The sequence below is a fragment of the Gigantopelta aegis genome, chromosome 4 (assembly GCF_016097555.1).
Source record: "Gigantopelta aegis isolate Gae_Host chromosome 4, Gae_host_genome, whole genome shotgun sequence".
Classification (NCBI taxonomy): Eukaryota; Metazoa; Mollusca; class Gastropoda; order Neomphalida; family Peltospiridae; genus Gigantopelta; species Gigantopelta aegis.
In genome coordinates this window covers 43,085,518-43,229,696 of record NC_054702.1, presented here as the reverse complement: position 1 = coordinate 43,229,696, position 144,179 = coordinate 43,085,518, and the positions used below count along the sequence as shown (strand labels likewise).

The 144,179-nt window shown below is 38.3% G+C and overlaps 1 protein-coding gene across 1 annotated transcript; it reads left to right on the top strand.

Annotated features, from left to right (window-relative positions):
• The first annotated feature begins 65,277 nt into the window (after positions 1-65,277).
• LOC121372059 lies at positions 65,278-141,112 on the top strand. Its single transcript, XM_041498313.1, has 4 exons — positions 65,278-65,742; positions 88,128-88,169; positions 119,261-119,496; positions 140,936-141,112. Exons 1-4 carry the CDS (start codon positions 65,664-65,666, stop codon positions 140,978-140,980), a joined length of 402 nt encoding a protein of 133 aa, XP_041354247.1. The 5' UTR covers positions 65,278-65,663; the 3' UTR covers positions 140,981-141,112.
• The last annotated feature ends 3,067 nt before the right edge of the window (positions 141,113-144,179 follow it).

Sequence of the window (144,179 nt, the reverse complement as noted above, 5' to 3'; positions counted from 1 at the left end):
GCAAGGCGTCAGACACTGGCGTGGTCTTGGCTAGGCCTGTCTCTGATCCTGTCGCATGGCGTCAGACACTGGCGTGGTCTGGGCTAGGCCGACATCTGACCCTGTCGCAAGGCGTCAGACACTGGCGTGGTCTGGGCTAGGACTGTATCTGACCCTGTGGCATGGCATCAGACACTGGCATGGTCTGGGCTAGGCCTGTCTCTGACCCTGTCGCAAGGCGTCAGACACTGGCGTGGTCTTGGCTAGGCCTGTCTCTGCGCCTGTCGCAAGGAGTCAGACACTGGCGTGGTCTGGGCTTGGCCTGTCTCTGACCCTGTCGCAAGGCGTCAGACACTGGCGTGGTCTGAGCTTGGCCTATATCTGACCCTGTCGCATGGCGTCAGACACTGGCGTGGTCTGGGCTAGGCCTGTCTCTGATCTTGTCGCATGGCGTCAGACACTGGCTTGGTCTGGGCTAGGCCGACATCTGACCTGTCGCAAAGCGTCAGACACTGGCGTGGCTAGGCCGGTATCTGACCCTGTCGCATGGGGTCAAACACTGGCGTGGTCTGGACTAGGCCGGTATCTGACCCTGTCGCAAGGCGTCAGACACTGGCGTGATCTGGGCTAGGCCGATATCTGACCCTGTCGCATGGCGTCAGACACTGACGTGGTCTGGGCTAGGACTGTATCTGACCCTGTCGCAAGGCGCCAGACACTGGCGTGGTCTGGGCTAGGCCTGTCTCTGACCCTGTCGCAAGGCGTCAGACACTGGCGTGGTCTGGGCTAGGACTGTCTCTGACCCTGTCGCAAGGCGTTAGACACTGGCGTGGTCTGAGCTAGGCCTATCTCCGACCCTGTCGCATTGTTTTGTGGCACCAGAGAGTTGCTTCAAAGTTAAAGTTTGTTTTGTTTAACGACACCACTAGAGCACATTGATTAATAAATCATCGGCTATTGGATGTCAAACATTTGGTAATTAAGTCTCGTATTCGTCAGATGAAACCCGCTACAGTTTTCGATTAACAGCAAGGGATCTTTTATAGTTTCCTTTTCCCACAGACAGGAAAACATACCACGGCCTTTGACTAGTTGTGATGCACTGGTTGGAACGAGAGAAAAAACAATCAGCTGAATGGATCCACCGAGGTGGTTCAATCCTGCGACAAAGCACATCAGGCAAGCTTTCAACCGACTGAGCTAAATCCAGCATTGATTCAACGACTCGGATACATGTATTTTTAAAATTCGGGGATAGAAACAGTTTTGGGTGAAGCGAGCGCGAAACTGAGTAAGACGAGTCTGGGGACCCTTTCCCAGAATATTTTCAAACACATACCCCGTTTAGAGCGACCCGGGCGTGTTTTAAAACACATACCCCCTTTAGAGCGATTCGAGCGTGTTTTAAAACACATACCCCCTTTAGAGCGATGCGAGCGTATTTTAAAACACATACCCCCTTTAGAGCGATGCGAGCGTATTTTCAAACACATACCCCCTTTAGAGCGATCCAGGCGTGTTTTCAAACACATAAACCCTTTAGAGCGATGCGAGCGTGTTTTCCGCTTATTACAATCAAATTTACAATTTTTTAAAAACCCCTGACAATTTCAAGATCGTAACTGAGAATTCCCGAATAGAAAATGTTATGTTCTGACTGGATGAAAGGACTGTGATCAGAGACTATTCTATACACTGTGTCGCGAACACTGGTTGACAGTTCCTATTCGCAGACACCGACCGATGAGCGTCTTGGCCGATTCGTTTTTCAAATCGGTCATACATCGTTGATCGGGATGATTTTTAGTCGTACGAAGAAGAAGAAGAAGAAGAAGAAGAAGAAGGAAATGTTTTATTTAACGACGCACTCAACACATTTTATTTACGGTTATATGACGTCGGACATATGATTAAGGACCATACATATATTTACGGAGGAAACCCGCTGTCGCCACTTCATGGGCTACTCTTTTCCATTAGCATCAAGGGATCTTTTATATGCACCATCCCATAGAAAGGACAGCACATATCACGACCTTTGATGTGCCAGTCGTGGTGCATTGGCTGGAGCGAGAAATAGCGCAATGAGCCCACTGACGGGGATCGATCCCAAACCGACCGCGCATCAAGCAATCGCTTTACCACTGGGCTACGTCTCGCCCCTTTTAGTCGTACGACTACGTAGACACCAGTCAAACAGCGATTACCGTTTCTATCACGATTTACAACAAAGGCGTCCATGAGACCACATGCGATCACCGATAAATGTCCAATCAGCGCCCTGGGCGTCACTTGGTGGGTGACGTGGGGGAGGGTACGCCCCCCCCCTCCCACTTTTTGGAGTGGGGAGACAAACGTGCAAATGTACTCCCTCCCACTTTTTACGATGGAAAACAACCCCAAAAACAGGTTTATTTTATTAGAGCCAAAACGTCATTGCGTTATATTAAAAGCTAATATTATTGTTAACATTTTCATAAGACAACCACGAATATATTCGTACCAAGTTGCCAACCAATGTTACCAACAACGTGTCTATAGACTATACCGTCTAGATTCTTTGTTTTATGTTTTCTGTTGACAAGAAAACAATAAACAAAACGTTGAGTTCACATTATTGTTGTGACTAGAAAGCACGCGCACGTCACACGTGTGGTTTGGAATTCAGTTTACGAATCGAATCCATCCTCACGCTGAATACACGCAGCTACTGTCAGAAGATTTATTTAATTTTAATTACCAGACTAGTTAAAGGGACAGTCCTGAGGTTACAACCATTGTAAAATGACTAACATACAAATTAAATACATTTTCTTATTTAAAATATTGGTGTCTGTATATACAAGGTGTGTTGTTGTTGTCCTAATGCTTGTAGTAGCCCCGCTTGATGCGCGGGCGGTCTGGGATCGATCCCCGTCGGTGGGCCCACTGGGCTATTTCTCGTCAAAGCCAGTGCACCACGACTGGTATATCAAAGGCCGTGGTATGTGCTATCCTGTCTGTGGGATGATGCATATAAAAGATCCCTTGCTACTAATGGAAAAATGTAGCGGGTTTATGTTTGACATCAAATAGCCGATGATTAATAAATCAGTGTGCTCTAGTAATGTCGTTAAACAAAACAAACTTTTTTTTTTATAGTATCACCAAACCTGATTTTACCTCCCAATAATTTCGTACGTACAAAAAAATATATATGTCACGAATTAAAGTAAATACTGAATGACACAAACATTAGTATACGACCGCAAACATATTCAATGTACAGACACTGGCATTCTAAACAAGAATGAAATATTAGTAGTAGTCGCTAACAAGGCTCTGTTATCGCAAACATCTTACAATGGCTGCAAAATCAGGACAGTCCCTTTAAGCAGTTATCATGGATATGCGCAAATTGTTTGTTCCTGTGTCTGCAAGTTTGTCAAAAACGGTCAATGACAGCACTAGCGATTCTTTATCGACGACAGGCCTACCGCATTCGCATGGGCGTCATTTGGTCGGGGATGTCGGGACATGTCCCCCCCCCCCCCCCCCCCACGCCAACAAGTTGTGTCCTAAATAGGTCTATGGCTATGTCCTGTAGTTAAATATTAAAATAACACGCCACACCCCCATAATTTAACGTCGTTGAAATAGTTTATGACGAGACTGAAACTGTTGTGTTGAAATGTTTCACAAGCGCATGTGTTCGCCATTTTCCGAGTTGTTATACAGACCGACATTATAATTCTTTGATAATGTTAAAAACTGGAAATTAAACTGTAATGATCAAATTATGTTTGACATCCAATAGCTGATGATCATGGGTGTCACTTGGTGCATGAGCATCGAAGGCGCAAGACACTAGGGAGTCCGGGGAAATGCCCCCCACCCCTGGCAATTTTGAAATCTACAGGCTCTAAAATACGGTACCATTTTGCAGCTATTTCAAGGAGGTTACATACTTAAAACCAAGAAGAGGATTTTCTTTAAGTTTCTATTATTTTTACCGGATTTTTGTTTCACCGTTAGCTACGGGCCTGGAATACAACAAAGACATCTGTTTGTTCTGGGTGAACGGCTGTTGCTCAACAAAAATATTTGTCATAAACGCCCCCCTCCCGACACCTTTTTTCAGCAAATGACGCCCATGATGAGCGCTGTTTGTCGGCTAGTGTCTTCTGAGCATAACGTACTGAAATTCAAAATCGTATATGCACAAGAAATAATGATTTCATTTCTACTTGATTTCGTGCTTATTTCCCAGTAAGGTCCAAGCACGCACCTCCGGCACGAATCACTACCAGACAACTGCAACCACTAGCTTCTATGACCGCATGGGAGGGGTGGGTGAGTGAGTGGGAGATATAACATTTTATTTCATTTTTACTCTTAAACAAACAGACAACAATAGCAAAAAGAGACCTATTAAAACATAATTTTCCAGAGAACATTTCGCTTGTATTGTCAGTGTTTTAATTTCTTTACAAATATAATATATAATCGCTAATTAATACACTAACTATAATTTATTGTTTCCTGTACTATTTCGTTAGGAACTTGTAGCAGTGGTCAGAACAAACTCTTTTACAAAACTTCTGCACTTCTGCACTTCTGCCGTTTATAAACGTAATGAGCATTGGCCTATCACCGCCAGTTGTGAACTACACTTTTAGAAACACCACTTCAGTGTCGTGATGTAATTTAACACCTGCTGAAGATGGCGTGGACTTTAAAATTGATTAATATGTATTTAAACAAATCACAATTGTTAAGTACATGTATATATGAGTCGTATGCATTATCTGTAGATGTAACAGAAAAGAGATTAACTGACGCCCGACACTTGTGATTGTAATCTGTCAAATGAGGGAAGATACTCAAGGGATTCGGATACTCTCGTGTCCAGAGCTCCAACACTCTAAGGCTTACAGTTATTAATTAATCGGCTAAGTGCAGGGTAATCCGTTATGGGTAATACATTGTTACACAATGAGGGGGGGGGGGGGGGGGATCTACCACAGTCGGTGAAGCGTTCGCTGGGGTTCTATGAATTTAGGAGCGAACACTTTGGTGAACCCATTCTTTGAAAGAAAGAAAGAAATGTTTTATTTAACGACGCACTCAACACATTTTAATTGTTAAGGACCACACAGATATTGAGATGAAACCCGCTGTCGCCACTTCATGGGCTACTCTTTCCGATTAGCAGCAAGGGATCTTTTATATGCACCATCCCACAGACAGGATAGCACATACCACGGCCTTTGATATACCAGTCGTGATGCACTGGCTGTGACGAGAAATAGCCCAGTGGGTCCACCGACGGAGATCGATCCCAAACAGACCGCGCATCAAGCGAGCGCTGTACCACTGAGCTACGTCCCGCCCCCCCCCCCATTATTTGATGAATTGGGACGTAGAACTCTTCAGTAAAGCTGTGGTCACATAGCCGTTAGTGGACGTAGTGATCCGTAGGATAGATTACCGTAGGTCAAACGTGGTGGAAGTACGTTAAACTACATTGAAATACGTTAAGGTACGGCAGGTTTTGGTTGATGAGCCACCGAAGGGTACGGATAAATACGTTAAAGTAAGGTACACCACGTTAAAGTAAGATAAACTACGCTAGACTACGCTAGTTAGAGTCCGGCTCGCCCACGGACAAGTACGGAGTGGTAAGACAACGCTCGAGTACGGTAGACTACGGTAGCATGTACGCTATACTACGCTAGAATACGCTAGACTACACTAAAGAAGGTCCAACTACGTTATATTTAGCAACTACCCACGGAGTCTAAAATCCTGTCGTGAAACTGGTCAGATATTAGTTTTGTGCGGATCAAAGTACGCTAGAGTACGCTAGAGTACGGTTGAGTACGTTAAGAGGTACGTTATACTACGTTAGACTTCGCCACAGTACGTTAGCAAATTCAGCCTCTAACGTACCGCTCTTTTGAACATGTCCAAAAATTAAATCGGAAATCACGGCTCACCCAAGTTAATACCAAGTTAGCATCAAGGACAAATACGGTACGGTACGGATGCCGGTACGTTCAACTACATTCAACTAAGTTCAACTACTTTCAACTACGTTAGCCTCCACTACGTTCAACTACGTCCACTAACGGCTATGTGACCACGGCTTAAATAATGTTAAAACTCGTATAACAACATATGATTAAGTTTTAAACTCATACCAACTCTCATAACAATTCTGGCAAAGAATCTCAGTGTAAAAAATATTTTTTAACAAATTACCATCAACTTACATGGATTATATATTTTTAATACATAATGAAGGCAACTTGAGAAACAACCAACGTAAAGCAATTGCACGCTCAGATCTGTCTTTAGGTAGTACTAAACCAAATAACTTTTGATAGAGAAGTTAACACCACAAGTCCTGTGACTGGTGATAAATGAGAGTGTGTTAGTTGTAAAAACAAATTTAGTTTCATCTGGGCAAAAAATGTATGCAATTATATTTCTAGTACCACTGTGTCAAGTAACCTTGTGCCTGAAACATATATGGGGTACCTGTAAAAAAAGCTTCATCTGGGCAAAAAATGTATGCAATTTTATTTCATCGAGTACCACTGTGTCAAGTAACCGTGTGCTTGAAACATGTATGGGGTACCTGTAAAAAAAGTACTCAAATTCTGTGCGGAACGCGATACACGATACCCGTTATGTCTGAAATGAGCAGCTTGACCCCCATTTTTTTCTGATTCACTTTAAGGGTGAGGGGTGGTAGTATTTATATCTGTGGTGTTTATGTCGATTGATACGCTGCAGGTACACATTTTAGCCACATGTGTTACTATTGTCGTCTATTGGATTTAATTTGGTAGTATACACCCTTTAGTCTCGACTACTAGTACAATTCTAATGAAAGTTCATACATTTGCTGTTCCAACTTTTTTTCTTTACTCCTGTATCAACCATGATATTTAATCTACACAACTGGATGGTAATTTGATGCTGTTTATTATTATTATTATTATTATTATTATTTTTTTTTTATATTATTTTTAGAGAAGAGTTTTAGCATTAATAAATATTGAAGTTATACATTTGTATATCAGTTCATCGTTGTTTCCCTTTTGACGCAAAGGGACTATAGCTTGAAGCTAAACACAAGCCTATTTATTATTATTATTTTTTTTTTTTAAAACGTAAAGATTGTGCTTTCAACAAAAGGTTAATAAAGTTTACAGATATATAATAGACCCCCTAGTAGGGGAGACCGGGGCTGGTTGTCACACTTTTTATGTCGTTACATTTTTCCAATTTATAAAAACTTATTGTCAACTGATTTTCTTGTAAAGTTGAACTCGTGTATATCAGCCATATAGTGCAAAGGTAAATTTCGCCCAGCTTCATTTAAATATAGGATTCGGGCTATTGAAAATATTAAAATTATTGAGACAACCTGCCCCGTTACGGGGTTGCTTGTCACAGGTCCTGAGGTTGGTTGTCACTATATGTTTAATGTATGAAAATACTGTAAAACACAATAAGTTGATGTTCTTGTGATTTGATATCACAACTCAATGATAAACATGGAGCCTACAAACGTGTATACAAAATCCCTTTTGGCCCCATATGTATGTATGTATGTAAACTTTTAAACTTTGACTTGTTTATCGACACCACTTGATGCACACTGAATTAACAATAATGACTATTCGATGTCAAAGATTTAGTAATTCTGAAAGGAAACCCGGTACATGTTTCCATTAGTAGCAAGGGATCTTTCATATGCACCATCCCATAGACAGGATAGTACATACCACAGCAATTGATATACCATCCATGGTATGTATGTATGTATGTATGTATGCATATGCATGCATGCATGCATATACGTACGTATGTATTGCATGCATGCAGGTATGTAAATTGCAATTCGCCATGCTTTTGCGTTACCGGGGTTGGTTGTCACGTGTTATTGCATGTGACAACCAACCCCCGACACCGTGTGACAACCTGCCCCCTCACGACCCATTCACAATAATTACTGTCCGTCAGACCAGTGTACTAGTCTATTGCTTATAAGTTTACACCATAAGAAGCAGACATTCATATCTGTTTAACACTGTACTAATCTCAAACAAAATGTACAATTGGTAAAAACTAGAATATAATAACATTCATAATTTTAAAAAATACACACAGAGCGAAAAAAATGTCAACTTTTGAAATCTCAGAAAAATGCCATGAATTCTTTGTACTTTAAATATGGCGGAATATAAACATTTGAAGCCACATACCTGTCTTAGTCCAGTACGCTTACGCCATTTAATGGAAGAGATACGCCCATTGTGACAACCAACCCATGTGACAACCAACCCCGGTCTCCCCTATTGGAGCAAAACCTCAAATTCGAGCAAACATTATACAGATATTCGAAGAAAATAGTGCTAACATGAGACCTTTTTACCATATATTTCCATCATTATACCCTCCAAATTAGTTGTAATCCATGTAAAAATGCATAGTGATTCGTTTACAACCCTATATTTTCGTTTAATTCGGGCAAAAGCCAGCCTGCCCCCACCCCCATACACAAATAGGAGCCCGTACGCCTACTGCTGAATAAAAGTAAGAATTGATTAATACTCGTTTTATATCCACTGTTTACAATTATACAGTTGTTTTAGCAAGACTTAATACAAATACCAAATGTCGTTATCATGCATGACGTTGCTCAGTGACGAAGCATTCTCTTGAGATACACTGCACCATGGGATTGATCCCATTTGATGACACATTAATTTACAGTGGGATTACGAGGAATTCCCTTATTTTCAAGATTTTACCACCTTTTTGACATTGAACCTAGATTATTTATTAATCAGAATAAAGTACAAAGTATTCGTTTATTACCATCAGTTAATATCTAATGGAAGCGCAATTTCAAAACTGCAGGCTCGGTTATTATAATAATTTAGTTTTTGTCCTTGTCTGTCAATCGTATACACATGGGATTGATGATTTCCGACTCTCCTCGCTTAGGAAGTTCAATTTGTGAGTGGACTTTTCATTCTGAATGCAGAAAATGATTAATTGAATTAACAGCGTGACGAGGCATATGACTTGCTTCGTCAAACAGATAACACTCGAACCTGACGAGTGTATAATTAATTAGTTCAAATACACGTCAATGAGACAGCACAACGTTTTTTTTTTCAAATTAATGTACGCTTTGGTTTAGTTATTTACTTTTGGGGAAACATTTTTTTTCATCCTTTGGTCATTGTAATTTAGTGATGATGATATTGTTATTTACAAAATCATTATTATACCAACAATTTCCTTTCGATGTGTGGATGGTAACCGGAAAATTTCGATTACATGCCCTTCAAACACGTCTGCAAATTATTTTTTTAATTTCAAAATAGTAATGTGCTACCACTATGGATAAATAGTAGTTTCATCGCAAATAATAATTGTGTGAACATTGAATTAGATTGAATACTTCTATCGTTCTAATGAACGTTAAATATAGTAGGCCTCCATATATACTGGCGTAGCTGGGGAGAGAACCCACACTATATGTATGTATGTATGTATGTATATATGTATGTATGATTTTATAATATTTAATAGTTAAAAAAAAGAAGAAAGAAAAAAAGAAGTTTGTTATATTTAACGACGCCACTGGAGCACATTGATTTTTTTTATGTTATCATCGGCTATTGGATGTCAAACATATGGTAATTCTGACAGGTTTTTTTTTTTAGGAAACCCGCTGTCGCCACATAGGCTACTCTTTTACGACAGGCAGCAAGGGATCCTTTATTTGCGCTCCGCACAGACAGGATAGCACAAACCATGGCCTTTGTTGAACCATTTATGGATCACTGGTCGGTGCAAGTGGTTTACACCTACCCATTGAGCCTTACGGAGCACTCACGCAGGGTTTGGAGTCAGTATCTGGATTAAAAATCCCATGCCGCGACTGGGATCCGAACCCAGTACCTACCAGCCTGTAGACCGATGGCCTAACCACGACGCCACCTAGGCCAGTTTTTTTTTTTTTTTTTTTTTTCAAAAAAGGTTTGATATGAGGGGCATGAAACCCGCCGCCTCCCCACCCCCGCCTACGCTACTGTCCATGTGACAAACTGTGACTCTTATGTAAACTATTACTTTACATGAACAGATGATGATGATGATAACTAGTTTAACGTGCCCATATACCACTAGGGTTTCGAACACGCCCACGCCTGACTCGGGATGGAAGTGGGGGTGGGGGAGGTTGAAAATGGGCAGAATTATGAAAATAGCAATTAGTAAAAAAGTTAATAGAATAAATAAAAAAAAGAAAACGGTTACAAGCCAAAAATAAAAAGAATTGACTGCTCGGCCAAATATTTATATAATTTGGAGCATTTTAGGACAGTCCAAAATTAAATAAGAGAAAGAAGAGAGGATCGGACTATTTAATAATATTTAAAAATAAAGAAGTAATTTCGACATAAAATTTTGAACGCAGATCTAAAAGTTTAAAGATCGATATGTCCACGCGAGTGGCCTCGTTAAGGCCGTTTGGGTGCACAGCTTAAATGGACGAGATGGGTTGCATCCCGTCAAGAAAACCCCTAGATTGACAGTCGATAGACGTTGAAGGTGTAGTGCTGTGCTGAAATACAGATCCGGATCCGTCTGAACGAGAGAGAGTATCAGACTAGGGTATAGTCCAGTCGTCATGGTTTGGTATAGTGGTGCGGACGGGCCCGACTCCGGAGGATACGAGATGGTATCACTATAAAGCAAGGTAAAGTCTAGAAAAAGAGTAGTAGGGGCCGACCCCGCTTCCTATTTCGTCTTAGAGTGGGGCGGTCAATCTTCCAGTGCTGCTAGGACAGGCTCGGACATGTAGAGACTAAACGCGAACAACCGTGGCGTTCTGCAGAATGGCCGTCATACGAGTCACGAAAAAAACCAAGTCGACAGTCAGACGGAGAAATGACGTGGAGGCAAGGAATCTCGCTAAAAAAGAATCCAACCTGGTGGTGCAGGCTGTCGAAACGAGAAGCGTTCCAGCGTTCAATCAGTTCCAATGGCCGCATACATCCCAGTACAAAACTTCATTTCGCTGACAAAAACAACGAAATGAAGGACCCCCAAGCCGAGCACACGAAAGCACGTGCAGTGTGCACACGCAAAACAAACACGTCTTACCGCGTGGAGCTCCAGACTGGGAATGCATGAACAGACAAAGGTGGCTGAAAAAGTAACCTTTTTATTAGACCATTTTATCAAATTTAAAATACACTACTCGTCTTTGTTTGATGTGTTCAAATAACTGAATACTACAAACTGACAAGATATAACGTTTGTAATGCAAGTATTAATCACGAAATACCAACTGATATGAAACCGTATGGTGAGTTAGCTCGTCTAGCTCGAGTGTCCTGTAGCGCTGGTATGTTTAATCGATCCCCGTCGGAGAGTCCATTGGGCTATTTCTCGTTCCAGCCAGTGCACCACGACTAGTATATCAACGACCGTGGTATCCGGTCTGGGATAGTGCACATGAAAGATCCCTTGTTACTAATAGAAAAATGGAGCGGGTTTCTAAGACTATATGTCCGAATTACCAATAGCCGATGATTAATAAATCAGTGTGCTCTAGTGGTGTTGTTAATCAAAACAAACTCAAATCTAAGATATCGACAGACGAGCACTATAGGACACTCGAGCTATAGCTCGCCTTGTTTAGCGTAATAGTAGTAGGGGGGCCTATTTAGATCCATAACCTACTTTCTCGTGACCTTGACCTACTTTCCAGTGACCTAGCCACTGCTGGTGACCTACTGGCCCGGCCTCGTCCTAATGACCCGGCCCCGTCCTACTGACCCGGCCCCGTCTTACCGGCCCCGTCATACTGACCAGGCCCTGACCTACTAACCCGGCCCTGACCTACTTAGGCCAGCCACAAGAGTATAAAAAAGGTATTTTTCTGGAATTTTTCATTCGCTCGCCGAAAAAGATCAGATCTACGTACGTTTGATATAGCCTGTTCAACAAGTGATGAAGCGAGATGTCGTCTAGAACTTGGAACTAACGTCTAAGTGGTGTCCAATTTATGGAAAGGGGACATAAGGAAATTTGACAGTGATAAGGGGAAAACTTTCCCCACCAAGCGAGGTATTGCCCTTAGTCTTAAGCAATGGATCGAACTGTGCACCTGTAAAAGCCAAACTGACGAAACGATAACAGCATTAAACCAGGGGAAAGACAACAAATTGTTCCTTCATCTTGATGCCAATGTTTATGTGAGTGTGGACAAGAACATCCCTGGTGTGGAGACGTATGACAGTGATGGTGTGAAGAAACTAAATCCGTGAAGCCATCGAGGAAATGAATATTCCTTTCTCTATCACAATGGGAGAAACTGAAAGGCTGTTTCACAGTCATGTGTGACTTTGTACCAGAGCTGAACTCGATTGTGCCCTGCGCCATGCAAGACGACCATCAAAACCAGATGGGATTTCTTCAGTGTAATTTCTGCAACCCTAACGAGTATTATCAGTGGTAACAGACATTGTTGGCTATAAAAAGTGGTTTGTGGTATAAACGTCATTTGTTTTACGACTGTCCTAGAGAGAAGACGTGTTTTATGATTCTAACATTTTTGTGTCTTGTTGAACTATCTGGAACGAAGAAAATGGCATCGGATATTCGAACAGTGTTAGTAGTAGCAGCAGTAGCGACGAGGACGACGTCTTGGTCTGCAAATGTTCAGAAAAACATACAATCAAATGTAAAAGAGTGACTACCAAACAAGATGAGAAGAAGAGTACTCATTATGTGGATCAAACGGATGCTACACGTGAAATTGGGGATAGAATTGAAGATGGCGAACTCGCGGATGAACCGACAGATCAGACGGATGCTGGTCACGAAACAGATCCTGACTATGAGGATGACTGCTATTCAAGACGTTACTTGTTCTGTCATCGTCCCGAAATGAGACATTTCTATGCCCGGATACTGACGTATGCTCGGTGGCCCATAGAATTACGTCAAAAACCAAAAGAACTTGCCAAGGCCGGTTTCTACTACACGGGAGATCACGATGCCATCACCTGTTACTGTTGCGGACTTCGCGTCTACCGATCGAAGAAGACAGACGACCCAGTGATGGAACATTACAGACTCTCTCCAAGATGTCCCTATGTGAACAACATGTTCAGACATTAAATGTTTCAGACACTTGTGTGCTATGTTTTCATGTTGTATGTTGTGAATAAAACCTTGAATAACAGGTTTTGCTTTCTTATTTATGTCCTGCGTCCATACGTGCATCCCTGGACGTGTCCCTGTGGTTTTGAGTCGTGACACTGGTAGAGGGTAATATTTTTGTCACGATGTTTCTTGGTACGATGGCACGATGATATTTGTGCTTGGGAGGAGGGGCACTGGTCATACGTATCACACACATTAAAACACTCCTGTACCATACCTTTATGTGCCAGAAGGTATATAAGCAACACAGCTTTTTTTAGTTATGTCCTGAGCCCATGAGTGTGTCTCTGGACGTGTCCCTATGGTAGTGACACTGGTAAAGGGTAATATGTTGGTAACGATGTTTTTTTGGAGCTCGCACGATGAGATTTGTGCCTGGGAGGAGGGGCACTGGTCATACGTATCACACACATTCAAACATTCCTGTACCATATCTTTATGCGTCATAAGGTATATAAGTAAAATAGTTTTGGAAAACTCGTCATTTGAGGTAGAACCTTCAGAGGAGCAACATGTCAGATCAGTACAAGTTATATGTACCCGACGTGGACAAGTGGACCAGCTTTTACAAGTTGCAAGCAGAAGGCAAACTTCAGTCTCACTATGAAATTCTAAGAGGTGGGAAAAGTCAGCTCAGTGTGGATCGATGCCTAGAACTCTACGAGAACTCGTGGAGAAAAGAAAAAGAGGACAAGCTCCCGACACCCAAAGTCGTCCTGGTCTCTCCCCCCCCCCCAACAAGTGGTAGAGCAAGCCAAGGCCGGTCTGAAACGGAAACAACAACAACAACCACAAAGTGGTACGGGTTGGAAAGACCCTAAACGGCAGAAGCATTTCTAATAGACTATAAAAGGAATCACATGGGACAGACAACGTCACTTCACTTAGAGTCGTCATGCAGAGCACATTCTCGAGAAGAGACGCCATGTTAAGACATTTTCAACAAAAACATGCTAAAGGTCTACCACCACCACCACCACCACCACAGCAGCCGCCACCACCACCACCACCACCACCACCACAGCAGCAGCCACCACCACCACCACCACAGCAGCAGCAGCCCCTAAGATTGTTACATCCGTTCACCACGATCGTGTCGGGACCCACGTCGTGTGGAAAGACATTTTTGTTGTACAAACTGCTAAGGGATTGTAAGATCTTCCCATCGCCTCAACACATCATTTGGCTCTACAAACGATGGCAACCCCTCTATGATACGATCAAAATGGTTGCTCGAGTGAAATTTGTTCAAGGCATACCCGAAAATTTGGAAAAGGATCGTTATTTGGATCCCAGAGTCAGAAATCTCATCGTGTTGGACGACCTAATGTCTACAGCTGGAAAAGACCCTCGCATCACCGACCTGTTCACGGAAGGAAGTCACCACAGAAACCTCTCTGTGATTGCCATCAACAAGAACCTCTATAACAGCAAGGACCCGACACAAAGAAGAAACTGTCATTACTTGGCACTGTTCAACAACCCCATCGACAAGCAACAAGTCCTAACCTTGGCACAGCAGATGTATCCTGGAAATACTCGTCATTTGATGCAAAGGTTTAAGGAAGCTACCTACAGACCCAACGGACATCTCTTGGTGGACTTGAAACCGACCACGCCCGAACATTGGCGTCTTCGGCCTAATGGTTTAGAGACGGGACCATCCAAATGGTATAAAAGCACGAACGCACCGGCGAATGTCTCAGAAGACGTGCAACCACCGTCGGAGAAAGAGCTCTACGTGCAAATCATGCAAAGGAACGCATTCAAAAGAAAACTACCAGGCATACCCTCCTACGAAATTGACGACGACGAAAAAGAAGATGACGTAGAGCCATATCTGAAAAAAGTCAAGAGGATGCAGTTTTGCGATACGTGTGGTCTGGTCTTTAAAGACGGGAGTGACTTGCAGCGACATCTGCGATTTAAAACGTGCGAGGAGGGAAATGAAGAAGAAGAAGAGCTGTCGCCCGATCTGGAAAACGAAGGCGTACGTCTGATGATCGAGCGTGAATTCGACATCAATCATGACTATCTCCAAAGCAAGAGGAAGCTTTACGAAGAAAAAACATGTCCCAAGATGCCATCGAAAGAAACATGAAGACTTTACAATGTAAGTTATTTAAAGACACGTATTCTCGATTCCTGACGTATATGCATTACTTTGACAAAGGTCCCAACACCAGGAAAATTCTACAGTTTGTGAATCCAGACAGAGACATGAGACCACAGATTCGTTCTAAATGAAATCAGTATCGTTCCTGGATCAGCGAATATTTGGACGAAGTGGATGACGACGATACCGATGATGATGATACTGATGATGAGGACGAAGATGAAGAGAAATGAACACTAATATTATTCACATGTCGCCCTTAAGGCCTCTCGGTGTAACCCAATGTGTGTTCATTGCATGTGTAGTCGTCTAGAGAGACCAGCGATTGTACTTTAGAAAAAACCCCTAAAAAAAACCTCAAACCATTGCGTTCGTTTTTTTAGTTTTTTTTTTACTCTTATGACTAGATTTGTGATTGGACATTTCTACCGCTACTTTATAGTAGCAAGAGCTGTGTGTACAAGACAGAACATACCACGACCTTTGATATACCAGACATAATACACTGGTTGTCTATAAAGTCTTGTACTCTAGGGAAATACTTGTGTTTAACATGCAGTTATAAGATCATAGGTTAGGTTGGAGCGCTGAGTTGCAGTCACGCGTTCTTTCTTCAAAGCAATAGGCTGGGGTGTTTCTCTCTCTCTCTCTCTCTCTCTCTCTCTCTCTCTCTCTCTCTCTCTCTCTCTCTCTCTCTCTCTCTCTCTCTCTCTCTCTCTCTCACACACACACACACACACACACACACACACACATTCCTTTCTTCCCTTAACAAACATTCCTTTCTGCTCCTTAACACATATGCCTTTCTTCTTAACAAGCATTCCTTTCTTCGAGACAAATATGTCTCTCTTTCCCTATGACTAAAACAAAATAAAATATTTGTGTTCAATTAATCTTTATTTTACAATAGTACAGCGGTTAAGGCCCACATATAAGAATCGTGCAAAATTTGACAAAAACATGAAAATTGGCATACAGATAGCTTAACATGTGTAGATTCATATAAGCCTAGGTACCCATCGCCATCACCATTGTAACTGGCCGCCATCTTGAATTTCAAAATGGCCGCCCTCAAACTACGACATTAGTCATGTCTCGGCTCCTAAGCAACGTAGAAACATGATGTTGATGTTTAACATAACATTTTCAGGGTCAAGGAATCCATTTATGCGATAATCAATATGCTCATGGCATAGTCTATTTAAATACATGTATCTATACTAAATTAAGGTTCGATAAGCCTATGGGAATGTGATCGGGCTATATAATCACAACACCCCTTTATACTATATGATAATTAAAAATATATTGTAATATACAAAAGTTATAATGGAACGGCGATTTCCTTGATGCAATTTCCAACAGAAGCAGAGCACATGGAGCATGAAGAGATGATGATAGATCCTGACGTTATGAACAAGAAAACTATTGCCCCACTGCCAGTAGTTTATACAATGGTTCCTCCAGTAGCTAAAACTCAAGACCCAATTGTACCTGTTAGGTATGGAGTCTTTGATGTTGATTCTACAAAAATCAGTGACGACCTGGCAAAAGAGAAACAGTGGCTAGAACATATGCAAGCCCCCTCAATGAGGCCCAGCTTGGAGTTGATGACTATATCTCTTGGGCGGCGTACCATGCTAGCCAACAGCCAGTGATAGATGGATACATTTCCAGAATAGAATTGCTACCCCTGTTCCGAGAAAATGCACACACGACTTGCATTGTCTCTCGTGCAATGAATATGGTGAAGCTTGCCGTGCATCATCTGAATCCCCAGCAAATGCCTGTAATTGCTGCTGATCAACCACTTTATGCTGTTGCAAAACAAGTCCAGTGGTTCTGGCCAGAAACCCATGGCGAAGACAAATTTATTATAATGATGGGCGGCCTGCATATAGAGATGAACCTCCTGAAGTTGCTGGGTGATTGGCTGCAGGGGAGTGGCTGGACCGCAGCTCTGGTGCAAGCAAACATAACCACATCGGGCCGCACTAATTCAATGCTAGCTGGGTCACACGTCACCCGCACAAGGTTCGCACACCAAGTGACAGCAGCTGCTCTATACATACTACAGAATCATGCATATCAGCAGTACCTGACACAGATGCCTGATGGAGATAATGCCATTTCGTTTGAAGAATGGTGTGTCATGCAATGCACTGAGCAACCTCAATTCAAGTACTGGGAACTGACGTTGCACCTCGAACTTATGGTGATACAATTTGTGCGATCAATTCGAGAGAGGAACTTCACAGTGTATGTCCAATGCTTGCTTCAAATTGTGCCGTGACTCTTCGCACTTAATCACACGAATTATTGCCGATGGCTCCCGGTACACATCATTGATATGGTCAACCTACCCAATAACCATCCGGAAATATATATGCAGTTCGAGAAAGGTCATTTCGCTGTACAGAAAACGAAGAATGTCTTCTCTGCAATGACCATCGACCAGTGCGATGAACAGGTAAATGAATTGATTAAAGGAGATGGTGGCGCAGTTGGGTTGACTAAGAATCCACAGGCCCTTGAATGGTGGATGGTTGCGGGGCCGGAGATATCACGTGTCGTACTTGAATTTGAAAAGAGCATCCAAGCAGCCATTGATAGAGAGAAATCCCACAAACACCATGAACAATACCCTGGTGTTCAAAATAAATTTACCAAAGAAGTACGCGCTCTGGTGTCTGCATTTGACGACTTGGGGAAACCCGTACCTGGAAGATAGCGGTGATCTGTTTAGTCTCGATACCAAAATGATCATGGGCAGTGTATAATGTTGAGGAAATTGGAAAAGGACAATATCGTAGCTTCATGGCAGAACGACTGAAAAATCCAGCAAACAAGCACCTTAATGATATTGCAAAACAAAGATGAGATGTTCCATTACCTGGCTGAGTGCATACGATCATGTGACGCCAGTGGAAAGGTTCTACTTAGTACACAGGATGAGAATGTCATCACGGCGGGAGACTATGAGTTGGGTGACATTGAAAGCCTTCAGCCGTGTACTCACGAGAAAGCGGACACTCGGATACTACTACATGTTGCTCATTGCGCAAAGCGTGGGATAATGAAAGTAGCAATCCGCACACTTGACTCTGATGTGGTCATCATATCTGTCGGCCACTTCCATGATTTGCACATTAAAGAGCTTTGGATAAGCTTTGTCATAGGCAACCACTTCCGCCACATGCGATTGAGTGATGTATGTATTTCATTACAATTAAGGAATTATCAACTGTACGTGTAGGGTTGTTGTTACTGTTGTATGTTAAATATGTTCTAAATAATATGTTTAATTAGTTTTATTATGTCATATACATGATAATAAAAAGATCATACAATATTCCTCATAGCAATCAAAAGTTGCTGATACTGTATTTCATTATGGTTGGTAGAAACCAACAAATATAGAAAAATTATTGCTTCGAATTGTCAGCCATCTTGAAAATCAATATAATAATAATCTGAGCATATTGATTATCGCATAAATGGATTTCTTGACCCTGAAAATGTTATGTTAGACATCAACATCATGTTTCTACGTTGCTTAGGAGTCGAGATATGACGAATATCATATTTTGAGGGCAGCCATTTTGAAATTCAAGATGGCGGCCAGTTACCATGGTGATGGCGATGGGTACCTAGGCTTATATGAATCTACACATGTTAAGCTATCCGTATGCCAATTTTCATGATTTTGTCAAATTTTGCACGATTTTTTCCTTAACCGCTGTACTACAAGGAAGGAAATGTTTTATTTACTCAATATATTTATTTTACGGTTATACGGACACATGGTTAAGGACCAAACATATATTGAGGGAGGAAACCCGCTGTCGCCACTTCATGAGCTACTCTTTTGAATAACAGCAATGGATCCTACACCATCATACAGACAGGATAGTACACACCACGGCCGTTGTCCAGTTGTGGAGCACTGGCTGGATATAGCCCAATGGGCCCACCGACGGGGATCGATCCCAGACCGACCGCACATCAAGGGAACACTGAGTTACGTCCCGTCCCCACAGGGCTATTAGAGGCTGCTTGAATAAAAAAAATCGTAACATAATAATAAATAAACAAATAAAACAAATAAATAAACTTTCAATAACTAACTCATAATAATAAAACTCTTAGGAAAAGGAACTCAATACCCTCAAAAATGTATTTTAAAAAAAGAAGAAAAAAAAGACAGGAGTGTTTGAATGAATGTGTGTGATAGGTATGACCAGTGTCCCTCCGCTCAAAACGATGGACGGATGGATGTAGGCTCTGTGTTTTGTTTTCACTACAATATATATTGCCAATGATTTGAAAATTTCAAATTTCACTGTAGATACTGGGAAAAACATGTGTCATGTAAATCCACTGTATATCAGTCATGCCTAATTGTGGGGACCATGCAAATTACTTTGATCACCTGTTTTAGATGAATTTTAGATGTGTACATGATGGGTAGCATTGAACCATTGAACAACACAATCTCTGTATATTTAATAGGTTACATCCACATATACTGACTAAAAACAAAATCACAATACACCTCTGAAGGCATACTAGTTTTAAATCTTCTCTGTATACATGGTACAGTTTTAAAGCGTAAATGTCCTTATATATGAGAGAATATATATGTACCCTAAAATCTAATATATATAAATGAATTAAACTGCTGTTTAAACATGAAATGTTAAATTTCAAAACAACCTACCTCCGCCCTACAGTTGATATATAGGCTGATTATACAAAGGAAAAAGGAGGCTGCTTAAAAATATTCGTAACATAATAAATAAATAAATAAATAAATAAGCAAACAAATAAATAAAAACAAATAAATAAACTATAAATTATTTAAAAAATTTTAAATAATAGAATTTTTTTAATTTTCCCACTTCAGATACAAACGGCGTACCTTTCGCGCTGGAGGCGAACTCGCTCTCCGTTTGCCTACTTCACGCATGCAAAGAAAGCCTGTCATTTAAACCACATATACATTTATGCGAGCGGCGAAGCGCGTTCTTTGGGTATGTTAAAATAGTTCATAAAATGCGCTAGCGCGGGAGACATAGTGGGACAAGAATTCTATTTTACACCTATTTAAATCATTTCAATTTTCACGTCTTTAAGAATGTAACTTCTAGTTCCGAAGAGTATTGCCACCGACAATAAAATAGAATACCACCGCTTCCCGGATGTAAGCAGTTATAACCATTCAACATTCAGCGCGCTAAAATTAAACACACTACCTCGCGTCAGGCTGAAGTCCTTAGAAGTGTTTTTGTTTAACGACACTACTAGAACACTTTGATTTATTAATCATCGGCTATTGGATGTCAAACATCTTTTGACAGTTTTAGAGAGGAAACCCGCCACACTTTCCCATTAGTAGCAAGGAGTCCTACACTTCCCAAAGATAGCACGGGCGTTGCTAAGTACGACGGATCGGGGCCGGGCTAAATAGGTTAGGACTAGACTAAGTAGGTCGGGACCGGTCTAAGTAGGTTGGGGGCTGTCCTAAGTAGGTCGGGGCCGGCCTAAGTAGGTCGGGGCCAGTATGACAGGGCCGGTATAAGTAGGACGGGGCCAGTATAAGTAGGACGGGGCCGGGTCACATGACTAGACCGTGACGCCATCAAGGTCACAGGAAAGTAGGTCAAGGTCACGAGAAAGTAGGTCATGGATCTCAAAAAGGCCCCCCCTACTACTCGTAATCACGTACTATCGCACGGACGAGAGAAATGTCACCCAGCCCTGCATATGCAAGAACTAGTTATAATATATCAATACGCACATAGTCTGTTTTAATACATATCTCCCCATCCATACACAAATATATTTAAGTATTATTTTAAACATACATGATATGTGTATTGTGTATACCATAGTCTATTTTAATATATATCTCCCCATCCATACACAAATATATTTAAGTATTATTTTAAACATACACAATCTGTGTAATCTGTATACCACAAATATAAATAGACACATAAGGTGTGCTGGTGTAAAGTGTAAGTCTGTAAATAAATACCAGTATATATTTCTTGGGATGGGGGAAGGGAAGTGGATTATAAAAACGTCAGAGGTAAAATAAACAACATAAAAGAATATTCTGTTGATTATTTACCTGAGACAGAAAATCCACCTTTCAACAGTTAATTAAACCATACCAAGGACAGTCCTTCTCACCAGTAAACAAATATTTCGCGGACACCTAATATCATTTATATTTCAACTGAGGTCCGTCTTGTGCATGTTTAGATTATTCGAATGTCAGGACGTGATAAAAAGGAAGGTAAGAAATGTTTTATTTAACGACGCACTGAACACATTTTATTTACGGTTATATGGCGTCAGACATATGGTTAAGGACCACACAGATATTAAGAGAGGAAACCCGCTGTCGCCACTTCATGGGCTATTCTTTTCGATTAGCAGCAAGGGATCTTTTATATGCACCATCCCACAGACAGAATAGTACATACCACGGCCTTTGTTACACCAGTTGTGGAGCACTGGCTGGAACGAGAAATAGCCCAGTGGGTCCACCGATGGGGATCGATCCTAGACCGACCGCGCATCAAGCGAACGCTTTACCACCGGGCTGTCTCTCGCCCCGGACGTGATAGGTGCCTTGTGATTGTGGTAACCGTTTTGTCCTTCAGATATAACACCAAAACCAATGATACATGCTACTGAAAATAAAATAATACAAAACCTCATCTAATTGGTAACTGATTTCAGTCTACGAGAGAGAGAGAGAGAGAGAGAGAGAGAGAGAGAGAGAGAGAGAGAGAGAGAGAGAGAGAGAGAGAGAGAGAGAGAGAGAGATATGGAGAGAGAATTGTGGGACAGAGAGAGAGAGAGAGAGAGAGAGAGAGAGAGAGAGAGAGAGAGAGAGAGAGAGAGAGAGAGAGCTGCACCCAGTGTGTAGGACTATGACACAAATTCTATTAATATTTTATTATATAGTTTTTAATCAAACTTGGAGTGCACGCACGGACGATGCGACCAACGCGATCGCAACCTGGGGAATTCTGTAGCGAATATTTTTATGATGATGTCGATTTATTTCCAGTGATAAATCCTCGACCTGGCCAATCACAGTCTGTTGTTCTGTCCTAAATATGACGAACACAGTTAATATTTATCGCAACGTGCAGTTCTAAGTGTACGCGGTGAAAAGTGAAAGATAAATAAATCAGTTTAGCGGAAGAGTCAAACCCTTTTATTGTCTAAATAAAATAGTACTAAGACTCGGAGCATGAGAAAAACAGTTTTAAAATTTTGGTCTTACAATTCTATTTTTTAACATGTACAAATGTAACTAAAACATCTACACCAAACGGTTTAATCAACACATGCACCATGTATATAACTACCACCACCCCTCACCCTTGAAGTAAATCAGAAGAATAGTGTGTGTTAAGATGCTCGTTTCAGAACTAATAGGAAGCGCCTTGGACTACCCTAGTTCAGCACACACATTGTCATCCTATTTTTAACGTGTTTTAAGTACAGTAGTAACCGGTTCACTGATACTTGTTCAAATTAAAATACAGAAATTTACTGGCCAGATGAAACATTTTATGACAACAAATGCTGTAAGATGAATAACCAATGGCAATAACCAGAGTACTCTGCCGTTCGAAAGCTAGACGGACATTTCGACGATTATTCATCGATCATAACCGTCCAAATGTCCGGCTGTTTGTTTTGTTTAACGACACCACTGGAGCACATTGATTAATTAATCATCGGCTATTGGATGTCAAACATTTGGTAATTCTGACTCGTAGTCATCGGAGGAAACCCGCTACATTTTTCCATTAGCAGCAAGGGATCTTTTATATGCACCTTCCCACAGACAGGATAGCACATACCACGGCCTTTGACCAGTTGTGGTGCAGGACTGGTAGCGTTAACTGTAGAATGAAAAGTTTGGTGCGCCACCAACTTTAACCCGCTGAGATACGTTTGGTGTACGGCTGCCGATAGTGCCACCTAAATTAAGAATGTTAAACTTCACCCATTTCTAATGAACGATTTGTGACGCCCACTACGATGCCTAAAATGACCACGTGCTAGCACACAGAAAACGTCAAGTTCGTGAGGCCTACGCGGCATTTAATTTCTAAATTGAATCCGTAGCATTTCCGCTGGGCCGATTCACTGCCACGCGGATTGGATGGGTTCTACTACTTGCGCTCAAGTCTCTCTGCAGAGGCGTCGGAAGCGCCGTGCCACCTTTTGGGCCAGGAACGTTTTCTTCTCTTCCTGTGGCGCTCGCATAGTATAGATCTCACCATATACATAGCATTCATGGCCGTACCAACTTTAATTGCTTCCGACATTCCTGTTCTGTGCCAGCATTACCGCAAGTAACCTGTATGTTTTCACTCCTGATCACGTAGTAGATCGCCCATAAAACCTACATTGATTGAAAAAACATTTTACTGCTTTTATATACAAATGAAAGTGGAAAATGTAGACCCAATAGACCCATCACACCCAATGTGGTTTCCATGCTTATCCATCATTCAAGCAAAAATAAACATACGGTATCATACATTTTACATAACAATACATGTTCAGTAATTAAGGAAAACGTTTTATTTCTATTAATATATAGAGAATAATACATGAATGGCCTTAAAGGGACATTCCTGAGTTTGCTGCACTTTTTAAGGTGTTATCGAGTAACAGAGACTTTTTAACGATTGTAATTACATATCAAATATATTTTTCTGCATAAAATATTAGTGGCGGTATATTAAACGTGTTTCTGATCGTTCTAATATTTGTACTAGGTTAAATTTCATCTTATTTCCTAAAATATAGTTTTTTTGGTACGTACGAAATTATTGAAGATAAAATCCAGTTTGGGCTTCTTACAAATATTAAGACGACCAGAAATACATTGAATATACAGACACTGATATTCTAAACAAGATTATATATTTAATATGTAAGTTTAATCGTAGAAATATTTTATTAGTCGGAAACATCTTTCAATGCAGCAAACACAGGAATGTCCCTTTAAGATACCATTTATCTTACAACGAGTTGTTTTAAAATATATCTAACGAGCGAAAACGAGTTGGATACGTATTTAAACAACGAGTTGTAAGATAAATACGGACACGAACGTATTATTCTATTTCTTACATATCCTCAAAAATCAGGTTTTAAGAAACTTTTAACATCTTTTTCGACTAAAAGTTATTTACAGCCCTTTCGCTTGTAGCTAATAAAAGCGTCACAGACATATGATTGTCAGCTTAACTACACGTCACAGTGTAATCGATTTCGACAGTGCGGTTTTTTCATTGAATGTATGGCATTGGTGACCTGGTCATCACCTAGGAGCAACCAGTTGTATGTCTTGAAATTGTTAACAAACGTGCATTTGTAAACAAGTATGTGTTATAAAAAATAACGAATTCTCATTAACGGGTGTGTAAGATATTTATGTACGTGCAAAACGATTCCTTCGTTATCTTCTTCCTTTAGTATTGTCGTGGTAGGCCATCGGTCTACAGGCTGGTAGGTACTGGGTTCGGATCCCAGTCGAGGCATGGGATTTTTAATCCAAATACCGACTCCAAACCCTGAGTGAGTGCTCCGCAAGGCTCAGTGGGTAGGTGTAAACCACTTGCACCGACCAGTGATCCATAACTGGTTCAACAAAGGCCATGGTTTGTGCTATCCTGCCTGCGGGAAGCGCAAATAAAAGATCCCTTGCTGCTAATCGGAAAGAGTAGCCCATGTAGTGGCGACAGCGGGTTTCCTCTCAAAATCTGTGTGGTCCTTAACCATATGTCTGACGCCATATAACCGTAAATAGAATGTGTTGAGTGCGTCGTTAAATAAAACATTTCTTTCTTTCTTTCCTTTAGTATTGAGCGTACCTTACACATTTAGAATCAATTGTAAATTAATGGGCAGAAACTTTAAAGCATTCAAGAGAATGTATCTCCCATTCATACAAAATGCAATCATAAAACTAAAATATTTATTGTTTCTAGGTAATAGCCACAGCTACATAACACTCAACACTAAGCCGATTACAGGACCGTACCTATGCTAAAATAAGGGGGTGGCAGTACAAAAAGAACGAGGCAACAGTAATACTAATTATACTAGAATATCTGCTCCAGGCAGACAAAAAGGGCATTTAAACAGTTTTAAAAATCTACTTCTTCACATTGTGTATGTGTGTGTGTGTGTGTGTGTATGTGTGTGTGTGTGTGTGTGTCATTGAGCTTTTAAATTACTACGTAGGCCTATGTATCTTACTTTCGTATGCCACATATTATATATTTTCGTGTATTATCAATCAAATGATATGCTGGTGTCGCAAGGAAATTCCGGTATTACTGGGTGTTTACAGACATCAATTTTTTTGCCTCCTTTCAAAAAAACAACTACAAAAAAACCCTAACAACAAAAAAACCCAAAAAAAAAACCCCAACACCTCCCCCTAAAAAACCCCACCCCCACAAAAGGTTTATATGAACAGTTCAACAAACTTGATTTTGGCAACCTGTCTAAACTGTTCAAACCACGTTGAATGTTTTGGTTTATGTGTGGCCGTTAATTTTGTGTCCTCTCTTGCAGACGTCAAATCGTTCCTAACCCAGATCTAGGGAAAGGGTGCTGGGGTGCATACTACTCCCCCGAGCTTCAAAGTCCACCAAACATCCAGTGTTTAACGTATAAATGTGGTGGATTTATTTCCGTTTAGTGGGAAAGATGTAATATATTGATAGGCTGATATGCTGATCTATATTAATGCATGAGCGAGGGGTATAAAACAATTTCCAAACAAGTTTAATAAATTTCGTATGGTATTCCCGCGAATCTTATAATGTATTTATTATTGTCTTTGGAGAACATTATTCGTAATTTTTTTGAAAATACATAACACATCTACGTGCGATAACATTTTAAAGACATACGACTGGTTGCTCCTAAGTGATGACCAGGTCACCAATGCCATATCATCCAATAAAAAAAAACTGAAAAAAGAAAAGAACTGAAAGAGAAAAAAGAAAAGAAAAAAGAAAAGAACTGTCGAATCGATCACTCCGTAACGTACAAGTTAACCTGAAATTGACTTGTCTGTGATGCACAAGTTAATTATAAGCGCAAGGGCCGTAAATAGGTTTTCGTTGGAAAAAGCATTTAAAACTGTTTTTTTCTGGATATGTAAGAAATAGAATACAAAATTCGTGTCGGTTAGATACTATTTATCTTACAACGATTTGTTTAAAAACGTATAAAACTCGCTTCGCTCTTTAGATACGTTTTAACGTTTTGTTATATAGAGAATATAACATGAGTGGCCGTTGGATACCATTTATCTTACAACGAGTTGTTTTAAATATGATTGTAATCGCTTCACAATAGAGGTTAATAACATTCAGCGATGTCAATTACAGTGACGCGAAATGATGTCGAATATCACAGTTGCGACCATCGCAAGCTTTGAACTGGTATAGCAACTGTAATTACATCAGAAGTTAACCCGAATACTCTGCCGTTCGAGAACTAGACGGACATTTGGACGGTTATGATCGTTCTCTCGTATACACATGCATACATTGTTCGTGTACCAGCCTTGGTGGCGTCGTGGTTAGGCCATCGGTCTACAGGCTGGTAGGTACTGGGTTCGGATTCCAGTCGAGGTATGGGATTTTTAATCCAGATACCGACTCCAAACCCTGAGTGAGTGCTTCGCAAGGCTCAACCACTTACACCGACAGAATAAAAGAGTAGCCTATGTGGCGACAGCGGGTTTCCTCTAAAAAAAACAGTGTCAGAATGACCATATGTTTGACGTCCAGTAGCCGATGATAAAATAAAAAAATCAATGTGCTCTAGTGGCGTCGTTAAATAAAACAAACTTTACTTTTTACATTGTTCGTGAGGTGTTAGCTGCCGTGCCGTGTCCCTGCTGTATATGAAGTTGATCCACACACTGTCATGGAAAATGACGAGGCGTCTGTAGTGGCCCAAGATGTCTCTCGTGAAATCATTTTCATTTGTCACTCGGTAAAACTCGTGACAAATGCTAATTATTTCACTTGGGACATACATTTAATAATGACTGGAAACTCGTTTCTTAACCGCTCTCTCTATATATACTCTTCAAAAAAAGAGTAGGGGAACTCTAATAAGAATTTACAATTGCCACAGTTGTAAGGTATATTAACAGTGTGGAATGGTTATATGATAATGGTGAATTAATTGTAGTATTACAGTAGATCTTTGGTGGTCATAAAACCTATTGTAATACTGAACTACCGGTTGTAATGTTTGCCCAATTAATTCACTAGTATCACATAACCGTTCCCCACAGCTAATATACCTTAAAATTTTGGCAATAGTAAATTCTTATTAGAGTTCCCCTACTTTTTTGAAGAGTATATATTAATGCCACAATAATTATAAACATGTATTAAAAACGGATAATATTAGTAGCTAGGCTCCAGCTGTTTAGACTAAGGCAGATGATCTGTTGTTGTTTTTGTTTTGTTTGTTTATTTTTTTATCTCTGTATTATTAATTCACATGATGTATTTTGATATAGGCAAGTATATTAATACCATACTGTTACTCGGTGGCCGAGTGGTTAACGTTGCGGGCAGTCAATTGCAATGCGAATCGGTACAGTAAGTTTTTAAATATTCAGTTTAGATTCAATACGTTCAATTATCTAAATTGATCTTGTTCCATTTCCATGTATGTAAAACGTTTATTTTGTGTATTAGACAGACGGAGAAGGCAAGGCATTAATACAAAGTTTCACACTGACAATCACATGTATAGAAGCACTAACTCGAATGAACAAAAACTCACAGACAGGAACACGTGATATTGCCAACACATATTCGAGACAAAACACATAATTAAAAATAGTCAAACTACGAAAGAAGACAAATTATGTCAGGAAACCCTTTTTGTCACGACCATCTGTTGCACTCATGAATCACTGTCAAAACAGTAATGATATCAGGTGTTTCCGAAATATATATATACATGTATATATTTTTTATTTCACAATTTTTATAGGTCACGACAACAATTTAATATACATTCCCATTATATAATTTTCTATAGGTACTAAATAGATATAACTAACACTATACAGTACTTCTGTTATGTTCTGAATAAGTCGTGATACACAGACCAAAATTTAAGTCCGTCACTTCATTTAAAATGATGCACAAATAAAAAAAAATGTACCAGAGTTTCACCAAAGAGATGAAAAAGTATGCCAAAGTTCAAAATATGGAATAGCATCAGCAATAATTTTAGTCAGTGATGCATCGTAATTAGTAGATATAGTCTCCAAATGTCTACCATAAACCTTAGTGGATGCCCTCAGATGTCACTGGACATTATAACCTGATGGAAGAACAAATTACATGGGATTGTTTCATATCTGCATACAATGAGCATGTTCAAAGATATCTTAGAAGTTGTGATATGTAGGCACCAAAAGTTGGAGCAGAAGGTATATTGCTCGACAAAAAGGGATAATTGACCATTGGAAAGTTGAAGTTATCCCTTTTTTCATACAGTTTAGTTTGGAGACCTGTGTCGCTTCGAATCTCTATGCATAGATCGAGGTGTGAGACTGATCTACTACCTTCAGATGTTTCTTTTACTTCGAACACTCGTCAGTAAATCAATGGAAGGTAATCTGTAATCCTGCTATTATTGAATGATATAAAATCGTTAATATAGCGAAGAGTAAAGTTATATGTTATGTCTGCCTGAGTATACTGTAATCTGGATTCACTCTCGATCTTTACAAATTGTCCAAATCCATGGAAGATTAGAATGGGAGTGGGAACTATTTTCGCGTGCCCCTATCCAAAACGGTTCAGGCAGCACGTCCACCATGGATCCGCGTTCTGACATCGTCAGCCCACGGTTCCATGGCGGAGGTAAGATTAGAATGGACATGTATCTGCGTTCACCGTTCTTTGTAACAAATGTTCCGCTGAATAATGAATGGAGTTTTCTCTTCTGTTTGTCATAGGAGATTGTTGTGTATAGTGTTGAAAAATCAAATGTTTTAATATTAGTGAACTTAATTTGGATTGAGAGTGAATGATTTCAAGTATATCTTTGGAACTCTTGAGAACTCACATATGATTAATACCACTTATCTCGAATACATTTTAGCAATACCTAAAAAGGTCATCCTTGACAGAGGTCAGGATAATGGTCAGTCTTTAAGCAAGTATTTGGTGGTGTATTTGCTGGGCCCCGCGATGTATCTCTCCTTATATGGATTCTTATGACGTATTGGAATCCAATATATACGAGGAATGGACATGTCTTCGGTTTTTAAGCTCATGCCAAATGTCCTAAGGACAGATTTATGAGTTTATCATATTTCTTCTTCAGATAACATAGTGGCCTTATATGTAGCACGACTCGAATTATCAATCACAAGTTCGTTTAGGAGACATTTAATATAATATTGCTTAAATATGATAGTTATGTTATTTGATGCTTTTTCAGTGGGCCCTATCACAAATTGTTCGGTTAGTGTATCCAGAATTTCTACCACAGATGGTCATGACAAAAAAGGCTTCCTGACATAATTTGTCTTCTTTTTGACTATTTTTAGTGATGTATTTTAGCAATATCACATGTTCCTGTCTGGGTGTTGTTTGTGTGTGTTTGTCTGCGTGAATCTTTGTATTAATGCCTTGCTTTTTCCGTCTGTCGAATGCACAAAATACACGTTTTACACACATGGAAATGGAACAAGATAAATTCGAACAACTGAACGTCTTGAATCTAAACTAAATATTTAAAAACAGGCAGTTTGCAGAATTTGAACTTACTGCATCGATTCGCATGAAAACTAACTGGCCGCAACGTTAACCACTCGGCCATCGATTAATACACGGTTTGATATTAATATCAAAATGCATCATATGAATTAATAATACAGAAATAAAAAAAACCCAACAACAACAACAACAACAACAACAAAAAACCCACCCAGCCACCAACAGATCATATGGCTGAGTCTAAACAGCTAGAGTCTATCTCCTAATATCCGTTGTATAATTAGAGTTGCGCGCGCGCACACATACACACACACACACACACACACACACACACACGCGCACACACACACACACACACACACATATATATGTGTATGTATGTATGTATATATATATATATATAAAATAAATATTTCATTACAAATCAAATGCAGAAATGTTTGTTTGTGTGTGTGTGTGTGTGTGTGTGTGTGTGTGTGTGTGTGTGTGTACTTTGTCAAATTGAATATATTGTATATTATAACCGGTGGCTAGACATTTTAACTGCAATAATGTTATCATCCTATTTCATCTCTGTTGTAGGTATAGCTAGTTTTTGTATGTTTTTGTATGTTTTTGTTTTTCCTGGCAACCTTTACTCTTGACATTTACCTGTAATCAGCGGTCATCTGCATTAATCGGCCACTTTTTTCCCCTCCCAAACGATTTTTAATGTAAATGCACCTGTAGTAAGCGGTCACCTAAATCGGATCCCAAATCGCTAAAATACCTGTATTAAACGGCCACAGTAAATGTGTACTATTATATAAAAGGGATATTTGAACAACAGTGATAAGGTGCAGCAAATAACCGATCTTCACACCTTCAGGAATCCTAGTACCCATTCTGTCCCAACATCTCTGCTGTATATCAGTTAAGAAAGTAGGACTCAGGAATGCATCTAATTGCCTCTGGCCGGCCTCGGTGGCGTCGTGGTTAGGCCATCGGTCTACAGGCTGGTAGGTACTGGGTTCGGATCCCAGTCGAGGCATGGGATTTTTAATCCAGATACAGACTCCAAACCCTGAGTGAGTGCTCCGCAAGGCTCAATGGGTAGGTATAAAGCACTTGCACCGACCAGTGATCCATAACGGGTTCAACAAAGGCCATGGTTTGTGCTGTCCTGCCTGTGGGAAGCGCAAATAAAAGATCCCTTGCTTCTAATCGAAAAGAGTAGCCCATGTAGTGGCGACAGCAAGTTTCCTCTCAAAATCTGTGTGGTCCTTAACCATATGTCTGACGCCATATAACCGTAAATAAAATGTGTTGAGTGCGTCGTTAAATAAAACATTTGTTTCTTTCTTTCTAATTGCCTCTATGTAGGCTAAGCTTGACATTTGCAGGTTGACTTAAAATGACAATGCACTGCAAGAAGTAGGAATTAAATAGTTAAATGAAAAAAGGAAACAAACTTGTTGAGAACGGCTAAATTAATACATTCCAATTACCTTATTTCCGAAGAAGGCGACAAATCGAAAGTATTATAGTGAACTATGGAGCACACATCCATTAATTAGCAGTACAGACAGCAAAGAAATAAAGAAACAACAATTGACGTTTTAAAGGCTGTATACGTGGCAACCTATAATCAGCGGTCGCTTTTGTCTACTCACTTGTGTGACCACTTAAGACAGGTTTATCTGCGCGTGCGCGCACACACACACACACGCACGCAGGCACACACGCGCACACAAACACATGCATATCAGCAGACAGTAAAACAACTATTAAACCATTTACGTAAGTGACACCAGATACATTTGGTTGAATCCTGCATGTTTTAAAACATCAAACCTATGTGGCGATTACTGTATTATATTTGTAAGATGGGTTATGAACATGTTATTAAAACTTATAACGATAGATCAAATGTTCACACAAGTTATTGCACGTTATTTTTGAAACATACACTGAAAATTGCAAATATGTCAACTACATCGAAGGAGAAGTTTGTTTTGTTTAACGACACCACTAGAGCACATTGATTTATTAATCATCGGCTATTGGAAACCCGCTACATTTTTCCATTAGTAGCAAGGGATCTTTTATATGCATCATCCCATACAGGATAGCACATACCACAACCTTTGATATACCAATCGTGGTGCACTTGCTGGAACGAGAAATAGCCCAGTGGGCCACCGACGGGGATCGATCCCAAACCGATCGTATATCAAGCGAGCGCCTTACCATTGGGTTACTTCACCCCCCAGCCCCCCCCCCCCCCCCCCCCCCGCCCCCCCATATCGAAAAAAGACTAACACCCACGGTTTTATACATTCTGTAATGTCTTGGATAAAAGTGAGTACATGTTTTGTCAGTTTTATCTCTGGATGAGGGCGCGGATTGATTAATATTCAACTAGTATTAATTTGATTGAAAAACGTTCATTTTGCCGGTAGTAGTTAATGTTCCAAACTCGAAATCTTTATGGTTGTTAAGAATAGTTAGCAACGTCCCTGGAGACACGACTGCAGACAGAAAACAACAGTGGATACATTTCCATAACTCAAATTTCACACACCTGTGCTAACAATGTCAAGCGGAAGGTCAACAAATCCTGTTAAAAGGCGAAATGTTAATATGTTAGGACAATAGCTTTCATCAAGATCGGGTATTGTTCGAAGTTGTCGTTTTAAATAGAACTGTTGGACTATTTCTTCAATACTTATAACAGGTGTTTTTACTTCTTTGATGCAGTTCAAATTATGTCACATTTCTGGTTTAGATGATCAATGTTCGCCAACAAAACCAAACCAAATGTCATAGGCATACTAATGATCTAAAAAGATAAAAATAAATAGCAATTGCACATGTGTTCAACCTTATGAAGAAAAGGCTTCTAAAATAAATTATTGATGAGGCGCGTGACAGCTAAATTTGACATGGTGATGACGCTATTCTCCACGCTGTATTCATCTTTCAATTATGGCTTTGTATATTTAAACCACACTGTACAGAAATAGAAAACAGCAGTATGAAACATCAACAATTGCGTAAAATACAACGTCAAAATCATATAACAATTACGCATTGACAGCTTCAGGGACTTGAGTGCACACTTTTGAAAACCCCCCCCAAAAAAACCCACATACGTGACACCAGTGGCGTGTTCAGCCAGCAAATGTTTCGATAACGTTCGCGAACTATTTCAATGGTACCCGACGTGGCCATTTGGTTTACCGTAAAGCGCATAAACCATGCTAGCGAACGTGTTTCTGCTCGGTCTGGCTGAACTGAGGCCTGATAAATTCTGCTGTATCCTGCATCTTCTATTGTAAAGCCAACTCTATAGCCTTTCCTCCTAACCTCCTATGGGCTTAATGAATACTGTTTAATAATTATTATTAATTTTAGACCAGCCCATCTAAATTTGCGCTGAAATTATATTATATTGATAATTAATATAGGTTAGGAATGTTTAAGGGCGCAGTCAAAATTTATTAACCCCAATTTTCCCCTTTTATACTTTCGGTGGTAATATTCAAAATTTCACAATTGACCGTATTTGATAGGTAATTCCTGTTTCAAGTCAGACCCTCGATCATATCGGAGGCCGGACTCGAGATAGCCGTGTTCGAAACCATAGAGGTATATGGACACGTTAAACCAGTTAACTCTATTGTAAATCAACGTATTTGGTCTTTCCTCGTTCTTTCTCCTCTTTAAACAATAACCCGAATTTAGCTTCAGTGCACCTGGCACATATTTGAGTTGCATAAATTGTAGTATTTTATTTACCTTTATAACTGCATGTATATCACATACATGTAAATCATAGTCTTTTATTCACGTGAACATTCGTTGAATTTACACAAAAAAGTAGAAAACATAAATGGTTCTATTTCATTAATTTATGTACCGTATCCCACAAACATAATTGTATATAGTTAGTTTTTTTTATTACTTATGTATTTATCATAAGATATTTTATGTATTTTATTTGCTATCACATAAAACTATTTTACTCATATTAAATGATATAAATTAAAAGTTTCATTCAAAATATGTTATGTGTATCCTCGTTCACGCGAAAACCAGACTACTGTCGTACAAACAGAAAATGGCCGATGCGCGCGCTCGGTGTTGTCATAACTGTACAAGACAGGTGGCGGGGGGGGGGGGGGGGGGGGGTGTGTGTGTGTGTGTGTGCTGGAGCCAACCATCAAATTCGGGCAAAAATGCTTGAGATATTCTGGCAAAATGTGCTAACCTGAAACGTTTTTACCATGTATTTGCATCATTCTACCCTCAAAATTACTTGTTACCCATATAAAAATGCGTAGTGGTTCGTATGCAACCCTATATAGCTGTTTGGTAGTAATGCTAAAATGAATAAATGTTATCCAGATTTGGACATTTTCGTTTCATTGAGCAAATGCCAGCCTATTCCCCCTACAAAAGCGAGAGCCCGTACGCCTATGGGTGTTGTCACACTAACTGTTTTTATCACCAGTAATGTTTACGTTTTCCACTTTAAATAGTAATATTAGATGTATAAAACAATTTTTCACGTAATCGCATGTTGTTTTTGTTTAAATGAACATTCCAACATTCGGTAGCAAACATCTGTAATTGTTCTACTCTCTCGGACTGCCGAAAACCGTACTATGCAGTAATCTCAGAATTTTAAACGAGACTGGGATACGTCGTTTATTATTTACAAGTCTTGTCTATCCAGGGGCCTAATTCACTAAACTCTAGCTATTTTGCGATCTCGCAGTGCAATGCTAAAATACTTGCAAAGAGGATGCTTTGTTGTCTAGCAAAGCCTTAGAGACCTTTGTGAATTAGGCGCCAGGTATATTAGTATTATGTATGCACTGAAGTGGTATTCAATATAAACGCTAGAATGCAACTTAACTGTAATCATACAATGTACTGTGCAGAAAACTCCCCACAGATACCTCTTTTTTTCTTTCAAATACATATTCTATTATTCATTCAAAAAGTGTTATTAAGTCCATGGTCGATAATGCGCGGTTTCATTTTTAATTGCCTCATTTTGAAATAGTACGGCGGTTTGGGCGGTTTTTGAAAACTTAGTATATAAAGAATACTACATGAATGACATTTAAATAACATTTATTTTAAGAGTTGTTTCAAAATGTATTTAAGGAGAAAAAACGAGTGGAATACGTTTTTAAACAACGAATATAAAATAAATGAACAAAAAAGGGGTATTCTATTTCTTTCATTTTATAAAAATAAAAATAAAAATGTACACAGTTAACTTGTACGTCAGCGTTAGAATGGAAATTCATAACTTTTTACCTATTATTTCATTTCATTTCAACTTATTATCGTGCTTATATCCAATTAAGGTTCAAGCACGCTGTCCTGGGCACACAACTCGGCTATCTGGGCTGTCTGTACAGGAAATAAATGTAGTGTATGCTAAGCTGATATTAACCCTCACTATAAGTTTTAAGTTACAATACGTTAAAATGTATTTGTTCTTCAAGGGTGTCTTAAGAACATTCTAGTGCCATGAATTATCATATGTAACTGAAATGTAATTATCTGACTTGAATTGTAATTATAAACTGTCCTGATTTTGTAATAAACACAACTGACTTGAATTGTATTTATAAACTGTCCTGATTTTGTAAGAAACACAACTGTCTTGAATTGTAATGGAAATAGGAAGAACACATCCCACCCCTTTGGAATATCATCTACCCTTGCACAAAATATTGTATCCACTCCTGCCAAGGATATTTAAAAAAATTTGTAGCAGATAACAGGACAACACACATCATGGACTTTGAGATACCAGTTGTGAAAAAACAACAACAAAAACTAACCAAAAAAAAACGTGGGTTGAAATGAATCCAATCCACGGAACATCAGACCTATTTCCTATATACGATTCTTTTAGTTTCGTGCTGCTACCTTTTACAAAGCATATCAAACAATTAATACAGACTTCCAGAAAGGACGTTAATGAGATATAATGGACCTTTACCAGAGACTGAGATTGGTATCACTGCCATATAATAGACGTTGGTGCAGTGCGTATTCCACAGAAAACTCTCAACTGTCATTTTCTAAATGCGTATCCTGTCTTTAAACAAAGTTAATACGAAGAAAAGGGGAAAAAGGGTTATACACTGAAATCAAATATGTCAAAATTACTTTAAATAATGCCGATAAGTAGACAGGGAATTATTAGAGCTAAATTACTAAGCTCGTGTTTGTCATCTGATCTTGTGGGAATGCGATCTCCCAATCTAATAAACATACAAATAGCTGGCCACGATCGTTTATTACAGTACTTGCTTTTCTTCTTATAACACGTTAATCCAGACAACACTTAGATATCGAACATCATTTTGAGCTGAATCAATTTGTTTTAACCGCGTACGTGTGCGTGTGCGTATGCGAATGCGTACGTTTAATCAGCATATGAAAATCTGTTGTTTTTACCGAGAAAAAAAAAAATGTATTCCAAACAACTTACAACAGTCATACTGCAATCGGTGTGGTATTTTTTAAAATTAATTTACTTTCAGATTTGTATGCGTTGGTTGACATCCAATAACCGATGATTAATAGCTCAATGTGCTCTAGTGGTGTCGTTAAACAAAATAAACCTTTTGTATGCGTCGGTATTTTAAACTATATTTGTTTCCTTGTTAAGTAATAGTTTGTGCGTACATAAATCACAGAATATATTTCAATCCAAACATATTCCAACGTTCTCCAGAATAATATCCACATATTGTAATAAACACGAGATTGATTTGCGGTGTTGATTATTTCGTTCATGGGCGCATGTCGTGGTCTATATGCACAACTGGAATGAATGAATGAATGAATGTTTAACGACACCCCAGCACGAAAAATACATCGGCTATTGGGTGTCAAACTATGGTAATGCAAATAAATAAAGTGATGATCAACATCAATATAAAAATTCAAGGTTTAAACAAAAACAGTGTAAAGAACTGTGCAAAAATACAAATACAAATATCACAGAATTTTACGGACACTGAATTTTACTCTAAACTTCAATTTGTGCTGTATTGGCCATTCTCAAAGAGAATGTTACACCCCTGCACCACGGTGAGGTTACAGCACGCGCAGGGGCACAACTGGAAGGGAAAATCTTCCTATAAGAGGTGGCCCACAAACCTCCTTTGTTAATGTTCGCTACTACCTCTGAAGTATAGACCGGAGTACGAGTTGATTTCTACACTCCCCCATCTACTCCGTCTAACCATTTAGCGTGTTGGGCAAGGAGAGACCCGATCTCAGCACCTTTATTTGACAATGTTTCTCATAGAAGTCGGTTGATTGACTTTACTGCACAGATGACTGTGTTTTTGAGAAAGAAAAACTGCCTGACATTACTGGAGCATCTATGTAATAATGACGTTCCGCGGATACGATCTCCACATTATTCAGTATTCCCACATGGAATTATATCCATAAAATTGGAGCTAAGACCATGAAATTGTTGAGAAATAAGTTGATAAAAGTTTGATTAAACATCACGACCCAGAGGAATAATTTTGTATCCGTGAAATTGGAACTTGATGTTCTAGGCATTGTCCTCGCTCGTGATGGCAGAGTCCTTGGTCGCGACACTCACAATGACTGACCGCCAAGTTCGTAAAATGTCAGCCAAGAATTACCGTTCAAAGTCCTATTGTTTGCATATACAAGAACATCCATCCTTGTTTGGCCACCTCTGGTCTTGACAGAAGAATCTCTTTGGCTTAATTGCAGTCTTCCATGGTAGTCGTAAAGCACCGGTGTCAACTTTAGTTAATAGAAAAGGAAATTGACGTGTTTATGAAAACCTTTGGTGTAGAGCATGAGAGAAGAATCCATCTTCCCGCATAGTAGGAAGATATCTCTTATATCAACTTGCACAAAAACGTAACACGGCCTTTGATGTATCAGTTGTGGAATAGTGTGTTGCAACGTTAAAATACAAATTCATCCATCCAGATTATCTTTAAATTTTGCTTTAAAAAATGTTTCGAGTTGAAGTATAAAAGTACCACTCATTATTATTTATGATAATCAAATCAGCTAATTAACACGTACAGTTAACCAACTATTCTTATCATTCGGATTCAAATTATTTAACAACAAAAAAAAGAAGAAAAAAAAAAGAAGAAAGAAACTAGAGTGTCGTGAAAACCACACCGTTTGTCACCATTTCCGAAAACTGAAAAATTCCATTGTTATCGCGCCAAATATTTTAATTTACATTTTGTGTTAAAGTGCATTTTCTAACAATTTCAAGATTTCCTAACCGATGTCGACTTTTAATAAAACATCTGTTTAACAATTGTGATTCTTTTTCTTTAAACAACCCTCATTTGATGTGCCATATTTTATTCTAAAAACGTTTATGTATTTGCATGTATCATTTGGAATACGATTCATCGGGTTTTATTCCTTTAGTTTAGGGCCGGGGCGTAGCCCAGTGGTTAAGCGCTCGCTTGATGCGCGGTCGGTGTGAGATCGATCCCCGTCGGTGGGCCCATTGGGCTATTTCTCGTTCCAGCCAGTACACCACGACTGGTATATTAAAGGCTGTGGTATGTGTTATCCTGTCTGTGGGATGGTACATATAAAAGATCCCTTGCTATAATAGAACAATGTAGCGGGTTTCCTCTCTAAGACTATATGTCAAAATTACCAAATGTTTGACATCCAATAGCTGATGATTAATAAATCAATGTGCTCTAGTGGTGTCGTTAAACAACACAGTTATTTTTCTTCCTGTAGCTTATAAACGTTTTGTTTTTGTCTATTGCCGAGTTATTGGTATTTATGGCATCCTTTTACCAATTTTTAAGCCCAATTAAACATGACAAACATCGCATTTCTTTGAGCTTTGTAATCACTTAGAGCGAATCCACTACATCATCAGGTAACACTAGATCTATGTGATAAACATTATGATAAAAGTTTTTTTTTATATATTAAACTCGATGAAATGAACACAAATATCGGTGAATGAAAGTTAACGGCTTAGTGAGGGACGTGTGTTGGGGCCCATTTTGTAATAAGTACCCATTTTGTTATAAAAAAGACCCATTTTGTAATAAGTACCCATTTTGTAATAAAATTGGACCCATTTTGTAATAAAAACAGGTACCTATTTTGTAATAAAATGGGACCCATTTTGTAATAAAAATAGGTACCCATTATGTGTGGACGTATAGACAGACATGATATACCCCTTTTGATATACTGGGGTGATATTTAGCTCGCCTGATGCCCTTCTTTCACAGGATCGAACCTTCTCGGTGGACCTGATTACTATTAGACTTTTTCCCATTCCAACCAGTGCCGCACGATTGGTATACCAAAGGCCGTGACATGTATTGTGCTGTTTATAAATAGAAGAGTGCATATAAAATATCCCTTGTTGCTTTTTTCGGTACGATTAGCCCATGAAGGGGCGGAAGCGGGTTTCTTCTCTCATTATCTTTGTGGCCCGTAACCATGTGTCTAACCACATATAACAGTAATCAAACGCGTTTAGTGCTTCGTTAAATAAAACATTTTTCTTGTTCCTTTGATGTATTTCGCCAATTCTGTAATATTTAAAATCTAAATAAAATTCCAATCCAAAATGCATTAAATAAAAGAGAATTGGCTGCCGCCACCACATCCACACTCCAAACCCAGGTTATATGTTTTTAAAGGTATACCCTTGTAGGTTATATTTTCACCTCTTGTCAGCCCAAGTTAGGATGGGATCTTTTTGACAACAAAACGAAAAAACAAAAACCCAGTTACCTTTCTAAATTATTTGTTCTAGCATATTAAAGTTTTGGATATAATTAGCCTAACTGAAAGGATAAAGAAAGCACAATTTGTTTACGAAAGACTCCTTCAAAACAATGGTAAAGGGTTGATTCTGAACAGGCAGTTAGAAACCAGGGAACCTGGGTGTGGGTGGGGTGGGGGGAGGGACAGGCTTCTTCTCTACTCCAGGAGCATATTATTTAGGTTACGTTCTCGTTGATAAGTAAGACGGGACCGCAAGTATTGTTCGGTACATGCAAGTACAAGACGAATCTAATTTTCTGACATTAATGGAGGAGTTTTTAATTGCTGTTGGCATGGGGATCCGATCCTCTGCAAGAATGGAACCAGGACCTGGTGGAAATAAAACTATAAAACAAATGTAATCAGCACATTTTGGTTTAACCAGCGGACTAGTTGGTGGAGATATACAAATTGGACTCATTCATTCGTTTACCCCTTTCTTCTACCTTCCTAGAAATGCAATAATTGGAACAAAAATGTTGAACTCTGTCCATATACGGCTGCAACAATCATAACTACAAATAAATACTCACAACTTTCTTTTACCCTTGTAATTGCGAATTATTGCGAGTTGGTATTTTCGTGGTTTTAATGTAAGACGCATGTGCAAGTAGGTGAAGGTATATCGTAATAATTACTCGTTAACTATTTAATTCAATTAAAATACGTATTCGTGATATTTCGAGCTATTTCAGCCATTACTAAATGTTGTATAAAACAAAAGAAGGTTTTAAATCACAACCGATTTATTAATTAATTTAAACACTAGAAACATGTTGTCAAACTGAAAGTTGTAGGCGGAACTGACAACTTATCCAAATGCACAGGAAATTCCTCGTTATACTAGAAAAAGAGACAATACATAATAAAGAATTCGGTTTTTGAACACAAAAAAACAAAAAACGGAAAGAAACCAATTCAAAAACCTTTCGGAAGAGCCATTGAAAAGCGTTGCCATTGTAAAACTGATCAATGAATGTACAAATAACGTGTATAATGTGAAAACGATTAGAGACGCATTGCATGGGCTTTCAAAACGTATTAAAGAATATGAAATGAGAAACCAAACTTTTTATTTCCAAAAAATGTCATTTATAACACAGTTTCCAAAGCTTAACGCGGAAATAATGAGCCAAGCACTGTACCAACGTCGGTTAAGCGAGAATAACTGTCGAATTCTTAAGGCCAGTCCACTGCCTTTTCCAGCAATTCGAATAAGTTTCCGGACAGTTACAACATTTTCAAGTACGCTATGTAAGCCCAATCGTTGCACTAAGCAATCGTTAAGATGTAATTGTGGAAGGAAAGCTTTTGTTAAAGTTTTGAACTCATTGGAGACCCTATTAAAAGAGCCAAGCATATGGCAGTTATCACGCATACACCATCAAATAATTTCGGATAAAATCTCGTTTAGTAATGTTTGCCTAGTATCGATATCACCTCGATTGATACTGCCGCTGATTATGCATTCTGTATCATCAGCAATGCCAAGTTCGTTAGTAGGTGGTGTGGAAGATGGTGTGGAAGATGGATACATGCTATCATCATTATTTAATACAGAACTATTGTTGCCTTGGTCAAATCCTAAACGGTCTAAAGTATTACGAACCATTTCGTTTGAAATATTTACACTGGCATAATGCTCCCCGTGGCCTTCAGCAATATGGCCCAAAACCAGTGTTGGCAACTCTGGGTTAAAATCTGGAGATGGAGACAGTAGTGTAGTTGCATGAGGGCCGAGACTAGAAAATACCAAGATGTTACACGAAACATTTGCGCCGCTCGCTGCAGCGTTATGTGGTCACCATAAGTACCGGTGTTCATCATGCTGGTCAGATAAGACTCAAGATCATTCTCTGCAACGAATGCATGGGGATAAATCGAGGGCAACCGGGTGATTTCGTAAGTCTTGAACAATTTTTCTCCGTAATGTATCTCCTGAACGATGCACACCAACTTGCAGCAGCTGATCAGCAACAGCTTCAAACTGAGCTTCAGACCCCTTGCTGCTTATCGGAAAGAGTAGCCTATGTGGCGGCAGCGGGTTTTCGCTAAAGAAATATGTCAGAATGACCATATTATGTTTGACAATAGCCGATGATAAGATAAAAATCAATGTGCTCTAGAGACGTCGTTAAATAAAACAAATTTACTTTACTTTACCTTTCCCACGTTTAGTACTTATGTTTGGGTTTGTCCAAACCCCCATTCAAGACAATCCGGGATCTGCGTTTGAAAAATACACGGTTGAAAGGAACACACAAATATACCAAAACAAATGTTTTATTTAAAAACGCACTAAACAATTTTGATTACTGTTATATGTGATTGGACATATAGTTATGGACCACAGAGATAATGAAAGAGGAACCCCGCTACCGCTACATCATGGGCTAATCGTACCAAAAAAGCAGTAAGGGATATGTTATATGCACTTTTCTATAAACAGGAGAGTACATACCACGGCCTTTGGTATACCAGTCGTGCGGGACTGGTTGGAACGGGAAAAAGTTTAATAGTAGTCAGGTCCACCGAGAAGGTTCGATCCTGCGAACTAAGGACATCAGGCGAGCTAAATATCACCCCAGTATATCAAAAGGGGTATTCCATGTCTGTCTATACGTCCACGCATAATGGGTATCTATTTTTTTTAAATTACAAAATGGGTTTCATTTTATTACAAAATAGGTACCTATTTTTATTACAAAATGGGTCCAATTTTATTACAAAATGGGTCCAATTTTATTACAAAATGGGCACCTAGTTTTATTACAAAATGGGCCTTTTATTATTACAAAATGGGTACTTATTACAAAATGGGTCTTTTTTTATTACAAAATGGGTACTTATTACAAAATGGGTAGTTTATTACAAAATGGGCCCCTCTCATTAACGGCTACAACCCTAACACGGACAGACAGTCCAGATTGCTAAGAGTTCCCAAGACAGTGTACTTCAACCTTAAATGGATATATACGCCTAGGTACGAAAATCAAGTTAAAATTAAATAATAAAACGTTTGTTGTAATGTACTTCTGATTTTGGTCATTTGAAATATAGATATTTTAAAATGGTAACATAACAGTGGCGTACGAAGGTACCCACACGTGTGTGTGTGGAGGAAGAGGTGTGTGTGTATGACAAACACACACACACACACACACACACACACACACACACACACACAATCGCTGCTGCTACTGAATTAAGAAAAATGAGGGGAGCATGCTCCCCTTGCCCCCCCCCCCCCCCCTCCCCGTTTCCTACGCCAGTACATAAGATCGGATGCGGGATTTTCTAGGACGGGGATGCACCGTTTCAGAAAGGTCACCTACATTATTCAGGGGAGGGGTGCAACATTTATGAAGGAGACCTACAGTATTCAGAAGAACATTTCAGAAATTATAATACGACACTATTTCCCTTGAAACAGCAAGCCGGCCGAGATATTACATGTCGACCGCTAACACAAAATAAATTTATTGTATTCCTCTGATAAACATTTCGGGGTGGTGGTGGTGGTATAATAAGAACTGATATTAGTCTTTCTGTTCTTCGATGGCACATTTCGCGGAAACACCCCATTTTAATATCTATTTTTCACGTACAAAAATTTATCTGCAATTTTGGGCTTGACGTCATATAAGTATCTAATATCTTCTCTTTTTTTCGTGTTGAAAAGAAAGAAATATTTTATTTAACGACGCACTGAGCTAAATTTATCGACGATTATAATAATTATGGTTAAGGACCACACAGACAATGATAGTGGAAAGCGTTGTCGTCACTCAAGATATATTTTATATGAACCAACCCACAGACAGGCTAGTACATACCAAGACCTTTGTTACACCAGTTGTGGAGAACTGGCTGGAACCACAAATAGCTCACCGATCGTTATTTTCACTCCGCCATTTTTCATTTCAACTTATTTTTTATGCTTATATCCAATTAAGGTTCAAGCACGCTGTCCTGGGCACAAACCTCAGCTATCTGGGCTGTCAGAGGGATAGTGGGTTACTCCTCCAGTTCACAATCTTTAACGTACCTTATAACCCTCCATGCTATTAGAACACAGGCGGTGCAAGAAGTTTGAAATCTCCAGGAAAGGAAATCCTCGGGAGTGGTTGTTCCATTGACGAGGCACTAGAATCAACACTATTTTGCCAAATGCCTATTCGACTCTACATTGTACAGAGATATGGCCCTGATCATGTATTACGCTTTTGTCGTTCAGATTTAATACGACTAGAGTTGATTATAATTTTATAAAATTCTAAATTGGCACTATAGGATCGATCCCCGTCGGCGGGCCCACTGGGCTATTTCTCGTTTCAACCAGTGTACCACGACTGGTATATCAAAGTCCGTGGTATGTGCTATCCTGTCTGTGAGACGGTGCATATAAAAGATCCCTTGCTACTAATGGAAAAATGTAGCGAGTTTCCTCTCTAAGACTATATGAAAAAATTACCAAAAATGTTTGACATTCAATATGCGATAATTACTCAATCAATGTGCTGCAGTGGTGTCGTTAAACAAAAAAAAACCTTCAACTTCTCCTAGTTTGAACCACAAAGGTTTCTTAGGCTCTGCTAGACAACAAAGCATCCTCTTTGCAAGTCTTTTTAGCATTGCACTGCGAGATCGCAAAGTTGCGAGAGTTTAGTGAATTAGACCCCTGGCATGCTTCTTTTCTTGGATGATAGAAAGAGAACTCTCGGTTGAACAGCCTGACTAGTGATGTCATGTCATAGGGTTTTACGTGTACATTCAGAACAAGCTGTTGTAGCGCACGCCTACTAGTGATGGCACGAGTGACCTTTTAAACGACTCGGCAGACTCACTGGAATCACGCGTAGTGAAACTATTTGGTCGAACCCTTCCTTCTGGTACGACAACACGCTCGAACTCTTCGCGGACAGTGCTTTCTTATGCCGACCTTTGTCTCTGTCAGTCTTCCCTTTGTATCACCTCACTGTATGTGCCATACTGAATGGTTTCGCACGATCTTCACAGCCAAATCATGCAATCTAATTAAAATTAGCTCCACTATTACATGTGGATCTAACAGCAGCCCGTTGGAGCTCATGTCCAGTTGACCTTTCATTCGACCAATAAAAACCTTACTTGCAAAATCATGCCAGTGATTTGAAAAGAATTTGAAAACATTCGGGATTATGCCGAGGGTATACGAAATAATTCGGGTGAATTACGAAGTATGCCGGAAACTAATTGCAATATAAAATTTTATATAAAATTCGTTTCAAGACAAAAAAACCCCCCAAAAACCGTGATGGTATAGCCAAAAAATCTGTTTATACTAGTATACAATCCAAAGGTTATTACTGCACTTTTCCCCCCTACCGGCCTCGGTGGCGTCGTGATTAGGCCATCGGTCTACAGGCTGGTAGGTACTGGGTTCGGATCCCAGTCGAGGCATGGGATTTTTAATCCAGATACCGACTCCAAACCCTGAGTGAGTGCTCCGCAAGGCTCAGTGGGTAGGTGTAAACCACTTAAACCGACCAGTGATCCATAACTGGTTCAACAAAGGCATGGTTTGTGCTATCCTGCCTGTGGGAAGCGCAAATAAAAGATCCCTTGCTGCTAATCGGAAAGAGTAGCCCATGTAGTGGCGACAGCGGGTTTCCTCTCAAAATCTGTGTGGTCCTTAACCATATGTCTGACGCCATATAACCGTAAATAAAATGTGTCGAGTGCGTCGTTAAATAAAACATTTCTCTCTTTTCCCCCCTGTTTTTTAATGTTGAAATAGACCAACAAGTTCGCCTATTGCATAAATAGTCTCACCCGATATTTTTAGAATTTGTATGCTCCCGAATAACGCTATAAAAGGCGAAGTGTAATTATTGGTCGATATTTAAATTGTTATTTATAGATGAAATGTCACCTGGACATGGGAGTCCACGCAATGCTGTTAGATCTAATGGCTAGACCCAGTAGAGCTAATTTTAATCAGATTGCAAATCATGCAGCCATTGATTCAAATGAACAAAGTCGAGATTTCTAACTCTTTGACTGATATATAATAATGTTTAGATGAATCTATTAAATGCATTTACCAGAGGTCTAGCTGGGCAATTACTTTCGCTCAAAAATCATTACGGGAAAATATAAAAACAGAAAAACTGACGTGTTTTCTTATTTCCTAATACTATTTAGATGAATTTGTCAAGATTATATTAAAAATATGACAAGATTTGGTTATTTGTTTTTCTTTGATCGATACATTATTGAATTCTTTTTACATGGGGTCAGAATACATGCTTCCATATGCATATAATCATACCAGTTACTACAAAGCACATATGAGGACGGACATAAAAAAACTTATTGTTACTCATGGGAAGGACACATTGTTTCATATTGGTGAATGAATGAATGAATAAATAAATAAATGTTTAACGACATCCCCGCACTCATATTGGTGATGAAATCGCTTAGCTATTTATACGTCTATACTGACGCAAAAAACAAACGCAAGGTGGGGTTTTTTTTCGGTGGTAAATGTTTCAAATGTTTTATTGATGATTATTTCATTGTTTGGATTTTTAGGTTATGTCTTCATTACTGAATAAAGTTTTACAAGGTTTCTTGTGTTATCGCAGACGGCGTTTGCATGAATAACGTTGAAATGAGGGCACCCAAATCAATAGCGTGTGTGCCTATCCCGGGCTGCCGTCGCTGCTCTAACTCTTCTTACCATTAACCCAATCAAGTTGTTTATGGTCGTTTGTGGGATGTTATTCCACTAATGAAGAAGGGCCTGCGTGAGCTGAGCGGCATTTTTTAGGACGTTGACGCACTTCCTGACCCTCCTGTCCAGCTCGTCCCACAACAAATGCTTGATCGGGTTCAAATCTGGACTGTAGGGTGGCCAATAAAGCACTGGGACATTGGTTTGGTTGTGGGAATTAAGACAAACCCTCGCATTATCCTGCTGCAACTTATGGTTACGCGCATGGATAAGTGGAAGGATGTGAGTTCTGATGACCTGATGCCGATATCTTACGGTTTAAGATTGCCCTGGAGGACCACGAGGGGTGTTTTCACGCCATTCCTTCCCCAAAACCATAACAGACCCTGCCCCAAATCTGTCGTTTTCCTTAACGCACGCGTCTGAATATCGCTCACCATCTGACCTGTAAAACGAGAACAGACTCGTCAGTGAATAACACACCTCTCCTGTGGGCCAAGTGAAACCGATTTTGTGCATGTGCACCCAGCCATTGCAATCGACGTTGACGTCGCCTGGGTGTAAGTTGTGGACCAACGTAGGGGCGTCGTGGCCTTAAGATAAACTCTCGCAACCGATTCCTAACCGTTCGTGGACACACTGGGCAACCATGAGTGCCTACAACTCGACTCGCTGTCTCCGTAGCCGTCTGGAATCGGTTACAGAGGTGTGTGAGACGTATTCCTCTATCTTGACGTGACAACATTACGCGCGGACGTCCGCTCTGGGACGGTCAGCTAATCTTCATTGGCCCCGAGACACCCAACTAAACGAGTTACCGTTGACTCATGCACTCCAAATTGCTGGGCGACGCGACGTTGCAATTGCCCCTGCATAATTAGAGCAATAGCCCTACCCTTATCAACTTGTAACATTCACGGCATTTTGCTTTTCAATCGTGTTAAAACGAAATGTTGTACACTCGATATGTACTGTTCAAAACTTCGATTTGGTATGACGTTCAAGTCCATTGATTGTGGCAGTGGCCCGGATGCACGCTTTCTTGACAAATCCGTAAAAAGCATGCAGCTTCGCACGTGCTCACGGTTGACCCAATTTTAACTAAAGATTATTTAGACAGTACAATGAGGTTGCTATGTGTCAAATGTTACTACATTTGGTATACGGGTAAAAAAAAGAAAAAAAAGAGTTATATTATGAAAACTGAACTTACGTTTGTTTTTTTACGCCAGTATATCTGAGTTTCTGGGTGTTTTTTGTTTGTTTTTGTGTGGAATTGTTATCTTGTAGCTAACACAATTAAATTGGTCATATTAAAAATATCGTGACTTAAATTTCGCTTTAAGCACCACTTAAAAAGGTTTGTAAAAACGGACGAGGAAGCAATTGCTATTAAAGTGGTGCCTGTCAGGAAAATCAAGGAACCTTTTCCGAATCTGCTGACATATGAGGGCGGGATTTTACAGTACAAAATGTCAAAAATGTCACTAAATTACAAACAAATTCGTGTTCTGATTTTTACAATTTCAGGTTTGACAAATTACCGCTATAATATACCAGTCCGCGGGGAAAAAACAGAAATAAAGATTATAAAAAAAGTTATAGAAAATTATACCCCAAAAGTGTTGAATTGAAATTGCGAACAGCTGACAAGAAAATTGAAGCTAGTTTCAGCTGACCACTGCTGGGTTGGGATATAGTATTGCGGCACAGTCCTACCGGAAATGACTACCTATTAGCCTGTGCATGTGTAGGCTGTTCTTGTTTCCTCGGTGTATATGGTTCGTCAGCTTATTTACTCTGATTCAACACAGAGGAAACGATTTTGTATACAATTGTTTTCTTGTAAATTTAAATAACATTATATAAAGAATAAAAGTAATGTGGGATTGAGTGTGAGTGAGTGAGTGAGTGAGTGAGTGTGAGTAGTAATACTGTTAATTTCCTGACACCAGAGGGCGGGACGTAGCCCAGTGGTAAAGTGATCGCTTGATGCGCGGTCGGTTTGGGATCGATCCCCGTCGGTTAGCCCATTGGGTTATTTCTCGTTCCAGCCAGTGCACCACGACTGGTATATCATAGGCCGTGGTATGTGCTATCCTATCTGTGGGATGGTGCATATAAAAGATCCCTTGCTACTAATGGAAACATGTAGCGGGTTTCCTCTCTAAGACTATATGTCAAAATTACCAAATGGTTTAACATCCAATAGCCGATGATTAATATGTCAATGTGCTCTAGTAGTGTGGTTAAACCTGGCTCGAGGCGGCCGTCGTAGGGCCATGGGGGTGGTGGGTGGTGGGTGGGGGGGGGGGGGGGGGGGGGGGAGAGAGCTTGTCGTCCACTAGCGGATGGTCTAACGATGTACCGGTCACGAACATCTCCGCAGGAGCTCGGAGCAGGAGGACTTAGGGCCGGGGACGCCCCGCCAAACACACATCCATTAATATGCCAATGTGCTCTAGTGGTGTCGTTAAACAAAAAAACTTTAACCTTTTCCTGACACCACGATGAGGGTATTGGTCGTAATCACTCTCTGCTCCTTCCCTGATCCGCTATTTGTTTCTTCCAGCATGGTTTTCAAAATTAACTAACATTACGAAATAACATCTAAGGAATCATGTTTTAAAGCTGTAATCGCTAGAATATTTAAAACTATTTAAACACTTGGAATAGTTACCCAGTGCTGTTTCGTACCTATGACGTTACATTATTCGTTTTCAGTTAACTGGTTTCCTTATTTAGGCGACATACAGGTACAGTGTTGGGTCAATAGACCATCTCAGGCGGGGTGCAGTTACGAAGGCACGGAGTTTCTCACGTAGTACTTACACAGATGTAACTATGTAAATAAATAAAGAAATGTTTTATTTAATGACGCACTCAACACATTTTATTTACGGTTATATGGCGTCAGACATATGGTTAAGGACCACATAGATTTTGAGAGGAAATCCACTGTCGCCACTACATGGACTACTCTTTCCGATTAGCAGCAAGGGATCTTTTATTTACCGTAGGGTAGGATTGGAGAAAAAGATCGGTTTTGAAATTTTGAGGATGTCCGGATTTTTGGATAAGCATAATACAATGTGTGGCGAAAAGGAAACGAGACTGAATGATTGACCAGCGCAATACTCTAGCCCCAAACAACACAGTTGTTTAATGTCTTCGTTTTTCTTCTTTTTTTCTTCAATTTTTTATTGCCCCAAAATACATTGGTAATGTTAGGATTGAGGACACCTAATTCATTACCTTAGAAAATAAGTACTCAAACACTATACTAATACATTTAACCAATAAAGACGTTTTGAAAACGCAATATTCTGTACAAAAATTTGAGAACAGTATTTGTTACTAAACACACACACACACACATACACACACACACACACACACACACACACACACACACACACACACACACACACACGCACAAATGTACGATTACGTCATTAGATGTTAAGCTTAATTTGAGTAAATATATTGTGAGATGTATATTGGGAGTAAAAAAGAAAGAGAGCGAGAAATAGCCCAATGGGCCCACTGACGGAGATTGATCCCAGACCGACCGCGCATCGAGCGGGCGCTTTACCACTGGGCTACGTTCCGCCCCTAGATCAAAGAATGATAGGATTCTGGGCACGTATAGTTAAAGGTAAATCTACAAAAATCTCTCATTTACTTCTTACTTATATGATAAAAGACTACTGCAAACGGACACAGATATAACTGGGTAGAAAACTTAATACGCCTTTTAACCTAGGCATTTCCGATATTTATATGTCGAAAAATTTCCCATCCATAAAAATACAAACTGAGCATGTTAAACGAAGGCAATTAGACCAGTATCTAGAAACATGGCATAACAACATCGAGTCTACATCCGAAGGCAAAACATATTTTATTTTTAAACAAACGTTAAATTTTGAAAAATACTTTGTTAAATTACCCGAAAAATTGTGGACCAACCTTCTGAAATTCAGAACATGTAATCATTATTTACCCATAAAAACAAGACGCTGGAATAGCATCCCAGTCGAAAATAGATTATGTACATTGTGCGAAGAAAATGATATTGGAGGTGAATAGCACTACTTATTTAAATGTAATATTTTATGAATACACGCAAAAGGTTTATAAAGCCATTTTATTATTAAAAAAACCTAGCACACTTAAATTCAAAGAACTGTTTAATTGTAATAACATAAGCATCCTCCGTAAAATGTCAGTCATCTCTGAAATTACAAGTAAATTCAGTAAACCATAAATAAACATCTTCAATATCATTTGATACTTTTAAAAGCACTGACTTATAAAAATCTCTCTGCTTTATTTGAATGTCCTGTCACCATGTGTCTTCATTTTTAAGATATGTACATAGCTATTTTGAATTATGTCTGCTTATATTCTACGGAGAACTATTGTCATCTCGTCACTGTAAATAACTATTGTATAATAATTCCTCATATGCTGTCGTATGCCTGAGTGTACAGAAATAAGAAATAAAGGGAGGATCAGATAGAACGGTTTACTGCCCTTTGGTCGAAGTCCCATTTGGTCGAAGAGTTAAATAAACAGCAGAAACGGACGAGACAGTCACTAATTACCTGCCTTGTAGCAGTAACACGGAAAACTTGTCATCTTGGCATCTCGGCATCTTGCAAATTAATCCCATCGTTATAAATCTGTTGCATCGGGGTTGTGCCACTTCGGGGGATGGTCGTGGACGGAAGTGTTTCGGTCATACTCCCCAACGGTCGTCAGTTTACCCTTACATGGTCCAGTAAGTGCAATCTTCCAAGATGCGACTTCTCTGACAACACGCGATGAAGCTGGATGTATGTTCATGTGCTATCGACTTGCCCCCCCCCCCCCCCCGCACCTGGGGGGACTGCTTTTTAGTTACGGGAAGCTGTTAGAGTACCGCGTCGCTTACACCGGGTCACGGGCAACTGTGACTTACTTTGGTGTATGGCGTCGCGGTCACTCAGAAGAGGAAGGGGAGAGGAACGAGAAGGAGGAAACGTGCGCCATGGGTGGCACAAGGGGGAACAAAGCTGGCGGCTCAACCGCCAGCGGCGGTCCCGTCTGCGTCGCCGTCCCCACCCCCACAACCCGACAAGCCAGCTGTTTCAACGCAGACTGACCAGCTCGACGAGTCGACGCCAGTGTTGGACACCGCCATGTGCGAGACTCCACGGCCGGCGTCTTCCGCTCCAACCCCTCCGCTTGTGTCCGCGTCGAGACCCCCACCCCATGGAGTCTCGCAGTGTCGAAGATAAAGGGCCAGTACTCGAAGTACTTAGGCGGGGACACAACACACACGGCCTCACTGCCGGGAGGCGTCATCGAAGGATCCTTCAAGCACTTCCCAGACGGCACTGAGGTCGGGATCCACGGCATGGAGCTAGGGGACGGAACGTTTGGACTTGTGGTGACGTCGCGCCGGGATGGACTCTACAGACAAGGAGTTCTCTTCAGAGAAATAAACAACAACACCGTCCATAGAGTCCTGAAGATCATCGCCCATTACGTCCAGCTAGCCAAGACCTTGCTAGCCCACCGGTGGAGGAAACTGGTGCCGCAGTTCAACGCGAAGCACTTCATCTCGTCCCCGTAGTCGCCAACCGTTCCAAGGGCTTAGTCGGACTTTAAGATTTTTGGCCGGCATTCAAAATTTTATTTCATTTTATTTTTTTATTTTATTTTTTTTTATTTATTTTTTTATTTGTAAATAGTCCGACGCACTATATTTTGGCAGCCCGTCTAAAATGCTCAAATCAGCTTAAAAACCTTTCGGTCGAGCACTCTAATTTTATTATTTGGATTTTTTTTTTTTTCAAACATGAGTAGTATGAAATTAGCTCATTTTGACCTAACAACTAAATTCGTATTCCAAATTCCGCCCACCTTAAATGCACCCCCCCCCCCCCCCCCGGCCTGGACCATATAGATTGGATTTTAAACTTTTAGACCTCCGTTCAAAATTTTATGTCGAAATTACTTCTTTTTTTTTTTTTTTTAAATATTATTAAATAGTCCGATCCTCTCTTCTTTCTCTTATTTATTTTTGGACTGTCCTTCTAAAATGCTCCAAATTATATAAATATTCGGCCAGGTCAGGTCATAGGGTTTTACGTGCACATTCAGAACAAGCTGTTGTAGCGCACGCCCTATATTCGGCCGAGCAATCAATTCTTTTTATTTTTGGCTTGTAACTTTTTTCTTTTTTAAAAAATTCTATTAACTTTTTTACTAATTACTATTTTCAAAATTCTGCCCATTTTCAACTCTATCCCCCCCCCCCCCCCCCCCCCCCCCCCCCCCCCATCACGAGTCAAGCCACCGATCTTATCGGAGGTCGGACTCTGGATGGGCGTGTTCGAAACCCTAGAGGTATATGGGCACGTTAAAATAGTTATCTATCTATCCAAGATGCGGGTTTTAGAGTATACATATATATCCATGTAATAAAACTTGCGGTTGACCACGAGAAGACTGGAAACAAACTCGACTTTTATTAGATCAGCCATATTGATACTAGGTGCAATTTGGTCACCTCTATCTAATTATACTCAGTATGTTGATGTGTTGTAGGGTATTAATTAAATCAGAGAATGATTCAATGTGTATGTGTTATTATTAGACCAGCTACAATAGTCTAATATATATATATATATATATATATATATATATATATATATATATATATATATATATATATAAAAACCCACCCCAAAACCCCAACAACAACAACAGAAAACAAACAAAGAACAAACAACCCCCCTCCCCCCAAAAACAACAACAACAACCGAGAAGCGTAGTCACGTAAACCCACGCGAGCTCATCTGTAAAACAATACAGTACCTGGGCCCCAGACCTAAGCAAGTCCATTTATTAAGTGGGAACCCTGGGTTGTCATCTCAAGTAACCCACTCTATTATTTTCGACCAAATGGCACTTCGACCAAATGGCCTCAGACCACAATTAATTTCGCTATATGTTTCTATATAGCCTTAGTGGCTATAACATTTTTTATTAATATCAGCAGGCCCGTGAAGTTTTGTATGTACCTTCGCCTGCATGGGGGACACATACCCTGAAAAGGACAACCCCTGTTGTCCAGCTCTTTCTCCCAGCATATTGGTTTAAACAGACAACCCTCTAAACCAGGCCGGAGTACACCCATTTTACACAAAAAGCACTACTTTTGCATGGGCCGGAATTACCACAAACAAGTCTTCAATGTCAACAAATTACACATGTTTACAAACTACATGCTATCCCCTGTCATTTCAGTCAAACAGTTGCCACTTCATTGCTGTTTGACTGTGATTATTTCATGGCAGACAGCTGACTACTTGCGCGGTCAAATTTCCTTATTTTGGACAACCAAATGGGAAGATAACTGTGATCTGAGGCCAAATGGGACGACACCGATAGAACCGACTCCTTTCTCTTGAGTGGGTTAATAAAATAAGAATCCAGCTGTTTAGTTTCCAATTTGAAACAAACTTACTCTGTTTGATTAATTGTTGATTAAATTCATTTTATGGTAGAATAATTCCGCTATTTGCCATATTTGGCAAGTTTGAGTCTGCCCATGGCAATTTTAAACCAATTATATAGTTTTTGCAACAAATATAAAAAACTAAAATATCCCTTCAGGCGATGGCAATAATATTTATCCCAGCGTCCAAAAAACAACAACACGTCTACTGGGAAAAACTCATGACCTATGACAATTCATATCGCGACACAGCAACTGCTGTTGATACCGTCGTTAAATTCGAGCCCTGATGAAATGTCATTTTCCTCCGACTCTGCTGAGTCCCTCAAGTAAAGCGAGATCGATTTTATGACCCATGTCACCCCAGGCCAGCTACCACTGAGCTAAAACCCACTCGATTCATTACGCTAAAATAATATTCAAGAACGAAAAAAACCCAACAAAAAAAACCCAACATCATGAATTTAATAATTATTTTCTACTGTACTGTATACAATTCTTTTTAATATGAATAACCGGCCTCGGTGGTGTCGTGGTTAAGCCATCGGACATAAGGCTGGTAGGTACAGGGTTCGCAGCCCGTACCGGCTCCAATCCAGAGCGAGTTTTAACGACTCAGTGGGCAGGGTGTAAGACCAATACACCCTCTTCTCTCTCACTAACCACCAATAACCACTAACAAATAACCAACTGTCCTGGACAGACAGCCCAGATTAGCGCTGATGTGTGTGCCCAAGACAGCGTGCTTGAACCTTAATTGGATATAAGCACGAAAATAAATTGAAATCAAATGAAATTAATATTAATAACACTTATAACACGTCATATTAGTTTTGTTTCTTCGGCTGTTCTCTCCGATGCTGAACTACTGGCACTGTTACTTTATTTTAAAAATAAATTTCTCTTTTGTTATGGAGTCACTGTTAATGATAAACCTGAAAGTTTTCATGAACTAAATGGTTCCCAAGTGGGCCGAAAACAATTCTGTGTCCCATAATGAACATCTATAAGAGGACCATTGACATTTTTCTTTCATGTAAAAACCCACTTATATCGTCTTGATAGCTTGTAATTCAGCATTTCTTTTCCGTCAATGACCATCAAGTGGAGATTAAAAGTAATAGTATTGATTGATCTGGCGCCAGGAGCATCTCTGGTCATGTGTGGGCCTTTATACCGAGAGCGGAGATGAGTGATTTCCGCCATGTTATTTGTCTATATTGGGGTACAAACAAGTAAAGACGACAAATGCATTAAAGATTTGTGATGCTATAAATCCTCGCTTTATTCAATTCGCTTACAAGAGGTAGTTATAGCAAGACAATTCAATAGCCGCTCAAGCAATGAGGGCATTCGGTTTGGCCCACTCATTTAAAGAAATATCGATAACAAAAAAACAAAAAAAATACAAATACAAAACAAAACAATAATAATTCAAAACACAAAACAAAACGAAATAATTATTAAAAACCATTTGTTTTTTATCCGCCCTACCTCCCCTCAAAATAGATAAAACAGAAAAAGAAAGAAAGAAAGAAACGCCACTACTAACACACACACACACACACACACACTCACACACACACACCACCCACCCCCCAACAAAACAGCCCAACAAACACATGACAATCAAGAGTAGCAGCAGCTACAACAACAACATAATGCAGACTTCATTTCGTATGAACTTATTTTCGTGCTCATATCTAATTAAAGTTCAAGCACGCTGTCCTTGGCACACACCTCAGCTGTCTGAGCTATCTGTCCAAGACGGTGGGTTAATTGTTAGTGGCTAGTGAAAGAGAAGAGGGTGTAGTGGTCTTACACCTACCCATTAAGTCGTTAAAAATCGCTATGGGTGGGAGCCGGTACCCAGTGGCGGATCCAGAAAATCCATTTGGGGGTAGGGGGGCAATAACATGAGACGAAATGCCGAGGGAACTTTGGGGGAGGTTTGGAGGGGGATCGTAAAAAAATGAAAATTAATATATAATAAAATATATAACCGTCACAAATTTATGGGTGGGGGACGGGCCTCTGGCCCTCCCCCTTAGATCCACCTCTGGTACCGGACTGCAAACCCAATACCTACTAGCCTTATGTCCCATAGCTTAACCACGACACCACCGAGGCGGGTGGAAAAACCATCATTTGTGTCTGCCAAAGATGACGTCATATGTAGTACCGACAAGGTAGTTGGTTTGTATGCGCCAAATCATCCACTAATATTGCACGTTACATCAATGCATGATGATTTTCTATGAGCGCCTGCTGGGGTAATAAAAATAAATTTCCACATGTAAAATGTGATTGAATCATCTTAAGATCATCATTTATAATGATTGAATTACGTTTCGCGAATTTTTTTAATTAAAGGCTAATTACCAGTGGCGTAGAGAGGGGACGGAGGGGGCAATTGCCCCCCCCCCCCCCCAATCAAACCTTTTTTCTTTTTTTACTGTATTAAATTTTATAAAATTATATATACATACATAGTGTGTATGGGTTGCCCTCCCCAATAATCGGTTGTACACCCCCCCCCCCCCCAATCTAAAATCCTGGCTACGCCAGTGGTAATTACTGTAGGTGTTAACTATGTAGTTCGGACTTTAAAAACATAATCGGAAGTTTAATAAATATATATTTTTTCACTATCCAGAATTTGCGAGAAGAAATTTGCCTCTGAAAATAGATGTCTGTTGAGTTGAGTTGGTCGTTTAAACAGATTTGTAGACACAGGTGAAATTTCAATTCGTTATGACATATATAACACTTCTAAAACGTAAAGCTATATCTCTTTAAACAAAGGTATTGAGAAATAACAGACATTACCGTCGTTGTCACGAGAGAGACAAAACACCGCTTGTGCCATCGTCATCATCTTGGTCGCTAATATATAATTATTATGTATCATTATATCGGTAAAGAAATCAAATGAAATTTCTCACTACGATAAGAAGGGAATGGGCGTTTAACGACACCATAGCACATAGATTACTCAAAGTCTATCAGATTAGACGCAGCTGGGTGTTAGTGGTGGTGGGTGGTAGGGGTGGTGCAGAACCATATATCTCACGTTTCATCAGCACAGTATTCAAATAAAGGACAGATTAAATTTCAAATGTCGTTTATTGCATTTAAATACTTTGCTCTTATCTAACTAAACGATACTAATTATTTATATTTGTGCACACACAACCCACCCCACCCCTACCTTCCACTCCCAGGTCCAAACGTCTGCCCGACGGCTAGTAATTAAATTTTGTCCACATGATACAAACCTCAGTGTGCGAGAGCCCGTCTGCGTATTTCTGTCAATTGTCCATAATTATGACAAATGACCAATTTCGTTATTCTTTCATCTTTTCAACTGATAATCGAAACAAACCGTAAACCCACGATTCTTGTCTCGTTAATCACAAAAGTATGACGTCACTGCCAAAGAAGGCAGCACCATGCTAATTATTATTCTAATTAAAGCCGGTGTGAACCGGGCTTGTATCCCAGTGCGTGTGAACAAGATTAACTTAATGGTCGAACTTGAAGTCATTCAACCACAACAATAATAATAATAATAATAATAATAATAATAATAATAATAATAATAATAATAATAACAATAATAATAATAACAATAACAATAATAACAATAATAACAATAATAATAATAATAACAATAACAATAATAATAATAATAATAATAATAATAATAATAACAATAATAATAATAATAATAACAATAATAATAATAATAACAATAATAACAATAATAATAATAATAACAATAATAACAATAATAATAATAATAATGATGATGATGGCGATGGCGATGATGATGATGATAATAATGATAAACAATAAGGAAAAAAAGAGAAATGTTTTATTTAACGACGCACTCAACACATTTTATTTACGGTTATATGGCGTCAGACATATGGTTATGGACCACACAGATCTTGAGAGAAAACCCGCTGTCGCCACTACATAGGCTACTCTTTCCGATTAGCAGCAAGGGATCTTTTATTTGCGCTTCCCACAGGCAGGATAGCACAAACCATGGCCTTTGTTGAACCAGTTATGGATAATAATAATAAAACGCATCCGTCTAAAAACTGGCCGGTGCAAGTGATTTACACCTACCCACTGAGCCTTGCGGAGCACTCACTCAGGGTTTGGAGTCGGTATCTGGATTAAAAATCCCATGCCTCGACTGGGATCCGAACCCAGTACCTACCAGAATGTAGACCGATGGCCTAACCACGACGCCACCGAGGCCGGTGCAACAATAAGGAAATATTAGCGATGAAGATGGCACAAGCCCTCTTGTTTCTATCATGACAAATGTAATGGCGGTTATTCTGAATACATTTATTTGAGAAGAACTATTTTCAAACATTCTGAAAGGAACAGCTTGTCAGACTCCATCCAAGTACACACAGGAATAGTCGACAACAATGCACCTCCTCCCCCAAACACCTAAAATAATAACGTATCCTTGAGAAAGATTTTGAAAAAAAAGAAGAAGTGAGTTTGAGCATCTAGGACGTTTCAGTTTCTCTCCTAAATAGGCATTTCAATTTTTGAACAAACATAATACTAAACAAAATTATTTATGAACGTCTTATATGTAGACCTACATCATATAGATTTGTGTTCAGTATTCGGTCTGAAAATGGTATTCGAACAGTCGATGAAAATGACGAGCGAATATTCGAGTACTAATTAAACAACAATAATTGACTCATCAAACTAACATGTGTGGGGTTTTTTAAAATTCGAATTGTGTACTGAACTATTAAATAACCCATCAAAAGGCAAGTTACAACAGAAAAGAAAAAAAAATCATAATGCAGTAATGACTGGTAGCAAACCTAAATAATACATTTTGACTTCTCGTCAAATATTAATGAATTATCAATATCAAATTTGACCCCCCACTTAAACAGTATGACCCCCCGCCCAACACTAAAACAGTATGACCGAAACAAATATGCAGCGGGAACTCCTGCAGGAAACCACCAGATCTGTTTACCTGTTTGTTTTGTTTGTTTTTGTTTTTGTTTGCATTCTGGCCGTGCTCGAGAAATGCCGACTGGATTGGATAACATATTAACGTGCCTATATCCAGTTAAGGTCCAAGCACGTCTCTCCCGGGCACAATCTCTGAATTTGGGTCCGAGACAGAAGGTGTGTGTGTGTGTGTGTGTGGGGGGGGGGGGGGGGTTGAATTGGAAATGGACAGATTTTGGAATAACAATTAGTGAAAAAGATATATTGTTTTAAAAAGTTAACTAGCCAAAAATAAAAAAGAATTAACTACTAGGCCGAATATTTATATAATTTAGAGCATTTTAGAAGGACAGTCCGAAAATAAATGAAGAGAAAGAAGAGAGGGTCGGACTATTTAATAATATATATCTAAAAAATGTAATTTTGACAGAAATTTTGAACGAAGGTCTAAAAGTTTAAAGTCCGATCTATATGTCCACGTGTGTGGCTTCGATAAGGTGCACAACTTGTAGGGACAAGACGGGTTGCATCTTGTCAAGAAAACCCCTAGATTGACAGTCATAAGATGTGTAGTGCTGTACGGAAATACGGTTCTTGAGAAGCCGGATCTGTATGAACAAGAGAATATCAGACTAGGGTATAGCCCAGTCGTCATGTTTGGTATAGTGGTGCGGGTGGGCCCGGTTCCAGTGAACACGAGATGGTAACAATATTAAACAAAGTAAAGTCCAGAAAAGAGTAGTAGGGATCGACCCCACTTCCTAATTCTTTTTAGAGTGGGCGGTCAATGTTCCAGTGTTGCTAGGACAGGCTGGGATAGGTAGAGACTAAACGCGAACAACCGTGGCGTTCTGCAGAATGGCCGCCATACGAGTCACGAAAACACTTGTCGACAAAAGTCAGCCGAAAAAATGACGTGGAGGCAAAGCATCTTCCTAAAAAACAAAGAAAAAAAAGAGTCCAACCTGGTGGTGCAGGGCGTCCAAACGAGAAGCGTTTTAGCTTTCCATCAGTTCCAGTGGCCGCATTCATTCCAGTAGAAAACTCCATTTCGCTGACAAAAACAACACCAATGGAGGATTCCCAAGTCGAGCACACGAAAGCACGTGCAGTATGCACAGACGAAACATTCCCAGTCTGGAGCTCCACGCGGTAAGACGTGTTTGTTTCGCTTGTGCACACTGCACGTGCTTTCGTGTGCTCGACTTGGGGGTCCTTCATTTCGTTGTTTTTGTCAGCGAAATGAAGTTTTCTACTGGGATGTATGCGGCCATTGGAACTGATTGAACGCTGGAACGCTTCTCGTTTCGACAGCCTGCACCACCAGGTTGGATTCTTTTTTAGCGAGATTCCTTGCCTCCACGTCATTTCTCCGTCTGACTGTCGACTTGGTTTTTTTCGTGACTCGTATGACGGCCATTTTGCAGAACGCCGCGGTTGTTCGCGTTTAGTCTCTACATGTCCGAGCCTGTCCTAGCAACACTGGAAGATTGACCGCCCCATTCTAAAAAGAAATAGGAAGCGGGGTCGGCCCCTACTACTCTTTTTCTAGACTTTACCTTGCTTTATAGTGATACCATCTCGTATCCTCCGGAGTCGGGCCCGTCCGCACCACTATACCAAACCATGACGACTGGACTATACCCTAGTCTGATACTCTCTCTCGTTCAGACGGATCCGGCTTCTCAAGATCTGTATTTCAGCACAGCACTACACCTTCAACGTCTATCGACTGTCAATCTAGGGGTTTTCTTGACGGGATGCATCTCATCTCGTCCATTTAAGCTGTGCATCCAAACGGTCTTAACGAGGCCACTCACGTGGACATATCGATCGGACTTTAAACTTTTAGATCTGTGTTCAAAATTTTATGTCGAAATTACTTCTTTTTTTAAAAAAAATATTATTAAATAGTCCGATCCTCTCTTCTTTCTCTTATTTAATTTTGGACTGTCCTTCTAAAATGCTCCAAATTATATAAATATTCGGCCGAGCAGTCAGTGCTTTTTATTTTTGGCTTGTAATCTTTTTTTTTTTCTTTTTTTTATTCTATTAACTTTTTTACTAATTGCTATTTTCAAAATTCTGCCCATTTTCACCCCCCCCCCCCCCCCCCCCCCCCCCCATCCCGAGTCAGACCACCGATCTAATCGGAAGTCGGACTCGGGATGGGCGTGTTCGAAACCCTAGTGGTATATGGGCACTTTAAACTAGTTATCATCATCACAGGCGAAACAAAGACGTCTTTTCGCGGCGAGCTCCAGACTGGGTATGTCGACTGAACGGATTCGGATGGATTTATTTAATACTCAGACATATTATAATATGTAACAAGATGACCATACAAATACATAGTTGATATACGTGACAAGAACACGCACCAACACAGAATATCTATAGTTGACAATGAGCACCAGCTAAACACTTCTAAGGAGAAACTTCAATTCACAAGATTAGATATGTTTTTAAATAAATAGAGAAAGGTTTTTCAATAATGGTGCATGACACAAAGACTGCATACTTTTCATATTAAAAAAAACAACCTACGATTAGTTGTATAATATATTTTTTTTTCTTGTAATATTTTCAATATTTAAAAAAAAAATATTTATCAATATCAGTGTTAGGAATTTTATATAACATGCTTGGTTTTTTTTTAGGAATATTGAATCTAGTTATTTCGAGCGGTATCTTATATTTGACGTACGCAATTTAGTTATCTAGTATCTATTTTGATAAGATAATCTTGTCAAATAGGTTTCGAAGTAAAATGTCGTTTTGAATAATGTCTAAAATCTGCCTCTAGAAGAGTTTTTAATTTCTAAACAAAACCCACGGTTGTATGATGTGATAGCAGATCTTTATAGGATTTGAAATCGATGAACCCCATTCCCGTGTTATTGAAAATACTTTTTATCAATTTTAGCCACCAGCATCAAACGACATCACCAAATTACTCTATTATTAAACTCGAGACATGCTTTATGTTACCGACTGATTTTATTTGTTTGATTTGTTTAACGACACCACTAGAGCACACTGATTTATTAAGCATCGGCTATTGGATGCCAAACATTGGCAATTTTGCGTATTGTCTTACTTTGGAAGCCCACTACAACCCCCCCCCCCCACCACCACCACCACCACCACCACCCCCCCCACCCCCCACCCCCCACCCCCATTAGTAGCCCCGTTATCGACTGTATGCACGTGGCAGGCAGCATGCAAAACCAATCTTAGAATTCAAAGAAACCGCATTATCCAATTGATGTAGTATCATTTTCCCCCTGCAAGCCTACAATAATCCACCCAGATATTCGAATACTTAAAAGTAATATTCGAATATTTTTAATAGCTAATTACCGACGAATATTCGGACCAAACACTAATATAAAATATATAAGCACACATAAAGTACACAAGCCTTGTGAGAGAGTAGGTTGCAGTGATAAAAATAAGTATTTTTACAAGAAATATAACACTATCATATGTATAAAAAGTGCCTTCGATATTGTAAAATATACAAGCAGGTTTTCGCTGTTAAAATGAATAAATGAATGAATGAATGAATGTTTAACGACACCCCAGCACGAAAAATACATCGGCTATTGGGTGTCAAACTATGGTAAATGCAAAAAGAAAATGAACGCTGTTAAAAATACAGGTAAGGTTCAGACATTAAAACAACGTTTTAGATAACGTGTAAAACATAATTGTACATGTTGATACTGATTAAAACCCATTGGGCTATTTCTCGTTCCAGCCAATGCACTACGACTGGTATATCAAAGGCCGTATATGTGTTAGCCTGTCTGTGGGAGGGTGCATATAAAAGATCCCTTGCTGCTAATCGAAAAGAGTAGCCCATGAAATGGCGACAGCGGATTTCATATCTCAATATATGTGTGGTCCTTAACCATATGTCTGACGCCATATAACCGTAAATAAAATGTGTTGAGCGCCTCTTTAAATTATAAAAAAACCCATTTCATTTCTAACCCAATACGATTTCAAATTTCGCTAAATATTTCTTGTACTGGCCCGGCATTAATATGAAAACGTACCGTTTAAAACACAATACTGTTTCAACACACGATAAAATGTGCCGATATTCGGATTAACAGTGTCTATCCTAAACGTCACCCACTGACCATTTTAAAACTCTCTTAATAGTTGGGAACAACTGTATTAACATCACATACAAAAGTCTGTCCTTAACGTCGCCTGTTGACCATTTTAAAACGTTTTTAATAGTTGGGAACAACTGTATTAACATCACACACAAACGTTTATCCTTAACGTCGCCTTTTGACCATTTTAAAACTTTCTTAATAGTTGGGAACAACTGTATTAACATCACATACACAAATGTTTGTCCTTAACGTCGCCTGTTGACCATTTTAAAAATCTTAATAGTTGGGAACAACTGTATTAACATCACATACAAAAGTTTGTCCTTAACGTCGCATGTTGACCATTTTAAAACTCTCTTAATAGTTGGGAACAACTGTATTAACATCACATACACAAAAGTTTGTCCTTAACGTCGCCTGTTGACCATTTTAAAACTCTCTTAATAGTTGGGAACAACTGTATTAACATCACATACACAAACGTCTGTCCTTAACGTCGCCTGTTGACCATTTTAAAACTCTCTTAATAGTTGGGAACAACTGTATTAACATCACACACAAACGTTCTCAGTATTCTGGCGCAAACAAAATTGGTACTCAGTAAGCATGGAGTTTTTAAAGTGAACAAATTGAAACTGTTTTGACCATATGTAGGAGGATAAGTCTCACGTAGAGAAGGTAGACACACAGATGTCTGATGTGGAGTAGATACACAGCTGTCTGATGTGAAGTAGACACACAGCTGTCTGATGTGGAGTAGACACACAGCTGTGTGATGTGGAGTAGACACACAGCTGTCTGATTTGGAGTAGACACACAGCTGTCTGATGTGGAATAGACACACAGGTCTCATATATACAAGGTAGACACACAGCTGTCTGATGTGGAGTAGACACACAGGTCTCATATATACAAGGCAGACACGCAGCTGTCTGATGTGGAGTAGATAAGCAGCTGTCTGATGTCACATGTCTCATATATACAAGGTAGACACACAGCTGTCTGATTTGGAGTAGACATACAGGTCTCATATATACAAGGTAAACACATCTGTCTGATGTGGAGTAGACACACATCTGTCTGATGTGGAGTAGACACACAGCTGTCTGATGTGTAGTAGACACACATGTCTCATATATACAAGGTAGACACACAGCTATGCTGTACACATGTGGAGTAGACACACAGCTGTCTGATGTGTAGTAGACACACATGTCTCATATATACAAGGTAGACACACAGCTGTCCAATGTGGAGTAGACACACAGCTGTCTGATGTGGAGTAGATACATATGTCTCATATAGATGTTAGAGTGGTGCAAAACCAAACTGTTTATTACATAATTATCGTAATTATTAAAGCGATAATTGATACTCCACAAGTGATATATTGTAGGCCATGATATATGTTACTATTATACAAGGACATAAACATATCCGATACAGACATATCGGTCAAAGGCTGATAATGGGTGTCTTGAAGAGAGCATACCTCAACAACTAGAAACTCAAAAATCATATAGAACAACTAATGGGAATCGAAGTGACGTTAAACAATCAATAAAATAACTCATCCTGTTGTTTACAGAAAAGAAAAAGCTTTTTCACAAAACAAGTATTCCGTTTTCATTTTTAAGTTGCTCTGGTTTATTATAGATTATGTGGTATTGTACCACGAGTAGTCAAACAACTGGCTCTGACAAATCGTCGATACATTGATACGTAGAAAACTCTATAGGCGTGCCCTAAGCTGCGAACAATAACGAGAACACGTTGGAAATTATATTCCGCACCTCAATGAAAGCGTCATTAAAGAGAATTATTGACAATTCCATTTCTGAAAACAAGGATTAATGGAAATTTCTATGTAGCGTGACGCAATAGTAAGGCAACTCGGCACGGACCAATAGCGCATTTCTGTCGTGGGCTAGTGAAGAATGGATAGCTATCGCTGCCGCCCTGTTCCGACCTCCTCGTAAAATCGGCTCGTTTGAAAGATTCCAATAACGATCAGTGTTCACGGAGGCGGCTACAGACTAAACGCCCAAAACTGTTCTGTAAGTGAAAAGAAAGCCAGAGATTATAAGTGCTGGTACATATGAGAAAAAAGTAAGCAAGTTTTCTTTGCCGGGCACCAGGAGACGCATTCATTACGAAGCCTCGGCTCTTTGGGGATCGATATAAATATTCAACTACTCAGTGTGTAAACAAGTGGTGCTTTTACTGTTTGTATATTTAACTTTCTGGCGGTGGAATAAAAAAAACCTAAAAAACAAAAATGGAAAGCCATCCTTCGAATTTCATAAGACTCTTATCACTGGTTTACCTCTGTGTAACCGTCCATCCTGTTCTGGCAGGTAAGAATATGTATACTTTTCTTTGTAAAAATGTGTTGTCATTTTAAACTACCCACCCCCCCCCCCCCCCCCCCCCCCCCCCAGTCGATGTTTAATTTTTAATCAAACTCCACATCCAACTAAACCTGACTTGTTTGTTGTGGCTAATCGTGCCGAACATTAAATCGTTTATAAACAAATATGTATTACCGTGTGTAATGCGTGATCGCTGAACGATGCTTAAAATATTGAAACATTTTAATAGAAATAATATTTTTAAACATGATGCATATTTATAAAAAAAAATCTGTAAAATAATTTTTTCATAATTAATAGAATTTTAAGAAACCGTTTATCTTTTGTTTAATGTTTAAAGCGTTTTACTTTTTATTTATTAATGGAAAAAGAAATCTGTTGCTTTAAGCGTATGGACGTACTGAACTGCGCGTGAAGAAATCTGTTGCTTTAAGCGTATGGACGTACTGAACTGCGCGTGAAGAAATCTGTTGCTTTAAGCGTATGGCCGTACTGAAGCAGCGCGTGAAGAAACCTGTTGCTTTAAGCGTATGGACGTACTTAAGCAGCGCGTGAAGAAATCTGTTGCTTTAAGCGTATGGACGTACTGAAATGCGCGTGAAGAAATATGTTGCTTTAAGCGTATAGCCGTACTGAAGCAGCGCGTGAAGAAATCTGTTGCTTTAAGCGTATGGACGTACTTAAGCAGCGCGTGAAGAAATCTGTTGCTTTAAGCGTATGGACGTACTGAACTGCGCGTGAAGAAATATGTTGCTTTAAGCGTATGGCCGTACTGAAGCAGCGCGTGAAGAAATCTGTTGCTTTAAGCGTATGGACGTACTTAAGCAGCGCGTGAAGAAATCTGTTGCTTTAAGCGTATGGCCGTACTGAAGCAGCGCGTGAAGAAATCTGTTGCTTTAAGCGTATGGACGTACTGAAGCAGCGCGTGAAGAAATCTGTTGCTTTAAGCGTATGGACGTACTGAACTGCACGAAGAAATCTGTTGCTTTAAGCGTATGGACGTACTGAACTGCGCGTGAAGAAATCTGTTGCTTTAAGCGTATGGACGTACTTAAGCAGCGCGTGAAGAAATCTGTTGTATTTAAGCGTATGGACGTACTGAAGCAGCGCGTGAAGAAATCTGTTGCTTTAAGCGTATGGACGTACTGAACTGCGCGTGAAGAAATCTGTTGCTTTAAGCGTATGGACGTACTTAAGCAGCGCGTGAAGAAAACAGCCTGACATGCAATCAATTGCTTGTCATCGTGTAGTAGTATCAAAAATACGATTACTCATCCTCTCAATGGCGTTCTACTTATCTTAATCGTAAGACCCAAGGAATAAAGATAAGGCGATCAAAAACCTATACTCACATGCACTAGGCTGGTATGTTGCAAACGTGGGGCATGACAATACAAATGACTATCTTCCAAACTATAGTCCACGATTACAATGGCAAAGACCATGGTATGTACTGTCGTGTGTTTATATTTATATTTAAAATCGTTTCTATTATAGTGAAACTTTCTAAAAGAGGTGCCTTTTCTGTTCGGGTACAAATAAAACTGTTTTTATGTGGGATAACTGATCATTTTGAAGATTTGTAATATTTAATGGATGATAAACAGAACAGATTGCTTAGATTTTCAAACTGTACAAATTTATTACACTCTATACTGGACAGCAAAATAGTAATTTAGTGTTCATCAATTTATTAAAAATTATTCAGTTCGAATTTTATATAATATATGAAATGCTCGGCCTAGGACAAGAAAAATCGCAAAAATGTATATATTTTGTAGCCATACACGCACACGCACACACACAATGTGTTCGTTCTGAGTCAAGAAATAAAATTACCATATTAAACATTGTGTAGCCACATTAAGAAAAAATCGTATTATTTTTAATATAACAATAAATAAAACAAAACAGGCCTAAAAATTACGTTTTATAGTTATTATGTAAATCAAAATATATGAACAGATATACTGTTGTTGTTAAATATCCCTTTTATATAATAGTAAACATTCACTGTGGCCGCTTAATACAGGTATTTTAGCGATTTAGGATCCGATTTCGGTGGCCGCAGGCCGCGTTAGACAGGTGACCGCTTATTACAGGTGCATTAACGTTATAAATCGTTTGGGAGGGAAAAAGTGACCGCTTAAGGTAGATGACCGCTAAATACAGGTGACCGCTAGAACAGGTTTGACTGTATAAACATTTCAGACATTCATTTCACAACAATTTTTTTTAATATATCAATTATTAAGATTTAAAAAGTGTGCGTTCCCCATAAAATATATTTACTCATAGACGTACAGGCTGGTTTTTGCCCGAATTAAACGAAAATGCCCGAATCTGGATAACAGCATTTATTCACATTTGTATTACTGCCAAACAACTATAGATTTTTACATGGATTACAACTACTGAAGGAAATACATTGTATAAAGGTCTCAGGTTAGCACATTTTGCCCTAATATCTCTGTCGTTTTTGCTCCAGCACTAGGGGACAACTTCCCCCTTCCCTCCCTGCTCTGTACCCGTCTCGTACGCTTATTTATACATATATATATATATATATATATATATATATATATATATATATATATATATATATATATATACAGTCAAACCTGTATATAACGGCCACCCAAGGGACATGACAAAAGTGGCCGTTATAGACAGGTGACCCTTATATACAGGTTCAAAATTAGAACCCATATATTAAAACATATCACAACTGTCGCATTTTAAAACTATTCCCACTCTAGTTTATTTATGTCATCACATTGCCTGTTGCTTTCTTCTGCCTTTTTCTTTCCGCTGAAACATTATTGTCAAAATCAGCTTTCCTTTTTAAAATAGAATTAATCTGAGAACGTCCTACACCAAAATGATCGGCGATCTTTCGTGCAGTTAAATTGCCTTTATCAGATTTGTTAATAACGTCGATTGTCTGTCTGTTCTAACGTTAAAGCAGTACGATTTTGCGGTGGCATTTTGCATGCAAACGTATTCGTTAATACATTTCGCAAACATTGACATTGACTTGCAGAAGCTGAGAAGATATTTTGTTTAATTGAAGGTTATTACCCATGTGGCACGTTTAACTCATTTGTTGACTTGATCTGAGCGCGAAAACATCCTTGCAAAGTTCGGCATCGGGTAAGTACAAAGAAGGCGATCGGCAGTGCAGTTGAAAAGACGAGAAACTATCAAAACGAACGGAAACTGCGCATTATATCCCTATGATAAATATGTTTGTGGAATAAGGTGTTGAAACACCATATACTCCTATAATAGATATGTTTGTGAAGTAAGGGGTTGGACAGCTCTCCATATTATATCCCTATGATAGATATATTTGTGGAATAAGGTGTTGAAACACCATATACTCCCATAATAGATATATGTCTGTCGAATAAGGTCTGGGTTCCATATTTAAAACGCCATATACTCCTATAATAGATATGTTTGTGGAGTAAGGGGTTGACGAGCTCCTCATATTATATTCCTATAATAGATATGTTTGTGGAGTAAGGATTGAAGAGCTGCCCATATGATATTCCTATAATATATATGTTTGTGGAGCAAGGGATTGCAGAGTTCTCCATATTATTTTCCTATAATATATATGTTTGTGGTGTAAGGGGTTGCAGAGTTCTCCATATTATTTTCCTATAAAAGATATATGTCTGTCGAGTAAGGTCTGGGGCTCCATATATATTAACGGGATGCGGTTCCATATATTTCTAAAACAGATGTGTTTGTGGTAAGGGCTGGGGCTCCATATATTTCTAAAACAGATGTGTTTTGGGATAAGGGCTGGGGCTCCATATATTTCTAGAACAGATGTGTTTGGGGTAAGGGCTGGGGCTCCATATATTTCTAAAACAGATGTGTTTTGTGGTAAGGGCTGAGGCTCCATATATTTCTAGAACAGATGTGTTTGTGGTAAGGGCTGGGGCTCCATATATTTCTAGAACAGATGTGTTTTGGGGTAAGGGCTGGGGCTCCATATATTTCTAGAACAGATGTGTTTTGGGGTAAGGGCTGGGGCTCCATATATTTCTAAAACAGATGTGTTGAGGTAAGGGCTGGGGCTCCATATATTTTTATTTCAGTAATTTGTAATTTGTCCCAGGGGTAGGGCAGGTGGGATCTAACTGAGTCGGTAAAGCACTCGACAGAGGTACATGGGTCGAAAGATCGAACCCCATCGGTGAACCCATACTCTGATTGGTTTTTCCCCGTCCCCACTACTGTATATCAAAGGCTGTGGTATGTGTTGTGCTGTCAGTATGAAAGTGCCTATAAAAAGACTGAAGACTACGTGTCAGAATTAACAAATGTTTGACATCCAATAGCCGATTATTAATTAATCAATCAATCAGTCAGTGTGCTGTAGTGGTGTCGTTAAACAAAAGAAACTTTAAACTTTAATTATGTCTAGAAGAGATACAAATGGGTTGGTACGCCACCGCATACAGACTTTCATTTGAAAAAGCGAGGAGTGAAAAAATCAAAGTGTCGAGAAGGGGAAATCACACAATAAAAATACTCGCCGTTACGCGAAACGTATAGTAGAGCGAGGAGAAAGTGCGCCCCTTAACACGATTAAGTGCCTCCAGCGATATTGACTTACAGCCATACACAATGGTGCCATTTCTTGGATTTAATGTCATTTACTTCCAACAAATAAACTTTTTAAAAATTATTTCTCACAGATAAAGGAATAGACCAGTTGCCTTACGCAAGTAAAACAAACCGAGAAATGGTTTCTGTAATATCAACAAACCAAAATATGGTCTCTGTAATATCAATAGTAACACAAACCGAGAAATGGTTTCTGTAATATCAATAGTAACTACACCTTCCCGCTCCCCTCATCGCACGGCGGTTTAAGTCTACACCTTCCCGCTCCCCTCATCGCACGATGGTTTATATCTACACCTCCCCGCTCCCCTCATCGCACGGCGGTTTAAGTCTACACCTTCCCGCTCCCCTCATCGCACGATGGTTTACATCCACACCTCCCCACTCCCATCATCGCACTTCGGTTTATATCTACACCTCCCCGCTCCCCTCATCGCACGGCGGTTTATGTCTACAACCCCCGTTCCCCTAATTCAAGATTTCAAGATTTATTAAACAACACTCAGACACATTACAATGTGTAACAAGAGGACATTTTCAAATACATAATTAACATACATGACAAGAATAGGCGTCAACATAGAAGTATCTATAACATAACATAGAACACAAAATATGCAAACAAAATAGCTAAAATATGCGAAGAAACGTCAGTTCACAAGACAAGATAATCTTTTAATAAATATAGCTAGGTTTTTAATAATGGTGCATTACATAATGACAGCATACCTTTCATTTTAAAAACGCTAGGATTAATTCTGTAATATTGTTTTATATATTTTTTTCTAATGTTTTCAATATTATCATTTTTACAATTGAATAAATAATGGTATTCATCTCCAATATCGGTATTACAAAGTTTGCATATTCTATTTTCTCTAGGAACTTTAACGGGACATACCCTGTTTCTAAACACTAAGGCATATTATTCACTATTAGAGCCGTTTGTGATCACTGAAATCAAACATTACTTTTATTTTATTGTTTAGGTTATTCATTTCCGTACATCCGAAGTGTTTCTGGTCATCCTGGTGTTCCTAATACCACAAAATGTTTTCTTTTTCATATTGTTAAAAACACACATGAGTGAGCAGTAACTATAATGGAGTCGCGTTTTAGTCTATTTTGAAGGGTATTTTAACGCCACAGACTCTTGTTTCATTCTGTTGTATCAAATGTGTTACATGTTTGTAAATTAACCAAACTTAGTATCCATTTTTACGGGTTGAAACTAGTCTGGGTGAAAATTATGCCTTAGTGTTTAAAAACTAGGGTCTGTTCCTTTAAACCGTCTGCCAGTTTCGATTGGTAATCTTAAATTTGACGTACGCAATTTAATTATCCAGCATCTATTTTGGTATGATAATCTCGACAAATAGGTTTCGAAATAAAATTCTATTTTAAATAATGTATAAAATTGACCCCTAGAAGAGTTTGTAATGTCCGAGAACCACTGTTGTATAAATTGATCGCAGAGGTTTTGTTTTAATTCTTGTTTATACGATTTGAAAACATTATTTTGATTGGTATAGATATACCCCATTCCCGAGTTATCGAAAATACTTTTTATGAATTTCAACCATTTAAATTGATTTCTTTCACCACTGTTTAAAGAGAACATTAATTTATATAAAATACTACTAAGTTTATTTTCGTCTTTAACCAGTTTACTCCAAAATGACACCATTCGTAACTTTACTTGTATTTCTAAAGGGAACCTTCCTAATTCTCCATATACCATAAAACTTGGGGTACTTTTTTTTACCTTAAAAATTCGTTTGCAAAACTGGACATGAATTTTTTCTATTATTTGTAAATTTTCATAACCCCAAATTTCTGATCCATATAATAAAATCGGTTCAACCATTGAATCAAAACGTTTTAAATGTATATGGACTGGTATGCTATTCCAAGAGTTAAATAGTCATCAAATATATCTAAAGCATGTTGCATACCTTCAGGAATTTCGGAGAAAATTACAGTATCATCTGCATATAATAGTACGAAAATTTCAATAAATATATGTAATTTGTTTTGGCAGTTTTCTTTAATTATTTCCAGAGGAGATCCTTGAAGCAGCGGTTTGCATTCATATCTCCCTGCTCCTCTTATCACACAGCGGTTTATGTCTACACCTCCCCGCTCCCCTCATCGCACGGCGGTTTACATCTTCACCTCCACGCTCCCCTCATCGCACTGCTGTTTATGTCTACACCTCCCCACTCCCACCATCGCACGATGGTTTATATGTACAGCTCCCCACTCCCCTGATCGCACGACGGTTTACATCTACACCTCCCGCTCCCATCAGCGCACGGCGGTTTATATCTACAGCTCCCCGCTTCCCTCATCGCACGGCGGTTTATATCTACAGCTCCCCGCTTCCCTCATCACACGGCGGTTTATATCTACAGCTCCCCGCTCCCTCATAGCACGGCGGTTTATATCTACAGCTCCCCGCTTCCCTCATCGCACGGCGGTTTATATTTACACCTCCCGGCTCCCCTCATCACACGGCGGTTTATGTCTACACCTACCAGTGTTGCCTGCACTAATACTGTCCAAATATAACAGATGACCCAACCACTGCGCTATATAGGTGAAACGTCTGTAACAGCACAGCATGTCCCATCTAAAAAAAACACACCCACAAAGTGTGTACCAGTAAAGAAGGAAGTAAGAAAATGTTTTATTTAACGACGCCCTCAACACATTTTATTTACGGTTATATGGGATCGGGCATTTGGTTAAGAACCATCAGATAATGAGAGAGAAAACTCGTTGCCGCACTCACTGGGCTACTCTTTTCCGATCAGCAGAACGAGTGTTACAAATGGACCATCCCAGGAACACAGGAACACATACCGCGGCGTATGTATCAGGGTTGAAAGTTTACATTTTCTGTATGCAAAAACCGGACGTGCTGTAATGGACTCTTTTTTTTTTTATAGAACCGTTTACAGATTTAAAAAGTCTTCTGTCATAGTTTTATCAATATCAACATTACGTCAATTGTAGATTACTGGGAATTTGGAATTTCCCTTTATACATAGAGAATACTAAACGAGTCCCCGTGAGAGACCGTTTATATTACAACGAGTGTGTTTTCGATCGTACATCACGAACGGAAGCGAGTGATGTACGATCGACAACACACGAGTTGTAATATAAACGGTCTCTCACGAGGACGAGTATAGTATTCTATTTATTACAACGCGCTACATTATTAATTTGAGTCGCCAAATATATTTTTTGTCTCTCACTAAACAGGACACTGAACGTAAACAAAACAGCGGAGTGATTCAGAGCGCATAACCCTTCTTTGCCTATGCACTCTTTTTATACTATTAAAGTATTTATGCTTTCGCAATGTCATAGAGTCCCTCCATCCCAAAAATAAAAATAATTAAAACAAATAACACACACTAGTAGTAAACAGCTGTACATTGTAAAGCATGTGTATAATAAAAAGCAAACAAATACACAGGAATTGAAATAATTAGTTTTGAATTTGAATGACGTCAGTATTCCAATGACGTCACTGCATCTCCTTACAATAACTATAAATTGAGTACATGACGTTTCCATTTTAAGAATGCTGGAAAAATTTCAGTGCAAAATTGCTATTGATTTTTTTTTTTTTTGAACAACACACCTGAATGTGTTTGAAGAAAATCTTGTGATTAAAACATTGTACCTTTTACTAAATATGGCTTTCAAGTGAAATTACGGTAAGATATGCTACATTTATTATGTACAAAGCCAAAACAAGGGTGCGAAAAGTGATCGGAGGTCATGACCTCTCAAAAAGCATATCTCACATTGTGGGATATGAAAAATCTCTCACGGGTATCTCCGTCACCGCGGTGTAATAAATAGATTTAGCCTAACTTAATTAATTAATTCATTCATTCATTCATTTGTGACACCCAATAGCCGATGTATATTTTTGTGCTGGGGTGTCGTTAAACATTCATTCATTCATTCATTCATTCATTGGGAGTGAGTGCTCCGCAAGGCTCAATGGGTAGGTGTAAACCACTTGCACCGACCAGTGATCCATAACTGGCTATCCTGCCTGTGGGAAGCGCAAATAAAAGATCCCTTGCTGCTAATCGAAAAGAGTAGCCCATGTAGTTGCGACAGCGGGTTTCCTCTCAAAATCTGTGTGGTCCTTAACCATATGTCTGACGCCATATAACCGTAAATAAAATGTGTTGAGTGCGTCGTTAAATAAAACATTTCTTTCTTTCTTTCATTGGGAGTTGATTTTGCGGGTGTTTTTTTGTTTGTTTTAATCACAGTTCAAATCTGTGCGAATTTGATATTCAGTTTTGGTCTGCTGACTTCTGAAAGTTGAATGCATTTTAATTAATTTGTGCAGCCTACACCTAGTTTTGATACAAGTAACACAGGAACCAACGCCAATCTGGGGTGGGTAGATATGGTGAAGTTTGTATGGTTTATAGGTTTCAGTTGATCTAAGAGAGTTTTCTTCTGTACGCACGTATGTGTGTACGTACGTACGAATGAACGAATATACAAATGTACGTATGCATGCATGTATGTATGTATGTATGTATGTACTGATGTATGAATATCTATATATTGTATGTATGTCGAGCTTGACTGTTACATACATAGATATTAACGCACTGGCGCAGGGGATAATTAAATCCTTTCTGGCCTCACAAATAGTCCAATGCTGTTGCTGGGACTCGAACCTGTGGCACCGAATCGCCCGCAAATTTGTAGACTAACCACGATGCGCTCTGAGCTATCGAGTTATCCATAAAAAGGATGCTCTTTAACTCAACCACATGCATGGGGCCTACAGTCTACGCTGTCGATCCCGCTTACGTGCATGAAACAGTGGGCAGACTTGGCACTGGCTAGTATGTATTGATGTATGTATTGATGTATGTATGTATGTATGTATGTATATATGTATGTATGTACTTGGGGTGTAACGAATGCACATGGTGGCGAATACGATACATATCACGAATATGAGGTGACGAATACGAATATGAATTCACGTCCATGAATACAAAAGTGAAAAGGTTTTGCAGAAAGGAAGAACCGTATTTATGTATTTTTTTATTTATTTAAAGTAAAAACGGATTAATCATGGGTGGGTAATAAATGTAACAGAAATTTAATTATTACAACGTAACGTCATCCCATTGGTCCAGACGTAGAAACGGGAGTTTGTTAATTTTTCGATGAACGTAAAAATTACGTCGTCAGGAAACGTCATATCTGATGACGTCCTTTTATATGACAAAGTTGTCTTATTGAGCATTATTGTTTAGGTCTCACTACACAGATCACTTTCGGGTGAGAGTTCATTGATGACGGGTTCCTAATTGTGACACATGTTATGGTTCACATATTCACTTCTAGGAAATGGTGAAGAATTAAAACAATATGTATGTTTAATGGTAAGCCTTCTGGCTGTATTTTCCCCATGTTATTTTGTAATATTGTGCATCGACCTTTTCGGACATGGGTATATATAGCGCAAGAGACAGACGGAGTGAATCGGTTAATGAACCACCTGTTCGGACCGGTACTACAGCCAGATGCGGTCATATAGCAAAACACTGAGAAGGAAATGTTCTCAATTTTGGAGTGAAAATAAATGCTTATATAATGTATGTTCGCAATAGTGTATGTTGTTAGTGCCAACGAGAACCCATTCTATTGGCAATCTTCGTTTGAAGTTGGGCAATTTAACATGAGTTTCAATGGCAGATGACATCTGTGTAGTGAGACCTTATGGATAAAAAATAATTCAAAATAAAGTATGACGTTTTAGTGTTATTATTAGCTTATATGATTCAAATTTAATTATAAGTAGTGTTTGTTATTTCAAAAAATCATGCGAGAACGGCTTAGCCTATTCACACAGTTTGCGGATGATTTTTTGTTTTGTTTGTTCATACCCCGATGAACGTAAAAGAAATAACAGACAATCCTTAATTTGTGCTAATCGTGATGACGTCATATTACCGATGGCGGCTACTTTAATACTGTGATTTACTTAAGAATTGACCGCAATTATTTTTTGGTTCATTTTTTGGTTCATGCAAGTATGAACCGATAAAACGATGTGCACACTGTATGACTCCGCGTAGTGGGTCATATAAAAGTGTGCACATCGTTTTTTCGGTTCATACTTGCATGAACCAAAAAATAATTGCGGTCAAATCTTATAATTAAATTTATATGCATATTTTAACAATACATAACTGAATTTATTTTGTTTAGCTTTAAATACGCCTGTAGTATTGTTTGTGTAAACTTTGAATCAGGTGATTTTTTTTGTAAATGATTTCATTTGGTAAATGATGTAATTTTGATAAGCGATGCCATTTAATCCATCTGCTGTGCATGTTTACGGATCATTTCGTTATATTAGAAGGAATTGTCATATTCGTGTTTAGTTTATATTTTATAAAAGTGAATGAAGGAAATGTGTCTAACATTTATGCTGTCGATGGAACAGTTTAATTTTAGCCTCGACAAATACCGATTAACATAGACTCGGTTGATATTTTCAATATTAAAAAAATACACGTGACGAATCCTCTATTGGCATATTAGTGTAGTTTGGAATGCAATTTAATGGACATTTTGTGGAGAGAAAAAAAACGTTTTTATTTACACTGAGATTTTTTTTTCAAAAATGTTTTGCGAGTTGGTATTGGTTTAAAACGTAATAATATATTTTGAGGTGACTTTTAACGTTATTGGGTTATATAGCGTTACATGCCAACTCATCGTTTCCCTTTTAACGCAAACGGACAATAACGTAACTCAAATGGCCTTGATTTACTGAAGGTTTTTCAAGTCGATCACCAGTCTATAAATATTTGAATAAAGAAAAACAACAACAACAACAAAAAATAGAGATGGTAATTTTCTATTTACAATAAAATACTCTTATAACGAACCGCAAGGGACCATGCTAGTTAGTTCGTTCAATCTAATTAAAATTAGCTCCACTATTACATGTGGATCTAAAGACAGCCAGTTGGAGCTCATGTCCACCAATCAAAACCTTACTTGCAGAATCCTGCCAGTGATTTAAAAATAATTTGAAAACATTCCGAATTATCCTGAGGGTATACGACATGTTTCGTGTGAATTACGAATGCCTTAAAACATGTTTTATTTTATAAAATAAATAATTTGTAATGTAAAACTGAAGACTGATTTAGTTTTATAAATAAATAAGACTGATAACCCACCCCGTACGTATTGATATGGTTCGCTGTACTGCGGCCACTAAAATAGACTCGCCCGATATTTTTAGAATTTGTATGCTCCCAAATAACGTTATAAAAGGCGAAGTGTGATTGGTCAATATTTAAATTATTATTTACAGACGAAATGTTACCTGGACATTGGGGACTACGCAGTGTTGTTAGTTTTAAATCACTGGCAGGATTCTGCAAGTACGGTTTTGATTGGTGGACATGAGCTCCAACTGGCTGTCTTTAGATCCACATGTAATAGTGGAGCTAATTTTAATTAGATTGTTAGTTCGTTATAGCAGTAGTTCGTTATACACATCTGCATAAGTTAGTTACTAATGTATAGGGACATAAAACATAGAGACTTTACGTGCCTATATCCAAAAGAGGTCCAGGCACTCTATGCCGTAGTTCGTTCTAAGCGTGTTCGTTATAAGTGTACTTTACTGTAATTTGTTTTCATTATCAAAAAGCCAGTGCACCACGACTGGTATATCAAAGGCCGTGGAATGTACTATCCTGTCTGTGGGGTGGTGCATATAAAAGATCCCTTGCTGCTAATCGAAAAGAGTAGCCCATGAAGTGGCGACAGCGGGTTTCCTCTCTCAATATCTGTATGGTCCTTAACTATATGTCTGACGCCATATAACCGTAAATACAATGTGTTGAGTGCGTCTTGTTTCTTTCATTATCAAAAACTCAAATTGCATACACTACAACCTATAAATGTGTATCCGCAAATAAACTCTATGTTGAATATATTACTAAGTTCTCGGCGTTTTAACGAATACGGCCGTTTGAGATGATATTCTCTAATGCGTTTGTCAGCAGAGAAGTGAAACGCCGTGTACCGTCGAGTGTGTAATGAGACGACTTGCTGTCAGAACACACGAACTCTCTCTCTGATCGCAGTTCATCGAGTCAGTGAGACACCGCTCTCATCTGAGTTCCAACTCATAACGTCCAGGCTATCAATCTAATAGTAAATTCGTGTAAAGATGGTTTTAAATCCTACGTTAATTTCCGTCACATTCGGTCTAGGTTTGTCATTTTGTAATTACGCGTGAAGGCAATCGAACTATGACTGTAGGATTGTGTTTAACGTAATGAAATATAGAGCGTAGCTTGCGCAGGCCCGTAGCCAGGATTTTGAGAGGGGGGGTTCGTTTAGGCTTATGGTACAAAGTACACTAATATGCCGTATATATAAACCTGTCTTAAACGGCCATCCATGACAGTGGTAAAAAAAAAAAGTAGCGCTGAATACAAGTTACCACGTTTAAAATTTGCTTCTTTTTTTTTACAATCTACACTGTTCAGGGCCGTACCCTCCGGGGGGAGAGCGGTTGCCCCCTTGAGAATCTGACTTTTTTTTTTACTCCAGATAAATAGCATACACATCTCAGGGTTTAATTTGTATAGTGTTTCATTTATTTATAAAAAGTAGTTCCCCCCCAACCCCACCCCACCCCTAGGATTTTGATCAGGGTACGGCCCTGCTGTTAATTAATGAAAAAGTGCTCGGGATTACGCCTTCTTAAAATAAATTGAATTCAACTATAAAGTATTCTCAAGGTACATACACTTGTCAGTAGCATGTCTTTCTCACCTGCGATAGTTCGATCTTGCATATGCAGGGATGAGAGAAAATGACAATATTATTTTCATTGCATCTTCACACGGAAAAGCATTAGCCACCAAGTAAGAATTATTTGCTGTCAATGTTGAAACATCCTCCCCGTGGCAACTATCGACTCTGGTGTTCAGTCTAAAAGGAACCATTTCACGCTGAGTCCATTAGGCAAACATCTGAGGCACATGACGTTCCGCTACGCCTCTTACAAATGCCTTACAGAAACCGCTGTGGAAATGTACGACTCATACTCTACTAAAACTAATGCGAAGATATTTGTGTGCTAAGGAGATTGTGTTTGAACACATTGCTCAATTCCGCCTCCATAAAATGGTCCCGTATATTTCGATAATAAAGAAAAACGAGAAAGCGATACAATAGAATATTGTAAAATCCCTTTTCGGCCCACACCACAGCGCCTAATACGATTTATAAAGTAATTAGTAAACTTTAATGTCAAACAAATAACCTAGGTGTTTGAAAGATGGGAGATCCGAACTGGCTGATAGAAGATCGGGTTGGGTGCTACTGGCCTGAAAGACACTTTCAAACTGTGGAGGCTCATGGGGAAGAACTGTTTCAACTGTGAAGGGATTGGAGGAAGATACGCAGCACAGGGATTGGTGGTGTTCGTGTTTAGTTAGTTTTTATGAATACATATAGATAATTGATCTTACCTGCCACAGTGGCGGGGACGGGAGGGGGGGGGGGGGGGGGGGGGGGGAGGGGGCTGGTTGGAAAAGGGGACGAGGGACTGTAGACACGGGTTAAGGTAAGAGTAGGGTGTTTTGGCAAGTCAACATATCCGATCGATCACACCTCCCATTATGACCTGGGATGGACACACCCGGGATGGAATACTTCTATGTATGTAACCTGGTGACGTATGAAGACCTCACTTCTCCCTTTGCTCACAGGAGCTATTCTTGGCTTTGTCGAAAACTCTTTTAAAATTGGCTTCAAAACTTCACTGGTTATCCAAGTTTATATTTTACAGTTGGACACATCACACAAAACGGAACAATTTACAATTAATAAACTCCAAATCATTTTATCAATAAAATAAAAAAAGCAAGCAAATTGAACGAAAATTATGAAAGTTGATATGAAATTCAAAAATAAAATTCTTCCACATATGAAAATATTCAAGAAAATAGTGTCTAAGCATTATAAATAAATAAAATATATCCTGTTACTGTTAGGCTGTGGATTGTTCTCCACTGAATCGACAGAATTATAACACATCTAGTTTTCACCAAAATGGTGAAAGCATATTTATCAAGTAACTAAATCCCACATTGAGAACTAAATTAAAAAAGACAAAATGATGAATCCAATGGACTATAGAGTGATATATTTATATAGATATTCGGGGTCAGCTTTATGTCTTGGGGTCAGCTCTATGTCTTGGGGTCAGATCTATGTCTTGGATCAGCTCTATGTCTTGGGGTCAGCTCTATGTCTTGGATCAGCTCTATGTCTTGGGGTCAGCTCTATGTCTTGGGGTCAGCTGTATGTCTTGGGGTCAGATCTATGTCTTGGATCAGCTCTATGTCGTGGGGTCAGCTCTATGTCTTGGATCAGCTCTATGTCTTGGGGTCAGCTCTATGTCTTGGGTCAGCTCTATGTCTTGGGGTCAGATCTATGTCTTGGGGTCAGCTGTATGTTCCCTCAGAGTTAGAGTTAGAATTCCTCATCGTTATGTCCCTCAGGGTTAGGGTTAGCTGAGAGAACATATTTGTTCCCAGATAATCTCTGTTCACCTTGCGTCGTATATTCCTTCCTGCAATAATAGTTTTATAATCATTTAAAGCCAACATTAATCATACAGTAATGGTAAGAGTCATTAATTTTGTCAATAGGTCAACTAAAAAAAAGGATAAAATCTGCAAAACATTTTGAGTATGGAGCCATACCAAATAAATTTTGTTATGGAATGGCCATTTACCGTTTTACCTTCTGGCAGAAACCCTGCTAGGACTATATTATGTAAAAATTACCAAATGTTTGAATTCATATAGCCGATGATTAATAAATCAATGTGCTCTAATGGTGTCGTTAAACAAAAACAAACACACACACACACACACACACACTCTCTCTCTCTCTCTCTCTCTCTCTCTCTCTCTCTCTCTCTCTCTCTCTCTCTCTCTCTCTCTCTCTCTCTCTCTCTCTCTCTCTCTCTCTCTCTCTCTCTCATATATAGACATCCCACCCCATTGGCGGATGCCGAGGGGAATATCTCTAACCTCTAATAAAGTACACCAATGTACATAATCTATATTGAGCCATTCATAGTGAACCATGCATAGATATATGAGATTTGTATAGGATTTTGTTGAATTATTCATAATTATATATGTTTGTGCTGTATTATGTATTGATGTATGTAGCTATGAAATTTGAATAAAACTAACCACAAATATGGTTGTTATGTAAATAAAATATCTGAACAAAAGAAGATAGTTTCTCAAATTCTGAATACAAGTAGCCACAAATGTGTGATAAAATCATATAGTTAACAAGAACAAAGACCCAGTGTGATTATGCTCCGAGTATTTCACCAAGTTTGTCAGATTCGTCTCCAAATGCTTGAGTGCATACTTATCGCGTGTCTCTTTAATTCGACATTGCTTTGTCACTCACCTAGCAAGAACTTGACACGCTGTAGCAAATTACCGAGTCGCTCCAGCAGTGAAAGGAAGTAACGTATAATTTCGTTACAATGCAATTAGACATGGGCATGGCACGGTGTGGTTCTTCGGTGAATGTTCAAAAACTCATTGAGGCCTAGCTGTATAGGCAATTCTTACATACACATGACCGTTGATATATGATGAAAAATCCCCCCAGAATGACTGTTGACGAATGACGGGTCATAAGTGATCGAATAAACACAGTATATTTTTTTTTATGAATTAACAGATAGGGACCACTCACACACGGTATCCTCCGCTAAATAAATAGAACCTTTTGTGGAAGTCAGTATATAGGCGGCAAAGAGAAGAACGCACTATAATGGTAAAACCAAATCCTCCCATAATTATATACTAGTCGAGAAGCACTTGATGTCCATCGAACATAGACATTACGACATGGCACATCATGGCGAAATTTACTTACATTCCAATATCCATTGAAGGTTCAGGCACGTCTATTCTAGATAGAGCATTTGACTTCGTTTATAGTGATTTCCCGATAAAGGCACAGGCCACGTCAGTGCAGCAGTCCCGTGCATTCCAGGCTGTCCTGTTACCTTTCCCGAAGAAAACAGAAGTAGTGTCACATATGTGAAGCTGTGGAAGAGAGTGCTCGGCTAGGGATTTGTCATCTCTCAGGATGAGTCGGCTTCCTTGAATACCGTTCCCTCGATTTTCGCTTGTCGATTCTCTGATTGCTATTCGTCCCATATCACATCAGAAAAAAATACTTCTCAGCTTACCCTGAAGGCGATCTTCTAACCAACTAAAAAAAGTTTGTGATAAAATATGTACAAGGGCTTCATGTACCAGATTAAGACTGCTTATGGCACAATAAAACCGATTTCCAGCTAGCATATTAACAGGAGCATGTGTTTCGTTTTGTTCCTAAGGTGTGTATGTGTGTGTGTGTGTGTGTGTCTGTGTGTGTGTGTGAGAGAGAGAGAGAGAGAGAGAGAGAGAGAGAGAGAGAGAGAGAGAGAGAGAGAGAGAGAGAGAGAGAGAGAGAGAGAGAGCGTATTTGAAAGACATTATTTACATACATTTCTAGATATCTTCCAAAATATACCTGTGCAGACATAATCAGACAAACTGAATAACAGGATGCAAAATATAAAGAAATGTTTTCAAAATCATTTGTTTTTAATAGTAGCCAAGGCAATGTAGCAATTACAAACAGACAAGTTGCTACGGCTCATGTTACGATTGTATTAACTTAAGTATGTTTATACCTAAATCTCAAATAGACAAAATAGTATACATACTTAATCAGGCAGTAAATTGGTAGTAAATCTTAAAGCAGCGATTCCTTTTACTGTACATGTAGAATACAGGAAATTGCATTTCAGGACATCTAGTTTTCAAAATTTTTACGGGGAAGCATACCCCTGAACTGCCTAGAAACTTTGCTTTGCGCCCTCGATCTCAGTCCCCCCCCCCCCCCCCCCCCCAATGTCTACTTGCTTGTATGCATTGTAATGCATATATGTGTGTAACACGCTGTAGAATGATCGGCATTCCAAATAATCATAATCGTATATATATACAAGGTGGTCGTACTTTTTGTGGAAAGCCCACATTAAGATCACCACATCCCATCCAAACTTTGCAATGAAAATCACGGGTTACAGCTAGTATTAAAATAGTGTTGGCTGTGACGTGCCAACAACAAGAACTATAAAACAACCATTGAGGTGAAAAGGAACAATTCGTTAAAACAGACTCTATACGAGCTACAAATATAATTTTATAAAATTAAAAAATTTACAATTTTAAACAAACAACAAGAACATATTATGATACAGATTGTATTTAATAGTACCAAAATATATCAGGATTCTAAGGCATATTCCGAAAAGGGTAATGGAGAGAGAATTTTTTTTTTATATCAGGGGTGGGTATAAAAGACGCAGAGAGAATGCAAAGAAATGAATTGGGTCATTAATTTTCATGTAGGGTATTCGGTTTTAGTGACATATTCTGCAGCATTGTTGTCAATCAGGAGCTTGAAGTTTGGTGGATGTAGAAGTGTTGCAGACCAGGACAACGTTCTGGAACTGTGGATACATGCGTGAAAACCTTCTGAGATAAGGCGTCTCTAATTATTAGAAACAACAACGTGATACGAAATGGAAGCTCCTATTAAAATACATGCCATTTATCCTCGACTATTGTTAAAAGTTGAAGTTTGTTTTGTTTGACGACACCACTAGAGCACGTTGATTTATTTTTCATCGGCTATTGGATGTCAACCATTTGCTAATTTTGACATATACATGTAGTCTTCAGGGCCGTAGCTAGAATTTTTTGTTTAGGGGGGGGGGGGGGGGCGGGGCAAGTGAGTAGTTAATAGTCTAAAACTCCTTAAACGGTTAAGAAGAGAATTTTCTTTTAAGTTTTTATAATTATTTTCCGGATTCTCCCCCCCCCCCCCGCTAGCTACGGCCCTGGTCTTAGAGAGGAAACCCGCTACATTTTCCAATTGGATTGGAAAATTGTTTAACGTGCACATTCAGAGCAAGCTGTTGTAGCGCACGCCTGTCCTGGGCACAAGTACCGGCCTCAGCAGGTTCTTTCGTCCAGGACAGGAGTTTTTCAATTAGTAGCAAGGAATCTTTTATATGCACCATGCCACAGACAGGATGACACATATCACGGCCTCTATGTACCAGTCGTGGTGTACGATAAATAATCCAATAGGCCCATCGACGTGATTCGATCCGAAACCGACCGCCTATCAAGCGAGCGCCGTACCACTGGGCTACGTCCCACTTGGCTGTTGACAAAGTACAACTGTTTTTATAGCATTCAAGTAAGCTTATTGAGGTAAATATAATATGAAGCAGGCCAAAACTACGATACATGCGCATGCTCTGATAAACTGGCAATCTAAATGAAATCAAATCTTTGTTCACTTCCATTTGGAGGTTGCCATTAGCAACTTTGAACATAAGCAACAGTGTCCCATGCCATCAGCTTAACGTGCTTGGGATAACGTCCAACGACAAAGCATCACCTGCACACGAAATGACGTTGGCTTCTGTCAGATCCCCTGATGGACAACTTTCATTCAAATGTTAATACAAGTATAATATTTATAATATATATGGTTGTTAAAAAAACACTGTATCCAAGGAAACTCACAAAGTTTAATAAAAAAAAAAAATTGAAACAAAGGAAAAAACAATATTTAGTTTGCATAGGCGTCGGAAGATGCCAACGTATTATCTTCAGAAGGAAGGGGTAGGGGGGGGGGGGGGGATTTCCGACGCCTATCGCATATGGCTTGATAGATCCAATCAAAAAAAAGAGTACGGCACTGTGTTCATTGTGCTATACTGACAAGGGCCAAGTCCTGTTTCATTTGTTGTATAAATTGACGTTCGTTATCCGAGAGTGATATCACTTAAGGTGCGTTTACATTTGTGGCCAGTGGCGGTACGTGAGCGTGATCTCATCAATGCCCGTCTGCCGCATTAAACTCCCCCACAGACCTCCGCCACCTGATGTGACATATCTCGAGCATACATCGAGGCTTGGCGCTACGTTTTTTTTTTTTTTTTTTTAATCAGACTGGCTAATGACTGTTTGTAAAGAGAACGCAAGCAGTCAATGACTGTTTTCAAAAAACATCAATATAATCGCGTTTGTACGCGTAATGGTACTCTGACATTATTCGTTGAAAAATGTTTGAACACAAATCACACAGAACGTAATTGATTCTTGTCTCATTGTACTGGTGTTAACACACATTTCTGGACGGCTGTGATGCTATAGTAGTAAGAGTGGGATGGTGAGGGTGGTAGTACTAGTAGCGGGGGTGGTGGAGATGGTGAGGGTGGCAATAGAAGTAGTAGTAGTGGTAGTGGTAGTGGTAGTGGTGGTGGTGGTGGTAGAAGTAGTAGTAGTAGGTATAGTTATGGTGGTAGTGGTGGTGGAAGTCGTCATCGTCGTCGGTGTCGGTGTCATCGTCGTAATAGTAGTACTACAGTGAAACCTCTCAACATCGGACCCCCTCTAAACCGGAATCCCCACAAAACCGGACGTTTTCCATGGTCCCGTGATTTACGCCAGTTTTAACATTAAATTGTACCCCTCTAAAACGGAAACCCCTCAAAACTGAACACAGGGCAAACAATTCAGTCCCAATGTGTCAATTTAGTGTAAATCTTCCCCTTGAAAACCGGACGATCAAACCGATACCAATCTATGTCGTGCCACTAATTGCTCCTCATATCACTCCGGTCGGATTACCTGTCTGCGAATACGTAATATGCGTGTACTCGGGTTCGCTGGTATTATTGTAATCACCGTTACACGTTGCTAAGTAGGCAACATGGCACTAAAAATTAAAAGACCCATCGTCAGCTTTGAAATGTAATTAACATATGCGTTGTGTTGTAATTTTGGTTAGTAACGTTTTATTTTCATATCGATTTTCAGCTTGACGGAACGTCCGGCTAAACGTCATACGTTAATGTGTGTATTATTTTACTAAATGCCACATAAATGCACAATTTTTTCAGCATTTCATTGTTGTTGTTGTTGTTTTTAAACACTTTATCACTTTCCCTATTTAATGGAGAACGGAAGGTAGTTACGTAAATGCAGACTGTAGTAGTAGTAGTAGTAGTAGTAGTAGTATATAATAGTAGTAGTAGTAGTAGTATATAGTAGTAGTATATAGTAGTACTATATAATAGTAGTATATAGTAGTAGTAGCAGTAGTAGTAGTAGTAGTATATAGTAGTAGTAGTAGTAGTAGTAGTAGTATAGTAGTAGTAGTATATAGTAGTAGTAGTATTATATAGTAGTAGTAGTATATAGTAGTAGTAGTATATAGTAGTAGTAGTATATAGTAGTAGTAGTAGTAGTATATAATAGTAGTAGTAGTATATAGTAGTAGTAGTAGTATATAGTAGTATATAGTAGTAGTAGTAGTAGTATATAGTAGTATATAGTAGTAGTAGTATATAGTAGTAGTAGTAGTAGTATATAGTAGTATAGTAATAGTAGTAGTAGTATATAGTAGTAGTAGTATATAGTAGTAGTATTAGTATATAGTAGTAGTATTAGTATATAGTAGTAGTAGTAGTATTATATAGTAGTAGTAGTAGTAGTTGTAGTAGTAGTATATAGTAGTAGTAGTAGTAGTAGTAGTAGTAATATATAGTAGTAGTAGTATATAGTAGTAGTATATAGTAGTAGTAGTAGTAGTAGTAGTAGTAGTAGTATAGTAGTAGTAGTAGTAGTAGTAGTAGTAATAATGGTAGTATATAATAGTAGTAGATAGAAATATAGATAGGTAGATATATGGATGGATGGTTGGTTGGATATATATATATATATATATATATATATATATATATATATATATATATATGGATGGATATATGGATGGATGGATGGATATAATTGCTTTTCAAAATTATCTAGAATGATGTCTTAAAATACATTCTAATAACATAACATAATTACGAGCTATATGTTTTAATCTTCTGAACGGCTGGAGCCCTCCCCCCTCCCCCCTAATTCATTCAGCTTTAGAGATAATAGGCCAGTGCCACCCGCCTCCCCCCTCTCCGTTTCCGACGCCACTGATATCTTGTGTAGTAGTAGTATATGTAAATATGTGTGTGAGTATGAAGTGTATGTGTTTGTGTGTGTATGTATTTGTGAGCTCGCGCCTTTGTGTGTACATATATACTGATGGAAAGAAATAAGGGAACACGTCAAATTGTAGACAAAATTTAACTAGTATAGTAATGTCTATATTTTATACCAAGTTGTAACGTGGGATTGAATGTCTGTAGTGTTGAATGTGCTGCCTATATGTTCCCAGTCAACTTCTGACAATATGAATTGATTTTTGATGCAGTCATTATTTCTTGTTGCTATCTGTGTGATCCTGTATTTATTTCCACCAGTATATGTGTGTGTACGTGCGTGCGTGCATGCATGCGTGTGTGCGTGTGCGTGTGTGTGTGTGTGTGTGTGTGTGTGTGTGTGTGTGTGTGTTTATCTTGGCATATTATCAATTCCAACCTTTCACTAACATGTTGTTGTTTATTTATACAGTATGTTAAGTTGTTACGCATCGGTTTCATAAGGCTTTTTGCTTGTTTTTTGTAGGTAAATGTTCCGGCAAATGGGCCATACATGCATGTTTTGGTGGTGAGTATATTACACGTAATTATTAAGGACATTACAAAAACGAACCCACAAAACATAAAGGCTACCGTGAGGAAGTGGTTGAGTATAAATACAGATAAGGATTTTAATTAACAGTTATACCGCAAAACATGTTATACTATGTTTGACGTACCTAGATGCTGTTTGGTACATTCTCAGTATTTTTAAATCCACTTTTCTGTCATTTTAAACCGTACTGAGGCAAAGTGGATTTGGGATCATGACCTTACAAAGTGCACGACATACAAAAGTTTGTTTTGTTTAACGACACCACTAGAGCACATTAATTAATTAATCATCGGCTATTGGATATCAAACATTTGGTAATTCTGACATGTAGTCATCAGAGAAAACCCGCTACATTTTTACTAATGCAGCAAGGGATCTTTTACATGCACTTTCCCAGAGACAGGATAGCACATACCAAAGCCTTTGATATAATAGTCGTGGTGCACTGACTGGGACGAGAAATAGCCCAATGGGAATCGACCCCAGACCGACTGCGCATCAAGCGAGTGCTTTACCACTGGGCTACATCCCGCCCACGACATTGGATGCCAAAACACTGGTCCAAACGAGGTTTCTCTTTGTGGCATCACTGTTTGGACATTGATTAATGAGTGCAAAGCAACAACTGTTGAAATATTTTAAAAACCTGTCTTGTGCGGGTTTGTGTTTGTTGAACCAGTCTTAGAAATAGTAATTTGTCTATAGTCCGTTTGCGGCAAAATTGAACCGACGAATTGGCATGCAACTCCTTTATATATATATATATATATATATATATATATATATATATATATATATATATATACTATATAATGTTAATGTTAAAATTCATATTAAAAAACATAGTATTAAGTTTTAAACTCATGCCAACACTCATAACATTAAAACAAATCTTAATAAATTCCCAAGAAATTGTATAGATTGAAGCTCATTTCAAATACAGGGGTGAAGTCAAACTGAAGGAACAGCTAAAGTATGCAGTTTTACCAGAAGTAATAGATAATCCTGTACATAGAAATTCAGAGCAGAATGCGGACGCTTCACCTTGTTTGTTCCACCAGTTGCCTTCGTAGTAGAGCGGAGAATGACAATTTGTTTCGGTTTAATGCCCCCCCCCCCCCGCTCACCCCCCACCCCCCAATTTAAAAAAAATAAAATCATAAAACTATATTATAGCTCATTTAAAAACTTATTATGGTGGCCAAATATCATTACGTTTTTATTTCAAAAACCCATTTTTCATTTTTATGGTAAATAACCTTTTAATTCAAATAACCTTTTAATTCCAATAATCATGAAAATTATATAATTTCTACATTATGTTTTAAAAATGAGTATATTCATGAAAAATACTTTTTTTTACACACAATTTTTCTGATCTTTTCCGATTTTCTATTTTGAAAACTGGTCTCAAACATCAGTTGGTTATATCGTAGTTCATTTGAAAGCTCAGGTCAGGTCATAGGGCTTTACGTGCACATTCAGAGCATGCTGCTGTAGCGCACGTCTTTTGAAAGCTTTTTACATCTAGTTTATTATAGACCCTGGTGTGTTGGCCAACAGTGGTCATAGTTTTTGGGAATATCAAGTCACGAGATCCAGTATTTTTGTTGTTGTAAAAACGCATTTAAAAAATATTTTATTGGGGCGACATAGCTTCAAATATTGTAACAATTGTGCATTTTGTGATCAAAGCATAAGGCATGGTAGATATGTAGACTAATATATAACGATAATTTTAAGATGTTGGGTAAGCTGAAATCGTACACGTGTGCGCATGCGCAATGCCTTTAAATTGACCCAGGGCCTGTGTCTACCGGCTCTAGACTTCAAGGCAATATATTGGTTTTGATTGAGAATTAATAGTATTCATGTGCTGGAATATACTGAAAGTTGCAATTAATACCAAATTAATTGACACTGTAGGTAGCCATCGTGAAATTGAAAATGACTACCTAAAAATACATAACGGTTTTGTCATTGAGATTTATTACTATAACTGGTTTCAATAAAAACATAGTTGTGATAAAAACAAAAACATACCAGATATGTAAACTAACAGATAATAGATATTATTTTCAGATATTGTATCACCTAAAATTAGACCTATAAGCGTATGCGTTGTGGTGTAATACCTACGTGTAATCGATATGCACACTAAACCCACATAGGCATATTTATGAAAAACTAATTTTAAAAATAAACATTTCCCGACCTTTTCTAATTCTGACGACTTCCCCTAGATCGAGTTACCTATAGTCCCCCCCTTATTGATATGTTGTAGGGGAGGGCTAGAGAGGACTGAAATACTTCGGCAATCGTCGACGGCCGAATGGTAGCCAGCTACTGTGTCTAAAATACTCATTTCCCCCTAAATCTGATGTCACAGAGCTTAAGTGTGATTATTCTCGAGTCCAGTCATGACATTAAAGTTACATGTTGTTAACCAGTACCAATGCTACTCGAAGAAACCCGACGCCTCTATGCGAAACGAATCTGCGCTGTACTTTCTTGGTGTGACGTGGAACAAAATGTGGCACATTAAAACGTTGGCTTGTCGTATCATATGAGCATCCATGTCCCAATAAAGGTTGCACATTATTAGCATCCGTCATTATGGAATTGTTATAGTCTAGTCCTGCAGAATGCACAAGAAAGCAGCGGCATACAGTGTGTACAGTGAAGAACCAGTGGTTCCAGGTGTCACAGTTTCTGCTAGTACTAATATGTCTATTCATTCACTTACGTAGCCCAGTGGTAAGCGCACGCCTGATGCGCGATCGGTCTAAGATCGATTCCAAGTGATTGGTCCATTGGGCTATTTCTCGTTCCAGCCAGTGCACCACGACTTGTATATCAAAAGCCGTGGTACGTGGGATGGTGCATATAAAAGATCCCTTGCTACTAATGGAAAAATGTAGCGGGTTTCCACTCTATGACTATGTCAAAATTACCATATGTTTGACATCCAATAGCCGATGATTAATAAATCAATGTGTTCTACTGGTGTCGTTAAACAAAAACAAACTTCCATTCATTTACCAGCAGTAAGCTACTCACTGTTCCCTACGCGGGGCCATCCAAACATCACCATGAGCTAAAATATACCGTTTAGTCCTTTTCCTCTTCCATTGGGAATGGGATGGGAAACTGTATTAACGTGCCCCTATCCAAAAAGGTTCAGGCACGCCCACTACGGATTTAGCCTCTGACTTCGCCAGTGACTAACTCCGGAGCAGGAGGGGGGGGGGGGGTAAGTTTGAAGTGGGCGGAATTTGGAAAAAAGCCATTTAGTAAGGTCAACGCGAGCGCGGACCAAATAGCAGACACTTCGTAAACTTGAAGTACACCGAGTGGGAGCCGTGCTCTGATTGGCTGAATTTCGATTCCTCGGTGAAGCCTGTTTTTTACCTAAGTCTACAAAGAGTAACTGCATCCAAAAACATGTCCGGACTCTAAAATTTAACCCAAAATAGTTAAGACTGCTCGGCCGAAAAGTTTTCAAGGTGATTTTGAGCAATTGAACGGGCGCCAAAGTAAAATGCGTTAGACTACTTATAAAAAAAATAAACATAAGAATTTTGAACTGCTTCCAAAACGTTTAAAGTCTAACTAGCCCAAAAAGGAGGTTGTTACCTGTCCTAGCAAAGGTTGGCGTCTACGGCGAGCCGATGAAGTTAGTGACGTCGAGGTGTGGGAGATCCTGCCGGTAGGGGGAGACTGCTAGTAGCTTGATGATGGGGCTATATTCGCTCCCCGCGATGGTTTTGAGGGCACGATGTAGCGAAGGGTTGTCCATTTCTTTAAGTAGCAGGGCTTGGTGGTAAATCCCCCTCCGGCGAATGGTGACGCAAACTGCGTTGAGCCCCCTTTCATCCCGGACTCGGTGGACGGCGAAGTCCCCTTCATCAGGCTCGGTAGGTAGCGGATGGTACGCCTTGTGTTGTGGCTCACTAGTGAGTTGGCGCACGTCTTCTAAGTTGGTCTTCATCAGCTGATGGTACCGCGGATGAAGTTTGCTGGCCTGAAGCGTCCATGGTTCCTCTGGTTGTTTCTCTGGCTGTTTCTCTGGATTCGGCGGTTTGGTGGGGCGACTTGGCTTGGCTGGTATGGCACTCGAAGGAGTGGTCGCCTTTCTCTTAATTACAGCCGCTCTTCCATTGAATCTATTTGGCAATAGCATAATTTTTGCGGGTGACTGTTTAAATTGTCAACTGCATTATTGCCCACATCCACAAATTGCTGATCATGATGAACTACAGGAAGCAGTGAAGTATGTGAGATATTAGTCGATATCCAATGGCTGTTGGTTTGCATGGCATGTATCCTAAGATGACATTGTATTTTCGACAATCCTCGAGCACTTGTTATTTCTCACCAAGGACGTTACACATGAAGCTGAAAGAGGTGCTTCTTACTATAAAATAACCTAGCACACTTAAATTCAAAGAACTGTGTAATTGTAATAGCATAAGAAGTCTCCGTAAAATGTCAAAATTAATTGGGATAGGCAGACATCTTCAATATCATTTGATACTTTTAAAAATATTAATTTGTAATAATCTTTCTGCTATATTTGATTGTCACCATGTATCGTAATTTTTATGTTTTTTTATACTGTATATACAACGAAGAACTGTTGTTATCTTGTCACTGTAAATACACACTGTACAATAATTCCTCATTAGGCTGTCGTTTGACGGTCTGAGTGTACCGAACTAAAGTTTCAAAGTAAAGTTTCAAAAGGGTTCATTTTTAATATAACCTGAGGCACATTAGTATAATAGTGAGGTTGATGTCCAGCTGTCTTTGAGCTTGACTCACAGGAACAAGAACACCAATGAGTTGTGGTCAAGTTTTCATACATGGCTTTAACGTGCATAAATGATACACATAGGTACATCACGGCACATGCGCACGCCCGAATATTTTTAGGAAACCAATATCTGAAAAGGACCTATAGATATATTAATTTACATATCTGCCAAGTTTTTATTTTGCTTTTATTACAACTGTGTTTCTATTAAAACCAGAATTATAATAATTGTAACACATTTTAAGGTAGCCATTTTAAATTTCAAGATGGCTACCTACTGTGCGAATTAAACTGATCTTAAGTTCAACTTTTAATACATTCTAGCACATAAATATTATTTATAGACATCCTCTATGCTCATTAAACCCCCGAATACATTGCTTTAACGTCCATAACCGGTGGACACAGGCCCAAGGCCAATTCAACATCACTGCGCATGGGCACACGTGTGCGATTTTAGGTGACACAATATCTGAAAATAATCTCTATATCTATTAGTTTACATATCTGGTATGTTTTAGTTTTTATCACAACTATGTCTTTATTGAAACCAGTTCTAGTAATAAATCTGAATGACAAAACCGTTATGTATTTTCAAGTAGACATTTTCAATTTCAAGATGGCTACCTACAGTGCGAATTAATTTGGTATTAATTGCAACTTTCAATATATTCCAGCTCACGAATACTAATTAAAGACGCTCTCAGTTCTCAGTAAAAACAATATGTTGGCTTTAATCCCATTGGCGGTTGACGCAATTCAACATCACTGCGCATGCACACTCGTGTATGAATTCAGATGACCTAGTATCTGGACATAATCTTTATATACTAGTCTATACATGTGCCACGCTTTATGCCTTTATCTCAAAATGCACAAATGTTACAATATTTGAAGCTATGCCCGTCTACAAAAATATTTGAACTAGATGCGTTGTTACAAAAAAATTACTGTCTCCTGACCTGAAATTCCCAAAATTATGACCACTTTTGACCACCACACCAAGGATTATAATGACCTAGATTATGTAATAAGCTATTAAATGAACTACGACATAGCGATACGGCGTTTGGGACCAGCTTTCAGAAAATAAAATTTCAGAAAAATGTTATGTAAAAACAAAAATCATGAATATGTTAATTTTAACATGATTATTGGAATTAAGTGGTTATTTAACATCATTTTAAAATCTTTGCTGATCATAAAAAATAACAAATTAAGAGATATAGCTATTTATTTGGAAATGTGGATTTTAAAATTAAAATGTGCTCGGTTACTGCGGGAGTGGACTTTAGATGACTTTTTGTACGGTGTTTTGCTTATTTTTCACACAGAGTTTTGACATTTTTACTGATGCGGAGAAGAAGACAAAACAAACAAAAAATAGAGAAAAAACCTAAAACTCATATTAACAATGAAGCATAAAAACAAATGTCATAAACATACAAATTAACATAGAGTTTAACATAATAGGTATATTTGGACGTCTACTAACACGAAAAGTGCATTAATGCTATTTATTTATGAAAATGAGGTTTCCTGATTATTATTAGTTTAAAATATTTAACGAAATGCTAATGTATATATGTATATATATTATATATATATATATATATATATATATATATATATATATATATATATATATATATATATATATATATATATTGTACTTAGAAATAAATACCGCAATTATGACAAAAATATCTTATTTATGGCTACATTTGATTATTATAAATATTAGAAATGCTATGGAACTATTGCGATATGGATACGGAATCTTGTCCATTTAGAGTGTAGAGTTCCGGACTTTTCCGATATTTGTCTCATAATTTTTGTGTTGTTTGTTTCAGAGTGAGACAAAGAGATGCAAATATATACATGGATTATTGTATGAGCGGGAGTGTCATACACAATTTATGGAACGATTTTATTCCTTGAACGAGAACGAGGGGGTATAAAACAATTCCCACAAGAGTTCCATAAATTGTGTGTGTCACTTAACAAAATGTGATTATTTATTTATTACCTACAAACTGTAAACAAGTTAAGTATGATTGTATTTGCTACAGAATTGATGCTAATATTATGCAGGTTATAAAACCGCTTATTTACTTGCACAGTAAAGAGTTCCCATCTATATGAGTAAAACAACATAAATCCAGATACGATTCATTTATTTGTTCATTCAATTTAAATTTTATATTTTCGTTAATGACAGTCAGTGTCAAAGATACACCGATGAAGTTAATTTCACTAATTGTAACTGTCGCAAGCTTGCAGCTGCTATGCAAAATAGCTACGTCAGCAGTGTACTATATCAATACAGTTAGGACATATGGTTTTGTCGTTTAATTTAAAATTCTTCAAAAACAACAGAAAACGAGCTATTAAAAGTAAAACATTATAGTTGGCCAACATATCAAATATTCTTGTTTTTGGGGTGGGGGTAGTGAGCCGCCACATGCCCGTCATGGCCTTCGCATCTTCGGCACTCGCCAGTTTGGGCTAGGCTGCATATATTTTGCCCTCCTCAACACCCGCTGCACCCTTAAACTATATGGAACCGTGTAATTCGCTATGTTTTCGTCCAAACAAGACCTATTCGTTTTATGCAATTTAAATAATGTAATTAAGTTTGGTTGGCCCCCTTCGATGTAAAATCCTGACTACACCAGTGCGTATATATGCCATACAGACAGTATGAAATAATACAATAATTATTTAGCAGTGTATTGCAAACCATACAGTGAACCCACTCTAAACTGAACACCCACGGTGCCAAGCAAGATGTTCGGATATAACGGTATCATCATGTATGTGTGTGTATATGTACATACGCAGGCCCATAGAGCCGATATTTGGAGGGGCACAGTCTCTAGCGAAGGAGGTACGGTCTCATGTGTGTGTGTGTGTCTGTGGTTGTGTGTGTGTGTTTGTGTGTGTGGTGGGGCATAAGCCACATTTTTATCTTTATTAATATAAGAGTAGGAAAACAAAATTTAATGTAGTTTTTCGTCAAGTGGGGCCTAATGGATGCGTATATGTGTATGTCTAATTAAAGTTAACCGAGGATTCTTCTTCAAACGACATTTCATCATCATTTCAGACAAGTCAAAATATCGTGATGATAGGCGTAAAATGTCATAACCTATAAGTGTCTATCGTTCAAATGCTGTAACATTTCTGTCTGAATTAAGAACAGACAAATTAGCATTTTATGACATTTTTAGGTAATATATTTAACAATAAATGCCATCATATCATGTAAACACATATTTGTGTTACTGCATGGGGCCTACAAGCTACGCGGTCGATTCCGCCTACGTGCACGAAACAGTGAACAAACCTAGCACTGGCTAGTATGTATTGATGTATAAATATCTACATATGGTATGTATATCGGGTTTGATTTTTACATACATATATATTAACGCACTGCCACGTCAGTAATTAAATCCTTTTTGGTCTCACAAATTGTCTCATGTCGTTGCTGAGACTCGAACCTATGGCACCGAATTGCCACAACGTTATTCAAAGATAGGCAAACAGGAATAAAATAGCAATGGATACCTCTCGGATTTTACGTTGACGTGGAACACGACTATAAATGAACTAAACTACGGTATCGAGATTTATGTGTGAGGTGATAGCAAAATGACGGTACGGAATAACCTCCTGACAGCTTCTATAATACGGATATCTTTGGAGTAAACCTTTTTTTTGTTACGGCTTTGTGTTGTTGGTTCAGTTCTTTAAACATTTTAAGAATCGATTACTTTTAAGTAAAACATGTCAATTACTATATTTAGGGACCTGTAGTAACTTAGTAATAGAGTGTTATGGAATCATCGCTGAAAAAATAGTGGAGCGTTGAGACAATACAGTGACGTAACAGGTGTATTTTAAAAGCAGGTATGATTCAAATTTAATTATAAGTATTGTCAGGTACGGCGGACCTGGGAGGGTGGGGGAGGGGGGGGGGGGCGTATCGTGGTAATTCTGAATAAAAAATATGTTTGGTAGTACATCTTAAGGCAGAGATGAATTTTACTTGTAGAATGCAGGAAATTGCATTTAAGGACATCTAGTTTTCAAAATGTTACGTAGGAGCATGCCCCTAGAAACTTTACTTTGCGCCCTCGGTCACAGTCAGCCCCTAATGTCTACATGCTTCCGCCGTGCTTGATTGTCTGGGGTTTTTTTTTTATGTTCATCTGGGTATGAAAACTTACGTGAGAACCTTTTGTGGATGATTTCTCTTTTTTTTCATACCCAGATGAACATAATAAAAATAATAACCGGCCTCGGTGGCTTCGTGGCAGGCCATCGGTCTACAGGCTGGTAGGTACTGGGTTCGAATCCCAGTCGAGGCATGGAATTTTTAATCCAGATACCGACTCCAAACCCTGAGTGAGTGCTCCGCAAGGCTCAGTGGGTAGGTGTAAACCACTTGCACCGACCAGTGATCCATAACTGGTTCAACAAAGGCCATGGTTTGTGCTATCCTGTCTGTGGGAAGCGCAAATAAAAGATCCCTTGCTGCCTGTCGTAAAAGAGTAGCCTATGTGGCGACAGCGGGTTTCCTCTCCAAATCTGTGTGGTCCTTAACCATATATCTGACGCCATATAACCGTAAATAAAATGTGTTGAGTGCGTCGTTAAATAAAACACTTCTTTCTTTATAATAAAAATAACAGACAATGCTTAAATATTTTGTGTAGGGCACACGTGCACAACTGCTCAAATAAATCGAAATGCTGAAAACTTACCAAACGTTTAAAACAAAGTTTTAACACACACAAAAACCTAATCGTATGGTACCTTTAATGTACTTATTATTTTGTTGTACAACTAAATAGTAAATTGTCAGCAAAAATGTAACAAATACCATGACATGTACTGTCATGTCTGTGGAATGGCGCATATAAAAGCTCCTTTGCTTCTATTCAAAAATAGTAGCCAAAAGCGTAGCGGAAGCTGGTTTCCTAATCTCTGTAGCCTTTAACCGTTTGTCCGACGCCATGTAACCGTAATTAAAATGTGGAGAGCGTCGTTAAATAAAACAGTTCTGTCTGCCTGTGTACACATGACAACACGACGTATTATGCGGGTGACCATGTTATTAAAGTTTGTCTGTGCAGCTTATCTTACTACTGTAACGAATCTATGCTTTGAAAGGTTGATTTATTTGCTGTTAAGACCCTTCTAATATGGAAGATGCTTCTGACGTGTCACCAGCACTGAATAATCTGTCGTTAACTAGTGTAGGCTACCTTGTTATCATTTGACCACGGGAATGTTATCAAAAGCTCCTCCTAAGGCGATAACAATTATTTTTGGTGTGATCGTGTCTTAGTTCTGAGCCGTATAATCGCGTTTTCTTGCGGCGCCCACCTCAAGAGAATACACTGATCTGGTGTGTGCGTAACCAGTGTCTGTCTATCAAGCCCAGCTGAAACTGTGGCTTCTCACGTCAGACATAACAATACGTGGATCAGGGTAGTCGTTCACAGATTTCGCAGTACTTGCTGACAATAATCGGTGGGAACAAATTTGGTTTTTGTTTAGAGACACCACTAGAACACATTGATTTGTTAATCATCGGCTATTGGATGTCAAACATATGGTCATTTTGACACAGTCATAGAGAGGAAACCCGCTACATTTTGTTTCCATTAGTAGCAAGGGATCTTTTATATGCACTATTCAACAGACAGGATAGCACATGCCACAACCTTTAATGCACCAGTCGTGGTGCATTAGCTGAAACGAGAAATAGCCCATCAACGGGGATCGATCCCAAAACCGACTGCGCATCAAGCGAGCGCTTTACCACTGAGCTATGTCCCGCTCTCGGTGTGAACAAATGCTCGTCTATTAATGTTTGAAGCGCTGGTCTAAAACAATTATTTCAGTACTCATTGAGAGAAAGACCGGCCTCGATGGCGTAGTGGTTAGGCCATCGGTCTACAAGCTGGTGGGTACTGGGTTCGGATCCCGGTCGAGGCATGGGATTTTTAATCCAGATACCGACTCCAAACCCTAAGTGAGTGCTCCGCAAGGCTCAATGGGTAGGTGTAAACCACTTGCACCGACCAGTGATCCATAACTGGTTCAACAAAGGCCATGGTTTGTGCTATCCTGTCGGTGGGAAGCGAAAATAAAATATCCCTTGCTGCTAATCGGAAAGAGTAGCCCATGTAGTGACGACAGCGGGTTTCCTCTCAAAATCTGTGTGGTCCTTAACCATATGTTTGACGCCATATAACCGTAAATAAAATGTGTTGAGTGCGTCGTTAAATAAAACATTTCTTTCTTTCTTTCATTGAGAGAAAATAATAAGGCGCACTATTAAAATTTAGAACGGGCATTTAAAAAATGTATTAACAATGAATAATATATAAACCGAGCCAAATAACCACGATATCAAAACTCAGTAAACAGGTATTTTTTATCATGTTATATTTTTGTAATGTTTTAATAAAAAACGGTATAGAAACTATTAGTATTACTGTGTAGAAACTACTACCGAAAATCGGACAATAAATAGCATGTGCCCGAAAGCATCTTGGGAATGACATAGCCAGGCAAACAAGTTATATCTCCAAATGTTCAATAAAATACTCGCCTGTTACACCGTTATCTAAACCTCATCAAATAACCACGATATTAAAACGTAGTAACCTGATATTATCAAAACCTGTCCTTCTGTAAACCGGAATTCCCCCAAAACCGGACATTGTTCTTGGTCCTTTTCAAAAACTTAGTAGGGAACTTACCCCATTAAACCGGATATCTCTTAAAACCGGACATTTTACTTGGTACCTTATGGTGTCCGGTTTAGAGGGATTTCACGTCATCTTATTGGTTGGAATGTCTTATCTGATTACTTCACTTTATATTGGTACTTCATCTTATATTGTTATTGTTTAAAACCAAAAATATAATTCAAAATAAAATATGAACTTTTTGTTCGTTTTAAGTAGGTTTTAAATTTATTTATAAGGATTGTCTGTTGTTTTTTTTACGTTTATCTGGGTATGAACAATAACACAGAAAGAATCCGCAAACTTATGTGTGAACGGCTTTCAGTGGGCATTTAGGATACATATAAACCACGATGACGCTTTTCTATTATTAATTTGCAGGTATTGGCACTTAATCTGTACAAAGTATGTCACCGCTCTACCGACTTCATTTATCATCCGATTTCATGAAACATCGCATATAGGAATAGGATCATGATATCTTGAACGAGTTCGTGTTTCGCCTCTCTGTGTCAAAAAAATTACGACGCTTACCGACTTCGAAACTTCACATATAGGAATATAACGATATCTTGGGCGAGTCCTCGTGTTAGCTGTCATTCATTCATTCATTTCAACTTATTTTCGTGCTTATATCCAACTAAGCTTCAAGCACGCTGTCCTGGGCACACACTTCAGCTATCTGGGCTGTCTGTCCAGGACAGTGGGTTAGTGGTTAGTTTGTTAGTTGTTAGTGAGAGAAAAGAGGGTGTAGTGGCCTTACACCTACCCAATGAGCCCTTAAGAACTCGCTCTGGGTGGGAGACGGTACCGGGCTGCGAACCCTGTACCTACCAGCCTGTAGTCCGATGGCTTAACCACTGCGCCACCAAGGCCGGTTGTTGGCTGTCAGGTGTGTTGATAGTATGAAGTTACATAACGAATTCAAATGGCACAAAACATTTTAAAGGCAATTTACAATATTATTGCCAACCCGCAAGGGGATTTGCAGCGTTTACGAGGCCTTGTTTTATTTATCACATCAGCTAGTCCCCCCCCCCCCCCCACCTCTAAAAGCCTTTTATAATATTGTCAGTAGTTGTAAATGTCATAGAAACGATGTAAACCACTTTACGCACTGTTTACTATAACAATACATTTTATTCACGTTCACTTTAATATCATTTTACAATCCATTTCTGTTTGTTCTGTTAAAAAAATCTTTAATGAATTGTATAACAACATGTTATTGCAAAATTTAACAAGGAAAACACAACATTCATTTCATTGATTTCAACTTATTTTCGTGCTTATATCCAATTAAGGTTCAAGCACGCTGTCCTGGGCACACACACCTCAGCTACCTGGGCTGGCTGTCCAGGACAATAGATTAGTTGTTAATGGTTAGTGAGAGATAATTCGGTGTAGTAGTCTTACACCTACCCATTGAGTCGTTAAAACTCGCTCTGGGTGGGAGCCGATACCGGACTGCGAACCCAGTATCTACTAGCCTTATATCCGATAGCTTAACCACGGCACCACCGAGGCCGGTGGGAAACACATCAGTTGTGTCCGCCAAAGATGCCGTCTTATGTAGTACCGATAAGGTAGTTGGTTTGTATGCGCCAAATCGCCCAAGAATATATATTGCACGTTACATCAATGCATGATGATTTTCTATGAGTGCCTGCTGGGGTAATAAAAATACATTTCCACATGTAAAATGTGATTGAATCATCTTAAGATCATCATTTATAATGATTGAATTACGTTTCGCAAAGAAAAGAAATTTTTTAAATATATAAAAAGATCACTTCATTCAGGCGCGGATCAAGGGGGTTGTTGCTAAAGCCTACCGCAGACGAGAGCTATCAGCTGAGCAAACGGTTTCTTGAGACTTTTTCCTCAGCTGATAGCTCAGAGCAATTTTACGCGTGGCTAAAAATATCAAACACGATAGATATTTTCCACACAACCACGAGAGACGAAAAGCTCAGAAAAATCGACAAAAAGGTCCGCTAGGGTCATATTTGTCCCCTCCCAGGTGCAGACCTCGCTACGCCCCTGCATGTGATATCTTGGGCACTTTGCTATATAAAATGTGTTAGTGTCCTTTGGAATATTGTAGGTACCCTTTTTAAACACTGGACCCTCCCTGGAAAAAAATCCTACATCCGCCCCTGCCTTAAAATGTAGTTAATCATCTGAATTAAAATCATCAATGCAGTCACAACCCCTTTTGTAATCGACTTTTAATAACAAGTCAGTAATGTATTTAACTGTGCCTAATTATAAACACTTTAATAACAAGACGGTAACGTATTTTCTATGCCTCATTATAAATACACTTTAATGTGTTTTGTATTCGACTTTTTAATAACAAGTCGGTAACGTGTTTAACTGTGCCTAATTATAAACACACTTTAATAACAAGACGGTAACGTATTTTACTTTGCCTCATTATAAATAAACTTTTTAATGTGTTTTGTAATCGACTTTTCCAGAACAAGTTGGTAACGTATTAACTGTACCTAATTATAAACACACTTTAATAACAAGACGGTAACGTATTTTACAATGCCTCATTATAAATACACTTTTTAATGTGTTTTGTATTCGACTTTTCAATAACAAGTCGGTAACGTATTTAACTGTGCCTAATTATAAACACACTTTAATAACAAGACGGTAACGTATTTTACAATGCCTCATTATAAATACACTTTTTAATGTGTTTTGTATTCGACTTTTCAATAACAAGTCGGTAACGTATTTAACTGTGCCTAATTATAAACACACTTTAATAACAAGACGGTAACGGATTTTACTGTGCCTCATAATAAATACACTTTTTAATGTGTTTTGTAATCGACTTTTTAAGAACAAGTTGGTAACGTATTTAACTGTGCCTAATTATAAACACACTTTAATAACAAGACGGTAACGTATTTTACTATGCCTCATTATAAATAAACTTTTTAATGTGTTTTGTAATCGACTTTTTAAGAACAAGTTGGTAACGTATTTAACTGTGCCCAATTATAAATACACTAATAACAAGACGGTAACGTATTTTACTATGCCTCATTATACATACACTTTATTGTGTTTTGTAATCGACGTTTTAATAACAAGTCGGTAACGTATTTAACTGTGCCTAATTATAAACACACTTTAATAACAAGACGGTAACGTATTTTACTGTGCCTCATAATAAATACACTTTTTAATGTGTTTTGTAATCGACTTTTTAAGAACAAGTTGGTAACGTATTTAACTGTGCCTAATTATAAACACACTTTAATAACAAGACGGTAACGTATTTTACTATGCCTCATTATAAATAAACTTTTTAATGTGTTTTGTAATCGACTTTTTAAGAACAAGTTGGTAACGTATTTAACTGTGCCCAATTATAAATACACTAATAACAAGACGGTAACGTATTTTACTATGCCTCATTATACATACACTTTATTGTGTTTTGTAATCGACGTTTTAATAACAAGTCGGTAACGTATTTAACTGTGCCTAATTATAAACACACTTTAATAACAAGACGGTAACGTATTTTACTGTGCCTCATAATAAATACACTTTTTAATGTGTTTTGTAATCGACTTTTTAAGAACAAGTTGGTAACGTATTTAACTGTGCCTAATTATAAACACACTTTAATAACAAGACGGTAACGTATTTTACTATGCCTCATTATAAATAAACTTTTTAATGTGTTTTGTAATCGACTTTTTAAGAACAAGTTGGTAACGTATTTAACTGTGCCCAATTATAAATACACTTTAATAACAATACGGTAACATATTTTACTATGCTTCATTATACATACACTTTAATGTGTTTTGTAATCGACTTTTTAAGAACAAGTCGGTAACGTATTTAACTGTAGCGCATTTAACTGAAGCGCAAAATACATTTCTTCTTTTTTTGTTATTGGTTATGGTTATCGTATATAAGACGTTTCTTACTTGTACATGTTTATGCACGGTATTCTAGATACAAAACATCCGGCCCTTTCATCGCTTGGCAACTAGATGTTAGTCGGTGATTATGGGAAAGGAAAATCTCAACCAGCTTCCTGTTAGCAGAATAATGGAATTAACAGGACACAACAGCACATACCACGACATTTAAAACAACACTTGCAGAGCACTTTTGACGATCGCCCTACCAGTGATTGTTTGCATTATTATTATTTTTTGGTTTCAGGCAGCGATCAATATAAATTTAGTTTTAATGACCATGTCCTGCATTGCGATTGAGAAAGAAACCGGATTTCGATTCAAAAGTTGAGGAGTTAAATTCCTCATTCATTACAGTGTGACGTTTTTTTTCAACCTAACCATGGTGGTATTTTATATAATTACTCTAATAATGTGTGAGGCGCAAGATGCTGCATTCGCTGAAGAGACTTAGCGTCAATGCGACCTATGCAGGTCAAGCCCGATAGAAGCTACAAATTGATGCTTGTTTCCGGCCGTGATGACGTCATTTCCTTAGAAATGTATTCACTGTATTTAAAACCATCTTTATTCATCGACATTAAGATCAGACAAACGAAGACCCAATGAGGGAAGAGAAATATCAAGTATTTGTGCCAATTGGTTATGGAGAGACTATTGATTTCATTTCACCACAAACTACCAACAGTTTGTGAGATCATTAAACGAGAACGTCACCTAACGGATAAACAACAAATTTGATTTTCACTTCATTTCGCAAAGCAATTGCAGTATTGTTCTCATTAACTCGTGGTAATTATTCTTATCAATACTTTTGTTCGACATGGAGAGCGCATCTGAACTCCGTGATAAACAATTTCCGGGTTTTCTCAGTCACTAAGTGGTCTTTAATGGAACACGTGTATGCTAAAATCTCATCTTGTTTTCCAAATTAAGCTACACCGAGACGCCCATTTCGACGCACTAGCTCTGAACAAAAAGATACTATTTGTGTATACAAGGGTTATTGTGTTTTGCACGGTACATAATTATACAGGAGTTGTTTCGCTTGTAGATTCGAACCAGAATGACATATCGACCTAAACGCATACTACTAAGCTACACGTACTCGTAACGGGAACTCCAACCATATCCACCTACTGCAGAATGCCCCTGATAATAACTCTAAGCTGCATGGGTCTCCCTTCCAACAAAAACAACAACAACAACACCACAACTGGTACATCAAATACCATGCTATTTGCTATTCTGACCGGCCTCGGTGGCTGTGTGGTCAAGCTGACATAAGGCTGAACAGATGAACTATCATTCAGTGATGTTCCGATCAGCTGAATCTATCGAGCATTACACGATACAGAAAGAAAGAAAGAAATGTTTTATTTAACGACACACTCAACACATTTTATTTACGGTTATATCACGTCAAACATATGGTTAAGGACCACACAGATTCTGAGAGGAAACCCGCTGTCGCCACTTCGTGGGCTACTCTTTCCGATTAGCAGCAAGGGATCTTTTATTTGCGCTTCCCACAGGCAGGATAGCACAAACCATGGCCTTTGTTGAACCGGTTATGGATCACTGGTCGGTGCAGGTGGTTTACACCTACCCATTGAGCCTTGCGGAGCACTCACTCAGGGTTTGGAGTCGGTATCTGGATTTAAAATCCCATGCCTCGACTGGGATCCGAACCCAGTACCTACCAGCCTGTTGACCGATGGCCTAACCACGACGCCACTGAGGCCGGTCTACACGATAAAGTACAGCACACAGTTATGTCATACTTAAACGAATGAAAGTCTGTTGGAAATATATACATAATATAAACTATTTTATCAGAAGGTTGACTCAAATTTTCAATATGAAGGAACGAAATTCTAATAATATAAGTTATTTTATCAAAACATTTTAATATCAGGCACGACGGAAGCATGTAGATATGGGATGGGGGGTGGGGGGGGGGGGGGGGGGGGGTTGACAGATCGAGTGCGCAAAGCAAAGTTTCTAAGAGGTTCGGGAGTATGCTCTCCCGTAAACTTTTGAAAACTAGATATCCTGAAAAGCAATTTCCTGCATTCTACAAGTAAAATTTATCTTTGCCCTAAGATTTACTACCAATATTTTTGATTCAGAATTATTGGGTGGGTGGGGGGGGGGGGGGAGAGAGAGAGACTAGAGTCCCCCCCCCCCCCGCACAGCCGTGGCTGAATATAGGCGTAAAAAAAAACCTACTCTACCAAACAGTTTCGAAAACAATATAAAGTAGCAGATTTAGTACCCCAAAGCACCAAGTACATTATAATCGATTATTACTGATTATTGGTCAGTTAGTGCAATTTGATGATCGATCACAACATTCCACCCAATTCCAAACACTTCGGTCGTTAAGGAAACATTATTCTCCCTTTCTGGGTGTATGACCCCACATACAGGATAATTAAAATGATATGCCCCAGTCTGTAAACACTACGACATAGTGTCCACTATTAGAATCGTTTTAAATCAGAAGTTACTTGCATTTTATTGTTTAGAATATCAATTTTCATACACCTCAAGTGTTTCTGGTCATTCTGGTTGTTGTCATATCTCGAAATGTTTCATAATTATAAAAACGCATGTACCTCAAAGAAGTAATGGTTATTGAACATTTACTTTTCAGTATTTGTTCTTGTGCTGCTTTATGAATGAAATATTTAAAAAACTTTTAACTTTATTAGTTGCTTCGAAAATTACGTGTCTTACCGTAAATCAAGAGTAGTTTTCGACTATTTCTCAAATACTAAAATAATTAGTTTTTGCGATCCCCAATGATATTTTAATACAGGTCCTATATTGATAATAAAGTAAATAAATTGGAATCCAATATAAGATTCATCTCCGGTTATTAAATAGAGGATAATAAATGAGTTACCAGTTATTATCAAATTTATGTCCCGAGTGAAAATTATTTCACGAGGGTCATAAATTTGATAATAACTGGTACCGAGTTTGTTATTCTATTTATTACCTCAGCTATTTTTTCTCTAAAAGCCTTTATTTTCGACGCACATACACGAAGGCCAGCCTGTATAGGAACGATGTAAACCACTTTACGCACTGTTCTGAGAATTACTATAACGTAATTTAATTACCTTCATAGATAATTTTTAAAAACACAAGTTCTCTTTATTCTGCTTCCAAATCTATAATGAATTGCATTAAAATGACATTTTGTTATTAATTTAACACCAAAAACAGAGACCCGTAAAGGCAATCTAATTAAAATTAGCTCCACTATTACATGTGGATCTAACAGCAGCCAGTTGGAGCTCATGTCCACCAATAATAACCTTACTTGCAGAATCATGCCAGTGATTTAAAAATAATTTGAAAACATTCCGAATTATCCTGAGGGTATACGACATGTTTCTTGTGAATTACGAATGCCTTATTTAGACCAGTAGAAATAATTTTAATCAGATTGCTAACAACACTGCGTAGTCTCCAAACTCTTTAAACTACATGATGTCATTTTGTGTGTTTGTCAAATCGTCATATGTAGTACGACAAAGTCATTGGTTTGTAAGCGTCAAATTGTCCAATAGTATTGTTCGCTAGACCAATGCAGAATATTTCTCACTAAGAAAATATGGAAAATATTTTCCCCAGTTATGAGTGACCGCTGGGGTAATAAAGAAAGGTATACCATAGAAAAGTGTCTACACAGCCAGTATGTATGATAAAAGTAAGAAGAACGGAGGCGGGGTCTAGTTGAGTTGGTAGAGCGCTCGCCTGAGGTGCTTAGGACGAAGGGTCAAATCATCTCGGTGGACCGATGCTATGATTGGGGTTTTCCCGTTAAAACCAAAACCCCCAAAACTGGTATATCACAGGCTAAGGTATGTGCTGCCTTATCTGGTGGAAAGTTCATCCGAAAGGTCCCTTACTGCTGTTGGAAACATGTAGCTTGTTTCCTCTGAAGACTATGTCACAATAACCAAATGTTTGACATCCAATAGCCGATGATAAATTAATCAATGTGCTCTAGTGGTATCGTTAAACAGAACAAACTATAAAAAAAACCCAAAAACAAACCAGAACAAACTAACTGAATATGTACGTACCCACCATTTAAATTCGACTTTTGACTTTAGCAAGTTCACTATGACTCTGTCTTTAATAGCATTTCATTTTCTCAAATTCGTCCACATGACACAAAAACATCGATCCATATTAGATGTAATATTCAAATCTATATATATATATATATATATATATATATATATATATATATATATATAATGAAAAAATAAATAATCGAAAACCTTTTAGCTCTTTCAAATAAACAAAGACAAAATCCCAATTATTAAATAAATATTGGTCATTATTATCATCATCCATCACTAGCATTTCAATTTGCTTTTTCCGATTTTTCAAAAGATTTTTATTGTCAATAAATTCAGTTGTCTTGTTAATGTATCGCTAAAACTGATATATGTGTAAAATTGGTTTGTCATTTTTCAAAACAATCTGCAAAAGTAGATAAGTGGCTGGTTATTTCATTTATCCTACAAACCAACATCAGGCCCGTCGGAGCGGTTTTTGTTAAATGCGTGGGCGATGGGTGCTTTTAACGTGTGCATTTATTGTCTGTTCAAAATAGAAAATAATTATGTAATATTGGTAAATATCTTAAAAATGCATTATGTTTACGTTCCCAATATATTTAATTGTCCATCCTTCAATTATGCACCACTTGTCAAATGTTATTGATTTGTATATAAAATGTAATGCCTATGAGCCGGAAAGCTGAAAGCTAATAAACTATACTATACTTTCAAGATGTTTCACCGATTAAGTGCTTTTATTATTATTATTTAAAATTATATTAGTTTTATGAGCTATAGCAAAAAGAACAATCATATAAATGATTTGTTATTATAACGATATACCATTTAAGGCTTGAAAATAATATTTTCACACAATTTTGAGTCAGTTTTGTATGTAGATCAGTATGGAAAATGGCAAAACGTTAAATTCACCCGCGATACAATTATTATTGTAATCAACATTTCACTAAATCTTTGCTAATATCCGTTACGTTTGTATTTATTAGTAGTATATAACTTAGAATTATTTGAAAGAAAGAAATGTTTTATTTAACGACGCACTCAACACATTTTATTTACGGTTATATGGCGTCAGACATATGGTTAAGGACCACACACATATTGAGAGAGGAAACCTGCTGTCCCCACTTCATGGGCTACTCTTTCCGATTAGCAACATGGGATCTTTTATTTGCGCTTCCCACTAGAATTATTTGACGTTCTAATATAAAAAAAATGACCAAAACATTTTCCATTCTTACCCATTTCACTGTATAGTTGCTTGCAAGACTATCACTTACTGTATGAATTATCTGTATAATCACTTAGCATACTTTGATTTTGCTTTGTCAAGTGATTATATAATTATAGCCACTTAATTCAATGAACCTATTGATGCAAACACATTTAAAATTTATTTTCAGAATATCTAACGTTATTAACGTCAATAAGAATTCTTGTGCTACTATTGTGATTTCTAACCCCAAATTAATGCATGTGCAGTAGATTCGAAAGCTCGCGTACACAGCCTAAAGCCATGTTTATATGCATTCGCTTAGCCCCGGTGGGTTTACTGCCCACCAGGGTATAAATACCACCTAGGGTATAGGGGCAAATATCGTACCATTTAGAGAATCAAAAAAACAAAAAAAGATGGGAAATTGGCTTCCGCCACAATAAGTAGTTAATAATAATGACCACCCCCCCCCCCCCACCCAAATAAAAAAACTAAAAAAACTAAAAAGAAGAAGAAGAAGAAGAAGAAGAAGAAGAAGAAGAAAAACGATAACCCTACTACATATGGAATTATTTAAACAGTATAGGACTGTGACTTTTATATTTTACAACCATTACCATATGGATATTTACTACCATCAGTGGAGTTTAAAGGGACATTCCCGAGTTTGCTGCAATTTTTAAGATGTTATCGACTAACAGCGACTTATTATTGATTGTAATTACATATCAAATATATTTTTTTGCATACAGTATTAGTGGCTGTATATTAAACGTGTTTCTGATCGTTCTAATATTTGTACTAGGTTCAATTTCATTTTAGTTCATAAAATGTTTTTTTCGTACATACGAAATTATGTGAAGACAAAATCCAGTTTGGGCTTCTTAAAAATATTAAGACGATCAGAAACACATTGAATTTACAGACACTGATATTCTAAACAAGAAAATATCTTTAATATATAAGTTTAATCGTAGAAAAAATTTATTAGTCAGAAACATTTTACAATGCAGCAAACTCAGGAATGTCCCTTTAAGGCCGATATGTCAAATATTGTTAAAGTAACAACAGACTCATTATTGTAAGTCAATAAATGCAACGCCAGACAGAAGGGTACTATTATGTCCAATGAGCGATGCATTGTATTTACTTACAATTTCGAATCTGTTGCTATTTTAACAATACTTTATCTATGGGCTAAAAATTGTCACTGAAGATGGCAGATATCCAAATAGTAATGATTTTTTTTTTTTTTTTTGTCCCCAGAAAATTAATACTATCTTATCACTTTGTATTTTTTTTTTTTTATTGCCAAAAACGGCATGGTTTGAGTTACTGAAATTCAATCACAACATAGCTGTAGAATGAAAATACAAATGTAGATATAACTAGGACAATATCATTGTTTGGTTTTTAAAAAATTCTTTTGTTCTGTTTAACGACATCACTAGAGTACATTGATCGGCTGTTGGATGTCAAACAAGTCAAGACAAGAATTTATTACACTCAGGCCGTATTCTACGGCATACGAGGACATGTGTTCAATTGTAGGACATGGTGTACAGGAGCACAAATAGTATAATTATAATACTGGTAGTAGAACAGATATAATACAATTGCAAAAATTAGTAGATATGATATTTTATCAATGGTATATAAATATAGCTTATGATGTAGTAAGACAAATATGTTATATGTTTACTACATATAGAGTTTGAGGTGGGTGTGTACGAAACATAACATCCATGAAGCCATTTCGAGATCTTAATTATACACGGCAATAGAAGTGAGAAACTGTTCAAAACAATGTTCTTTTTTCCTGTAATGTTTTGTTGATGCTATTTCACTATGCACGATTTTAAACATTAGAATTGCACTGCATGCATATGTCTGTGATTAAAACATGCCAGCAAGTTGGATGTAGTACTGTTTGTCATTTTAACAGGGTACCCAGACTGTGTATATTGTAGTATTAGTACTGTTTTAGGCACTTACGGCTTCTTAAATTTATTCATGATTTCTTTTATTAGTTTGCATGTGGGTTTTTTAAATAACTAATTCTGTGGATGTTCATTAGTTCATTATACTGTAATGTACTTGGTTTAACATAGAAATATGGTTTCAAAAGTAATTTGCGGTTAACTGTGAAAAAGTTACATATAAACAAATAATAATATTCGTCACCTATGTCGTTCATTTCACAAAGTGTGTAAAGTGCGTTCTAAAGGGATATTATTCCATCGTCCGGTTTCAATTGGTAGGTAATGGTTCGCAGTTCTGTATTTAATAAGGTTGGACCAGATATGTTCGGGTACAATGTTACAATATTTTTGTAAGCTAAGAATATTTTTAATGACATTGTAAAGTTTTCTTTGGAAGATTTATCTTTATCACTGTTCCAGTTTTGGATGTACTGGTCATGCTGTCTTAATTTTATGTGTTCTATTAATATTTTAGTGGATTGAAAGTTTCGGTACATTCATGTGTCTGACATGCCAAGATTATCAAGAATAGCTTTGATAGTATTTATCCATTTATAATTGTGTTCATTTAAGAACTGATCACGCAACATTAATTCGTGTAGTAAGAATGAAATCTTTGTTTGGTTTCCCGTTACAATTCTAGCCCAGAAGCTAATTATTTTTTGTTGTATAATGAATTTTAGTGGCTTTCTTCCCAATCTGATTAAATAACAATTTAAATATTGACCAATTACACTTTGCCTTTTATAGCATTATTCGGGAGCAGACAAATTCTAAAAATATCGGGCGAAACTATTTATGCAATAGGCGAACTTGTTGGTCTATTTCAACATTAAAAAACAGGGGGAAAAGTGCAGTAATAAAGTCTGGATTGTATACTAGTATAAACAGATTTTATGGCTATACCATCACGGTTTTTGTTCGTCTTAAAACGAATTTTATATAAAATTTTATATTGAAATTAGCTTCTGGCATACTTCGTAATTCACCCGAATCATTTCGTATACCCTCGGCATAATTCCGAATGTTTTCAAATTCTTTTCAAATTACTGGTATGATTTTGCAAGTAAGATTTTGATTGGTCGAATGAAAGGTCATCTGGACATGAGCTCCAACGGGATGCTGTTAGATCCACAGGTAATATTAATTAACCAGTTGAGCTAATTTTAATTAGATTGATTTCTTCCGAGCTCGCCATATAGCATGAACAACAGTGTGCTCTTTTTTAAAGGTCGTATGCGTCTCATGAAGTTTACGTTTATAGATTCAATTATATCGGTATTTTCATATTCCCACATTTCACAACCATATAGAAGGATTGGGGTTACTATAGAGTTGAATCATTTTAATTTACATTCGATTGATAGGTTGTTATCTTTAGGTTTAGATAAAATAAAATACATAGCTTTTGTTGCTCGTTGTGTTAGCAGTCTTTTGGTTGTGTTGAATTTAAGTTTGCTTAGCGTTAGTCCCAGGTATTTGTACTCCTTTATATTCTCAATTACCCTATTTCCAAGCGTAAATATTTTCCTGTAATCCTTTGTATTACCGTTAAATATTGCTACTTTAGTTTTGTCGATGTTCACTTTGAGTTTCCAGGTATTGCAATATTAAAAAAACACACCATTTACTGTATGTTATAGGTCAAATACTGAGGAAGCTAGAAGGCTTAATACACCTGTTTCAAGAAATATATGTACGTCGTCTATTGCATGAGGAACACCCGTACAATTATTTTTTTTAAAGTCTCCAAGTCGTTTAAATAGAGGGAGAATAAGATCGGTGACAGATTTTACCCTTGGCGTACTCCGATGTCACATGGGAAAAGCTGAAAATGTACTGAATTTACACTAACACACGACTTAACACCCTGATACTTATTATGTATAATGACGAGTATTTTGCCGTTAATTTTATTATCTAATATTTTTTGCCAAAGATAAGCCCTGGATATCATATCAAATGCATTTTGGAAGTCGACAAATGCACAAAACAATTTTTTACCCTTATTCTTTAGAATTTCGATAATGGCATGAATGTTAAATAAATGGTCAGTGTAGAATTATCTTTTCGGAATGCAGTCTGAGCTTCGCTCAGGATATTATTATCTTCAATAAATTCATTTAATCGTGTATTTAAAATCGAGTAGTCGTTTGATATACCAGTCTGTGGGACGGGAAGAACGCAATATATCCACTAAAGGCCATCGATCCTATGACCCAAGTACACGATGCGAGTGCTCTACCGACTGAGATAAGTCCTATCCCATCGTCTCAAAGACACAGTCTAGCTTAAAACTATCACCATAATAATGGAGCGTAGCTTTGGTCAAATAGCAGTGAACTATCAAGAATTTTATTTGAAAAGGGAACTAACTCAGCTAAACTAACTAGAATTTCGATATGATTTTAGATTCTGTTCCTTACTCTGCAATGAGCTGTGAAATGAGTTCATATTAATTGCTGCCTTGGGAAATCATAATACTATTTTTGATGTTCTCTTCTATTGGTCTTAATCTTATCTTATCTTGTGGCACTTCATTTGATGGATGGTGGTGGTCAGAAGGCATTTTTTACGCCCCCACCCTAAAGAATAAAACCTGTCTGAAGAATTTTTTTTTTTTATTTAACGACGCACTCAACACAATTTATTTACAGTTATATGGCGTCAGACATATGATTAAGGACCACACAGATATTGAGAGAGGAAACCCGCTGTCGCCACTTCATGGGCTATTCTTTTCGAATAGCAGCAAGGGATCTTTTATATGCACCATCCCACAGCCAGTGTAGTACATACCACGGCCTTTGATATAACAGTCGTGGTGCACTGGCTGGAACGAGAAATAGCCCAATGGGTCCACCGACAGGGATCGATCCCAGACCGACCGCGCATCGAGCGGGCGCTTTACCACTGGTCTACGTCCCGCCCTAAAAACTGTCTGAAAGACCTGTCCCAAATTTTAGTCTTTGCTCTGAACAATTCTCAAATAGTCCAAGTGACCCACGTCTAACCAACCAATGGAAAGTATATCCACTGAAGGATCAAGCACGTCAGTCCCGGTCGCCACCTTCACACGTCGATTGTGTCAATCGATCGCAGGGGGTTGTTTCATTATTGAGAGCCGGCTGGTAGGTACTGGTTCGTAGCTCGGTGCCGACTCCCACCCAGAGCGAGTTTTAGGTAGGTGTAACACCACTACACCCTCTTCTCTCTCACTAACCACTAGCAATTAACAACTAACCCTCTGTCCTGGACAGACAGCCCAGATGGCTCAGGTGTGTGCCCAAGACAACGTGATTGTACCTTAATTGGATATAAGCACGAAAAATAAGTTGAAATGAAATGAACAATATTGAGGGCATTTAAAAATGTTGTCTATTTAAATTAGAGGAAGGGAAATTATTTACTATTTATGCGCCTGCCGAAATAAAAGTATAGGAGGCAATGCACATTAATTAGTTAATTACTAATATATAATTTAGAGCGGGCACTCGATTCAAAGATATAATAAAAATAAGTGTTTCTTTAAAACCCCAAGTTAAGTTTGTTTTGCTTAACAACACCACTGGAACACACTGATATATTATTAATCATCAGCTATTGGATGTCAAACATTTGGTAATGTTGACATATAGTCTTAGAGAGGAATCCCGCTACAGTTTTTTTCCATTAGTAGCAAGGGATCTTTTATATGCACCATGCTTCAGACAGGATGGCACATACAACAGCCTTTGATATACCAGTCGTGGTGCACTGGCGGAAACGATAAATAGCCCAATGGACCCACCGACCGGGATCGATCTGAAATCGACCGCGCATCAAACGACTGCTTTAACACTGGGCTACGTTCCGCCCCTTAAAATCATAAGAAAAAGTGTCAACGTATTAGAGCTGACAACTTCAAAGTTGGGCAGAACTTCCATGGGTGTGGTGGTGGTGGTGGTGGGGGCGGTGGTGTTTGGGGTGGGGTGATGTCACCTGCCAATACTTTGTGCACTTTGCCTAGAATATAAAATGAGGCTGGTTGTCTATTGTTTTGGGATATTTAGGGAACTCACTAACAAGTGAAAAACAGAATACTTTAGATTACTTGCACATTTACAATTAAACTTTATTAATATCTGTATTCCCTAAGTCAACCAGATAGAGTGTCCCCGTCTCATACTCCTGTAGTGTTCATGGTCTTGTTTCAAACATAGCATGAACAAACCAAGAATATTTTGCAATCTGTCTTTTCATTTTGATCAAAGGTGCTATATATATATATATAGATACAAGTATCATTAGCGTATTGTCCATTGGGCTATTTCTCGTTACATGGTATGTGCTATCCTGTCTGTGGAATGGTGCATATAAAAGATCGATCCCGTGCTACTACTGGAAAATGTAGCGTGTCTCCTCTCTGTTAAGATTACCAAATGTTTGACATCCAATAGCCGATGATTAATAAAACAAACTTGCTTTTCATTCGCTTATTTTACCTTTATTTGTGATAAATAACTACAAATCAATTTTTGCATAAATAACTCGGGAATTGTACACTGCTTGCTAACCGTGTAAACAGAGTTTCATTTAATACAACTAGCTTCCAATCATCCAATTATGATTATGACAGAAAAAAGTAGTCCATTGTCTAATCATATATGGTTGTGAAATATTGGGATATGAAAATACCGATATAATTGAATCTATAAATGTAAATGTCACGAGACGCATACTACCTTTACAAAAGATCACACCGTTGTTCATGCTATATGGCGAGCTCAGAAGAAAGCCACTCAAATTCATTATACAACAAAAAATAATTAGATACTGGGCTAGAATTGTAACGGGAAAACAAACAAAGATTTCATTCTTACTGCACGAAGTAAGTTTGCTTGATCAGTTCTTGAATGAACAAAGTTATAAATGGATAAATAATATCAAAGCCATACTTGATAATCTTGGCATGTCAGATACATGGATGTACCGAAACTTTCAATCCACTAAAATATTAATAGAACAACTTAAATTAAGAGAGCACGACCAGTACATCCAAAACTAGATCAGTGATAAAGATAAATCTTCCAAAGGAAATTTTTACAATATCTTTAAAAATAATCTTAACTAAAAAAAATATTTTAACATTTTACCCGAAAATATCTTTCCAACCTTTTTAAATACAAAAGTGCGAACCATAACCTACCAATTAAAACCGGACGATGGAATAATATCCCTTTAGAAAACGCACTTTGTGAAATGAATGACATAGGTGACGAATATCATTATCTCTTTATATGTAACTTTCTTACGGACAACCGCAAACTACTTCTTAAACCATATTTCTATGTTAAACCAAGTACATTAAAGTATAATGAACTAATGAACACCCACATAATTAGTTATTTAAAAAAAACCCACATGCAAACTAATAAAAGAAAACATGAACACATTTAAGAAGGGCCGTATGTCCCTACAACCAGTACTATAGTCCTGTTCAATCGTTTAGACCCTAAGGTTTTTGCAAATGTTACGTTTAATTCCTATTCAGTCCTTGTTTTCTTTACATTTTCATGAAAACAAACCCAAACCCCGACAGGTTTTATATACAATTCATCATCTAAAATGCACGAAGTTGACTTATTTCTATTTTACAAAAATCTATGTATGTTTTGAATGCAGGTTCGTTCTCCTAAAATAACTACGGCTATTTGCGTAACCAAAATCATCACTCTATAGTGTGTTTCAAACTAATGTTCTTTTCCACCTTCCTAGCGGAATACATTGTAGTATAACCTATATTTAAAAAACCCAATTTGGAAACATAAGTCAATAAACAATTCAGACGCGGATTCAGGTGACACGCCCTCTTCTATTTTTGTCAAACAATATATGTTACAGAATACACACACACAAAATGAAAACTTATCCTATCCACCTGTTCAAAACGGGTTTTGGGCCCCCGCTATTAAAAAAACCCTTCTGGATCCGCGCCTGCTATGTCATTAATGTAATGTACGGATACATAAATAAATAAGTGTGGGTGCTATTGGGGATTGATTGAAACATATTTTATTGCATATAATGTACAAATGGATTGGGCACAAGTTATCCAACTTACGAGGCCCTCTCCTAATAACACACGATAATGAAAATATGACAATAATGGACAAGTGTTCATCTGAAGGCCACGTTCCCTTTTGATGATGGGAGGTGGGGTGAGGTCTTAATCTCGTGATGTTCATTGCCACATATTGTACACGCACGTGGCCAGAATATTGTATACCCGCGATTGGTGGAGGCGTGGCCCTCTGCCCAACCCCACACCCACCTCTGGCTTCATATGTAGGTGTATTTTATATGGTTTTATATTGATTGTACGTATTGTGTAATACACGTTTATATTTGTTCAATTGATAGGTTCTTTGATAGTGACTGATAATGAATGTCATGGGAATAAATTGTTTTCAATGTTAAATAATTAATAAATGCATTGAACGTTATATGCTTGATGGGTAGGGAGAAGCAATTTTCGATTTACCCATATTTTACTCATATAACAATAATGTATGGAATGTCCAGTAATACATTTTCTGTGAACTTATATACCCTTCTATACTTGTATGTCATGTGGTTTACACAATGCTACAACAGCACGTGCAATCATGTATTATACTTCGAAAATAATGTTATTAATAATCGACTTGATATGTACAAGCAATGTTATCGCATTTTGGACATTCAGGGCCGTGTCTAGTGAAACAAGCTACATGTATAATGGCCTTCACGTAGCCTCGTATCCTAATCTAGGGGATGGGCAAGTAGTGGAACCCCCGAAAAAGTCTCGACTTGGTTTCATGGATGTTATGTTTCGTACACACCCACCCCAAGCTCTATATGTAGCAAACATATAACGTATCTAATATTATATGATAAGCTATATTTATATACTGTTGATAAAATATAATATATACCGGGCTCGGTGGCGTCGTGGTTAGGCCATCGGTCTACAGGCTGGTAGGTACTGGGTTCGGATCCCAGTCGAGTCATGGGATTTTTAATCCAGATACCGACTCCAAACCCTGAATGAGTGCTCCGCTTGCACCGACCAGTGATCCATAACTGGTTCAACAAAGGCCATGGTTTGTGCTATCCTGCCTGTGGGAAGCGCAAATAAAAGATCCCTTGCTGCTAATCGGAAAGAGTAGCCCATGTAGTGGCGACAGCGGGTTTCCTCTCAAAAATCTGTGTGGTCCTTAACCATATGTCTGCCGCCATATAACCGTAAATAAAATGTGTTCAGTGCGTCGTTAAATAAAAACCTTTCTTTCTTTCTTTCTTTTAAAATATAATATTTACTCATTTTCGCAATTGTATTATATCTGTAATTACTACCAATATTATAATTAATATTTTAATTATACTATTTTTGCTCCTGTAAATCATGTCCTACCACTGAATACATGTCCTCATATGCCGTAGAATACGGCTTAAGCGTAATACATTCTTGTCTTGTCTTGTCAAGTCAGGTGACCTGCGGTCAATGCATCATCCACAAACCATCGGAATGCACGTGGAATCGTTAAGGTTATATATTCCTGTATATTTTGAACCATGTGAATAAAAAAAATACAGTTCTTACTTCTAATGTGGTGCTCAGTCTTGTACATTCGCCGGAAAACTCCGACAATGTTCCCAAGACAGACGTGCTTGAACCTTTGGTTGATGTATGCACGTGCCAATGGTCCATTGATTGATTAATGTGACTGAAGAAGAATTTCAAATTATTTATACCAACTATCACAATTACTAAATTTATCTGTGTGCCTGATAAACAAACTTTCCTGTCCATTCATTGTAGCCGACATGTTTGATGTCTCTCTTTTCTTTTGGGCTTGATGCGCGGTTGGTCTGGGATCAATCACCGTCGGTGGGCCCATTGGGCTATTTCTCGTTCCAGCCAGTGCACCACGACTGGTATATTAAAGGACGTGGCATGTGCTATCCTGTCTGTGGGTTGGTGCATATAAAAAATCCCTTGCTACTAATGGAAAAAAATGTAGCGGGTTTCCTCCCTAAGACTATATGTAAAAATTACCAAATGTTTGACAACCAATAACCATTGATTAATAAATCAATGTGCTCTAGAGGTGTCTTTAAACAAAATAAACTTCTTCTTCTTTTTCACTGTAGCCGATATTTTTGACAATGTTTTTTTTTTTTTTTTTAGGTAACGGCAAGCGATCAGATCCAACGCTAACAGATATGGAAGACAAAGTGAGAAGCAACCTCTTGAGAAATCTTCTGTTAAGGGGCTCGTATCAACCAAATACATTTGTGGACACTCAAAACGATGCCCAGAACAGCGTGCTTAATGATTCGCCAAGTTATAGACATTTCGAGGACGATATACCTGCTGAAAGCCCGCCAAGCGTCAGTCGATTACAATCCATGCTGCAGCTCTTCGTAAGTAGCATCGTTTAAAGGCATATTGTCACAGACCACTGACCTATTTAATGGTCTAACAAAGTATTACCTGAACAAAAATAATTTGATTTGTCCCTAAATGTACTTTATTCAACCATCTTCATAGCCACAATACTCCATTTATTAATGACATTTTGTAAAAATAACTGAATTATGGCAATGGTCCATAATTAAAAAACTACAATTGCCGAGAGGGATGACATGGATTTCACTCCATCATGGTTCAGTTACGGTGATGCGATAGCTAGATTTAGTTTCCAACAATTAATGTAATTTTTATTTATTATCCGTTTTTAGAGAAATACGGTCCTTAAATCCGTGACAGTATGCCTTTAAAAAAATAAATATTTTGTAATAAAACGGGACATAAGTATAACGAATAGTTGAATATACATGTATACTTGTATACTTTCTGTTTCTATATTTAAATATACAACGCAAACAGACACACGCACATACGCACGCACACAATCACACACGCGGACATGTATATGTATGTAGATACAAGCCTCGTGCGAGCAAGCGACGTGATCAAAAACTGCCGTTTAATCAGCCTGATAGAATTATAAAGTTAATCAATGTGATCCAGTGGTGTCGTTAAACAAAACAAACAAACCAACAGTATTAACTAAATCCGTATGTAGTATGTATGTGCCTTCTATCTATCTAGCTATCTATCTATCTACCTATCTATCTATCTCTCTATCTATTATTCATTCATTTTATTAAATGATTTAAATAATTTACCACTATCTACCTACTTACCTACCTATCTACCTAACTACCCCCCCCTCTCTCTCTCTCTCTCTCTCTCTCTCTCTCTCTCTCTCTCTCTCTCTCTCTCTCTCTCGCTCTCTCTTATTCATTTATTTTATTAAATTATTTAAATAATTTACCACTATCTACCTACCTACCTACCTACCTACCTACCTACCAACATATCTATCTATCTGTCTATCTGTCTGTCTATCTATCTATTATTATTAATTCATTTTATTAAATTATTTAAATAATTTACAACAAACGTTTTCATCATTTGCGACAAATAATTAGAAATTAATAATTTCGTCACATAAACATACGTAATTAACTGGAGACTATTTAAAGTAAAACATGATGTCACTCGACATAAACAAAGGATTCCCCCCAACAAAGGTTCACAATACAAATACAAAATAACCAGAAAACAAATCTACGTCACATACCCGCTAAAACAGCAGCCAATAATTGTTCGGCGTCAAAGATTTATGGACTTGCAAATATTACAACGGGTGGCAGGATTTAGTTTAATCGGTTGAGTGCTCGCTTGAGGTGTTTGCGTCGCAGGATCAAACCGCCTCGGTGGATCCATTCAACTGATTGTTTTTTTTCTCGTTTTATCCAGTGCTTTTCTGTCTGTGGGAAAGTGCATATAAAAGATCCCTTGCTGCATTAGGAAAAATATTGCGGGTTTCCTCTGATGCCTACGAGTCAGAATTACCAAATGTTTGACACCCAATAGCCGATGATTAATGAATTAATGTTCTCTAGTGGTTTCGTTAAATAAAACAAACAACCAAATATTACAACGGGTTAAGGACTACTAAATAACCCTACGAGTTTGCAGTTTTTAACATCTGTGTTGAAGAAAGTCAAATTGTCTCTCTCTATGCCTTCATTAAATGCTTTACAAGTACACCTGATTTACTTCATCAGTGCATGGTCATAATGTCCCTGTCCAACTGATGATGGTAAAAGCATAATAACTACAACTAAGATAAAACGTACACAACCTGGTGTATGCTGTAATTTCTCAAAATGACCTATATAATATAATTAATTAATTAAGCACTGTTAACTTGAGATTTATTTCTATTAATATATTTCAAAATATTTAGGAGATTTTGTGATATATGTCAAAGATCCTAACTCCCCGTGTGGCAGTTTATAAAAAAAAAAAAAAAAATGAAAATAAGTGAACGTTTCTTTCACAAAACTTGAATTATAATATCATTGCAGAACTCAATTTTTAATTTCATCAGTCAGGATGACAAACTAAAAAGTGCATAACATGGTGAATCTATAATATAATATATCGGCCTCGGTGGCGTCGTGGTTAGGCCATCGGTCTACAGGCTGGTAGGTACTGGGTTCGGATCCCAGTCGAGGCATAGGATTTTTAATCCAGATACCGACTCCAAACCCTGAGTGAGTGCTCCGCAAGGCTCAATGGGTAGGTGTAAACCACTTGCACCGACCAGTGATCCATAACTGGTTCAACAAAGGCCATGGTTTGTGCTATCCTGCCTGTGGGAAGCGCAAATAAAAGATCCCTTGCTGCTAATCGGAAGAGTAGCCCATATAGTGGCGACAGCGGGTTTCCTCTCAAAATCTGTGTGGTCCTTAACCATATGTCTGACGCCATATAACCGTAAATAAAATGTGTTGAGTGCGTCGTTAAATAAAACACTTCTTTCTTTCTTTCTATAATATAATACGCAAGGCCTTTTTAAAGTTTTCTATCGTTCTGATCGCTTCTCCTTTTTTGATATGCACTTCCGACAGCTTTCTTTGTACTTACCAGATGCCGCATAAGTCGACACCTCTTAATGTTTTGCATTTACCATAGTTTGACACCTAATAGCCGATATGTTTTTCGTATTGGGGTGTCTTGAAACATATATTCTATTATATTCTAAATCAACACATGTGTCCATGACAGGCGTGCACTACAACAGCTTGCTCTGAATGTTCACGTTAAGCCCTTTGACCTGACCTGAAATAAAAGTGCATACATATATTGCCCAGATGAAGCTAATTCTTTTCATAATACACATGTATCACCTATGAGAGGATTTCTGGTATTAACGGTTATATTTGTTGTATCTGTGAAAATGTCCTTCACATGTGAATTTGATGAGAGTCTGACAACGTCGACCCGTACCACTATTTTTTACACTGTGCCGCCCCTGTTAAACTGCTATATCAAAAGTACGGTGCACCTCGAACTTTGACCCAGCCGGATGTTATTTGGTTTAGTACTACCTATGCGGAAAATACCAACCTTTGAGAAGATAAAGTTTTACTTGAAATTAGGCACGAAGGGCTTAAATTAAGAAGTCGAAAAAAATATATACTACAATAAAGACAAAAGATGCAAGTTAGGATAGCAACGGAGTACATAATAATTATCGATCCATGACAACCTTAGTCACAAACATGCATTGCAGCCAAGTCAGGGTCACAGCTAAAGAGAGGGAAGACGGGAAAACATCCAACACCTATCAATATAACTGTTCGTGTAAGGTGATTTTAATGGATACCTGACGTTTACTTCATGTGTCATTTCGGCTTAAATTAACTAAGGATTATTGACGAAGCTTGTGCCAGCACATGACTATTTTCATGTTATCGAGTTATTTAATTACGTGTACATTATATATGATATCGATTAATTTGAAAGTTTTTTGTTTTTTTTTAATCATAGTTTAATGTAAAGATAACGAAGTATGACATTTGCAACAAAAATAATGATTTTTTTAATTCTAATACATTTAAAATTTCTTGTTACAATTTTTTTTCTTCTATTTTTAATAGTAAATACGATATCATTTTTACAACGTAAGGCAGGTTCGTTTTGGAAAATATCTTAATTTAAGCTTCATTTAGCGTCGGCTTAGTATGGAAAATCACGGTATTTTTAGCAACAGACTCTAGTGTGGTTTGGACAAGGCCCGTCACTAACTGCGTCGTATTGGAAGGAAGGGAACTCTTTTTACGTGCCCATATCCCGAAGGTTCAGGCATGCCCACCCAGGATTTAGCCTCTGACATCGTCAGTAACCAATTCCGGGGCTTTGTTTTATATGGCACGCCAGAGTGTCATTTTAAAGACGCGGATAACTGCAATTAATTCTCCGAAGAGATGTTTAAACCTAGCTTTTTTGAAGTTCCACACAATTCATCCGTGATTATGTATTAAGCAAGTAACCACTACTATGTTCACAAGGTGACAGTTTTACAAGGCTGTGACAGGGCGAAGTCGAGCTGATCATAGCGAAGCTTTTTTATCACTTCGCCTTACAATATTTCTTTCATCTTTACCTTTATTTACAAATAAATCGATCCCAGACATGATCCATTTATAAATATCTATATATTGAGGGAAATTGAAATTGTAATGCGCTTAAAACCCTATCATATCAATTACCTTCCTCGTTGGTGTAGCTATTAAGCCACCGGACTTAAGGTTGGTAGGTACTGGGATCGCATTCCGGTACCGGCTTCTATCCAGAGCGAGTTTAACGACCTACTTCTCTTTCACTCATCAGCCCAGATAGCTGAGGTGTGTACAAAGGACAGCGTGCTTGAACATTAATTGGACATATGATAAGCACTAAAGTAAGTATTTATAAATGAAATGAAATCACCTATTAACGCGCATTCATCGACTTCCAGATGTGGCAAGGCGAATTTTTGATGGGAATGAACGGACATTGGAGTAAATATTTAATGCAAAAGAAACTATTAAACATGTCCGGAAATTAAAGGCCAAAATAATAATACAGCGCTCACCCACCAATGTTTAAATAATTTAGAGCAATCGTGATAAAGCGATGAAATCCATTTTTAAAGTAACAGCTACTGATGTTTTACCCTAAGCGTTGTTAATCCTACGCAGTCTATATACGCAGCCCTAGCCGTGACTTTTAAATTAACATTATTAAGAAATATTTTCGATCGAACGCCTCCAGTTGTCACTGAGTTCATTACGAAATGGGAAGCGATTCGAGTGTTGACGGAATGACACACTTCTGTTTTCACATGTCCTCAGGCGGATAGTTTTAAAAAGTATATAATATGGCGGTGGGGTTGACGGTGAGTTTAATGCACTAAAAAAAACCTGAGAAGTGTTGGTTCATAACCCAACATGTACAAAGTATTAGTCCATGAGCCAGACCAAATTACAAAACAGAAGTATATTGGCCCAAACATGTGTTATGTTAATGTTAAGTTCACTACATTACAAAATCTTAATCTTAAAATAATGTACCATTTTGATACCAAAATGAAATGGAGCAACAACAAAGGGGAAATAAAATCTACACTGAAAGAAATACGGTAAAGATAAAAAGATAGGTAGATATAGCTCCTAACTGGCACAATGAACTCTCTGACAAGGTCCCCAGTGGTCGTCGAATGTTGTATGTAGTACACTCTCAGAACACCAAGCACAACTGTTATAATAGTTTTAGTACAACCTAGGACAAAACAAAAATGGATGATGGAATTTCCAATAGAGTACCGTAAGTTAGTTATCGCACTTTTAAAGGGACATTCCTGAGTCTCCTGCATTGTAAGATGTTTCCGACTAATAAATATTTTTACAATTAAACTTACATATTAAATATATTTTCTTGTTTAGAATATCAGTGTCTGTATATTCAATGTGTTTCTGGTCGTCTTGATATTTGTAAGAAGCCCAAACTGGATTTTGTCTTTAAATAAGTTCGTACGTACGAAAAAATTATATTTTAGGAAATAAAATTAAATTTAACCTTGTACAAATATTAGAACGATCAGAAACACGTTTAATATACAGCCACTAATATTTTGTTTTACTAATCAACGTCTGTAACATCTAAGTCCTCAAGTATAATAGGCTTTAGGTGCTTCATGCAGCATTTTTATGACTATTGTTTTTATCAACCCTTTATATCATAAAATGTAAAATGTAGGTGTTAACATCTCAGTTACCATGTAATTTTCCATAGTTGTCATGGAACAAATGCTCGAACAACCGATGCACAAAGAAACAACCTTACATAATGTTACGGGGAGAATGAAAGTGAAGATGAATATATCAGTATTTAAGGGTTTTTTGTTGGGCAGAATCCCTTTTGACGTTATTTGTATTTTGTGAATATATGGCTATAAAGTTCATTTGGTGATGGCCAGTCATGTGTACGCGAAGCAGGCTAATGTACAAGTGACTGTTATGTTATGATCAGAAATGTTAGCATCACACGTATTACACACTTTCTGAGATAAATAGTATTGGTTAACAATCTGTGATGATAAAGTATCAATCTATTGATAGAGATAGAAAATGAGAATGATAAAACTATAAACATCAGTCACTTATGGTTTTCATGTCAAGCTACTTTACGTGTATATAAACAATAGTCGATACATTTTCTGTGCGTATATTAACAATATAAATACATTTCATATTACAGTATGAAGTTTTATTATATGCATAGCAATGAAATATATAGATATACGAAAACCATAAAAGTGATATACGGTGAAAAGTAATATTTTCACTGTATTTTAGCTACAGTGAAAATACAGAAATCGTATTTACTTTTTTGTAAAAGTTCATGATTAAATTATCTCCCATTGTCTTGTTTCTTCGTATTTAAGTTTGAGTTTTACCAATGCATCTGATCGTATTTGGATTTTTTTTTAATTTAAACAACAATACCTATAATATGAAGTACAATTACGATAAAATATCTAAAGCGAATTGAATACGAAGCTAAATAATGATGACACAATGTCCTGTCATTGAGTGTAAGTTAAATTTTAACGGCGTTCGATTCGTTTTGTTTGTGTATGTGGGGGGTGGGGTGGGGGGGGAGGATTGCTTTGTCAGGTATGTTTGCACAGCAGTATTATTAAATAAATGTTAATTTAACAATTAAATAAAGATAATTTTTATTCAAATTTCTTTTAAAACGTCTATGGTCATGTAAATTTTCTGGAAAAGTGCCATCGGAAGAAATAGATCATGGCGTTCATCTTGTTGTTTTTTTCCAATACGATTTGTATGTCAACGAGTGATGATTGAAAACCATATTTATACGAATTGCGAAGCAATGAGTGGAAATATAGTTTTCACACATCACAATTGATGTTTTTTCGAATACGATTTTTATGTAAAATTGTGATGTGTGAAACACTATATTTCCACTCATTGCTTCGCAATTCGTGAAGATATGTTTTTCACACACCACTCGTTGACATAAAAATTGTATTTGAAAAAAACTACATGAAAAAGACTCTCTATATTATGAAACATCTGTATCCAGAACATTTCAATTATAATCGAGTCCATACAATATAAATACGTTTCATGATGTATTTTTGAATACGATTTTTATGTCAAATTGTGATGTGTGAAAACTATATTTCCACTCATTGCTTCACAATTCGTATAAATATGGTTTTCAATCATCACTCGTTGACATAAAAATCGTATAAAAAAAAAAATGAAATAACCTCTCTATATTATGAAATATCTATATCCAGAACATTTCAGTTATTATCGAGTACATACAATATAAATACATTTCATGATATTGTAGTGTAGAGGTATGAAACGTTTAGACTAATTCAACTATAAATGTGTACTTACATTGCATATTTCAGTATAGGGATATAATGTGAAATATTAGTATTGAAGACATTTCAGTTGTAACTGTGTACTTATGATATAAATAAATGTCATGTTTTAACCGTATAGAGATTTATTACGGAATGACTTTTCTTACTTAAACTGGTTTATGCGTATAATCGCATTTTAGATGTTGTTACTGTTGTTGCTGTTAGTTGTTCCGGACGTTTAAATACTTTTTTTTTTATGAATTTAGATAACGTATGTCTGTGTGTGTGTGTGTGTGTGTGTGTGTGTGTGTGTGTGTGTGTGCGTGTGCGTGTGTGTAGTGTGGTGTGGTGTGGTGTGTGTGTGGTGTGTGTGGGTTTTGTTTTATTTGTAGGGTGAAGAGGAATTTTGTGGGGACGAAGTGGTATTGCATTTGGAGGCAAACTGACATGATTAAAAAATTCACAATACTTTTGCAATAGTGCTATCACTATTGATTTACTATCACAACCGTATTTTAACTATCTTAGTACGTGCGTGTTTGTGGTGTGTGCGTGTAGAATAAAGTGGATGACAGATCTTATTTTACAAACACCACTAAAATTTTCCTAAAAGGACATTTGTAGTGAAATACATTATACCAGTTCATCCAATCCTTTTTAAAAGCATCGTATTAAGCAAAGTTTTAAAAGAATATACTCCTTTAAGTTTTCGACGTGTTTATTATCTTAATGCATTGGCAGTTAGCCCATTTGAGCTTGGCTCATCTTGTTTTCCATTTGTAATTTTAAACACTTCTAGCTGATGAATATCAGTTGGTATTACGCGCGGTATCCTAATCACTAATCTCTAAAGCATATTGATTTCTTCTTTAGTTTATTGAGTATTTAATCCCCATTCCACTTTCTTTTGTTGTCAGATTTAGTTTATATTGTTGAATATGCGTTTGCTATGTAAATGCTTAATTAAATGTCCAATTGTCGACAGAGAAATATCTTTCATGTAAAATCTCGTACACAACTAGGTAATTGTTCAACGGAAGCGAGCGCCGTTTTCTCCCAGGAGACGGGTTATATTCTGGGGGGTAAAAGAAAAACAGCTCCCACCTCGACTGCATTAGTGACGCGCACAGTGAACGACTTGGATGTAACGATGACAAATCTGGACAAGCCCTTAACATTGTGTAAATATGAATGTGCAACTGGAGCGTCATGCAAACAGATAATCACTCCAATCCAATGCATTTGTCATGTATCTCTTTGCCAGCACTGACAATACCCACTAATTTAGCATCACTTCATGCTGACAGTTGTTTAGAAAGTATGATGAATGACAGAAATCAGCTGCTATATTGAGTCATGCGTAAAGTTAGTCCCCCCCCCCCCCCTCCCACACACACACACCAAACTTCTTTGAAACAGCGACTGCAAATTATATTAAAACGAACAAAAATCCACGAGTGTTCACTTTTTGTGAGGGTAAACCTTCGTGCATTTGTTCCTACTCACCCAGACAAAAACAAGAAAGCTTTACACTAACCTTAAAGAGTGGCCATTTATCCTTTTATTTACACAATCAATCCAGAACATTAAAATCTGAACAACAAAACCGTAATATGTTGTTAATCAATAAACGTTTATTTAATGATTGTTTGCTATTTCTTTTACATTCATCGGAGTATGAAATTTTTTTTTTAACCGTTCTCACAGAAGTTTGCAGATAATTTGGGGTTTTTTTTCATACCCCGATGAACGTAAAAGAACTAACAAACAATACTTTATAATTAAATTTGAATCATTCTTGGTAATAATACCACTAAAAGTTCATAATTTATTTTGAATTATTTTTGGTCGATAAACAATAACGCACAATAAAACAACTTGTCCATATAAAATGACGTCATCAGATATGACGTTCCCACTGGCCTCGGTGGTGTCGTGGTTAAGCCATCAGACATAAGGCTGGTCGGTATAGGGTTCGCAGCCCAGGTACCAGCTCCCACCCATAGCGAGTTTTAACGACTCAGTGGGTAGGTGTAAGGCCACTACACCCTCTTCTCGCTCACTAACCACTAACAATTAACAACTAACCCTCTGTCCTGGACAGACAGCCCAGATACTTGAGGTGTGTGTGTGTGTGTGTGTGTGTGTGCCCAGGACAGCGTGCTTGAACCATAGTTGGACATAAGCACGAAAATAAGTTGAAATGAATAAAATGACGTTCCCTGACGACGTAAGTTTTACGTTCATCAATAAATGAAGAAACTCCCGTTGCTACGTTTGGACCAATAGGATGACGTTATACTGTAATGAATTTAACGGAAATTGAATTATAAAAAATGTGTATAATTAGGCTAATTATAGAAACTGTTTGTCATTTTTGTAAATTTATCGAGGTATATCATTCACAATTTTCACAATAGTAAAAAAAAAAAAAAAAAAAAAAAAAAAAATCAATGTATGTATGCATGTTTGTATGTATGTATTGATGTATGAATATTTATATATTGCATGTATGTCGGTTTTGACTATTACATACATAGGTATTAGCGCACTGGCGCAGGGGATAATTAAATCCTTCCTGGCCTCACAAATTGCCCCATGCCGTTGCTGGGACTCGAACCTGTGGCAATGAATCGCCCGCCACTTGCAGACTTTTTTTTTAAACATTTATTTTTTATTTGTGAAAAATTGTAAAATACATTAATATGAAATGCATACACAGAACTGATGTTTATACAATATATTGCATTAACAAGAAAACTTAAAAACTAATGTTAATTTGTAAATACACATCAAAACACAACTTGCAGACTTGCCAGGATATGTATGTATGTATGTATGTATATATGTATGTATGTATGCAAGTAGGCCCTATGGATTTATTTGCAGCAACGTTTTTAAGAAACTAAAGTGGGGGAGCTTTTAGACCGCTAATTCATTAATGCTTGTGTATATACGATAACTGATCATATTGGTCTCCAATGAATGTGTATGCTGTTACACGCAAGTAGATCTGAATTCGTGATGGCCGACTTATAGCTGTCAAGATAAATATTTTTGAGTTCCACATACACATTCATATTTAAAAGTTAATAGAATCTCTCAACAGAATGCATTAGTCATGAAAAGAAGTCTTCAGTAATATGACAAATTGTTTTGCAAAATTACATTTCGTAGTCTCAAAGGATTCGTAATCACAAATGTTTACTGTAGCATTGTGTTACAAGTACCACAGGCTATTCCCAGAAATAATCTGGCGAAAGCACTTCAAACAGTAACATGTCACGATCCTCTTATCAATATCCAACAACGGAAATTAACCAATCGTTAGTATTACTGTGTTAAAGGTAAGACACATTACGAGTGTATTACCGTTAACAGTTATTAATAACAAACAGTTTGAAGTTGGGATCTCTCTTTTCCTAAATAACAGGCAGCTAAAGCATTTGTTTATAATGTACACACAATTGTAAAAGCTAGTCACTGCATTCAATAAATGTTAATCAGAGACTTGTAAACGGCGCCGTCATAGATGAAAAGTTTTTTTTTTTTTTAACTATCCACTGGAACACATTGATTAATTAATCATTGGCTATTGGATGTGCAACATTAGGTAATTCTGACTCGTAGTCATCAGAGGAAACCCGCTACATTTTTGTCCTAATGCAGAAAGGGATCTTTTATATGCACTTTTCCACAAACAGGAAAACACATACCACGGCCTTTGTCCAGTTGTGGTGTACTGATTGGAACGAGAAAAAAACTCAAACAGTTGAATGGATCCACCGAGGTAGCTCGATCCTGCGACGCAAGCACCTCAAGCGAGCACTCAACCGACTGAGCTAAATCTCGCCCCTAGATGAAAATGCCCGTATCGTAAATAAACGCTACGCTTTTTCTCTTACCTCTAATGATTATAGTTCTAAACTACTCCATTTGAAACGGACGAAAACCAACCGAAGCTGACTGACGAATGATTAAAACGAAAGCGAAACTGACCAAATGTAACGAGTGCCAATAGAACTTAAACGGTTTTTAACCTATTCTGTTAAACCCCGTTCTCACTTGAACGATTTTTTGTACAACTTCGGTGCGACTGAAAAATCGTACAGTAGTGCGATACCCTTACGAATTACCTAGTTTTTTCTACACACAGTCTCACTTGTGCAACTGTCGTGCGACTGTCTTTCAACTCCCGTGCGACATTTCCTTGCGAAACGCCCGACAACGGTAAAACTTTCATGCGACTGCTGTGCGACCTGTACGAGCCCCGTGCAAGCGTTGTGCGACCTGTGTGAGTCCCGTTCAAGCCCTGTGCGATTTTTATTCAACTCACGTGCAACCCGTGCGCACTTGATAAAACTGTTGTACAACCAATCGGAGCGCCGTTCAGAGGGCGCGAATCGCATAAAACTAGAGTCTTTTGACGCAGATATTCATAGCTGCACTTGATGTTCAACACAACACAACGATGCCACCAAAGAAAGAGTTATGAGAAGCAGGCTGGCAGCAAGAAGGGCAAAGCTGACGCAAAGCATCCAGCCAAAACACCCATGAAGAGACGAGGCAGAGAAAGCAAGCAGTCAAGTGAAACCTCCGAAGACCATGAGAGGTTACTGGATCTGTCAGCCGAGGAGGAGGCCCATGCCGACTCAGACGGATGAGTCAAGTCAGTGGCACAGTCAAACCACTCCACCGATGACGTCCCTGCGACAAAGACGAAGAAGACCAAGACGCCTAAGCTCAACTTGAACATGGAGGAGGAGAAGGACTTCCCTGAGTGGCTGGCACAGAACGAGATGCTGTACGACAGGAGCCTTCGTGATTACAAAGATAAGGCAAAACCGGACAAGCTATGGCAGGACAGGGCACGCGAGATGAACGTCAATCCCATGGCCCTCTACACCTGGTACCTGGGTATACGGACACGATATACCAAGTTGAAGGAGAGGGCTCCATCCGGTTCTGGCACAAAGCAACACACTGAGAGGGAGAAGTGGATTCTCAGCGCCTTCGACTTCTTGAGCAAGCATATTGTCCGCAAGCGGCCAAGGACGTCCAAGCTGAAGTGTTTCAGTGCTCCATCTCAACCGAATTTGAACCAGCCATCGAGCCAGCCAGAGCCAGAGCTAGAACTCAACAACTTGGACTAGGATGACTCCATGGATGAGCCACTGAGCCAGGCGAACAGAGGGGCAAAGATGCGTGCAGTTGACGACTTTTATCTGGAAGCGCTGGAGAAGAAGGTTCAAGAGAGTGATTCTCTGCACAAGCGGATCGAGGCACAGATTGCGGCTGTTGCTGACCAGCCGTTAACTGTACGGGATAAGTTCGGGGCCTGGCAGACAGACAAGTACAAGCACATTCACAACTCGCTATGGGATGAATTCGAGCAAGAAGCTTCAAAATTAGTGTCACACTTCATTGCTAGGTCCAAGGCGATACAGACTCACCTCCATCAGCCACAGCTGCAGACACAACAACCGTACAACTGGTCTCAACCCCAAATGGGTTATCAGCCACCGCAGTCTAGTCTGCAACAGACATCTGGTTTGCAGCAAACATACAGCTTCCACCAACAGCTGACGTCTGTGCGCTGTAGTTCTGCCCCGTTGATGACATGCACCTCCTTCTTGCCAATCCCTTCGATGTCCTCACTGCCATCTACTGTTATGGAGTCCGCTGCTACAAACCAGAACACGCTCGTCGTCACTGCTACATCGATGTACTCAATGAACAGCTATACAGATCTCCTCAGCATCCCGTCCAGCTCGCCCAAGACCACGAGCTCACAGCTGAACACACCAGTTATGCCGTATCAGGCGGACGACTAACAGTCGTCACTGCACCATCGTCATATGTAGTAACAGTTTATGACATAAAATTTATATAACTGATGTAATTGTTTTAAGATACGTTTTTCTGCAACATCACAGTTAATTTTTGTGTCAATAACCCAGTTACAATTTTCCCAGTAGGAAACAAACCCATTATGTTGTTTCGACAAGAAAGACAGAAAGAAAAAAAGCATGCAGATGCAATATACTATGTTTTTGCTTAGTTCACTAACAATATCAAATGTCCTCCCTTATCGTTTGAATACCCACACGTATTTATGAAGTAGCAGTGTAATTACTAAAACTCATGGGAAGTTAACCCACAATAATTTTTCTTATTTTATTATTAACGGTAAACAATGTACATGGTATGGTATTGTTTACTAATAGTTTAAAGATTGGTAATATATTTTGAATTAAAATATGAAACAACTCCCCCACCCCAACCCCCCCCCCCCCCCCCCCCCCCCAAAAAAAAGAGAAAAAAATAATAATAAAGGGAAAAAATACCCAGTAGCAGAGTAATTAAGAATCTCAAGTGCTAAGCTATAGTATCATATAGACTTGAATCATGTACTGTGATACGTCATGCTAATTTACTTAGTCTTGATGGATAATTTATATATTTCAGTATGTAGCACGGGAAGATGCTGATGATGGTCATCAGACATGATTAAAAAAAATAAAAATAATAATAATAAAAAATAGAGGAAATAAAGAAATAATTCCATAAATAATTGAATGAATTTTACTATTTTGGTTTAGTATAGTATAACAAAATTTGAACGTTTGAGATAGTGTGTTGGCCCTGAAAAAAGTCTTTAAACGCACCCAGAGTTTAACCTCCGAGCAAGAGAGGAAGAACTATTTTATTTAACGATGCAGTCCCGAGCAATATAAATGCCTTAGATCATGTACTTCTGCCATGGCACCGCACCGACTGGGCTATTGTAATATTGCTTCAGGTAGAGTCGCTGTTTCTTTGCTTCATTCGTGGCAAGGTTTCCAGGCCCCAGGGCCTCCAGGTCGTCAAGCTGGACATCGTCCCGCCAGGCGCCAGGGACCACTTGGTGGTCCTCGTCTTCCTGGTCGACCATCACGTTTTGGAACATCTTGTAGCGCAGCCGCATGATGTTGTGGAGGCTGCAGCAGGCCATCACCATAGCCACCACTGTGTCGGGCTTCTGTGGGAGAGTAGTGAGCAAACACATGAACCGGTTGGCGAGGATGCCGAAGGCATTTTCAATGACTCTTCTCGCCCTCGAAAGACGGTAGTTGAAGATGTGCTCATCATTTGTCATGTTTCTACGCGAGAAGGGTTTCATCATCCAGGTCTTCAGAGCAAACGCATCATCGCCGACGAGGAAGTATGGCGTGTCTTGGTCATCTCCAGGAAGAGGCTCTGCTTCTGGGAAGCCGATCTGCTTGTCTTCAATGGCCTTCTTCAGTTCGCATTGGTTCCACAGTTGGGCATCCGACACAGAGCCGTTGGCACCACAGCTGACCCACAGGAACTTGTAGTCTGCGTCAACCAATGCTATGAGCACAATGGAGTGATAGCCTTTGTAGTTGTAGTACAGCGAACCTGCATTGGCTGGACACCGGATGCGGATGTGCTTGGCGTCGAGTGCACCCATGGTGTGATGAAAGTTCCATCTGCAGCTAAACATCTCAGCAATCTCTGCCGTGTTCTTCTTCGTTTGTGCGTCAGCATCTGGGCCATCAGTAGGCTGTTGCGCGCATCATCTGCTTGCAATGCTACAAGGAGCCCCAACAGCCTCAGTCTTCTCCCTCTGTCTTCCATCTTAACAGCTAGAACTTCAGGTAGCGGATGTTTTTTGGCCGCTGAGGCTGCTTTTTATATGCGGTTTTAAGAGATCCACCCAAGTTGTATGGTAGTAGAACCGCGCTCGTATGGGGTCGCATCGCACTTGCATGATATTCCTATAGTTTGTACAGCAGTGATGGCAGCAGCTTGCATGGATTTAACACAGTTTGCACGGAAGTTGCACGGCAGCCTGATGAATGTCGCACTGGAGTCGCAGGAGGTCCCTTCTGACTCCTATGCGACCTATCAGACTGCTGAACGATTTCTCTACAACCTCTATGCGACCAATGCGAACTGTGCGAACCTAGAGACAGCCGTACGATAATTTTAAACATTTGGAAAATGTCGCACCGGCATGCGACATGTCCGAAATACACACGACACCCCTACAACGTGTGCGAATCATCAACCATAAACAAAACATTTAACAAAATTTGAAAAGACTATTTAATGCTTTTCTTTTAAAGACACCGTTTTATTAATCTGGTGGAAGGTAATATATTTAAAACATTTTAATATCAAATTAATAATGAATGTTAGTCTAGTTCATGTACCAATGACAGATAATGTTATTTTGTTAAACCGAGTAGTATGGTAGAAATGGCTAGTGTATTTTCTTTTCTTTTTTTATTATTACTAAAGGGTTAATAAATTAGAACATGCTATACAGCTTAGCCTGACTTATGGATTTCATTGCTTATGTATTATCAAATCACCATATATTAATTAACATGCCATGGCGTCAGATTAAATTTGATTCTTCTAAGCATCATTTTCTCTTGGGAAATGTAAATAAATCTGTCCACTGCGGATGGTACTGTTAACTGTTCAAACCTAATATCTGCCCTCTAAATAGCAATGTCATTGTAATAAAAAAAGAAAGAAATGTTTTATTTAACGACGCACTCAACACATTTTATTTACGGTTATATGGCGTCAGACATATGGTTAAGGACCACACAGATTTTGAGAGGAAACCCGCTGTCGCCACTACATGGGCTACTCTTCCTATTAGCAGCAAGGGATCTTTTATTTGCGCTTCCCACAGACAGGATAACACAAATCATGGCCTTTGTTGAACCAGTTATGGATCACTGGTCGGTGTAACTGGTTTACACCTACCCATTGAGCCTTGCGGAGCACTCACTCGGGGTTTGGAGTCGGTATCTGGATTAAAAATCCCATGCCTCGACTGGGATCCGAACCCAGTACCTACCAGCCTGTAGACCGATGGCCTGCCACGACACCACCGAGGCCGGTGTCATTGTAATATGACGTGTATTACGGGAAACACATTCTACAGAAGTTCATCTAATCTGTTTTGGAGGGCGGGACGTAGCCCAGTGGTAAAGCGCTCCTTTGACGCGTGGTCGGTTTGGGATCGATCCCCGTTGGTGGGCCCATTTGAACTATTTCTCGTTCCAGCCAATGCACCACGACTGGTATATGAAAGACCGTGGTATGTGCTATCCTGTTTGTGAAATGGTGCAGATGCCTTGCTACTAATGGAAAAATGTAGCGGGTTTCCTCTCTAAGACTATATCTCAAGATTACCAAATGTTTGACATCCAACAGCCGATGATTCATAAATCAATGTGCTGTAGTGGTGTCGTTAAAGAAAACAAACTCTTTTTGTAACTAATCTGTTTTGGGACCCTGTAGTGTAGATCATAGTTCATTGACTCAACTTTTGAATGGCCACTTGGACATCGTAGCCCAAGAGTTTCAATGACTCAGCAACGAGTTTGTCTAGATCGTGATGAGCTGTCCACGTGGGTGTAAGGATGACACGTCTGTAAAGGAAATGATGGTTATGTAAGGCGCCATCAACCGATCTGCGCTGTTGATCGATCGCGCTGCGCCATCAATGGATGTGTCGTTATGTAGCTCGCGCAAGCATCGATTGATTGCGCAAACATGGATCGAGTGCCCCTGCGCCATCGATGGATCCGTTGCTATCATAGCCATCGGTAGACCGCTCAAGCATCGATGGATCGCGCAAGCATCGATATACATTGAGAAACAGCATAGCATAGTGAAGTGAATGATCACTACCAATATGCTTCTGAATTAAATGCTTTACTTCAAAAGTATTGTACATGTACTGCTTATGTTTCCTTATTTTATGTGATTTAATCAAACACAAATCGCGAATTCAATATGGCGTCCACAAGTGGCGGCCATTATGTATTATATTACTAGAATTCTAGATTATATGTCTATCTAATCATACCATACTTATTTGTCACTCGGTAAAGTTGAAAATGTATAATGTATATTTGGGTATTGTCGAGTATACATTCCTTTACCTTTGACATTTTATGCGTGTAGTGAGACATTAATGCACAAGCAAATGAAAAAGATGGGGGGGGGGGGGGGGGGGTATTAATGTTAGCCATAGGGAGTGAAGAATCTAGCATACCCAGATATCGGTATTGGCTGTGGTGATTAGCAAAACTGAGAGGCTTGTAAATACCCACCAAAAAAACAACAAAAACAAAAAACAACAACAAACAAACAAACAACAAACAAACAATAACACAACAACAACCAAACCCCTACAAAACAAAAAGAAGAAGAAAACAAATAAAAAACCCACACAAAAAAACTCACCCACACTTCTCCCTAAAAACAAATCTAAAAAAAATAAAACTATTAAAAAAAACCCACACACTACGAAAAAAAAACCCCAACAACAAACAAACAACGAAGCCAAATAACTAACCAACCATCCCAGAAAAAGACACCGAGATCAATTTTGAGTATTAAACAGTTGACTAACATTCCAATTTCAGTCGTTTCCCTTTATCATTTGTAGAACGATAATCGACGCTGGTTAGTAATAAAATGATTGAAACCTTATCATCGAAATTAAAAGAACGATGCCTGATCATAGTAAAAATTTATATGTGAATAAAAACGAGGAGTAATTGCAAAATCGAATTAACGGTGAACATTTTCTTAGTAAATCGATATCAAAAGTCATTTTGTGAACCAGCGATGCGGAATATTTCTGTATAGAAACATAAACCAAAAAAAATGGCGTCTTTCGTTTCGTGTCTTTAAACTATTCGTTTCTCCCCTTAGCAATTAAGGATCGATCCATTTTCACAACAATTTTGCCTTTCAACCCGTCGCGCCTGATTCGAGCAAAATCAGTCTCGTCATCATCAATACTAGCTAACCCGTTTACTAAGAATCGTAACTGCACTGCTCGGGGCAGCCGTGCCTGCAGCTGGCGTATTAGCGAATGGGAATTACTGCTTATTAATAAAACCATATTTCATAATTACGTAGATTTGCTTGGGGTTTTCACCCTGTGCTGTGTGCCCGCGGATAACTGTTCGTCGTACCACTCAGATTATTATTTTCCCGTTTGTTTGGCAGTCCTTCCTCCCTCTGGCCTAAAACATCATTAAAAGGTTTGTGGCACATAGAAAAACAAAATCGTTGACTTTGTCTACTTAACTGAATTAAACGTCTACACCAATTCTCTTCATCGTTGTTTGAAAAAAGTCCAGATATCTCTGAAGCTTCAAATGTCTGGAGACGACTGGGAAAAAAATAAGGAAAAACCATAAATTTAAAGGGTGAAGATTTAAAAAAAAAAACGTTTTACATAGCTGTTACAGTTACTCATTGATTTCCTCTTACTTCCTTGCATTTGATCCAGAATGTAGGCTATTGAGTGACCAATGATGTCTGTAGAGTGGCAGTCCTCATAAAAAAAAAGAAACCTGATTGTGATTTTTAGAAGCAATCACGATTGCCCTTTCGACTCTGTGCAGTCATGGTTTTGTAATCAAAACGGTTTTGTCATTCAAATTTACAACATTTGCATTTAATTAATTTATATGCTATATCTCATTTCCTACGCTCTAGGATGTTGATGTTAAAATACCTGTTTAACGATACAACAGAAAACTGTTTTAGTTGATGTTAAAATATCTGTTTAACGATACAGCAGAAAACTGTTTTAGTTCTTGTTAAAATATCGGTTTAACAATACTTCAGGACACTGTTTTAGTCCATATTGAAATATCTGTTTACTAGTTGTCCGATAAGTGACTGGTACTCACGATAAGGCCAAACAAAATCAATTTCTGGTCTCTGGTCAGCGCGCTCGTCGATTTTGACCCTCGCGCGTCAAACCTTTTAGCAAAATTTCCTGCGGTATGATGTCGATTTTTGCAGGGATTTTCTTGCTATCACGGAAAACCACATTTGGAGCCAAAATGCCATCGCGCATGAACTAGGACGTGCATTCTGATTTCAATTTAAATATGCCCTTTATTTCGGTATCAAATATACCCACCTTTTCTGTGCAATCCATGCTTTTAAAACATTAAGTTGAAAAATAAAAACGGCATCACCGCATCAATTCTGGACCGACTTTTTTTCTCTTTTTTTTTTTTGCCTAATGAATACCAGTGTGTTCTTTTGAGTACGCTTCTAAACAGCAACACACAGGAACCCTCCCGTCTCTGAGCGATTTTTTCCCCAATATAATTATTTTCCGGGGGAGCATACTCGAAGCCCTCTAGAAACGTCGTTCAACACAGTTAAGACCCCACCCCTACATATTGTTTGTGCACGCACACCTGCAACTTGTGGTATTTCTTACACACGTTGGTGAGAACATCGTTCGTTATTTTTGATAACACTCACTTGTTTACACATGCACGTGTGTTGACAATTTCAAGACATACGACTAGCTGCTCCTAAGTGATGACCAGGTCACCAATGTCATACATCCAATGAAAAACAGCACCATCGAAATCGATTACACTGTGACGTATAGTTAACCTGACAATCATTTATCTGTGACGCGTACGTCAGCTACAAAATCAAGGGCTGTAAATAACTTTTAGTCGAAAAAGATTTTAAATTTGCTTAAAACCTGGTTTTTAAACATAATATGTAAGAAATAGAATACTACATTCGTGTCAGTTAAATACCATTTATCTTACAACTTGTTGTTTAAAAACGTATCCAACTCGCTTTTGCTCGTTAGATATTTTTTTAAACAACTCGTTGTAAGATAAATGGTATCTAACGGTCACTTATGTAGTATTTTCTATATACTAGTTCTTTATTCTATTTTATAACTATTTTCATAATGCCTTCTAGACAAAAAATAGTAGAACAATCTAGAAAGGTGCCCAAGATTTGTTTTTTTTAAAGTTCTTTTAGGATTAGTAGGTTATATGCATCAAATAACAGCCGAGTGTCATTTAAACGAATTCCAGGGGGTCACAGGGGGCCAGTTTGAACAAAAGAAGGTAATTAGTAGTAGTTGTTAAATATCAGTATATTTGTTCATAAATAATAATAAATGTCTTATTTTGCCTTTAACATAAAAACTAAGTGCCAGAATATATCTGTCTTGCAGTTTAATGTTATTGAAGAATGGTGAGGGTATGATGATCTCATACACCCCATAATTGTCCTTCTGTTGTATACATATACGGTAAAACAATTTAGCAAAGTATCAAACCTTTGTTTTTAAATTTATACGCCGTGGGTTATTTTTAAAAATTATCACGTTCAATAAAGGAAGGAAATGTTTCATTTAACGACGCACTCAACACATTTTATTTACGGTTATATGGCGTCGGACATATGGTTAAGGACCACACAGGTATTGAGAGATGAAACCCGCTGTCGCCACTTCATGGGCTACTCTTTTCGATTAGCAGCAAGGGATCTTTTATATGCACCATCCCACAGACAGGATAGTACATACCACGGCCTTTGTTACGCCAGTTGTGGAGCACTGGCTGGAACGAGAAATAGCCCAATGGGTCCACCGACGGGGCTCGATCCTAGACCGACCGCGCATTACACGTTCAATAATAATGTTTTTTACACACCCGTTGGTGAGAACACCATGCGTTATTTTTGTTAACACATAGTTGTTTATTCATGTACCTGTGTTAAAATTTCAAGACATGCGACTGGCTACTCCTAGGTGATGACCAGGTCACCAATGCCATACATCCAATGAAAAACTACACAATGGAAATCGATTAGACTGTGACGTATTATTAACCTGAAAATCATGGGTCTGTGACGCGTAAGTTAGCTACAAGTGCAACGGCTGTAAATAACGTTTAGTCGAAAAAGATGTTTGCTTAAAACCAAGGAAGAAATAGAATAACACATTCGTGTCTGTTAGATACCATTTATTTCAGTCCAAGTTATATTAATGTAGGCCTACAAGCTCTATTCTGTTCGTTTAGGTACGTTTCGGTGCTTCGTTGGACCCGTCTTTTCTCGTAAAAACGTTTTAATGTTCACCAAAGGTTAAACGTCGTTCATACTCTCTTTGGACTATCTGTTGTGTTACCATTACCCTGACTAAGATATATTTTGTCTATTTGTAGAAACTTGAAAAGAAAATGAGACGCGAGGCGGAAGGACTCGAATAGACGCCAGCTCTGCTCCGTCGACCAGACTGAAGTAAATCCAAACCTGCTGTATTATCGGCTGTGACAAGGCTGACTGACATTTTGTCCGGGCACTACTAGAACGTCCTCGCTAATAAAACATATTTTATCGTACCATAAATTAGTCATAAATTAATCAACTTTATTTATCATTAGCGTGTGCGTGTATATATATATATATATATATATATATATATATATATATATATATATATATATATATGAATTTGAATCGTCACGAGTGTTTTTAATATGGAAAATGTCAACCAAGTCTATGTTAAACGGCATTTGTCGAGGCTCTGTCTAGACAAATACCGTTTAACTCAACGTGATTGATATTTTACGTTAAAAAACACGAGTAGCGAATTTTGTTGATCCTATAATACTTCTAATAATAACATTTTAATTTTATATTTAGTCAATCACATTTCTAAAGTCGCCTCCATCGGTAATAATACGTCATCAGGATTAGCACAGATATATTTTGAAATCACGCACTTTTTTTTTTTTATAATTAACTAAATGTTATCAAAACGTTACGCTCAGGCACACAGCGTGTTGGCTTGTAAACAAATGACCCATTGACAGCATAAAAACATTATTCTTACATCATGCGTTATTTTTGATAACACATATAGTGATGACATTTTAAAGACATACGACTGGCTGCTCCTAGGTGATGACCAGGTCACAAATGCCATATCATCAAATAAGAAATGCACCGTCGAATCGATCACTCTGTGACGTACAAGTTAACCTGAAATTGACTTGTCTGTGAGTCTGTGACGCACAAGTTACGGTAACTATAAGCGCTGGGGCCGTACATAGGTTTTAGTTGGAAAAGACGTTTAAATTCATTTTAAAACTGTTTTCTGAAGATATGTAAGAAATAGAATACTATATTAGTGTCCGTTAGATACCATTTATCTTACAACTCTTTGGTTAATAACGTATCAAACTTGCTTTTGCTCGTTTGGTATGTTTTTAAACAAATCGTAAGATAAATGGTATTTAACGGCCACTCATGTAGTATTCTCTATTTTACCGCATTAATAAATGCACACACACACACACACACACACACACACACACACACACATGTATATATATATATATAGAATAACGTCTGTTGACACAATTTTGGTATTTTGTAATAAATTAATTACAACTTTGTAGTAATTCAATCGTAGACTACTTAAATCTAAGCAAACATCATTTACCAACAATCCTTAATAGTCTGTTTGCCTGGGCACTAAACCTTGCAGGTCGATACTCACAATTGTTCTTTGTGGTTTTTGTATCTTTGGAAGGTACTGACTGAAGATCCAAGGGGTGCAAACTTGGCATGCTTGAGCATTTTTAAATATTCAAGATGTCTGCCAAAACACAGAACCTGGTTATTTTATTACATATAGAGAAACTGTCGATGTCCATGGCAGAATTCTTGGATCAAGACATTCTTGAATACCCTAGGATAATTGTAACAGTGTAGACATTTAAATTCACGATGTCCGCCACTATAAACGTCAGAACAAAGTTTATTTTCTTTAACGACACCACTAGAACACATTGATTGATTAATTAATTATCGGTTATTGGATGTCAAACATAAGATAATTCTGATACATAGTCATCAAGGGAAACCCGCTACATGTGTTCTAATGCAGAAAGGGATCTTTTTATGAACTTTCCCACAGACAGGAAAGCACATACCACAGCCTTTGACCAGCTGTGGTGCACTGGTTGAAATGAGAAAAAAACAACCCAATTAGGTGATTCGATCCTGCGACGCAAGCAACTCCTGTGAGCACTCAACCGACTGAGCTAGATGTAATGTTGCATCATGTAGACCAAGTTAATAACCTTGGTGTGAAAAATGGGCAAGTCGCAACTTAATTTCGTTGGCCATTACAATGTCTCACTAACACTGTAATGCATCCGACATCTACTTTTCTCACCTTAGCATTGTAATTACTTTTATATATATATATATATATATATAGATAGATAGATAGATAGATAGATAGATCGATATATCGATAGATAGATAGATAGATAGATAGATCGATATAGATAGATATAGATAGATAGATAGGTAGATAGATAGATAGATAGATAGATCGATATAGATAGATATAGATAGATAGATAGGTAGATAGATAGATAGATATAGATATACATATATACATATATACATATACATGTACATATACATATACATATACATCCGGTTATACCTATAATATCACTAAACGAGTAGCCATATACACGTGTATTAATAAAATACATATATCAACGAAAAGGATGCTGCCAACCAACAAGTATTCAATTTTGAATGATAGACGGCCAAACAATGTACACTAACAGAACACTTCGCCTTCAGCACCCACATTACCCAGTCGATGAAATTGGTTCAAGTTCTTTATTGCGTTAAGCTTTACAGCTTTACCAGTCTAATTAAAATTAGCTCCACTATTACATGTGGATCTTACAGCATCCCGTTGGATCTCTCCAGTTGACCTTTCATTCGACCAATCAAAACCTTACTTGAAAAATCATGCCAGTGATTTGATGATGATGATAACCAGTTTAACGTGCCCATATACCACTAGGGTTTCGAACACGCCCATCCCGAGTCCGACCTCCGATAAGATCGGTGGCCTGACTCGGAATGGGGGGGGGGGGGGGGGGGAGGGGAGGGGTAGTGTTGAAAATGGGCAGAATTTTGAAAATAGCAATTAGTAAAAAGTTAATAGAATAAAAAAATAAAAAAATAAAAATTACAAGCCAAAAAAAAAAAGAATTGACTGCTCGGCCGAATATTTATATAATTTGGAGCATTTTAGAAGGACAGTCCAAAAATAAATAATAGAAAGAAGAGAGGATCGGACTATTTAATAATATTTAAAAAAAAGAGAAGTAACTTCGACATAAAATTTTGAACGAAGGTCTAAATGTTTAAAGTCCGATCTATATGTCCACGTGAGTGACCTCGTTAAGGCCGTTGGAGGTTGTTCTACGGCGAACCGATGAGCGAAGAAACGGCAAAGGCGGGGATGAAGTTCTTCCATCTTTGGTCGGCGAGGATGGTTATGACACTCCGGTAGTCGTTCCCGAAAAGGGCCTTGACGATCCTGTGGATGGTGTGGCTATCCATCTCTCTAACCAGGACCGCTTGTCG

What these genes read in the sequence shown, in the direction of transcription:
- LOC121372059 (XM_041498313.1), top strand. Translation starts at nt 65,664, where the DNA reads ATGGAAAGCCATCCTTCGAATTTCATAAGACTCTTATCACTGGTTTAC. An exon ending in CGTCCATCCTGTTCTGGCAG is followed by an intron (nt 65,743 to 88,127) that starts GTAAGAATATGT and finishes TGTTTTTTGTAG; the next exon opens with GTAAATGTTCCGGCAAATGG. An exon ending in CATACATGCATGTTTTGGTG is followed by an intron (nt 88,170 to 119,260) that starts GTGAGTATATTA and finishes TTTTTTTTTTAG; the next exon opens with GTAACGGCAAGCGATCAGAT.